Source organism: Heptranchias perlo, chromosome 20 (genome assembly GCF_035084215.1).
Source record: "Heptranchias perlo isolate sHepPer1 chromosome 20, sHepPer1.hap1, whole genome shotgun sequence".
Lineage (NCBI taxonomy): Eukaryota > Metazoa > Chordata > Chondrichthyes > Hexanchiformes > Hexanchidae > Heptranchias > Heptranchias perlo.
The window spans coordinates 43,211,779-43,352,954 of NC_090344.1; the positions used below are offsets into that span (position 1 = coordinate 43,211,779).

The 141,176-nt window shown below is 44.5% G+C and overlaps 8 protein-coding genes and 1 non-coding gene across 15 annotated transcripts in view; 6 read left to right on the forward strand and 3 right to left on the reverse strand.

Moving 5' to 3' along the window:
* The first annotated feature begins 248 nt into the window (after positions 1–248).
* Positions 249–38,990, forward strand: snrnp200 (small nuclear ribonucleoprotein 200 (U5)). Its single transcript, XM_068001097.1, has 45 exons — positions 249–354; positions 1,335–1,498; positions 2,480–2,651; positions 4,516–4,708; positions 6,198–6,253; positions 6,790–6,888; positions 7,232–7,384; positions 7,609–7,708; positions 8,624–8,760; positions 8,881–8,964; positions 10,290–10,463; positions 11,675–11,812; positions 11,957–12,112; positions 13,948–14,118; positions 15,835–16,028; positions 16,364–16,487; positions 17,527–17,676; positions 18,154–18,264; positions 19,711–19,842; positions 20,525–20,713; positions 20,905–21,102; positions 22,372–22,524; positions 23,071–23,151; positions 23,632–23,715; positions 23,981–24,087; positions 25,188–25,306; positions 25,657–25,811; positions 26,102–26,291; positions 26,651–26,824; positions 28,652–28,812; positions 29,853–30,080; positions 30,408–30,599; positions 31,247–31,425; positions 31,748–31,899; positions 32,309–32,417; positions 33,513–33,621; positions 33,779–33,968; positions 35,028–35,192; positions 35,477–35,598; positions 35,731–35,874; positions 36,005–36,181; positions 36,729–36,889; positions 37,546–37,627; positions 37,722–37,814; positions 38,297–38,990. The coding sequence occupies exons 1-45, from the start codon at positions 310–312 to the stop codon at positions 38,444–38,446; spliced, it is 6,417 nt and encodes a 2,138-aa protein (XP_067857198.1). The 5' UTR covers positions 249–309; the 3' UTR covers positions 38,447–38,990.
* Positions 38,991–41,038: 2,048 nt separating this feature from the next.
* Positions 41,039–45,867, reverse strand: ciao1 (cytosolic iron-sulfur assembly component 1). The gene is made up of 7 exons (XM_068001098.1): positions 45,675–45,867; positions 45,432–45,580; positions 44,727–44,838; positions 43,621–43,709; positions 43,199–43,400; positions 42,329–42,416; positions 41,039–41,811 (listed from the first exon to the last, which is right to left on the reverse strand). The coding sequence occupies exons 1-7, from the start codon at positions 45,850–45,852 to the stop codon at positions 41,577–41,579; spliced, it is 1,053 nt and encodes a 350-aa protein (XP_067857199.1). The 5' UTR covers positions 45,853–45,867; the 3' UTR covers positions 41,039–41,576.
* A 95-nt stretch (positions 45,868–45,962) lies between these two features.
* tmem127 (transmembrane protein 127) lies at positions 45,963–50,562 on the forward strand. The gene is made up of 3 exons (XM_068001099.1): positions 45,963–46,347; positions 46,943–47,107; positions 47,622–50,562. Exons 1-3 carry the CDS (start codon positions 46,107–46,109, stop codon positions 47,927–47,929), a joined length of 714 nt encoding a protein of 237 aa, XP_067857200.1. The 5' UTR covers positions 45,963–46,106; the 3' UTR covers positions 47,930–50,562.
* Positions 50,563–51,350: 788 nt separating this feature from the next.
* On the reverse strand, positions 51,351–68,247 carry ncaph (non-SMC condensin I complex, subunit H). 4 transcript variants are annotated; one of them, XM_068001104.1, is made up of 18 exons: positions 68,083–68,247; positions 63,427–63,650; positions 62,998–63,085; positions 61,697–61,789; positions 59,949–60,069; positions 59,540–59,670; positions 58,778–58,967; positions 57,458–57,546; positions 56,735–56,934; positions 56,343–56,491; positions 55,885–55,985; positions 55,089–55,211; positions 54,084–54,191; positions 53,780–53,941; positions 53,153–53,266; positions 52,450–52,538; positions 52,078–52,153; positions 51,351–51,817 (listed from the first exon to the last, which is right to left on the reverse strand). In XM_068001104.1, exons 2-18 carry the CDS (start codon positions 63,642–63,644, stop codon positions 51,758–51,760), a joined length of 2,112 nt encoding a protein of 703 aa, XP_067857205.1. In that variant the 5' UTR covers positions 63,645–63,650; positions 68,083–68,247; the 3' UTR covers positions 51,351–51,757. The 4 variants fall into 4 exon arrangements, with proteins under 4 accessions (XP_067857205.1, XP_067857204.1, XP_067857203.1 ...); XM_068001103.1 differs by having other exon boundaries at positions 52,450–52,541; XM_068001102.1 differs by having other exon boundaries at positions 55,885–55,988.
* A 9,725-nt stretch (positions 68,248–77,972) lies between these two features.
* LOC137335758 (inositol 1,4,5-trisphosphate receptor-interacting protein-like) lies at positions 77,973–86,296 on the reverse strand. Of its 2 annotated transcripts, XM_068001106.1 has the most exons (3): positions 85,766–86,296; positions 84,145–84,329; positions 77,973–81,248 (listed from the first exon to the last, which is right to left on the reverse strand). In XM_068001106.1, exons 2-3 carry the CDS (start codon positions 84,255–84,257, stop codon positions 79,634–79,636), a joined length of 1,728 nt encoding a protein of 575 aa, XP_067857207.1. In that variant the 5' UTR covers positions 84,258–84,329; positions 85,766–86,296; the 3' UTR covers positions 77,973–79,633. The 2 variants fall into 2 exon arrangements, with proteins under 2 accessions (XP_067857207.1, XP_067857208.1); XM_068001107.1 differs by lacking the exon at positions 84,145–84,329 and having other exon boundaries at positions 85,766–86,293.
* Positions 83,777–101,027, forward strand: LOC137335759 (gamma-glutamyl hydrolase). Of its 2 annotated transcripts, XM_068001109.1 has the most exons (10): positions 83,777–83,830; positions 84,680–84,710; positions 88,139–88,253; positions 88,744–88,794; positions 90,768–90,852; positions 91,178–91,316; positions 92,493–92,599; positions 93,016–93,109; positions 98,579–98,716; positions 100,530–101,027. In XM_068001109.1, exons 1-10 carry the CDS (start codon positions 83,792–83,794, stop codon positions 100,643–100,645), a joined length of 915 nt encoding a protein of 304 aa, XP_067857210.1. In that variant the 5' UTR covers positions 83,777–83,791; the 3' UTR covers positions 100,646–101,027. The 2 variants fall into 2 exon arrangements, with proteins under 2 accessions (XP_067857210.1, XP_067857209.1); XM_068001108.1 differs by lacking the exons at positions 83,777–83,830; positions 84,680–84,710 and adding an exon at positions 85,894–86,221.
* Positions 101,028–101,180: 153 nt separating this feature from the next.
* On the forward strand, positions 101,181–127,755 carry rnf122 (ring finger protein 122). 2 transcript variants are annotated; one of them, XM_068001110.1, is made up of 6 exons: positions 101,181–101,488; positions 114,725–114,881; positions 119,865–119,910; positions 124,371–124,412; positions 124,630–124,712; positions 126,153–127,755. In XM_068001110.1, the coding sequence occupies exons 1-6, from the start codon at positions 101,440–101,442 to the stop codon at positions 126,265–126,267; spliced, it is 492 nt and encodes a 163-aa protein (XP_067857211.1). In that variant the 5' UTR covers positions 101,181–101,439; the 3' UTR covers positions 126,268–127,755. The 2 variants fall into 2 exon arrangements, with proteins under 2 accessions (XP_067857211.1, XP_067857212.1); XM_068001111.1 differs by lacking the exon at positions 101,181–101,488 and adding an exon at positions 106,072–106,338.
* Positions 127,756–130,492: 2,737 nt separating this feature from the next.
* On the forward strand, positions 130,493–130,590 carry LOC137336159 (small nucleolar RNA U13). Its single transcript, XR_010966588.1, has one exon. It is a non-coding gene; the product is annotated as a small nucleolar RNA U13 (small nucleolar RNA).
* Positions 130,591–135,164: 4,574 nt separating this feature from the next.
* The window catches only part of mak16 (MAK16 homolog (S. cerevisiae)), an 8,771-nt gene continuing 2,759 nt past the window's right edge, over positions 135,165–141,176 (forward strand). The window contains exons 1-8 of the mRNA XM_068001112.1: positions 135,165–135,267; positions 136,378–136,427; positions 137,028–137,137; positions 138,385–138,449; positions 139,108–139,259; positions 139,930–139,984; positions 140,564–140,638; positions 141,061–141,159. Coding sequence (XP_067857213.1) covers positions 135,253–135,267; positions 136,378–136,427; positions 137,028–137,137; positions 138,385–138,449; positions 139,108–139,259; positions 139,930–139,984; positions 140,564–140,638; positions 141,061–141,159 — 621 coding nt within the window. The 5' untranslated portion in view covers positions 135,165–135,252. The remainder of the gene's footprint in view (positions 135,268–136,377; positions 136,428–137,027; positions 137,138–138,384; positions 138,450–139,107; positions 139,260–139,929; positions 139,985–140,563; positions 140,639–141,060; positions 141,160–141,176) is intronic.

Genomic DNA, 141,176 nt, shown 5'->3' on the forward strand with positions numbered 1-141,176 from the left:
AGCCCGAGTTATCCAACTCTGATGGACTACAAGCCACTAGTAACCACACGGCGGGTTTTTATTCCAATTACGACGGCGTCGACAGATTAACAACCTCGGCCACAAAACCCCAACAATTCATCAATAGACAACTTATGAATGTGGCTCTGGGCGTGCGTTGTCCGTTTCTCAGACAAGAGGGGCAAGGTACGGCTCAGATGCCCATAACCATGGAAACCGCTCAGCTCTAACCCGGAAGCAGACGTTTTTTGGAAGAGGTCGTGTGTTTGGGACGTCGTGCGAGCGTGAGGAAAGCAGACAGCGGCAATCATGGCGGATGTAACTGCTCGCAGCCTGCAGTACGAGTACAAAGCGGTGAGTGAGGCTGGCGGTGTGAGGAAGGCTTGCGCTCGGCATTCACCGGGGGATTTGGCATCGGTTCGGCCTGCTTGAAATAAAGTGGGCGGCTCGGGTGCGATCCGGTCTGGCGCGGATAAACTGAGAGCAGGGCTTCGGCCTGTCCTGCTCTGCTGTGGTGATGAGGACAGGTATTCAGTCGGTGGTGGACTGTGCTGGGAAATTGGTGGGGATGCGAGGGGATCAGGGCAGCAGAAAGCGAACATCTGAATAAAGCGATAGCTTCAAATGGCGAAGCCCGGGATCCTGTGTACGAACTTCCACATGTGAACTAGGAAGGAGCCGGATCCGTTTTATAATCTGGGAAAACGGTTCAAAATGATATTCTCACATTGTTTCTCTTTGGGGCAGTCTATAGATATACTGTGCATTGTGGTGGATTGATAGTTTTTATTAGAATATAGTCTAATAAAGAGTATAGTCCTCAGGGGTCCATTTAAACATAAATATAGATACAACGAATTATGATTAATACCTATGTGCTTTGGATCTATATTTTTGTTTAAATTTTATAAGAGAATCCAGGGCAACAAAAGGCTCTTCAGACCATCAAGATCACTCGATCCAGAGTCCGTGTGTGATTATTCTATTTTGCACATCCCTCCCAAAGGCCCTTTGCTTTAAGTCCACAATGTTTATTCCCGATCTCCTCCAAAAAAAACAGTAGTATTAAATACATCTCTAACCTTCAATTCTGTTTCTCAACTAATATAAATGCAACTCCTTTTTGAAAGTGCCAATTGACCCTGAACCACCTTCCTTCTCTGGCAGTTTGTCCCACACGTCCAGTATCCTGTGGGTGGGGGATGAATTTGTGATTGTGAATTTTTTTACAGCTTTATATATAAGTGCAGTTGCTGATATTGGGTACTGTATTGATTTACTGTACATCAGGATAAAATTACATTCTTACATTAATTCCTTTTCTCTTATTGCAGAACTCCAACCTTGTATTGCAAGCAGATCGTTCCTTGATCGATCGAACAAGGCGAGATGAGCCCACAGGAGAGGTATTGTCATTGGTTGGAAAGCTGGAAGGGTCCCGAATGGGAGACAAAGCTCAGAGAACAAAACCACAGATGCAGGAAGAGAGACGTGCTAAGTAAGGACCATGTGTATTACCAGCATTCCAGGATACCAATAATGCAAAAAAAACCATTCTTCTATCCTGATGGTGTTCATTCACATGTATTTATTCAGTTAAATTTAGAACAGGAGAATATGAGGATTGGTCAATCTGAAGGACTTGAAACGTTTTTGTTTGAAGTTCAATATTTTTAATGATGCCTTACAATTTGCAAAGTTCCCTGATGAAACAACAATTCAACTGAGATCTGATGTTATATTAACTTAACAATTACACTTTGTTTCTTCATGGCTGCACCTTACCAGGACAATAAATTACATGGTAGAAAACTTCTGCCCATAGCACATCATATGAACTATCGTAAGCATCGCCATAGACCGTCCACTAGCATTTGTGTGTGTATATGTTGTTTACATCTAAAAGCATACATTCAGCATTTCCTGTCCACCACACTCCAGTGATTACACTTTGCTACAATGCAAATCAATCTTGGAGGCGCAGAACAAAAAACAGATTATCTGGTCATTCATCTCATTTTTGTTTGTGAATTCTTGCTGTCTACAAATTGACTGCTGCATATACCTCCATAACAACGGTGACCATGCTTCAGATGTGAAGAGCACTGTGGACATTCTGATTGGCGTGATAAAACACTACATAAATGCAACTTTTCTCTTTACCTGGCATAACAGCCCTATTTTTATAAAATGTATTTGCCTCGGTGTGTACAACGTCATGAGAGATCCACTAATAAATATATGTGGCATACAGTTGTGGGAGGTTTGCAGATGAGTCTGGCAGATTTCGAACTTTTTTTACCTTTCCGTTTGTTGCAGAGGAGTTTGGAAAAACATTTCTGATCAGGTTGGCCATTTTGCCCAACCCTGTCAGCTGGATGGTTTGACACACAACATACTGTTCTGTTCAGGTTAAATGTGAGTTCCTGTTTCAATTTATTTGTCTATTATTAAAGTGTTTGGGTTCTGTGTCACACAGGAGGAGGAAGCGTGATGAAGACCGACATGACATGAATAAGATGAAAGGATACACGTTGCTGTCAGAGGGCATTGATGAAATGGTTGGAATTGTGTACAAACCAAAAACAAAGGAGACCAGAGAGACCTACGAGGTGCTGCTCAGCTTCATTCAGGCTGCACTTGGAGACCAGGTAATAGATTCTGGGAAATACATAGCCCACACAGCTCCACTGCTGCAAAAAGCTATTAGTTACATTTCTTCCTCTGCCTGGCCCAGTGGAGGCTGTTGGCTTACTGGGTAAAGTTTTGACTGTCGAGCTCCACTGTTTCTACTTATATTCTACACATCTTATATTCAAGGCTGAGATAGATAGATTTTTGGACTCTGGGGGAATCAAGGGATATGGGGATCGGGCAGGAAAGTGGAGTTGAGGTTGAAGATCAGCCATGATCTGATTGAATGGCGGAGCAGGCTCGAGGGCAGTTTGGCCTACTCCTGCTCCTATTTGTTATCTGTTGATTTGAGCATATAATCTACGCTGATACTTCAGTGCAATGCTGAGGGAGTATTACATTGTCAGGGGTGCTGTCTTAAAGATAAGACGTTGACCGTCTGCCAATGCAAGAAATTCCGTCGCACTGGAGAGTTCCCAGTCTCTTTCTTTCTGTCTGGACAGAGATCTGAACACTATGGATATAGTTTTATATTCAATTCCTGTGTATTTAATCTGGCTTGTGTAAAATTGGAGCAAGAAGGATAAATAGCCTCTTGACCTGAGGGAACTGCTAACAGTTCAACATAGAATAGAATTTAGAGATTAAGAAATATATTTATCTTGGTACACCGGAATATTCACTGGAGAATTTAGAATCTTAGAATCATCGAATGGCTACAGCACAGAAGGAGGCCATTCGGCCCGTCGAGCCTGTGCCGGCTCTCATCAAGAGCAATCCAGCTAGTCCCACTCCCCCACCCTTTCCCCGTAGCCCTGCAAATTTTTTCCCTTCAAGTACTTATCCCATTCCCTTTTGAAAGCCACGATTGAATCTGCCTCCACCACCCCCTCAGCCAGTGCATTCCAGATCATAATCACTCGCTACGTTAAAAAGTTTTTCCTCATGTCACCTTTGGTAATTTGTAAGATAAGGAAGTAGGAAATCTTCATCATGTATGGTGGTACTGCTACAGGTTTCACGGAGACATTTAAGTTTCTCTTAAGGTTGTTTTAAGATGAGAATTTTTAGGAACAGGATAATCCAATAAGACTGCATCTTCTTGCCGTACTATTTTGGGAATTTTTTTTGTCCCAAAGGAATTAATTCCAGGACCAATGTAGACTGGTATTTGAATTAATCAGATACAAACCAGCTCTTGTACATTAATAGCATAGCAGTATAAAGAAAATGAATCTTGGTGAGGCACTGATAATTCAAATGTTGACTGGTTTTCACTGGATACACGAAGTCGAGCGTTCTGTGGACATGTCTTTACCATCTTCAGGACTGCATTGGTCTCAGTCTCGATAGCTGGCATGTTAAATATGACCAATAACTGCTTACCTAAAATTAGATGACATCTTGTAGAAATCAATTAGTTTTTCACTATTTAGCATTTTAAAATCTATTACATCACTGAGACAGGACACCAAATCTGCTAAGGCAATCACTCTCTTTTTCTATTGGTTAAATTCTGACCAGTTCATATTTCAATACTTATTTTCGTATGCATTAGCTTTCCTTCATATTATTTTGGCTTTTGCCCGTTCTGTACCACAGGCTTAGCCAGGTTGATTCACTTCCTTTCCCTTCGTTTATGTGGCACTTGTTCTTTTAGCCAGTTCCATATTGCTCGACTTGTCTGTCCCACGTACCCATGTCCACAGTACAGATGCTTGTGGAACAGACAGGATGTGCAATAAGAGATCAGTAACAAGCGTTGAGGTGGAAGAAGCAAACTAGTAAATTTGTCACTGTGAGAGCTGTATTCTAGTAAACACAATGTGTCCAGCTGTTATTAGGTTGCATTTTCTCCGTATTGATTGTTTTCTTTTCCAGCCGCGTGATATTCTCTGTGGAGCGGCAGATGAGGTCCTTGCTGTGCTGAAAAATGATAAACTACGTGACAAAGAGCGGCGAAAGGAGATAGAAATGCTTCTGGGACAGTTGGAAGATACTCGTTACCATGTGCTGGTAAATCTGGGAAAGAAAATCAGTGACTATGGAGGAGACAAAGAGGTGCAGAATATGGGTAAGCAGGATTTCCTAGTAAAAAGGGGAATGGGTGGACTGTATCTTTCAATCATTGTCATATCAGTAGATCACTGAAATGTGGATACGGTACTGTTTGTTTTGGTTATCTGTTTATCTTCTTTACTTTTCCCCTTACCGCTGTGTTAAAATATTTTGTCCCCTTCAGGTGGGTGAAATAGTTTTTTTCATTTCAAATTTCCATCAAAGTCACAATATGGACAGCGATTGGAGAGAGTGTGAGGCTTCTGCTGATCACTTCTGTTTCTTTCTCTCTGCACTTGGGAAGAGTCTCACTTGCAGGATGGCCTCCCCTCACAGCCCAGTTGAGTATATTGGTCTGTTGGCTGTTTTAATGTTTAAAAGTAGCCGTTTCTGTCATGTTCAAGTGTTACAAGGCTGCCTGTCTGGAGTAGTTGGTGTGCTGTTATTTCTGACAGTTCTACCATAGGTTTTCAAACTGGAGTACTCGGGCCTTCTGCCCTGCGGAGTTGGGGTGGGGGGGTACTTCAGGTCATCTCATTTCGGTATTGTACTGTATTTGTTAACTTACTAGCATATTATTTCTGTTGCTGTACAATGATAGTGCTGTTTTCTTTTTGAGTAACTAATGCTATCTTTCTGAAGCTGGTACAGGAGGCCCTCCATGGGTGGGCCAATACTTCTCAGGGCTATGTTCCCCCTCCCCCCGCACAGAAAATTTTAGAAACTATTGGTGTACACAGTCGGAGCGTAATATGGTATTAGTGTTTGCAATTTGTCGTTATTAAGCTACCAAAAGTTTTTCAACCACCTCCTTCCACCGTCTCTTCTTGCATAATCTTTTGTATTTGATTCCATTTAATCTTGTAAAAAAAAGGTTGTTTTTTTGCATAACCTGTGTTGGAGAACAAAACAAGATTAAAAGCAGTGTCCAAGCTGTTGTCGTCTTGGCCCACATACACAGTTTAAATCCTTGGCCCATTAATTTACATATATCTCAAGTTGCTGATGCTAACAGATTTAAAATTTCACCACCAATGAGACAGCAATGCTAAATGCATGCCCACATTAGATCTGGATTGATTTGCTTGGGTTTTGACAGCCAGATTGCTGGGGCTTGGGGTCCACTCAAGATCCTCTGTTGGTTAAATTGGGACAGCTGGTGATGTGAAAGCTTTTTTGTAACATCTGCATTTAAAGAAAACATTATACTTCCAGCTCACCAGTACGACTGCATTTGGCTGATGCTGAGCTGAGAGTGAGACTTCATTATAGTAAAGATGCAGCCCTAATGTGTTAGCAAGTTGCTGTTTTGTAACTGGCAGCAAGTCCTGTTCCACCCATAGTTCTTTTTCCTGTTTCCACCAACCCCCTCCACCCCCCTCCCCCCCCCCCCCCCCCCAACCGTCTTCCTGGTTGCCTTGATAAAACAAAAGATTCTGAGGGGAACTGCTTCCACATCCTGGCCTTGAGATGTTACAACTTAACAGCATACCCTCCTCTTTCAGATGACAACATTGACGAGACATATGGAGTGAACGTGCAGTTCGAGTCCGACGAAGAGGTGAGTGAAGCAACTTCACAAATATTTTCAAAGCTGCTGAAACTGTTTGTAGATTATTCTCCCTCGCTCTCTTTTTCTCTCTCTCTCTCTCTCTCTCTCTTTCTCTGTGCCTGGGGGCAGGGGTGGTGAGTCAGGGGAGAGGTAAACTGTGCCATTGTACATTGGAGGTTTCACGTGCTACATCACTACAGTATGTAAGTGAATGTGTAGTGGGTCACCTGGCATCAGAACACTGGGAGAGTGTTATCTATGTCAGACATTCTGCTACACAAGCCTGTGATAGGGACTGTCACAGTAACTGCTGATTAACCATCCTGATCCACCACCTTTTCATTATTGTTACAGCAAGATGTCACCTGCTGTGTTACGTGCAGGATTTTTAAAATGGAGACACTAGCAGTGCTAGGACGGTCGATTCTGTGAAGGGAAGATTTGTAATTGTGAGGGTTCTCGCACACTCTGTTTGGGGATCCTTTCCAGATTGTGATTACTTTGTTCTGGTCTGTTTATTGCTTCATACCCAATTCCTATTTCAGGAGGGAGATGAGGATGCTTTTGGTGAAGTGCGTGAAGAAGCATCAGATGAGGACACAGAAGGCGAGGAAGCAGACATCAGCTGCACACTTTCTGCTAATGTAAGTTCTGGCATAAATACTGGTGTGGTGTAAACAAATAAGACGAATACACTGACCAGTTGCAGCCTGAAAAGAGCATCTAACCAATATTCAAGAAAATCTGGTGATGATAGAAACAGAGTCAGGGTTATTTCAAATGGACCAATGGAGTGACCCTAGTTCAGCACAATATACCAAACTAAAATACACACCCCAAGTGGAGGGCACCACCAATAAGAGTGGATTGTCTGAACTAAAATTGTAGGTGGGTTAAATTAAAATTTGAGAGTCGGGTTATTAGTGTGTTGTGCTGAATGCTTAGTGAGCTCTTCAGCAAAAGTAGTGCTGTTTTTCTATGTTTTAGCTCGGTACTGCTGGAGATGTGCTAAGTGCTAAGAAGAAAGACCTGCATCCGAGGGACATTGATGCTTTCTGGCTCCAGAGGCAGCTCAGCCGCTTCTATGATGATGCTATCATGTCGCAGAAGAAAGCTGATGAAGTGCTGGATATTCTAAAGGTGAGCTCTAAGCTGATGAACTGGACAACATATTCTAATAGCAACCTACCCAGTGATTTGAATATGTTTTGTCATCCTTCTTTCTTTTTGTACTCGGTGCCCCAATTTTTAGCTAATTTAATTATAAAGTGAGCACTTTGTAAAGTAGATGGGGTTGCAGTGAATCATTTTATTCTAAAGTCAGGTTAGTTGTGTTTAACGTTGTCTTGACCTTTTCTCTTTAGACAGCTGGTGATGACCGTGAGTGTGAGAATCAGCTTGTTTTGCTTCTTGGCTTCAACACTTTTGACTTCATCAAGATCCTACGGCAACATCGTATGATGAGTGAGTATTATTGGGGTGGGGGGGGGTGGCGGTGTGTGTGTGTGAACATTTAGATCTAAAACCTACCCCTGACTGTTTGTATCCAGCCTGGGCAGGGGATAAAGGCATTTTCTCTGACAGCTGGTACAGATTCTAAGTAATGCTCAGAAATGCACAAATCTCTCTGGCCTTTAATCTCCATTTAGACTGATGGGTGAAAGCATCTTTTGCTGGCTGCATATGTCCGATGTGAAATGAGTTTGGCAGTCAAAACCCAGCTCCTAGCTGACATGAGTTTCAAAGGCAATATGACACTCATTCTATATAAATTGTAAATTTCACTGCAGGACTTGGTGTGGTTGGTGTGTGAGAGAAGGAAAAATGTCGCTGGTGCAATAAGGGATGCTTTTCTGAGGTTGTGGCTGAGGCACATTAGGGCAGTGTGGGGAGAACCATTAGAATTTGATTCCAACACTGAGTGCCCAAAGTGGGAAGTGCTCCATTCAGCAGAATAAATATGCCTCCGCATTGAGCATCAAACGCACACAAACCCCCCCCCCAAAAGTCATTATAAAAAAGAAATGCTCATCCACCAGTCTAAACTCATTACAAGGATACAGAGTAGCGAAAGTGGAGGTTTTGAGCAGACGGCCGTGCATCACCGTTGGCTCTGACTGGAGTGCTTGATTCTGCCACGGGGTGGTGTTATCAGAGATGTCTCCTCTTTGGTGAGAGACTGAGTGAAGTAGAGGAGTTCATAGCAGAACAAGTTGCTCTTGGGCTTGACTAGTTGAATGGCTTTTACTTGTAGGTCCAAAGTGGGAATAGTAGTGTGTCCCCTCCCTCAGTCGTACAGATGTTGCCTATATTTTCACAACTGGCTCTGCTTCCTCATAGGACAATACGTACTAACGGTTCTCTGTTTTGTCCTGGTAGTTTTGTATTGCACACTGTTGGCCAGTGCTCAGAGTGAGGCAGAGAAGGAGAGGATTCAGAATAAGATGGAGGCAGACGCAGAGCTTTCCAAGGTTCTCTATAAACTTCAGGAGACTGAAAAAGAGGACATAATACGGGTAAGCTGCAGAACAATCGTAAAATACACCAGTCCTCACCATTGGCAGTTCTACAAACTGGAAATTGGAGAATTTTTAATTATGTTCAGCAAAAGTTGATTCATTATTTTTCCCTTGCAGGAGGAAAGATCTCGTAGAGAAAGAGTTCGTCAGTCCCGTGTGGATACAGACCTCGAAGCGATGGATATCGATCGGGAAGGAGAGGTGAGACTGGTTTAAGAACGAATGCTGGTGTCTTTTAAAGCAACAATCTTTATGTGTAATAGAAAATAAAATGAGGGCAGACGGCACAGAGATCAGTGATTGAGCAGCTTGTGAAGGGGGATCTGTGATTTGTGAAAATGGGATGAATTGGTCTAAAATTTACAGTGAGGCATGCGGTGTGTTGTTACAGTAAATTGAAAACCTATTCAGCTAACCCCAATTCTGGAATAAGGGTGGCACAACTGCTCTGACTGTTCCAAGCCTGGGAGGGGGAATGAACAATTATCCAGGGTTCTTGCTTTTGATTGCTGTACGGTGATTACTCATTCTGCCTTGGTGAAGTACCAAGTACTTGAAGAATGGCCACTGTGTGAGGTACAGGAAATGGGAGACATGAATATTCAGAGTTTTGTGGACAAGAGCCAAGTAACCAAGAAGATTCTTGGTATTAGATATTTAAACAGGAACAATTAAGGAGGTAGATACACTGAGGTGATCTAATTGAAGCGCTCAAGATTATTAAAGGAACTGACCCAGGCAAATTGTTCACTATGGTGAAGGGTTCAAATATCAGGGGAAACAAGTTTTTAAAACATTAAGAAGTTAAGAGTATAAAGGGATATCAGAAGGAACCTTTATTCCAGGCATCTAATATTAGTGTGTAAATAAAATTAGTAGGGATGATACTGAATCTGATAGGCAAATGATCCAAGAGGTAACTCGCTACATTTCTAGGAGAGGAAAAAACAAAGAATTCATATATACCCTCAAAAAAGAAAGGTAGCATGGATGGCAAAAGTGGCAGAGATACACGAGGCCTCAGTAACCCAACCTGCAGTTATACAGAACATCAGGAAGCAGCACTGAGGTGGACACCTCCAATAGGTTTACAGCACTGAGCTCATTGTTTCATTGATGGGCCAGAGACTGATACTCTAAACCAAGTAAGTGTAATGTTAAGAGCTTTTTTGTTGTTTGTGTGTGCTATGGATTCGTGTTTGATGGTGGAATTATTGGCCTTTCAATGCCACACACAGTGCAGAGCTCCGAGGAATAACACTGCAATTTGTAAATCGTTTAGTGATTGGTGAAGTTCTTGCAACCGGTATGTGCTGTAAAGTGGAGTCTTGGGCTGTTTGCAGAGTCCAAGGTTGTCCTGAATATGCAGTAAAAGGATGATTATGGCCAGTAGTATTTTTGATGCCGCATTGTTCCGTGTCTTATTGTGGATGTGAAGGAGCACTAATCTGTGAGGCAGTAAATATTTCCTAGTTCAACGTTAATTCTGTGGTTCCTGTTATTTAGGACTCTGTTTGCTCTTTTAGGTTCTAGCTCCCAGACAGGTTCTGGATTTAGAGGATCTGGCCTTCGCACAGGGGAGTCACCTGATGGCAAACAAGCGGTGCCAGCTACCAGATGGCTCGTTCCGCAAGCAGCGCAAGGGGTACGAGGAGGTGCACGTGCCAGCTCTTAAACCCAAGGCCTTCAGCTCAGATGAGGTGAGCAATCAGCTTAGGAGATTCACTGAGGCCCTTGGTCGATTGTTGTAGCATTTGTGTGTCAATATCGGTTTAAAATCAGCTGCTGAGTTTCATTGCTGACTATTAAACAATCTGTAGTCAGCATATTCTGAAAACAGTGCTGGAAATGTGAATTAAAAACCAAAAATACTAAAGTGCATAGCGGGTCCATCAGCGTCTGAAATGCTAGCCTGTCTTTTCTCTGTCAGATACTGACAGTCTGATTATTCAACTTAACCATTTCTCTGAAGGTTGGTGGAAAGCTGTGGGGGTGAGTGAATTTATTTGTTCCATCAGTAAGGCACATACAATGTCTCCCAAGCAATTTGAAAGCTGCCATCTTGTTGCGGAGGTGTGTCCTCATACTGGGCCTTTGCCAACACTGCGGTGAACCTGCCCAGTGGAAGGACTGAGAGCATTTCATGATAACTTTCCTTCTGGTTGAGGTGCTTCCCCACAGCTGTTTTGGACTTGGTTTATTGAATGAGATAAAATTATACACTTCTCCAGGTGTATGTTTACCTGAAACGAAAAGAAAAAGTGCTGGAAACACTCAGCGGGTCAGGCAGCATCTGTGGAGAGAGCAGAGGAGTTAATGCTTTTAGTGTGGACCTTTTGTCAGCACGGGTCCGCACCAGGAACATTAACTCCTCCGTTCTCTCGACAGATGCTGCCTGACCTGATTATTTTCAGTTTTTGTTTCAGATTTCCAGCATCTGCGGTTTTTAGCTTTTTGTTTACCTGACCTGGGCAGTAGTATTCACTGTTATTCTGAGCTGGGCAGAGTAGTATTCACTACATTATACTGAGCTGGGCAGAGTAGTATTCACTACATTATACTGAGCTGGGCAGAGTAGTATTCACTACATTATACTGAGCTGGGCAGAGTAGTATTCACTACATTATACTGAGCTGGGCAGTAGTATTCACTGTGTTATTCTGAGCTGGGCAGAGTAGTATTCACTACATTATACTGAGCTGGGCAGAGTAGTATTCACTACATTATACTGAGCTGGGCAGAGTAGTATTCATTACATTATATTGCGATGCCGGTTTAGTGCATTCTGGCTACAAGTATATTTGATCTAGATATGACATGGTGTGACGACTGAAGAACTGATGAGACTGTGACATTGGTGTTGCTGAGTTTAAATCACGAATTATTTTAAATGCTGTTTCTTATCATGTAGCTACTGATACCTATTGAGAAGATGCCTAAATACACACAAGCAGCTTTTGAAGGCTTTAAGACACTGAATCGGATTCAAAGTAAGCTGTGTAAAGCAGCCATGGAAACTGATGAAAACCTGCTACTGTGTGCTCCTACTGTGAGTCTATACTAACGTTTATCATAAATCTATTGCAATGTGTGCCCCCATGATACCTTAAATTTGTCACCTGTTTTGTGCACCTCAGCTGGGAGCGCCTGTTTTTAATTCTGGATCTAAATTCTTTTTTCCTCTACCTCTTAGGGTGCTGGCAAAACAAATGTGGCTCTGATGTGCATGTTGCGTGAGATTGGGAAACACATTAACCTAGATGGAACCATCAATGTCGATGACTTCAAGATTATTTACATTGCACCCATGAGGTCTCTGGTTCAGGAGATGGTGGGCAGTTTCAGTAAGGTATGGATGGACACACAAACAATGATATAATTGGCAGTCTTCAGAAAACAAAAGTAGCTTGATAACAGCAACATTAGACGCACCTGTGACAGAAGCAGAGTTTAGTTATGCATGAAGTAGGGACTATTTTCTTGGTCCTAAGCCTGTGGTTATGGAATCACGTGGCTGCAATGAACACAGTAAAATTGGGTGGGACAGAGCACACGGCCATAAGAGAGCTCGTCTGATTTTTCTATCCATTTCACTGAATGGAGTCGGCCCCCTTAACAATTGTGTACTCGTACCTGCCCAATTTTCCTGCAGTTATTGTGCCCGGGCAATATATTAGCCCATACCTAAGACCAGGGAAACTTATCCCAATATCTCCATCACAAAGGTATTAAGGCAGGTATATGGAGTTAGATCACAGATCATCCATGATCTTATCAAATGGTGGAGCAGGCACGAGGGGCTGACTTTAGCTAGACATTGTCACAGGTAGCTTTATATGAAAGGTAAAGAGGAGGGGGTGAAATGGAAAGGAGGCCAGAGCCTGAGGAATGAAAGGCACAAGCTGGGATATAGGACTAGAAAAACTGGAGAGGTAGGGTGGGAGACGCATAGATGCATTTACAAAATAGGAAGAGGATTTTCAGTTCCTTGTGTTGAGGGGACAGGGAGCCAGTGGAGATCGGGGACAGGGAGCCAGTGAAGATCAACATGGTTGAGGTTGAAGATGATAGCTGAGTGGACTTGATGCAGGCAGTGGCACTTTGGTCATGTTGGCTGAAGCTTAAGAGGCCGTGGAGGAGGACACTGGAAGAGTCAAGTCTAGAGGTAATAGGTGTGGATGCGGGTTTCACTGGCAGTCGGGGTGAAGTAAGAGGTATCCTGGAGGTGAAAGTAAATAGTCTTCGTCATGGATAGGATATTGAATTTGAAGTGCAGCTCATGGTTGACCAGGACATTAAGACTGTGCAATGTCTGGTTCAGCCTGAGCAAGCATCTGAGGAGGGATGGAGTTCGCAGCAAGGGCCCTTGTACAAATAGCAATTTTTCATGTGTGATCCAATACAGTGAATTATCAGTGGGTTAGTGGACCTTTGGGGCATATTATAGCCACTTTACCTTGGCCTTGGCACAGTTGCAGCACTCTTGCCTCTTGGTGAGTTTAGGTCCCACTCCTGAGACGTACAAACTTAATCGAGGCTGACACTGCATTGTCAGAGGTGCCGACTTCAGATGAGATCCCGCCTGCTTGCTCGGGTAGATGTAAAAGATGTCATTTCACGATTTGAAGAAGAACATTGGAGTTCTCCTGGTGTCGTGGCCACCATTTATCCCTCAACCAACAACACCACTAATAACTGGTCATTATCCAATTTGTTCATTGTGGGACCTTGCTGTGCACAAAATGGCTGCTGCATTTCTCTACAAAGCAACATAATTACACTTGAAAAGCAGTTCATGGTGTGAAGTACTTTGGGACATCCTGAGGATGCAAGATCCTTCCCCACTTGACATTCACATATGTGCTCTCCAGCAGGCGTTATGGAATGATGACTGGGAATGTGAATCCAGGATGATTTTCCTCTCTCTCTAGCTCAGTTCACTAAGTCCAATTGTAGCATCCCAAATGCACTACTGAGACCAGCTAACTCTGGACACTGGGAATCAAGCCAAGAAAGGATACATTGGCTGGGCCATTGGGGGAGCCGCTACAAAAGAAGGTGTCTACTGTGTACCTTTCTACAACATAGTGACTGAGAGCGGAATTGTGTGCAGCTGACCCATTTGAATGGGTTATGATATCCCGGATTTCGTTACTAACTTTTCTTGTGTATTTTTACTTGCAGCGATTAGCTAGTTACGGGATCAGTGTCGCAGAGCTGACAGGGGACCATCAACTGTGTAAAGAGGAGATCACTGCAACCCAAGTGATAGTGTGCACCCCAGAGAAGTGGGACATCATCACTCGCAAGGGAGGAGAGCGCACCTACACGCAGATAGTGCGACTCATGATAATTGTAAGTACGGGACTGGTGTCTAATCTTTCCCTTCGGTGTTGGTGTATAATCCGGGCAGTAAGTGCTGTGATCTGATTGGCATGGATCACAGCACTTACTGCCCGTAATCAGGCTCAGAGGTCACAGGATAACTTGTCAAAAATGTCACTGTAGGTGCTGCTCCTCTGAAGGTGGAGGCTGAACCACATTGGTGGAGCAGAGTAAAGAGAACCTTTTAAAGAGCCATGTGCAAATTGGCATAGGGATAAACAGATCAGAGAGTTAAATGCGTGGCTCAAAGAGTGGTGTGGGAGACAGGGTTTTCAATTCATGGGGCTTGGCACCAGTACTGGGGAAAGAGGGAACTGTTCCGTTGGGATGGACTCCGCTTAAACCGGGCTGGGACCAACATCCTGGCAAATCGAATAACTAGGGCTGTGGATGGGGCTTTTAACTAAAAAGGAGGGGTCAGGTGAGGGGAAATTTAGAAATCGAATGAGAAAAGTCAAGGCAACAGAGCAGTGTAGTGATTTGGATAGAGATAAGCAGAGTGTGACCGGAAGGGACAGAGAGTTTACCGATAATAGAGCATCAACAAGTAAGGTCAAAGCAGGAAAAAATGGTAAAAGGTCAAAATTGAAGACTTTGTGAATGCACAGAGCATTCGTAACAAGATAGATGAATTAATTGCACAAATAGAGATAAATGGGTTTGATCTAATAGACATTACAGAGACATGGTTGCAAAGCGACTAAGATTAGGAACTAAATATTCCAGAGCACAGGGCGTTCAGAAAAGACAGGCAGAACGGAAAAGGAGTGGATGTAGTCCTAATAATAAAAGATGACATAAGGACAGTGGTGAGAAAGGATCTTGGCTCGGAAAATCAGGAAGTAGAATCGGAATGGGTGGAAATAAGAAATAACAAGGGGCAGAATACACCGGTGGGAGTGGTTTATAGGTCCCCTAATAGTAGCTATACCGTTGGCCAGAGTATTAATCATGAAATAATAGGAACTTGTAACAAAGGTAATGCAGTAATCATTCGTATAGACTGGGCAAATCAAATTGGCAAAGGTGGTTTGTAGGACGAGTTCATTGAATGTATTCAAGACGGTTTCCTAGAGCAATAAGTCATAGAACCAACCAGGGAACAGACTATTTTAGATCTTGTACTGTGTAATGAGACAGGGTTAATTAGTAATCTCACAGCAAAGGATCCTCTGGGGAAGAGCGATCGTATTATGCTAGAATTTGACATTGAGTTTGAGAGGGGGCCGACCATTTAAGACTGAGATGAGGACCAATTTCTTCACTCATCGGGTTGTGAGTCTTGGGAATTCTCTACCCCAGAGGGCTGTGGACGTTGAGTATATTCAAGGTTGAGATAGATAGATTTTTGGACTCTAGGTGAATCAAGGGATATGGGGATTGTGCAGGAAAGTGGAGTTGAGGTTGATGATCAGCTGTGATCTGATTGAATGGCGGAGCAGACTCGAGTGGCTTTATGGCCTCCTCCTGCTCCTATTTCTTATGTTCTTTACTCCGCATATAACTGCCATACCTGACCTGGGAGTACCTGATATTGACACTGGACGCATGAAATGGAAGATGTTTCTCTCCCCAGTGCTGACGTCTCTTGGAGCAGAAAATAAACAGCCTGCCAATGCCAACACTTGGTTTTGCTTTATAGACTTGCTACAAGCTGCTTATTCCCTGACTTTTCCTCCTCCTCAGGACGAGATTCACCTCCTGCATGACGATCGTGGTCCAGTACTTGAGGCATTGGTCGCCAGGACCATTAGGAACATTGAGATGACTCAGGAAGATGTGCGATTGGTTGGATTGAGTGCCACTCTGCCCAACTACGAGGATGTCGCTACTCTTCTGCGAGTTGATGCAGCCAAGGGTCTTTTCTACTTCGACAATAGGTAACTCATATCAGGACCCTGAGTGTGCCTGGTGTTTACACTTGGTGCTATCACTTAACCAATTTAGTAACTACAGTTATTGGACTGGATACTGTAATACCAGTTTAAATTGCAGCAGGGATATCTGAAGCTGTAACTGATGTAGGCTATTTGTTATTTTGCTAAACTCTGTCCAATTAGCATTTCTTCTGAAGGATTTGGGGGGAGTGGGCAGAATGCTGGTGCAAAGTCTCACTCCCATATTGACAATTTCAAGGACAAATGTAGAAAGCATTTAAGCAGGACGTGCATTCCCTATGTGGAGTACTCATCCCATCCTGTGTCTTTCATTTCAGTTTCCGTCCCGTTCCATTGGAGCAGACGTATGTTGGAATCACAGAAAAGAAAGCCATCAAACGTTTCCAGATTATGAACGAGATTGTGTATGAGAAGGTGATGGAACATGCTGGGAAGAATCAGGTCAGTGATATCACGTGGAAACATTAACCTCCACCCTTCCCCCCCCCCCCCCCCCGTCATACTGCTGCCACACTTAGATTGTCACATACAGCCTCTTAGGACTGTGAAATGCTAATTCGGCAGCACACCTTAATATATGTGTACCCCCCAGAATAGATCTGGTTCCTGTGTCTGTCCAAAGCTTATCTGTTTGCTTGATCATGGGCTTGAAACACCAACAATGGGACCAGTTGCCACCATTGCTGTTCACACACAATTCTGTCGTGGCCCAGCAGCAAAGGCATTCCACTGCCACCTACGTTCCAGCTCAGTACCTAAATCCCCAAGGGCACTGTGGCCACTTATCAACCCTCAGCCCTTCAAATGAAGATCTGGGAGACTACAAGGACCGGCTTGAGCCTTGCTATGACCCCAGACGTCGCTTCATGCCGATTTGACCTGCTCCCATAATGGTGAGAAGTTGCATCCTGCCAATGTGATACAGCACGACTCCCCCCACAGTAAACATGGTCAAAACGGTTGTGGTAGAGCGAGTGATGCACATGTTGCGCATGGAAATGGCGGTGGTTGTGGTGGTGAGGTAATGAATTAAAACAGTCAGACCAGAAATGTACTGACTTCAATGTCCTTTTTTCCCCTTTTAATATATTGATCGCAATATGCTAGTTAGCCCCAGTGATACTGCTGTTCGGCTGCATTCATCCTGTGAACTATGGGTACATCGCAGAGCAAATTTTCATTCATGAAGTTCTACACTTCTAAGTGATAAGCTATCCTGTGAACGATGAAGACAGTCTGGTCTTCCCTCCTCCCATTTGGAGAGTGTCAGGGCCAGGTCTGTTCTCCAGGGGTTGTAAAGCCCTGCAGGGATTGTCTCTGCCAGTTTCCTTTGTCCCCCACACCCTCTGCAGGGATTATTTGATCCAAATCTTCTGGCCTTTTCTGGGGGGGGGGTAATCCCTGCCTCAGGTTCCCCCTTTCCTGCCTGCGGCCCTGTCTCTGGTCCCTGTTCACTAACTCTAACATTGGTTTATTTCAGGTGTTGGTGTTTGTTCACTCACGTAAGGAGACCGGAAAGACGGCACGAGCAATTCGAGATATGTGCCTGGAGAAAGACACACTCGGCTTGTTCCTGCGGGAGGGATCAGCCTCCACAGAGGTGCTGCGCACAGAGGCGGAGCAGTGCAAGGTATGAAGTTGCATTATTTACCAACATTTCTGGAATTTCTTTTCTACCTGTGTCTCTCCCTTTACTGTGGCACAGAGAGGGTGTTCCTTCCTATGTGATGTTATGCAGTCCAGCGCTGCTGTACCTGTACATCGTGTCCAATATTGAAGAAATACTTTGGGTGAATTTCCATGGGGGTTCTCCCACTTATCTGGTACAACTTCAGAAGAGTCATGGAATCCCTGGAAAAATAGGGTAGATGGTGCTTGCACCATTTTTCCCGGGCTTTCTGCGGCTCATCTGCCAAAGTTACGGCAAACGAACTGGAGAACTGCGAAAATTTGCCCCCACTGTACCTGAAACAGAAAGGAAGCTTGAAACTTAGGATCTTTTTATTTCAGATACCAACAAACCTGTTGTACATTTCCTGCTTTTGTTTCAGATTTCCTGCACTGGTGGTTTTTCTTTTATATAAATCTGTATCTGCCTCTCTTGCAGAATCTGGAGTTGAAGGACCTGCTGCCCTACAGTTTTGCTATTCACCACGCTGGCATGACCAGAGTGGATCGAACGCTGGTGGAGGATCTGTTTGCTGACAGACACATTCAGGTAATGAGTTCTTGCATAGCTGGTTTCCGGGAGCTTTGTTTCCCCTGTGATGTTCGCATTGTGTGTATATTCTATACTGGTGTATTCAATATAATTGGTTCTATGATCAGAGCCTCAGTACTGTTTTGGTGCTGTGTCCTGTCGCTCCGTGGCAGTGCCTGTCTCAGAACTTGGTGTATTCCAAAAAATGGTTTCTAGTTTCATAAAACATAGTGACACTTGTGTGTGAGGGGCACAGTGAGGTTCTGATCACTGTTTACCATCTGGAACTCCCTTCCTAACAGCACTGTGGGAGAACCTTCACCTCACGGACTGCAGCGGTTCAAGAAGGCGGCTCACCACCACCTTCTCAAGGGCAATTAGGGATGGGCAATAAATGCCGGCCTCGCCAGCGACGTCCACATCCCATGAACGAATTAAAAAAAAACATTCTTAATGGATCTTCACCCCTTTTTCTACATGGCCGAGATACAAACAACCTGCTGTCTGGCCAATGCAGCTCTCTCTGTTCCATGCACCAGGATACCCATGAGAGCAGTGCAGGTACAGCACAAAGGAAGAAGGCAAGAACTTGCATTTATGTAGCACCATTCACATCCTCAGGATGTCCCAAAGCACTTTACAGCCAATTAAGTACTTTTGAAGTGTAGTCACTGTTTTAGTATAGGCAAATGTGGCAGCCAATTTGAGCACAGCAAGGTCCCACAAACAACAGTGAGATAACTGACGAGCACAACACCTCCAGTGGAGATGCACTTGGGTCTTCACTGTTCAAACTCCCTTCCCCCATGACCCTTAAGCTGGATGGCTGACGTCAACCAAGCTCGTGTTACGTATTTAGACTTTGACCTCAGATATTTTCCTTATGCACAGCACCCAAGACCACTCCTGTAAGTGAGCTCTCACTTTCTACGAACTGGAGTGTGCCTTTAACTGCTCAGTATCTAGGTAAATGTACCAGGCCCGGGTATTGAACCCTGCCATTGTATTCGGCTTGCTGGATATGTTACATGCCCTCATGGGATCTGCTTGACATTGGAAAGAAGAATGACTGATTTGGGTCAAGACTACTTCTTTCAGTGAACTTAGCCCTGAGGGTACCATAATGAAAAAACAGACCAAATAAATAATGCCATGGCAAAAACTTTACTTGGGGAGGGAACTAACTTATGTCCCTCCCTCCATGCAACTGTGCACCACTGCTCTACACTCTACTCCCTTCACTGAGGAGCGTGTTACAATTCAAGCTTTCTTCCAGCTTTTTATGTGTTCACAGTGAAGTGCAGTTCCATGTCTCCTATGATCCAAAACTTGCATCTTTCTGCGTGAAGTGAATGAGAATAGTGTGCCACAGGAGTAACAATTAGCCTTTTATTGTGGGATTTTACACCTCAGCGTTAACTTGAAAGTGTAATCTGAGTTTCACTTATTGTGCTTGTTGTTCAGGTGCTGGTCTCCACAGCAACTCTAGCCTGGGGTGTGAATTTGCCTGCGCACACAGTCATTATCAAAGGGACGCAGGTGTACAGCCCAGAAAAGGGACGCTGGACTGAGCTGGGTGCACTGGACGTACTTCAGGTAATGTGACTTTAATCATTTTTGCTAATAACCTCTTGTGCGGAACCTTAATCAAATGTCTTCTGAAAGTCCATATCGACAACATGCATAAACAATTCCCTATTCACCATGCCAGTGACCTCAAAAAATTCAACTACGTTACAATTAGCCTCAATGCCCCTAGGTTGGGTATCAAACAGAGATCCTAATTCTGATTGCCATCTCGTGATTCCTGCTGGAAAGTGCACGTGGACGTTGAGAGAAAACTATCGAAATCAACATACACAGTTGAAACACCCACTGTCTAACCTTAAAAATGAAATGTAGCGGCTGGTAACCGCATTTAAAGGGAGGTGGAGCAAGGGGGAAAATGCTGAAAGTTTCATCTGTACTGTTACAGGCTTCTTAGCAACAAGTCTATGAAGCTAGTAGTGAAAGAGTGGTGTCATAACGTTATATTCAAATAATGACAGGGATAGGCTAGAGAATGATGCAGGCAGTGCCAGGAATAGTTCTGGCTGCCTCCCCTGCAGCCATGGTGTGGCATCGGGAGATGTAAAAAAGAATTGTGCAGTAGTTCGGTACCAAGTGAGAATGTTGAGAGGATGGGACTGCCACAATCTTCTGCTTCTAAATGCTTTGTGTCCACTGAGCTCTTGGTCCTGATTTGTTTGCTGAAATTAATGAAATGACGTGTTTACAGATGTTGGGCCGTGCAGGGCGACCGCAGTACGATACGAAAGGTGAGGGTATCCTGATTACATCGCACGGTGAGCTGCAGTATTACCTGTCCCTTCTCAACCAGCAACTGCCCATTGAAAGCCAGATGATCACCAGACTCCCCGACATGCTCAATGCTGAGATTGTCCTTGGAAACGTCCAGACCGCTAAGGTGAGAAACTGATGTGTACGTCAGCCTCAGGTTACCTTTAATATTATACTTCGATTTCAGGCCATTGAGGTGAAAGGTTCCAACCAACCACATTGGAGACTGTCCTCTATGGGTTGACCTGGGCCCCAGAGGTGAAAGATCATGTTAAGGGTCTGCCAGTAGAATCTGAACTTTAACCTTTTACCTTACAGGATGCCATTAACTGGTTGGGGTACACGTATCTCTACATCCGGATGCTGCGAACCCCGACTCTTTACGGGATATCGCATGATGAGCTAAAGAGTGACTCCCTGCTAGAGCAGCGCAGACTGGACCTCATCCACACTGCTGCCATCATCCTCGACAAAAACAACCTTGTGAAGTACGATAAAAAGAGCGGCAACTTCCAGGTAAGAGCGAGATTCTTAACTTCTAACAACAACAACCAATCTGTCATCAGGTTCTGGAATAGAACCATAACTAAGGTTTAAAGACAGAAATCTGATATTATAGAATCATAGAAAGGTTACAGCCTGGAAGGAGGCCATTCGGCCCAATTAGTCTGTGCCAGCTCTTTACAAAAGCAATCCAGCTCGTCCCACTCCCCCACCCTATCCCCGTAGCCCTGCAAATTTTTTCCTTTCAAGTACTTATCCAGTTCCCTTTTGAAGGTCATGATTGAATCTGCCTCCACCACCCCCTAAGGCAGTGCATTCCAGATCCTAACCATTCGCTGTGTAAAAAAAAAGTTTCCTCATGTCGCCTTTGGTTCTTTTGCCAATCACCTTAAATCTATGCCCTCTGGTTCTTGACCCTTCTGCCAATGGGAACAGTTTCTCTCTCTATTTACTCTGTCTAGACCCTTCATGATTTTGAATACCTCTATCAAATCTCCTCTCAACCTTCCCTGTTCCGAGGAGAACAACCGCAGCTTCTCCAGTCTATCCACGTAACTAAAGTCCCTCATCCCTGGAATCACGCGAGTAAATCTCTTCTGTATCCTCCCTAAGGCCTTCACATCTTTCCTAAAGTGCAGTGCCCAGAACTGGACACAATACTGCAGTTGTGGCTGAACCAGTGTTTTATAAAGGTTCAACATAACTTCCTTGCTTTTGTACTCTATGCCTCTATTTATAAAGCACAGGATCCCGTATGCTTTTCGAACTGCTTGCTCAACCTGCCCTGCCACTTCCAATGATTTGTGTACATATACCCAGATCTCTCTGTTTCTTTACCTCTTTTAGAATTGTGCCCTTTAATTTATATTGCGTCTCCTCATTTTTCCTACTGAAATCACCTTGCATTTTTCTGCGTTAAATTTCATCTGCCACATGTCCACCCATTCCACCAGCCTGTCTATATCCTCTTGAAGTATATCACTATCCTCTTCACTGTTCACTACCCTTCCAAGTTTTGCGTCATCTGCAAATTTTGAAATTGGGCCCTGTACACCCAAGTCCAAGTCATCAATATATGTCAAGAAAATTATTGCACAAACAGGGGTTCTGAACTTTTTTTTATTAGTTTCTGTATTTTAAATGAGCAGTTTCTGTTGTAGCGAAGCTGATCAACACAGATAGCAAATAATAAGTGCTATGCAGTGTTCAGTACTGACGTTCATTCTGAAATGGACACTTCATCCCTTCAATCCCGTAACTTGTAAAATGTCTCGTATGCAGGTGACTGACCTGGGGCGGATTGCAAGTCACTACTACATCACACATGAAAGCATGGCCACCTACAATCAGCTTCTGAAACCCACCCTCAGTGAGATCGAGCTCTTCAGAGTCTTTTCACTGTCCTCTGAGTTCAAGAACATTACCGTGCGAGAGGTAAGTGAGTTTGAAAATTCTCCAAGCACAGCAGGGTTATTGTGTTCAGAATGATCCTATTCTAATGGTAGGGGATGAGCAGTGAACACCCCTCTGTGGACTCTAAAACCCCACCAATGTTTTGTTCGTAAGTTCGACCGGGGTGCTGTAGTAAAAATTGCAATGGTTAACTCCATAGGGGCGGGGGGAGGGGAGAACCGTACCGTAAATTTTATCCTAATGCTTAAGGTACACTTGCTTCCTGCAAATAAATTGCTAACAGTATAAGTTGGTAGGTGTATGCCACTATGTTACTGCAAAGGTTACAGATGCAGGAGCACACAAAGAATGAGTGTTCCATATATATAGGCTCTGAGAACCTGAGGAAAAGAGACCTCAGCCAACTCTGCTAAGGATTGTCCTGAGGAAGCCACAGTGGCTTAACTTATTGCATCTCACCGGGTTCATTAGAAGCCTCTGCTACAATTAGGTGCCCAGCAGTTTGTTTCATGTACATTCGACATCTTTTTCGCAATCACTGATGTTTCACTCTTACCCTGTCCCCAGGAGGAGAAGCTTGAGCTGCAGAAGTTGTTGGAACGAGTTCCTATCCCTGTCAAGGAGAGCATTGAAGAGCCGAGTGCAAAGGTGATGGGAATAATATGGCTAGTTTAACCTGGCTCTTTGTGGGGTTTAGAGGTTGGGGGTGATGCTGTGAAATCACAGCATTTGGAAGTTTAAAATGTACATTTACACCTCCCTTCCATATACACTAACAGCCATGTTCCAGTGGTAATACATAGGTGTCTGTGTACAAGCACTGATAACTGGCCTGAAATGTGTATGGAGGACGACGAGATGGTATGACTGCATATCTCGTTAGTGCTGTGACTCTATATATTGTGGGGTGGGGGGGGTTTGCTGTGACTCAATATATGGGGGTGGGGTGCTGTGACTGTATACATGGCTGGGAGTGCCATGCCTGTATATATGAGGGATTGCTGTGACTATATATGGGGGTGGAGTGACAGTGTATTTTGAGGGGGGAGGGTGCTGTGACCGTACATACAAGGACGCTGGCGTGGTGACTATATGACGCTTGATAACCTTGTGTATCCTGTATTTCAGATCAATGTGCTGCTCCAAGCCTACATCTCCCAGCTGAAGCTGGAGGGATTTGCACTGATGGCAGATATGGTCTATGTCACTCAGGTGAGAAAAACAGAGAATGGCTTCCATTCAGTTTAGTCATGGGCTTTAAAGCTGCTTTTTGTTGTGCAGTGGAAGTAAAAGGCAATGGTTTAATGTCTAATTGCCTTTTATACTACTGTGTATGGGGGGCGGGGGGGTGGGGGGTGGTGATGCATTGCACATTTCTGTAAGAAACTAGCTGAGGGCTGCTTTCTGAGGCCATCTGTATTATGAGGATTTATTAAATTGCCTGTTTTGAACATTCGTTTTTTATGTTGTGTTTCAGTCCGCAGGCCGTCTGATGCGTTGTATATTTGAGATCGTCCTAAACCGAGGCTGGGCCCAGCTAACAGACAAGACTGTCAATCTCTGTAAAATGATTGACAAACGAATGTAAGAAACTTGCACAAAATCATGTCCTGTACTCATAGTAAAAGAATAATTGCAGAAAAGAAAACTTATAGCTGGCCAGTTCTATCCACGCATGATCACTGCCACGCTCTTCAAACAAGGGTGTTCGTGCTGGGGAATACAACACTTTCCATTTCAGCATCAGCAGTCCCCAGCATGGGTCCAACATGGGTAGGATGCGAAGCAAAGCTCCCTCTATAGTGTCAGCCTGGGAGCACTCTCTTTGAGTCAGAATATTGTGAGTTCATGCCCCACTGTGCACTTGAGCCCATATTCGTAGAATCATACAGCACAGAAGGAGGCCATTCAGCCCATCATGGTATTCTCGGTTGTCACTGCAATACTACAGTCCCTTAATGCTGCAATGTCAGAAATGCCATCTTTTGGATGTGACATTAAACCGAGGCCCCACTCCATGCTCGGGTGAATGTTAAGCATCCCGTAGAACTATTTGCAGAAGAGCAGGGAGTTCCCCCGGTAACCTGGCCAACATTCTTCCCTACATCAATACCACTACAAACAGATTACCTGGTCATTAATTTATTTGCTGTTTGTAGTGCAAATTGGCCACCAAGTTTCCCTTCACTACACTTCAAAAAGTAATCCATTGGTTGTAACTTGCTGTGGGATGTCATGAGAATGTGATAAATGCAAATTCTTTGTCCAGCAATGTGCTTCAGCATCAGCAGAACACTCACCAGCATGGCATTTTCTCATCTTCCACACTAACCATCCTGTGGCCTCTCAGTGAGATTCTCAACTAGTGCTGAATGTTATGCTGTGGGTCTGTGTTCACTAGGAACCGTGTCTCAAACAAATATAGAAAGCTTACAGCTGGTACGTAGACACGAATCCCCTCTGGGCCGCATTTGAACCCAGATTCGAAAGCTGGAGGGAGTGTTTGACCCACTGCGCCACACGGGTCCCACGTGAATCTCTCAATATCTGAATAATACTGCCTCGCTTCCTTTTGCCATTGAAATTTAAGCTGCTACTTATCACAGTGCTCTAGAGTAGTAGGATAGATATTTTAGAACAGTACCAGTGAAATCCAACAACTGATGGCCTTGTTTTGCTGACAGGTGGCAGTCAATGTCGCCTCTGCGACAGTTCAGGAAGCTGCCAGAGGAAGTCATCAAGAAGATAGAGAAGAAAAACTTTCCATTTGAGCGACTGTACGACTTGAATCATAACGAAATAGGTAAGAACAGTGTAATGCACTGCATCAACAGGAGTTTCCAATGATATCTGTGTTCGCAGTGTGGAATCCTGTACTGCGAGTAAATTTGCAGGTTCACTGGATGGAAAAGTGGTATGTTCGTATGTGTGTTGGTGATGGGAAATCTTTTGTTGAGGGGAAGGGACATATTGGCTGAGCCTGCACTGGGGGCTAGTTGAAGATTTTGCATTTGTTTTGTAATTTCGCAAGCGGCCAGTGCAGTATTACACAGCCTTTCTTGTTGAGAATTGAAAGTTATTGCAGCCCGTCACTGGTGGCTACTGTCTGAGTTTTGGACACTAATGTACTGCTTGTGCTCTTTTTCCATCCAGGCGAGTTGATCCGAATGCCAAAGATGGGCAAGACAATCCACAAGTACATTCACCAATTCCCGAAACTTGAACTCTCTGTTCACATCCAGCCCATCACGCGCTCAACGTTGAAAGTGGAACTGACCATCACGCCTGACTTCCAGTGGGATGAGAAGGTAGGATAGATCGTGGTTCGTCACTGCAGTTAACCGTTTGAAGAAAATTCAGTTACAAGTTCTGGGAGTCAGATTTGTTTTCAACTGAAAATGGCCAAATGACAGTACGTGCAGCTGAGGGCTCACCCGCAGGATGATCTGTGACTATAGCGTAATGTTTAAAAATTCCAATTTAGCACGCAAGTGTAATGGTGGGGTCTCTGTTCTTTCTGTTACTTGTGTTAAAGGATTGAGTTGGTAACTTCCAGTGTTTGTTTACTGACTTCTCTCCCTTCCCTCTGTTGGCACAGATACATGGATCCTCGGAAGCATTCTGGATCCTGGTTGAGGATGTGGACAGTGAAGTTATCCTCCATCACGAGTACTTCCTGTTGAAGGCAAAATATGCTCAAGATGAACATTTGGTGATGTTCTTTGTACCTGTCTTTGAGCCTCTCCCTCCGCAGTATTTCATCAGGGTGGTGTCGGACCGCTGGCTCTGTGAGTAACCAAATGTTTCAAACTACAGGTGCCACGGAAAGAAAATTAATGCTTCAGCACAGTACCGGCAAACAGCAGCAGCAAGGCCTAATTCCCTTCTATCCTCACACAGTCTGATTGGCATAGATTAAAGTTAACATTCTAATTAGTTTTAGTAAGCCTGAATTTAATATTGAACCCATTTGAGCATTTCTGACTCTTGGGGGTCCCCCTGATCAGCAGTTTCTATAATGCTTTTTCACTTTATTTCATATTGTTTCAGTGCATTTTCTATTCGTGATCTCATTTCATTTTTGTGGTAATGTGTTTGATTTTGCAAGCCCTGTTGACAGAACACCCTGTTACTGTTTCGCTTGCAGCTTGCGAGACTCAACTACCAGTTTCATTCCGACACCTGATTCTTCCAGAAAAGTATCCTCCCCCTACAGAACTGCTGGACTTGCAGCCACTGCCCGTGTCAGCGCTGCGGAATAGTGCCTTTGAACACCTGTATCAGGACAAATTCCCCTTCTTCAATCCTATTCAGACACAAGGTAACAACTCCATTTCTTGTGGGTCTCTGCTCCATCCACCTGCATTCTCACAGTACTCAAAGAAATGATTTTAAGTGATTTATTCTTGATTAAACTAATGGATTTTCATGTGTAGCTGTTTCCTTGGCAATTATCCAGTGATTGTAAACAATTCTGTTTAAAAATAAAAGTGGAACAGGACATAGACAGGTTATTGATTGGGCAGATAAAGGTCAGATGAAATTTAATACAGAGAAATGCAAGGTGATACATTGGGGGATGAATGAGAAGAGAGCGTACACATTAAATGATCAATCTTCAAAGGGAGCAAAGGAGCAGAGAGGCAATGGGATTCAGATACACATCTTAAAAGTTGGAGAACAAGCTGATAAAGATTTTTTTTAAAGCATATTGGAATGGATCCTTGGTTATATAAACGGGTATAAAGAACAAAAGCAGAGAGGTAATGCTAAACCTATGTAAATCACTGCCTGGGCCACAGTTAGAATATTGTGTCCAGTTTTGGATGCTGTCAAGGCCATGGACAGGGTGCAGAAGATGATAGCAAGGATGAGAGGTTTCAGTCGTGAGAAAAGGTGATTTATTAGAACAGAAAGGATTAAGAGTAGCTCTGAGCGAGGTGTTCAAAATTATCAGGAGTTTTGATTAGGTAAATCAGGAAAAACTATTTCCATTGGTCAGTGAGTTGGTGAGTTGGCATAAATTTCAGATAAATCACCAAAAGAGTAAAGGCAAAGTTGGGAGTAATCATTTTAGGCAGAGTGTAAGGGCATGGAAAACTGATGGAAGAATAATCCATAAATGCCTTTAACAGGGAAGCGAATAAATATTTGAAAATTAAACATTTTAAAGGGTATGGGGGAAAGGGAGCTGAGTGGATAGCTCAGAGAGCGTAGGCACAATGGGGCGAATGGCCTCCTTCTGTGCTGGAAAATCCTACTATTTAAGAATTGTAAGGAGTGTGTGTGTCTGTGTGAGAAAGGCTGAGTTGTCACTTTTATTAGGATGAAGTAAGCAGTGACTAAAAACCATCGCCACTATAGTATGAGCAGCTTGAGCCCCATGTGCTCCTGTCCAGTGCCAGTACTCTGGTGATTCAGTAGTAAAGGAAGGTGCCCTGCACAGGTCTGTAGCTCTTTTATTTTAGAAAAAAACTGCTCCACAAGACCCTCTGCTATTTAGGCAGTGCCTTTGCTGCCAGTCCTGCCGCTGCCAGTCCTGCCACTGCCAGTTATATTTGATGAATTTCCCATAATTTTATTGGGAAAGTGGAGCTGAATTGTGGGTTAACTCCATTGCAATAAGTAGATCAGTCAGTCTCTGCTTTTCAACAAAAGGAATATTAAATCTTCTTGCATCCTAGTTTTCATTGTGTTTTCCCCCACCCCAGTGAGCTGTGCTACACATGATTGCTTTATCAGTCGGGCAACCAGGCAACTGTATCCCCAGTCTCTTGTCAGTGCCACTCTGTAATTGGCTTTCAGACGATTGCTCGAGGTCCAAGTTGAACCCTTCTGATTTTTGGGAAAGCTGCTATTCTCTCAATTGCATCCAAGCTAAGTTGGGAGTAGTGAGTATAAATCTGCCTCCACCACTTACTGCACGCCTGTTCTTGATTTGATGGATAAGAGTCTGGGTTTGACTGGATGTGACGAGCCTGTCCAGGGAGAGACCAAGTCAACATGCTGTATTTATACTCATTCCTCATGGGGTGACGTTACGTGAGGCCTTTCTTCAGTGTTTGGTTAATCTTGTCTCATATCCTGTAATCATGCACCAGATGATTGAAGTCACAGTCCTAAAATTTTCATTTTATTCTATTTTCAGTCTTCAATGCTGTTTATAACAGCGATGACAACGTGTTTGTGGGGGCTCCCACAGGCAGCGGGAAGACTATCTGTGCAGAGTTTGCAATCCTGCGAATGCTTTTGCAGAACTCTGAAGGGCGCTGTGTGTACATTACTCCGATGGAGGCCCTGGCTGAGCAGGTGAGAGCATATGCTGCACATTATCAGAATACAGCCAGGTCATGGGAAATAAACAGTAACAAGACAGTCTTGTTACTAAAAAGCTGCTTTGATCTGTTCTTGAATCATTTTGACAATACTTCCACTTTAAAATTCAAAGGATGGGCATCAGCAGTTTATCCATTAAGTACTGAGCCAAGCAGACCAGCAAGGCCCAGAGTTCGTACGCAGTTACCTGATCTTAGCGGGGGCAGGGATTGGTTTGCTACAATTCGACTCAGCAGCCTAGGTTAAGGAGGGGCTAATTATCCAGGTTTCCTGCTCCTGATAGTTATCTAGTGGCTGCTGTTATGTTCCCAATGGTCAAATATCCTCCTCACTGTCTAATCCTATACATGAATATTAGCCACTTGGGTGAGGTACTGGAGGATAATCAGCACCTGTGAACTGTTGCCCTGCAAGGAGTCAATGCCTTCAGGAGAGGAAGGGACAAAATTGGCGAGAATTTATTTCCAAATTAAATTTCGACAGAAACATTTGTGCATTGAACATTTAAGTTGAGTGAAGGAGACACCTGTTAGTCACCCATTGAAATGCCAGCATTGCCATGGTGATGGTAACTGGAGGATGGTAAGCACTGTGCAGTGAGTCAGGTCCATATGTAGTCAATCTTGGAAGACTGTGTTTATGGAGGTGTGATGGCGGAAGTCAGCCCAGATGATGGTGAGGAGCTGACCTGGTAAATGCAGCTCTAGAAATGCTGCTTTCCTCACCACTTAGCTCACCATTTGAACGATACCTGTTTACCATGGAATCAGTTATTTATTGTTCTTGACCAGGCTGCTGTTCAGAGGGATTATTTATTGCAGACCTTGCAGCTGCAGGAGTTTCCTGTGGAAGGTAACATCCAGCTGCCTTCCTGAGCTGTGACTTTCCAGTTACTGGCTTGCTCCTGCCGATAACTGCCGCATTCACCAGGTTTATGCAGTTACTAGTTAAGGTTAATACTGGATGTGCTGCTCTGATACTTGTGGTGCTGACCAGTCCGATTGTTCCCACAGGTTTACGCAGACTGGTATGAGAAGTTTCAGCAGAAGCTGGGCAAGAAAGTTGTGTTGCTGACTGGCGAGACGAGCACGGATCTCAAACTGCTGGGCAAAGGAAACATAATCATCAGCACCCCGGAGAAATGGGACATCTTGTCCCGGCGATGGAAACAGAGGAAAAACGTCCAGAATGTAAACCTGTTTGTCGTGGATGAAGTTCACCTGATTGGAGGAGAGAATGGGGTAAGCGAATGGAGATGGTGGGAATGTGTCATGTGATTGACTAGCTGGCATTCCGAATGCTGATAACCAAAACTGTGCTCTCCATCACTGCCTATTTTACTTAACAAAACAATCAAAATTGTACAGGATTGCTGTTTATTCAGCAGGGTAAGGATTACCCGCTATCAATTGACAGGCTAAAATCACACACCATCGATACGCCAGTTGAGGATTTGATATAGAAAAATACTGTGCTTGGAATTTGTAGGCAAACGCGTCTGATTCAATTCCTCTCACCAATACCTCAATCTGTGATTGTTAACTTTTAATTTCTGTCTCAATTTTCAGCCCGTTCTGGAAGTTATCTGTTCCCGAATGCGATACATCTCCTCGCAGATTGAGCGTCCAATTAGGATCGTGGCTTTAAGTTCATCGCTGTCTAATGCGAAGGACGTGGCACACTGGCTTGGCTGCAGCACCACAGCAACCTTCAACTTCCACCCCAACGTGCGCCCAGTCCCCCTGGAGCTACACATTCAGGTACAGGGAGCACAACTGGCTTTGTTAACCAGGCTCGGAATTTGTCTGAAGTTCTAATCCCAACTAAGACATTAAATAATATCTTCCTAAAGTTTCAGATATGTGGCTGAAACCTATTTGGTTACAACATAGGAAATGAACTTTTGAAGAAAATTGGCCCTGAGCAGGGTGAGCAGAATTTCCCCAGACATCAGTTAGAGAGACCAGTCCTCCCCATCTGGGCACTTTGGAATGTTGTTTCTTCGGGGTATTCCCTTCACTGTAACATTTGCAGAGGAATCATTTTGTGGCTCTCATGGTTAAGACAGTGAGTAACAGACCAAGTTCAATCCCCAGTTTGTGCTGAGTTAGCTCACCTCAGTTGGTGCAGCATCTGGGGTGCTCCAATTGATCTCGGTGTCCCGGTTTAAGGAAGGGTAAATCAACCAGAATTCCAGCGCCTGATCGCTTTCCAGTGACCTCTGCTAGATAGTGCACATGTAAATAAAGAAAGGGGACCTGAAAAAGGTACTGGAAGGAGAGCGTGCCCTATGGATTTGTACCCCAGCAAGGAGTTAGCATGTTCAGGAGAGGAGAAAGGGAGGAAATTGGTGCAGGGGGAAAATAGGAAACATTCAGTGTTTTTAAATATGTTCCTTTGAATGCAGGGCTTCAATGTCAGTCACACTCAGACTCGCCTGCTATCCATGTCCAAACCTGTTTACCACGCCATCATGAAGCACTCACCTAAGAAACCGGTAATTGTCTTCGTGCCGTCTCGCAAGCAAACCAGGCTGACGGCCATTGACATCCTTACGTTCTGTGCTGCTGATATCCAGCCACAAAGGCAAGTTATATTAAATCTGTAAGAATGTTTTTGAAAATACCACAATGCCAGCCTTCAAATGGAGCATCTAGGCTCCCCAGTTGTCTTTTGAATTTTTGGTATTTGTTATGATGCATCTCATTTTGTCCCTGAACTTCTGAACTTCAACCAGCCAAGTTTCAATATTCTCAATGACTTGTTTGTTGAAGTACCAGAATTCTTGGGCGTTGGAGTCTGTGGATTCCCGATCTTGGGCGGAGGAGTCTGTGGATTTCCGATAAATGGACAGGGTGTCACTGATTTGATATCTAACTAACACTATCTGTCTTCACTCTGCTTACAGGTTTCTGCACTGTACAGAGAAGGACTTGGTTCCATACCTTGATAAGCTGAATGATAATACACTAAAGGAGACCCTTGCTAATGGAGTCGGCTATCTGCACGAGGGTCTCAACCTGACCGAACGCAGAATCGTGGAGCAGCTTTTCCGCTCTGGTAAGGATCGTTACAATTCTCATTAACAGGCATAGGCATGGCTTGTGTTAAAATCAGATTTAGAGGGCTTGCTGCAAGATTTCAGCAATGAGATGAGAAAGGACTGTCCTGCTCAGGTGAGCGAGTGTTCATCTGTCCCATTACGCACTGTTCTCCATAGGGGAGTGAGTTTTGGTGGGTTTAACCGTGTCATTCTCTCCGTCAGTGCATGGAACCCCACCCATCTTTGTCTCTTTCCTTCAAGGAATTTGTATCAGGATTGTACACAGCAAGTACAGGATTAAGTTACATGAATCTATAATTAGGACAAATGTTGCATGTGTGACCAGGTGCATAAATCGTGACCAGTGCAGAAAAAGGATAAATGCAAGTGATTGTACTCTGTAATTTTTCTCCTCCTTGTTTGCAGGTGCAGTGCAAGTAGTGGTGGCCTCTCGGAGTCTGTGTTGGGGAATGAACATCTCCTCTCACCTTGTCACCATCATGGATACCCAGTACTATAATGGCAAAATCCATGCGTGAGTATTTTTCAAGGTTTGCTTTTAATTGCACGTTCATATTCTCCTTGTCACAGTAATCTCTAGTTTTAAGGAAATGGACAGTGAGAAGCACCGACAGAGCGTTGCTTTAAGACATTACACTGTGTCACTGGAAGAATGCCCATGTGACTCTCGCCACTCCATGAGTCCCTTGCTTTCCCTGCTGTGTCAGCATTTTTCTATCATTGGGCAGAGAAAACATAGAAAATTTCAAAACCATCAATGGGATTCAAGCAGTGTTTGGAATTTGTGTTTTGATTTCACCTGATTTGACCCCATTGATTTCATTTTGATATTTTAATTCATCTTGTTTTATTAAAACTCAGTCCGGGTGGGCTAACTGCACCCTGAAATCTTAGTTTTGTTGCCCCTTTAAAGGGAGTCACTTGATAATATCCCAGTGGAGTTGGGTTCTCCTAATCCAAGATACTGGCCTGCTTAAAATAGGACCCTTCCAGGTTATACACGATTACAGTTTCCTCTTGTTTGCATTACCCTATATTTACCGACATTAAGGTCTTTGAAGATCGACAATCTTCATTTTACTCATCACTTGCCCATTGAACTTTGTTTCATCAGCAAATTTAATAACCCCACTAGAGACTCCTATTCCCTATTGTTCATAATTATAGTAAATAGCAGAGGGGTCTCGGAATCAATGCCCGTGGAACACCATGGGTTACTTTTTCCCCAGGCAGACCATTTTTCGTTCATCGCCACCCTTTGTATTTTGTTACCCAGCAATTCTCAATCCTCTAGATAACTTGTCAATTATTTCCTATTAGCTTCACATTAGCAACTTTGTCAGATGCCTTTGAAAACCCAAGTGAACTATATTTACTGGATTTTCTTCACTCACTACCTTAGTTACCTCCTCAAAGAATTCCAGTCGGTTTGTGAGGCAGGGGTTCTGTGGGAAGCAGATTTCCTTCTTTCCAGGGTATTACTTAATTCTTACCAAGAACCTATGAGATTGTCACCAACTGTAAATCAACTCCTGCTTAGAAAAGCTTTGTTACAAAGCACTGCACATTTAATTTAGAGGCTGATTGACACATATTTGCACTGTTTCAGGTATGTGGATTACCCCATTTATGATGTTCTGCAGATGGTCGGACGTGCTAATCGTCCCCTACAGGACGACGAGGGACGTTGTGTCATTATGTGCCAAGGGTCAAAAAAGGTGAGGAGGATAGGCTGGTTCACACAGTGCACTTCAAGCTTTGTTCTGGATGTCCGTACTCAATTTACTGCCTGCAGTATGTCAGTGTCTGTCTGCGCATTGCTGGGAACTGCCCCACCTCTTAGTGTTACTGAAGCTCAGACTGATCCTGTTTCAGGATTTCTTCAAGAAGTTCCTGTACGAGCCACTGCCAGTGGAGTCCCACCTTGACCACTGCCTACATGATCATTTCAATGCTGAGATCGTCACCAAAACCATAGAGAACAAGCAGGATGCTGTGGATTACCTGACCTGGACCTTCCTTTACCGCAGGATGACTCAGAATCCAAATTACTACAATTTGCAGGGTTTGTATATGAATCATTCATTGGGAGGGAGAGCTTTGGGCCATTTCGGTGTCAGCCTTGGCTCAGTGGTAGCACTTCTTGATCAGAAGGTCGTGGATTCAAGTTCCACCCCATAATCTAGGCTGACACTTCAGGGCAGTACTGAGGGAGTGCTGCACTGTCGGAGGTGCCGTTGTTTCAGATTAAATAATAAACCAAGGCCCTATCTGCCCTCTCAGGTGGACATAAGAGATCCCTTGACGCTATTCGAAATAGAGCAGGGGAGATCTCCCTGTCAGGATTGTCCTGGCCAATATTTGTCCCTCAACCAACATCACTAAAACAGATTATCTGGTCATTTATCTCACTGCTGTCTGTGGGACCTTGCTGTGAGCAAATTGGCTGATGGGTTTACCAACATTACAACAGTGACCACACTTCAAAAATGCTTCATTGGCTGTGAAACACTTTGGGATGTCTGGGAGCCATGAAAGGCACTGTATAAATGCAAGTTCTTTTTCTTTTTCCTTTTCCTTTACCGGTTCTCCAGTTTACTTTGCCATGATTTACTCCCTTCAGCCTCCTAGTTTAAAAATGTTTGTGCAATACCTATTCGAAATCTAGATGGTAAGAGTGCTGTGTTTATAGCACCCAGACCATCAAGTGTTCACAACTGATAGCAATGCGTATCTTAAATAGGTTGTGTATTTTGAGGATGAGCAGAATTCTGCTTTGTGAAGTGTGCCACCTACTGGCATGGATGAGTGCTGCTGAAGCCATGTCTGCAGCTGTGAAGTGAGAATTCTGGTGCCTGTGACTGAAATTCACAACTCTAACATGTCAAACTGCACTAACAGACTGCCTGAAATAAGATGGGGTGGGTGGGGGGGGTAGTGTAATTACACTGGACCAAGATCTCAGGCACTTTGTTGAATTCACATTTAAAAATTATTTGCTGACACTGGTAGTAAGTTTATCTGAAGCTGCTCCACTTCTCCATTATAGACTGAGTAGGATGCAATAGTCTCAATCAGTTCTTCTCCAGTCCAACAGTAATGTGCACCCTGTTCTGCATTGCAGGTGTGTCCCACAGACATCTTTCAGATCATCTCTCTCAGTTGGTGGAAAATACCCTGAATGACCTGGAACAGTCCAAGTGTATCAGCATTGAGGACGAGATGGATGTGGCACCATTGAATCTAGGAATGATCGCAGCTTATTATTACATCAATTACACCACCATTGGTAAGTTCTGGTATATCACAGCGAGATTCAGTTCAAGATGGCATCTCACAATAAAGTTCCGACAAGTACATGCCACAGTGAGATGGGTTGTGTCTCGCATCTCTGATTTATCTCTTGCAATGGCCCACTGGAGTGGAAGACTGCAGTGTATTGGCCTATTGCAGTTTATCTGGTCTGGGCAGTAGTGACGGTGACTGTGAGTCGAGTGCCCGTTAACAGAGCGCAAATGTGTGCGTGTGTCGAAGTCGTGTTGCAGGAAACTGATTTTTGTGTTTTGGTTCCAGAGCTGTTCAGTATGTCCCTGAACGCCAAAACAAAGATTCGAGGCCTGATTGAGATAATCTCCAACGCTGCAGAGTATGAGAATATTCCCATCAGGCACCATGAAGATAACCTGCTGCGACAGGTCAGTGAGAGGATACAGGGGCTGTTGCAGGCCATTGTTGGGAAGGAGTGGGGGTTACAGCAGGATTGTGGTCACATTTTGGTGTGGCTTGTTGTGTTGCTTAAAAGCTGTTCTCATTTCTTGTTTTTACAGCTGTATCAGAAGGTCCCTCACAAACTGAACAACCCGAAATTCAACGACCCTCATGTGAAGACAAACCTGCTTCTGCAGGCACATCTTTCCCGTATGCAGCTGAGCGCCGAGCTGCAGTCCGACACAGAGGAGATCCTCAGTAAGGTGAGGAGAAGCAGAAATGGAAGCTTGAGTACTCGAGTGATTTGAGATGTATATTAATTTCAGATGTAGTTGGTGAGATCCTGAAACCTCAATAAATGGTGCTGACCTGCTCTATTTTGTTTTCTTCCAGGCAATCCGTTTAATCCAGGCTTGTGTGGACGTGCTCTCCAGTAACGGCTGGCTCAGTCCGGCTCTGGCTGCAATGGAGCTGGCCCAGATGGTAACCCAGGCCATGTGGTCCAAGGACTCGTACTTGAAGCAGCTTCCACATTTCACTTCTGAACACGTCAAACGCTGTACCGACAGGGTAAGGACGGGGCTGGGCATAAATCGACAGGATAAGTGTGGGACCGGGAAGCACGAGAGTTGAATTGACAGGATAAATGAAGCGGCAGTGGTGACCAACAGTGTAAGGGCAAAGATGGGCAGACGGTTGTACTGATACGGTGAGGGTAGAGCTAGGCTCTGAGGGCTGTACCAACAGGGTTAGGGTGGAGCTTGGACTACCTTCCCGTTACTTTGTTTTACAGTGGCTTGCAATTATTTAGTTGAGGTCTTGTATTGATTTTACAGTGGAAGGGGCAGAGAGAGAGAGAGAGAGAAGGTGAGATGAATGATTCAGTAAAGATGAGCAAACCTTGAAGTTTAATGCATATTATATGCACCGCCTAAAATTGTTTTCTAAGTCTTTGTTGCCCGAGTATAAAATCTTGCAGAAGGCACAACTTCCTGTTTGCTCTCAGTGTTGGAAGTAACTGGCGCCTGAACAAGTAGAGTTTCCGGATCTAGTTGAGTGGGGTGGGTCGAGCTGCAGGTTTGTATTCATTGAGTAATGCGGAGTGATTTTCTTTCAGGGGACTGATAGTATCTTTGATATCATGGAGATGGAGGATGATGAGCGCAATGTGCTGCTGCAGCTCTCTGACACACAGATGATGGACGTTGCCCGATTCTGTAACCGGTACCCCAACATTGAGCTCTCGTATGAGGTGATCGAAAAGGAAAACATCAAAAGGTGAGACTGATGAACTAAAACAGAACTCAGAGCAATCCAGAGGCCAGTGGAACAGCAGAGACTGAGGCCTTTCAGGTGGGACCTGGATTCAAATCTAGCGCAGATGCAGAGGATCAAAGTGCCTTTTCGTCCTCTTGTCCAGCTCTGTTCAGAGTTCATTTTCACAGGCTTTTAAATTGATTGGATGTTGCCAATGATAAGTGACCAGCATCGAACTCATAGGTTATTCTGGGAGCTAAAATTGTCGGGTGCTGGGAGAGTTAAGGGTTCGATTTTGTTATTCACCTTTACAGTAAGTCTGATAGTTCAGACATTGAGACACCAAAATACAGCATCCTGTGGGCCATTGAAACCCCCATGTTATACGGAATATAAGGTCACGACTGACTTTCTCATCTCTTGCAGACAGTTCCTCGCACAGAGGTAAATGGAATCAGGTTCAGGCTGGCTCAACCATGGCAGAGACAGAGGGCAAGGAGTGGGTTTCCCCACCTTATTTGTAGGTGCCTTGCTGGGGAGGGGGGGAAGAGGGAATTGGAGAGTAAAGTACCCCACCTGACTGAATAAATTTGTTCAAATGTAAAGGTTTTTTTAAAAAAGAGAAATGCCATAGCTGTCAGATACTCATATCGACATAATGTGTGATTTTTGCGCAGTGGATCCTCGGTCGTGGTGATGGTACAGCTGGAGCGTGAGGAGGAGGTGACTGGACCTGTCATCGCACCCCTTTTCCCTCAGGTGAGTCCATATACCAGTACGGGAACACTTTTCAAACACCAGTATTTTATCCTGCCTTCTTTTCGTTTTTCTAACAATCCTATTTAATCTTCAGAAACGTGAGGAAGGATGGTGGGTAGTGGTTGGAGACCCCAAGACAAACAGCTTGATCTCCATCAAGAGGCTGACCTTGCAACAGAAGGCGAAGGTTAGTGTTATCCCTTTGCTCCAGGGAGGGAGATATTATTTTGTTGGGTATTCACAGTCATGTGTGGGAGTGACGTAAGCTGCTAGATACCTGGCGTCACACAGTGTATATTGTTTTAGATTTGGATTTAAAAAGCAGTGTAGGCTAGCACTGGAACGCTGTTCACAGGGTGCACCGCCTCACATGAGACTCATTACAAAGCCAGTTACCAGGTGACGTTGCGAATGGGCACTGAGCAAAGCCAAAACACCAGGGCAGAGCTAATGAAATCAGTGCTGTTGCGCCCACTGGTAGGTTACAGAGTAACGTTACCAGAGACTTGCAAACTGCTTAATGACTTGCCCCGTTGACCAGAAACTACTTATATGTACATACACAGAAGGAAGAAAATGACTTCAGAATGAGAATATAGGTTAAAGGTTGTTGGTGGTCAGCTCTTGGATGGTTTCCTTCTAATACACTGTGCTCATTGTGTGTTTCAGGTGAAACTAGATTTTCTCGCACCAGCTCCCAGTACCCAACACTACACACTGTACTTCATGAGCGATGCATACATGGGCTGTGATCAGGAGTACAAATTCAACATTGACGTCAAGGAAGCAGATAGCGATGGCGAGAGTGACTCTGACTAAATAGCTGGATCCAATTCTGTGGCTCTGTACAGGTTGCTGTTGTTATGCCTGGATCCTGGGAGATCTGGTACACATTTCCATGTGTCTGTAATTAGATACGTTGAACTACTCCACTGTTTAACCTACTTGTGAGTGGTAAAGAACTTTATGCTCTTGTTGTAGATTGTCTTTTGCAGTAAATACGTAAAATCTTGATTTATGTGGCATTGGACCAACAAAAGTGTTGAGCAACCTGCAGATTCTTGCTTGGCTTCTGCAGTATTTACTGTGGGTTTGGAATTTTAGTTTACTGAGACGCAGTGGCTTCTGCTATAGTGTGTAAAATGTGTTCAAAAAATTTAAGTTAGACCAAATTTAGCCAGCTGCTTTCTCTCCCCACCACCCCCCACTAAAAAAAAAGTCCTTTAGTAATTTGTACAGTTTTTATGGTGAGCTTTTTTAAGTGTTAGAGTGAGCTGTGGCAAGTTTGTATCCACTATTATGTGTAACCTTGCTCATTGCTTCTCTCGATTGGGGATTGAGCCCAAATAAAATATGAAATGCCCTTTGGTGTTTAATTTTAAATCCGCTAGGTTCCCTATTTTCAACAAATGAGTGCCTAGTGCCACAGACACAGTTCTCAAACTCCAGGTTATAGCATCTTCCTGCAGAATTGTTCAGCTATTACTTATCTCCTGTAGTAAGTCCCTTTGCATCTGGTCTCAGGTGAGAGAAGATCAACATTGTCTTTGTGGATCTGTTTTAGCCCAATTAGGCACACTTGTTTAGACATAATGATTTATTACAGAACTTCATGCAAACCAGACATTGAGAAGTTTTCCAACTGAGGTCTAGGCCTAAACTCAGTGTGGCAGCCTGGTCCATGTTAAGTAAGAGGTGAGTCTGTCTGTTTAGCTGATTATGGCCCCTGGTTCTGCACATCTCATTGATTTCCTTACTTTAAAAATGTTCACCATGTTCCTACTTCTCTCCCCACCTCCCAATGGGATTGTTTTCCTTTGCTGAATCAATTCATTTGTACATGTGCTACAGTTGGGTGCATTACTATCACTGTATTTGCTTGTGCCCTAAACCATTCCTGTAACCATAAACTGTCTCATGGCCAGCAAGCATAGGAACAGAAGTAGGCCATTCAGCCCCTCGAGCTTGTTCCACCATTCAGTTAGATCATGGCTAATCTGTACCTCCATATCCCATGATACCCTTACCCAAAAAAAAAATCTATCGATCTCAGTCTTGAAAATTTCCATTAACCCAACATCCACAGCCTATTGGGGGAGTAAGTTCCAGATTTCCATTACCCTTTGTGTGAAAAAGTGCTTCCTAATTTCACTCCTAAATGGCCTAGCTCTAATTTTAAGATTAAGTGCTCTTGTTTTAGATTCCCCCCACCAAAGGAAATACTTGCTCTTTATCCACTCTATTTAACCCCATTATCATTTTAAACACTTCACAGATCATCCCTCAACCGCTTACACTTGAGGGAATACAAACCCAGTTTATACAAATTTTTCATACAATTTATGCCTTTATCATTCTGGTGAATCTGCACTGTACCCCTTCCAAGGCCAATATATTCTTCCTGAGGTGCGGTGTCTAAAACTGAACACAGTAGGGTCTGACCAAGGCTCTATATAACTGAAGCATCATTTCCTTTTTGATTGTTTTTTGAACCTGCGCATTACCTTTGTGATATGTGCGCTTGGTCATCTAAATCCCTTTGCTCTTCCGCAGCTCCTAGTCTCTTACCAGCGAGAAAATATTCCAGTTTGTGATTCCTGGATCCACACTTCCCCACATTGAGCTCCATCTGCCATAATTTTGCCCATTAACAATTTGCCTATCGACACAACTTACTGTGTCTCCTAACTTAGTGTCATTTGCAAACTTGGATATACAACTCTCCAATTCCTCCATCCAAGTCATTGACATACATAGTGAAAAGCTGAGGTCCCAGGAGATCTCTGGGAAACACCACTTGTCACATTCTACCAATCAGAGAACGTTCCCTTTATCCCTATTCGCTGCCTCCTACCGACCCACGTCACAAGGTAACCTCCAAATCCGTGAACAATCTCTTGTGTGGAACTGTATCCAATGGCTTCTGGAAGTCCATAAAGGCAACATCCATGCACACTCCTCTGCCCATCTACTGCCAGAACTAAGCCTGGTTAAGTATGTTTTGGACTCCAGTAATATAGCCATGCAGTCTGATTTAATGCCATTTCTCCAAAAATCAAGTTACACTGATTTGTCTCTAGGCACTTGGAGCATGACAAAATCATTGCTTAACAGTCAATAACTTGCACTCCTCCTCCTCCCCAGACTTTGGTTGTTTTTGTATAAAACTGACTTCAGTTGATCTGGCCAGGGCCCCACAAACAGCTGCCAACTGCTATGGATAGATGTGGAAATATCTGCTTAGCATACAATTAAATGGCAATTATTAACTGCCTTTTAGCCCAATGTTCCTGTCCAATATTCCCTCTAGTGCCTTCATTAATATGCAACCTTATTACAAGGGAGAGGGGGGAACTTTTATGATGCAAACTACCAGCATTCCTTGTTCATATCTCTCAATTACAGACTGAGTAATGTCATAGGTAAAGATTTTATTTAACAGTTCCTTTGGAATGCACACAGTATAATATGGACCTGTAAACAAACTCAAGAAATATAGTAGATGAGGGAGAAGAATTCCTGCCCTATATCTTCGGGGCTTCAAGAATCTGCCACACCTGGAGTACATACTCCCCTCTGTGGTAACACAGGTGAATATCTAAATGATCTATTTTGCAGTATACTGTAATTGCCCAATGCCCATTGACTGAATGCAGGCCGAAAACTAATGGCAGGAGAGCTGTAGGATGAGCACTGATTTGAATATTTTTTCAAAAAGTACAAAGCAAATTGCTGTTTAATAAATTGATAATTAAGTTCTGTACAGCACTTGTAGCCAAATCATCACAATCAAGTGGCAAGAACATTAGTGCAAATATGAAAACAGTTACATGAAGTAATGCCATGCTGATTAATTTCAGGACCGGACAATTACTGGGCATTGGAATGCAGTTGTCCCGAACATCTGCATTAATTGCTCATGTAGAACATCTCTGAATGAAACCATGCTCTAATCTTCAAATTCATATCTCCAGATAGCAATGTCCCCATCGTCGCTGCATGATGCCAAAAGCCCCGCCTGCTTTGGGTTCCATGCCACACAGTTGACGTCCTGAGTGTGTGCTTTTGGGATATGTGCCGTGAGTGAAAATGTCGGCTGGTGGGGGTCTGAACCAGGATCGTCCTCAAATATCCTGATTGCATCATCACCACATGCAGTTGCTATAGCATCAGTTATGTGACACCTGCAAGGAATGATAGTGAATGTTCAGAAGTGCCAAGTGATGGTCCTTTGACTTTAAAAGTAAAATCCAGCACTTGGGTACCTAACTTTGATCCCAGAGCACTTCATGCAATTGAAAGGCTGATTCTAAATCAGTTTAAATCAAAGATGTACAGTGGAGAGCCAGGTGGTGAAGGATGGAATACAAGAGCCTGGTCTTCTTCAGTTCCCTCCAAACCTTTAGTCAGAGATCCACACCCTCGATAAGTTCTCATAAATGGATACGAGTCCCCAATTCATACACACCACCTGAATACAATTAATACTAATTGATATGTCACATGGATACAATTAAGTGGTGTGAGATGTTCACACATTGCTGCAATATGAATCAACAACATATTGTATTATGTGCCCTCTATTTAAGAATACTGGTTAAAGCAGGGTTGTGTTTGTGTCATATTCATGAATTTTACATGGGAATGGGGAACTTTCCTCTTGACCAGTTACTACCACCATAATGATGACTTTGAACTTACCAGGAGATATCATAGATGGCACGAGTGTGGAACCCAGACAAGGTGCAGATGCACTTCCAGGACAGATCTGAGCCACTGCACACCACACCTGCACCAAAAAGAAAACCACTTAGCACATCAACCTGCTTAAAGTGCACATTAGTGCTGACTGTCACTGCGCAAGGCATCAAAATTTCGTGGAATCATATTCTTAAAAGCAGAAAAATATTCTCAGCTGTTCTGACTTAATCTTAATTGCCTGAAATAACACATGCCATTTATCAGACTGTATTTTAGCATCAGTAATCTCACCTGCCAGCTACTCTCTCCACACTAAATATAATATCCAGCAAACAGGATAACACTTGTATCACCAATGATACAAGAACATTGCAGCAGTCCTCGGCTCCCCATGCTACCGCAATATCCTGTCGGGTGCTGTTGTGCTTCGGTCTTCTGAAGATTGACTCAAAAATCGCCTTAACTGCGACCAGGTCACTCGTAGCATAACCAGTTGAAATTTTAATGTCCAGTCTTCTGGTTATCAGCCAAAGACTTTTTTGTTAAATTAAAAAGTGACCACATTTTACTTGCGTAGGAACTGAAAAGCAACAGGAGACGGTGGAAAATTTAAATAATAAAATGATAATGGCCTGTCCAAAATTCCTTTGAGTGTGAGTGCCAAAGATTGAAGCAAATGTAATGATTAATACCATTATTTCCGCTTGAACGATAGCATGTTTGTAAACAGGCTCAGATATATCAGACATTGGGATAAGGTCTGTACTGAAATTACTGTGACAATCTCAATCCAGTGGGTCACACTTTATCCTTTTACGGAGGCAACAGAAAAATAAATGGGCTTCACTGTGGCCAGTTCAAATTCTTTACCTTGTTCATTGCCGGGGCTGTAAGCCTTCCAGATTTTCACAGTTTTGTCGTCGCTGCAAGATACCAAGTGCTCCCCTGTTTTATCAAAAGCAATGCTCCAAACTGTAGACTCATGGCCTTCAAGAGTGTTGATGCAGACCCAGTCATCATCCTCTTCCTTGTACAGCTTGATGCTGTTATCATAACTTCCAGAAGCCAGGAGCTAGTGTACAGAGTTCAGAAAGATACATTAAAAGTCCGAAACATTATCAATTGTTATATCCTCCTCCCCTCATTACGTCACATTAAAGCTCTCTATACTATCTGACCCTGGCTTGCTGCACTATGTTACAATACATATCCAACCACGTGGCAGAGGTACTGTAAATAGGACAGATGGGCAGTGTGGAATGTAGATAATGCTGGTTCTTGGAAACTCTTACCTCTCCATTTGGGTGCCAGATGACATGTTTGACATCCTGGGTATGAGCATTCAGTACACTCACACACTCGTATTCATCTTCCTCGTCCACTGCAATGCAAATTAGAAAAGTCATTAACAGTTTATCTGATAGAGACCGCACTCCACTGGACTGAGCTGTTCTGCCTAATTTAGGAGTGTCAGTATGTGGCAGCCAGACAGCTTATAAAATATACATGGCGTTTTAGTTTATTATTGGACTTTCTGTCTTCCTTAAGATTTTTCCTTTTATGCTTCAAGTTTACAACTTTATTATCATTGATCATGAGAAGTCCTGCATGATCAAATAGGAACAGGAATAGACCATTGAGCCCCACGAGTGTATTCCACAATTAAATCAGATGATGGGTGATCTGTACCTCAACACCACTTCCCAATTGTACACCCATATTTCTTGATACCCTTATCTAATAAAAATCTATTGAACTCAGTCTTGAAAATTGCTATTGAACCAACATGCACAACCTTTTAGGTGAGCGATTTCCACGACCCTTTGTGTGAAACGGTGCTTCCTGTTTTCACTCCTAAATAGCCTGGCTCCAGCATAATTCCCTACTCTTTGTATTCCAGCCCCCTTTAGATAAAGGTTAACATTCCATTAGCCTTTTTGATCACTTTTTGTACCTGTGCACTAGCTTTTAGTGATTGGTGTACATGGACACCCAAATTCCTTTGCTCCTTCACAGTTCCTGGTCTCCCGCTATCTATAAAACATTCCGATTTGTGATTCTTAGACCCAAAGTGGACGGCCTCACACTTCCCCATATTGAATTCCATCAGCCACTATCTTGCCCTCTCACGTAACCTGTCTATGTCCCTTTGCAACTTTCTGCTCCCATCTACACATCTTACTGTGTCTCTTGGTGTTATCTGCAAACTTAGATTATACAACTATCTACTTATTTATCCATATCATTGATATATGTGTGTGTATATATGGTGAATTGCAGGGCTTACCTGCCCTGTCAGAAGTATCTCCCCACCACAACCCCACCTGCACAATTTGACTTCTCAGGTTCTTTACAGACAGATTTTTAAGAGGACTCACTTCACGAAATAATCTCTCACCTTCCCAAACCCACACACTTTTATCCCGGCTGCAGGTTGCTAGGAGACTGCCAGTTGGAGCCCAGGCAACAGACTTCACTTCATTCTCATGTCCTTCCAGAGTTGTCAGACACTGTCAAAAGAAAACACTGAGATTGAGCATCTAACAATCAGACCGCATACAAATAACCATCCTCCTGCTCAGTACTGTGGGGGGCAGTACATTTATCCACAGAGCTGTGGGGGGAGTCTGGGATAAGCACAGTTTAACTGTAATCAAAGGATGGAGTTTGATCTGACTTGTGAACACTGCATTTCCTGAGATGCCATTGCCAGAACTGTACTGCAATCTTATGTAATACAGCTTAAAATGCTCTATCCAGACACGAGTTTTGAAAGGGCAGAATCTACAATTGTAATGCTGGGTGTTTTGCAGGTTTACACTACACAGTGAAAATTTCACCCATGCAGAGTCATATGTTACTGAAATATTAGTGACAAAATGTACCACTTTACCCCTGGACCCTCATGGGTTGGCTACCGACACGAGATCAGCCCCCTCCCACTACCGACCAACCCACCTGCCTCCCCAGTGCATTCAGGGAAACAGGCAGACTGTTTAATGCCTCGTCTGAAGAAGTGCAGCTTTCAAGTGTCAGCCCAGATGATGAGCTCAGGTCCTCAACCCACAGCCGCTGCCTGGGTCCCGATTTAGGGGTGCGCTACCTCAAATCCATCCTCCTTCTTCCTCCAGATGCAGGTCGTTGCGTCGAAGCTGACTGAAGCCAGGTAGTTACCGCAGGGCGACCAGGAGACCTTCCGCACGGTCCGCTGGTGCCCATTTTCCAACAGACACTTGCACTGCCAGGAGGCCCCTGAAAGACAAGAGAGACGGGACAAGTAAGTCAAGCGTCTCCGGGCACCAGGCCCCTGTACCTTAGGCCGCCTTGTACCCAGACCCGCTCGTACCTTCTCTGGCCCAAACGCGCACAGCCCGATCGCCCCCGCACGAAGCCAGCAGGGTCCCGGCCGGGCTCCAGGCGACAAACCAGGCCCGGGAGTCGGGATGCGCTGAGAACCGCGACTCGAGCTCCAACCGCCGCTTCATCACCAGGCGCAGACGAGAAACCCCGCCTCCGCCGCTCATTGGTTGGGAGACTTCACCAGAGATGAAGCCTATTGGTAAGCGCCGCCGTCAATCACACACCAAGTGACCAATCATAAACCAGCAGTCGCTGACACCAAAAAATATAGACGTCATATCCGGTGTCAGTGTCGTCCGTTCCGCTGGAAACAGGAAGCTTTGCGGGGCGGAACGCCGATTGCTGATTTAAATCGATTTAAAAGTCTCGTTTTTCAGCGATTAGTTGCTGTGCGACTGCCCGGCGTGGACGGAAAGAAATGTACGGACCCGCGGGATCCGGTCTGTCAGGATCGCGCAGACGGCCCGGCGCCGGGGGCGCGCTCCCCAAACACACCGAGCGGAGCCTGGCGTCCGCGGTACCGGGCGCGCTCTCGGTGACCGCATTGTGCACGGCGCTGGCGGAACCTGCCTGGCTGCGCGCTCACGGGGGCGTGTGCCCGCGGCAGGAGCTCGGGGTCGCGGATGTGCTGGGGCACTTCGATTCTTCTCTGCTGGAAGGTAATGGATTCGGATGGGGAGGGGGGGGGGGGGGGGGGGAAATGATGCTCGGTTGGGCCTCAGTGCCCCTCGCTAGGGTAGGGTGGAGGACGGGGGGGGGAAATGATGCTCGGTTGGGCCTCAGTGCCCCTCGCTAGGGTAGGGTAGAGGACGGGGGGGGGGGGGGGGGGGGGGGATTCCTGCTTCTGATCACTGACCCAGACTAAAACATGTCTGTGTGTGTGTGGGGGCGGTTGGCTGAATGGAGCATCTATCGAGCTTGGTCATGATGCCCTCTCTCCACGTCCTGCCCACACTCGCAGTCTGGGCTCCAGCTGAGCAATGGTCACTTGGGACCTGGCACCTTTGAATTCTCGCTTGCAGGAGAGGGAGAAAAGATTAAATTTTTACCGTGCGCTTCGATCGAGGGAGCTCAGTGCAGACTTAAAGTCAATTGGAGGAAATGTTTCCCAGGTTCATAATAGCACCAGGTGCTTTATTTTGAAAATAATCGTTATGTAAAAATTTTTTTTTATTGTTGATGTGTTCACAGGTTTTGAATTGTTGTGTTTTTTTTTGACATGTGACTGTTGTTTCCCCCATTCTCACTCTGTAGATTACTGTATGAACCCTCAGACTGTGCTCCTACTGCGAGTCATCGGTGCCTTCTGTTTCTTGGGGATTATTTGCAGTTTGTCTGCCTTTCTGCTTGATGTGTTTGGACCAAAACATCCAGCGTTGAAGATTACCCGCAGATATGCATTTGCACATATTCTCACAGGTAGGTCAGAGTGAAACTAGAAGTGCTCAAATCTATTTGGAAGGTAGGTGTGGCTTCATTATCAATTCTTGCATAACCAGTTCAAAAGTAACTTGTGGCATGGTACATAATCCATCGCTCTGATCTCATCTCATCCTAGACCGTATAGCAGGAAGTTTTTAATTCAATAAAAAGGATGATGCAGCATTAACATGCAGTACAAAGGCATAGTACACAGAGGCTTGATTTCCCACTCACTTATTTCCTACTTGAGCTATGCTGAGAGGAGGAGGAGTTGTAACATTACCACATAGCAGAAGATTTGTCTTTGGGCTGTTCTTGCACGCATATTGGGGGCATTTCCTCTATCCTTTACATTAATTGCAAAGTTGGGTAAGTTTGGGATAGCAATGGTGTTGCCATTGTCAGTGTTTTGTGTAATGTGGTCAGTGCACTTTTTGACCTATTGTGGGAGTTCCCAGCAGTGTGTCCTGGCCCTTCATGCTCCACTCACTGGCTTTCCTTATTGTTACAGTTCTCCAATGTGCCACTGTGATTGGGTTCTGTTACTGGGCATCGGAGCTGATCCTAGCACTTCAGCAGCAGCACAAGAAATACCATGGTTCCCGTGTCTACGTGACCTTTGCAGTCAGCTTTTACTTGGTGGCAGGAGCTGGAGGAGCATCCATCTTGGCAACAGCTGCTAATCTTCTGCGGCACTACCCAACAGAGGAAGAGGAACAAGCACTGGAACTGCTGTCAGAGATGGAAGAGAACGAACCGTACCCAGTGGAATATGAGATAGTCAACCAGTTCCAGCCTCCCCCTGCCTACACACCCTGAGTATGAGGACACATTGCCATTTACTCATCTTAAATCTCACTTAACTTGACTCTTTGAACTTGTCCCTTCTGTTCATCCAGTGGACTTATTCATCTAGAGCAGCTACCTCCAACCCCCTCATCATCCTTGCAGCTCAGCTCACTGCTGATGTAATAGGGGGCCAGAAGCTACGGGGATACCCCATAGCTCGAAGTTTGTTGGTTGTTGTGCTCACTTGCTCCTCCCTGATGGATGACAAGAACCTTTCTGGGGTGGGGGTTGGAGTTCTCTTCTCTATCCTGTAAGCAAAATAATTGCTGTTCACATCACTTTAAAAAGAGGCAGTATCTTTTTAACCTGGAAAGGCTGAATTTGAACAGTTGTAAAAATTAAACTTAACATTTTTATAAATTTTTAAAAAACTTTTCTCTCTTACGGTGCTTTAAATAAACTAGAATCATGCTGTGCTTATCTGTTATTCCATTATTTACTATATTGCACAAGTACTTTGTATCATTTAAGTGGAATTTGTAAAGACTTTTTTTTAAAAGTTCAAATTCTTTTCAAAGGACGACATATGGACATTCTCTTTTCCTGGTTGTATATTGCAAGATACATGCCGCAATCAAAAGGATACTGTCTCTGTTGCTTTCTCACTCTCACCAAGCTTCAGCTTACTGTGACACCTCACTACTCACCGTTCACTCACTCGCTAACGTACAGTAGCCATGTCTACTGCTCACTTGCCTGACTTAATTCCAGGGAATATTTTCCATTGATTCAGTCAGAGAAGTGCCAGCACTGAGCTAGAGGAACCTTTCAGCAATTAGTAGAGGGGTTTACAGCTGTTCACAATATGGATTTGTTGCATTTTTCAGTATGTATGTCAAGCTGTGGAACTGATTAGTTGGGGTTAATTAACAACATTTAAAGTTTGACTATCGGTATTGCTGGACGTCTATGTTACCCTTCCCTACTGTCACTTTGGGATAGGGGAAGAAAGCACTTTATCAGATTGAAGGTAATACCGTGGTTGGCTTTTAGAAGACAATACCTGCCCATTCACACAGAGCACATAGCAACCCTATTTCTCAAGCTCAGGTTTACAAACATCAGTTGGTGTAAAGGAATATTGAAACTGTTCACCGTCAGACAACTGTAGGTTTTGGCAACTATTCAAGGTGATATCAGTTCAATGGTTTACTGACTGCTCTGTGCACAGATACACAATGGGACCTGTTGGATACAATCAGTATTAATGACTCACCATCATTTTAATGGTCAGTGGCATGAGTGGAATATAAATTTTAACGTGTGGCTTCTTGTATTGTTTTTTACCAGTTAAAAGGGTACACACAATGTAAATTTTACATTTTAACTACTACAGACCGATGCCAGCTGGTCGTATCACTATATTTGTTTTCTATTGTAGGTGAGCCCAGTTTTAGTGAAGTTGAGTGTTCCTAGCGCTGTGAAACTCCCAGTCGGGGAGTCAGACTCTGGGTGGATCAAAAAGACATTCTGTATTATTTGGCTCGTGGGAGGCAGTGCATTCACAAAATTGCAATCCCCTCACTCCCAAAACACAAATGAGCCTTAGAAATTGGGAGACGACATGGGGATACCCTGTATTGACAGAATTGCAGTAGCTGCAAGTGAGGGGTCAATCTAATGACCTACCTCGCTAGTTGATATAGCAAATGAGACCTGTTTAACAATAGAAAATGTGTATGCTCATCACATATGTTTTCTTTTTGTACAATTATCCATAACCAGTCATTTGGGAATGATCTATCAGCATCGCAAAGCTTCTGCTTCAAAGATTCTTGCAAAAGTATTTTATCATTGCCTCCTGACCAATTCTTGAGTGTTCTCACTTTGTTAATCCCAAGATTGATACTGTGGGAGCAACTGCCAGATACCGAAATGGGAAAGGGCTAGCTTTATGCAGCCTAGCTCCTGCATGTTATTCCCAAATTATTCTCTTTGTGTCCAGTCCCTGCAGGCACTTTAAACGTTGGAGGGTGGGCAGGGAAAGGAGAAGCTAAGGCACAACAGTTTAAGGTAGTTACATTCACAGAATGTCTAAATTCTGGATGGGACAAAGAACTTCCAATAATCATTTACAAGGCAAGTGCAATTAGACCACTGTCAACTGAGGGTTGTTGAGTTACTTTTCAATACCTATTCACCAGTTCACTATTGTCAACAGTTCAGACGAGTACATATGCCAGACTGCACCACCGTCTATCCTTGACTCAACAAGTAGGTGTAACTAACTGCCCATAACATTCTAAGGGACAAAGTACTCAGAATCTTCTCATGAATGGAAGAATAATTTCTCTGACTGACTGTGTGGGCTACAGCAGTCAGAAAAAATATCTACATAAAGTAAACAAGTATAGAGACAGTGCCAAATCCATTGCACAGTCTGCAAAATCAATGCATCAGGGACTAAAGAAAACTTCATATGAATTCTACAGTGGAAGGGTTGGCTGAAGCCTGTATCTGTACAGCTGATGACTTGTAATAAATATTGAAATGATCCAAGAATGAGTGGCATCCGTCAGTACAAGGAATTCATTTCTGCAAATCCCATGCCTGTACTCTGTTGATTATAAATATCTTTAGAAATAAACCTTTCAAGGTGGTAATTGGAGTGCTCTTTTAATCCTTCCATTTGAAATTTGAACAGTTAGAACTAAACTGCTACTAGATTTCTGATTGAATGAGATTTTATACCATTAGATGGAAGGGTCATTAAATGGAACCCGTCTCTGAAGTGGTACAGCTGGAAAAGATTGCTGGCCACCACCTCCAAAAGGAGCAAGAATGAACGAACAAACTCACATTTATATAGCACCTTTCACAACCTCAGGAAGTTCCAAAGTGCTTCACAGCCAATTAAGTATTTTTTTTGAGATGTAGGGAAATGCGGTAGCTAATCTGCACACAGCAAGGTCAAACAATCACCAATGAGAAAATGACCAGATCATGCTTTTAGTGGCGTTGGTTGAAGGATAAATATGGGCCAGGACACCAGGGAGAAATCCCCTGCTCTTCTTCGAATAGTGCCATGGGATCTTTCGTGTTTATCTGATGGAACATCCAAAAGACAGCACCTCCGACAGTGCAGCACTCCCTCAGTACTGCACTGAAGTGTCGACTCAAGCCTCTGGAGTGGGACGTGAACCCACAACCTTCTGACTCAGAGGAGAGTGTTACCAACCGAGCCAATCAGGAGAGGTTTACATTTATGCACCATCCACTTAATAAAATTAGCTACATTATGTTCCAACCTTAGAATGCGTGCAGCCTGCCTCCTGTACATTTATCCATATTTGTCCTTCACTATGAGTGTATGAAAAGACCATCCAACTTTAGTGACCTTTTGAGCCATTGATTTTAAATCAAATTATTCATTTAAAATCCTGAACGCCATTTGATAAGGTACAGCACTCAATGCAGTCCTTTCTTTAATCAATTTGTATAACAAATACATTAGCCAAAATAAGAGAAGTAAAGAGAATAAAAAAGACAAAAGACTTTGAAATGATCGTGGGATAATAGGTACAAATACTTATTGTGTTTGTCTGAAAGTCCTCTCTCTGCTAATATTAGCAGTGGTGTTAATCATTCAAAATAAATCCCAAGCATCATTTCAAGGTTGACAGGTTTTCCAAAAACATTCTTTACATTTCAGTGAAGGAGACACTCTGCCTCAGAAAGGCATCCATGAGGTGAGGTTACAGCCACGACGCAAGGCTTACTATCACTCGAGGAAAGATTTACAACTATGTACAGTCCCCTTCGACCATTCGTTTACAGCTATATACAGTCAGGATGTCTTTAGATTCCTTGTTTGATCACAACATCAGACAAATCTTTCTTTCCTTCGATTTCAAGATTCTGTAAGATAATAAAACACTCTTAAACATGCGACAGCTACCAAAGTCTCTCAGACCCCCACCTGATCCAGTGCACTTTCAGCCACCCCAGCCCTCACTAAACCTAACTGTGATCCAGTGCTCAGCCTCTCAGGAGCCCTGGTTCTCTGGCCTGTCACTTGCAGGTTGCAAGAAAGGACTAAATCCTTTGATACTCAACTTTTAGATATATGATGTTCAGTCACCCATGAAATATCTGGTGAAATAATGTTGTATGCATACCTTTTCATTGGCTAAATGCAGCAAACAGGCAAATGCCATGGGAACAGACAGGTTCTTTGCCATTGTACTGGGCAATCTGCAGACATAAAAAAAGTACTAATTGGAGACAAGCATCAGAGAGGCTACAGATGCACAATTTAGTGTACAGAGGCACAGGTATGAAGCTGGCTGATCTTCAGACCCTATAGACATTTAGTTCTGCTATGTTGGATATTGCGTTCCAAAAGAAGTTACCAACTGGATCAATCATTTGTTAAATTATAATTCTTCATTTAAGAATAAAATGAGACATATTCCTGGTGGTTAATTGAACAAAGACAGCACACCCTTAATGGAAGGATAATCCAAACAAGGCTAGATAAAGAAACAAACCTTTCAAACAGATTCTTGGTGATAGTTGTGAAGCTTTGCTGTCCTTTCACGGTCATTGCATTGACTTCCAGCTCCTCAGCCACCCTATTCTGCTTAATAAAAAAAGACAGACTTGTATTTATATCGCACCTTTCACGACCTGAGGACGTCCCAAAGCGCTTTACAGCCAATGAAGTACCTTTGAAGTGTAGTCACTGTAGGAAACGCGGCAGCCAATATGCGCACAGCAAGGTCCCACGAACAGCAATGTGATAATGACCAGAGGATCTGTTTTTAGTGATGTTGGTTGAGGGATAAATACTGGTTAGTACACCAGGGAATACTCTCTTGCTCTTCTTCGAAATAGTGGCATGGATCTTTTACGTCTACCTGAGAAGGCAGATGGGGCCTTGGTTGAACATCTCATCCGAAAGAAGGACCTCCGACAGTGCAGCACTCCCTCAGTACTGCACTGGAGTGTAAGCTTGAATTACATGCTCAAGTCTCTGAAGTGGGGCTTAAACCCACAAGCTTTGAGCATAAGACGACAAGAGCGCATTTTAAACAAGTTTCTAACAGGAAGTTTGCCTGGTATGTTGGTTGCAACTTCTCAGGGTAACTACGCCTGCAGCAACACAGCTTCGCACAGGAGTGCCCAGACTGAGTCTTATTACAGCTCTCAACCACTTTCCAACATTTGGTAATCCTATTCAGCACACCTCACCTTTCCACCTGGGACGTGTGTATTTCCAATCAGGAGATCCCACATGTTCTGCTTCAGTCTTTTCACATCCATCTTTTTTGCTGTTTTTGAATAATTCAACAGGATTTTGTTGACCTGTAAAGATTCAAAATATGAGGTTGGAATTGTTAACTTGTGCAGTTCATAGCCATCCTCTGCATTTCTCATCATTTCTTTTAACACATCCTGAAGCCCAGACTGTTACAAGAGCAGGCCTGCAGCTTTACCAGTGATGAAGTGTGTAACATAGTGACCCTCTGGGCAGGAGAATCACTGGGCAATGCTCAAATAAGAGACTTACTTGCACAGTGAAATCCCTCTTCCTCCCCCAAGAAACACTGCCCACACTTCAGAGTGATCAAACTTGTTCTTTTGCTGTACACTTCTCTCTTCTTCCTTATCTGTTACAAGTGGGTCAGGTTGGCAAAGTGTCACACATACCCACAAGAAGATTTGTTAATACCACTTATTTTCCAGTGCAGGGCCTGTTGAAGCCTCAAGTACAAGTGTTCCAACTACATCCATGCACAGAGGAGCTCATCCCCAACACTGCCTGAATATATAGCAAAGTAGCTTTGTAGTCTTGACTATAGCCTGCAACTCACTTACTTTCTGAGGCTCTGCCACTAGGTTTTCTCCTCCGTAGGTGGTGATGTTTAACCCCTTCCCAACTAGCTCCAAGCCATTCTCTTGCTCCATCGCAGCATCAGCTGTAATCTCAAAGGAGTCATTTGCAGCAACAAACCCATCATGCTCATCATCACTATCAATCTACAGAAAAAATAAAAAGGGAACCATGCTAAGAAAGGAATTAATTACCGTAACAAATTCAAAAGTAGTTCTTGATAACGTTGGCCATTTAAGAAACATCTGCAGAAGCTTAACAAGAAGTGTGTGAGCAATAGACACAGACCTGAGCTCTGGGGCAGAAGTTTGAAGTATCGTTGGGGTTGTTATAATCATATTCCCCGATTCTTTCATCTTGGTCCGAGCAGACATTTCGTTTCACGATCCGCTTTACCTGCAAACAGAGTCAATTTTGGTGAAAAGTTTCAGACTAGTCAAGATGAGGAAAGTAAACAGGAGAAAATGGAACCCTTAGTCCAACTTTGACACAGGGTGTCAGCATTACACACTCCTGGGTCAGGTTCACACAATTAGGTGGAGAATACAGAGACCTTTACCAAAATTATTTGATACATAAACGCTTCAGAGTGGTTCACAGTCCATTATTTAACCCCACTCCCAATGAGCTAACCAACATCTAGTCTACAGGCACAGGATAAGTTACTTTAATGTGTGAAATGTTTATCACTACAGTACCCTGAAGAATGCAGCAGTTGGGTCCCTTCCTCATACTCCAAGGGGCATACTACCCCTCCCAGCTATGAGAAAAGACCAACTACCTGTCAAACTGGTGCAGTAAGGGGTACTCTACAGAGATTGGGGTTAGAGTGGAGGGAGCATTACTCTCAGTCAGAACCCTGGGAGTACTTGATGAGACAGTACAGTGGGAGCTTTACTTGGGATTGCTCCCCATCTCTGAGGGAGACATTCTCATTTAAGTCATTTTCCTCCATTGTTTTTATTTGGTCACAATTCTAGCCATAAGGACAGGCAACTTGTTCTCGAGCCTCTTCCTGCCATTTGTGGGCATGGGGCAGTCCTCCCTCTCAATTTCCATCCCTATTGGGAAGCAGGTGGCTTCTCCACAGTGGAACAGCTAATAATGGAAACTCATCTCATGGATAATTATGGAATTGAACCCAGCTCCCATTACTCCAGGGCACTGTGTTTTCGACTCCTCTAAGGTGCCTTGACTTGTGAGCATGCAACAGTGATAGTGAAATGTGACAGAATGTTTTGACATGGCTCATGTTTCATTATTTTAATTTACTGGAAAATGTGCTCCATTTACCATGACAGAAGGTTTAAGGAACAAACGGTTAATGTTGTCTGGATCATAGTAGAAATCTGTAGGTAGCGTAGTCAGCTTTCTACTGTGTCGGTCTAATGCAGCTTTGGAGATTGTTGTGGCAGCCTGGAAGAAACAGAGCACAACAGTAATGGTTCATACATAGAACCTCTTCCCCCTTCCCCCCCCGCCAAAGTAACACCCCAAATGTTGACACTACCCCATGCAGGGATCCTCAACCCCTCCACACGAAATAAACCACAGGCCTATCCACTCCACACGTTTGTAGAAGAAAGCAGGTATACTGGAACAGGAGGAGGCCATTCAGCCCCTCGAGCCTGTTCCGCTATTCAATTACATCATAGCTGATCAGTATCAAAGTAGGAAGCGTCAATGTAGACAGACCTTCTTGGATGTACCACCACTGCATCTCACATACACTGCACAATCCCACTGCCAATGTCAGCATCGTCCTTCACTTCTCATTGTAATTATTCTCGAACTTTCTTGTCCCTTTGCTGCATCCTCCTTTTTGACCTTTTTCCCCCTCTTTTTACTGCTCTTTTTTTATTCTTCCCTGATAACTAAACAGTGGAACAAACTTCTCAGATCCCCCAGTCTTCCCTTCCCCTTAAAACCAAACTTAGCCACTCCACTTCCTGCTTCATCTGGTCATCTCTCCTTTTTAACCTTAGATATCCCCTGTATTATGGGCCTTAGGCCTTTATCAGGGCCTGTCAATTAAAATAAAAAAATACAGTCCCCTGTGCTACACACTCTAATGTTGTTATATACAAACCCTGGTCTCTCTGAAATGAGTCTCAAAATTGGTCTTCTCATTGAAGGCAATTTCAAGTGTTTTCTTTGCTTGCTTTTTCTTGTCTTTATCAGTGATGGCCTCTGCTGGAGAGAAAAAGCAAAGTCATTGAAGGTGCTGAGAATCACTAACACTCATTTTACAAGGAGCAGGTCCTTTTCTTATACCATTTCTGTGCTGATCACAGTACTCAGTTAATTCTCCGGCACTTCTGCTTCAGGTGTGGAATTCAGAGTATTTGCCTGACATTTAGTTAAGATTTTTAAATCAGTACAGATTGTGTGTCCCTTCCAATTAAATTTTCCTAGTGAAAATGCAACTCCTCACCATGAAAAAAATAAATTAAGCCATGGAGAAGCAATTTCCAAGGATCATTTGATCACAGTGAAATAAACACTGGCACAGGACTCACACTCGTGTGTACCTGCTATTACACTTACCTTTGTGGCGAGCTTTGAAATGCCAGTGGTTAGGCCCCGCCCACATTTTCATTATTCTGGGGCTGAAGTAGGAATATTCACCCGGCTGGTTTGAAAGCTGCACACATAGACTGTTGAAGTCCACATCGGTGAGAGGAATCACTTCTTTACTATGAATGAGATAGATTATCTTAATCAAGTGTTTTCCAATTTGGAAATATTCAGATGAACAGATTTTCAATCCCATGTTACTATTCCATCTCAGTGCACTTAACACACTGATTGGCCACTTCAGCGACCCCTTATTTTTATTCAAAATGATGACTTAAATTTAAATGAAACAGGTTTCTACTTGCAACAGTAATTGCCGTGACTGGTCAGTGTTTCTGGAGTTTGCTAAACACTTCCCTTACCCGCCTTGACAAGAGGCTTCTTGCTGGTCATTGAAATCCTGTCCCACCAGATCTCCAGCATCATCATCACAAATATCCCCATCAAAGTCATCCACTGGAGCATCACTGCCTCCCAGCTGATTATCTGCAAATTCCGGCTCTGCGTTCATATCGAATAAGTGGTTACTTTTCTTGAATTTCTCCATCATGGAAGAAATAGCCTGGGGGGCAGATAATGGACAATGTGGTGAAATATTCAGTTGTGGGTTTGTGCTTACAAACGACAGTATTGACAGGACTCAAAATGGTGGGTTACAAATCAATCTGAATGAGTTGGGGATAGAACTGGAGCAGAAGGATTTTATTAAATACACAAAAAGTAAAAGTTAGATTAATATTGAATTTTATAGTCCCTCAAAACCACACGAAATATATGAGCACAGTCCATTTACTGAAACAACTTCCACTGAGCAAGAAGGAATTCTCCCTCCCAGTCATCTGGTCAGTCTTCCACTTAACCGTTCTGAGAACAACAGTAGAAGTCTGAAATAGTAATACCACAATCCATATGCAGCACCAAACATGAATAGCCAGCAAGACAACGGACACATTCAGCTCAGCCAATTTCTTTTGCAGAAAACATTTAAGATGCCAGAACTGTTTATTCTACTAATATACATATAGCGGCATGATGAGACTAGTGCTGGAGAGGATGTCATAAATGCAAGAGACTGCCTGTGTTACCTGATTGTGGGCCTCACTGTCCCACTTTGCAAACTGAAAATCTTCAAATGTAGGACAGATGGTCTTGTCTTCCAGAGACTGCTGAAGGGCTGTTAGAAGTTAAATGAAAAGAGTGTTTTAACTCAGATATAACTCAAAAGGGCAGTTTACAGATAAGCACAAGGGAGTAAAATCCTGTTGCATGCAATATGTCTGGACACAAGGGTGAGGCCAGAAACCAGAGTGAATAGAAGGCTGATATAGCAAAACTGGATTCTGATATGATTATACAAAAGGACATAGTCAGGAATTAGTTGCAGTTGGGATTGTTCAGGTGGCAGCGGCTCGATTGATGACTTTTAATGTCTCCTGTAAAACCACCTACTCTAACTCACCCCCATAAGAAATGGTGCTGGGTGATATGCACCAAGCCACAAAGAACAAGAAAGACTCCAGTTTGAGCACTGGCCTGCATCCAGGCAGTTGCGACACACAACTACATCTATTCTCGTGGAGCTAGGGAGAAGGAAGAGGAAAAAAAAATCAGCCAAGGTTCCCAGTACAAACGATGCCAATTGCAAGCGAATGCATAGATAGTAATGAAGACAAGGGAAGTATCAACTCCGATGCCCTCCTTGGATGAATAACCTATTGACGTTTCCTGTCCAGGCTCACTCATGGAGAATGGCCACTTGGGATGGTTGCCAGAGGGTTGCTTTCAGTTATGGACTGTACGCCAGGTCAGGAGAGGAAGAGGAAAGGGAACAAATAATTTAAAAAATGACTATCTGCTGGAAAAACTCATCAGCAGGGAGATTTATGATCACTGCCAAGTAGGGCAGCCACACCAAGGGTTCACTCGCCAGCTGGACGAATATGCCACCAGATTCCAGGGCCGTCTGTCACTAATGTGGCAACCAGTTACGAAGTGACACATGCCCATAGCGGACTGGTGCCATCCCCATCCCTGATACTGTTCATCATATAAAGAAAGCTGACTGTTAATTACATGTTAGAGAACTAACTGTGGGCCCAATCAGCAATTCAGCAGTCACCCAAACTGTCTTGTTCTGGCATGTCACAGTGACACTTACAGTCCAGTGACTGGAGAACCTTTACTGGAAAGATCCAATAACAGCCCAAACAAACAGAGGAGGCTATACTACTTGTAAACAGATTGTAATCACTGTCCAAGTGACTGAAGCATGCAACCGCATACAGTGGATTACAGGAGGAAGAGGAGAAGATAAGATAGAAAAACTGCTGGGTATACTGGACTTGTAAAAGTACTTCTGCAGACACAGAAATGTTACTATTCAGCAATATTTTTCTTAAACTTGCCTCCAAGGTCAGATATCTCCACGTGGCCAATAGGTGGCAATTCTGGTGCAGGACCAGTTTGAATAAGCTTGACATCTGAATCAAACAGCAACTGAGCAGAATGTCCATACATCTGGAGATTAACCATGAAAACCCCCACCGTGCTGCATTCATCAAACAACGAGGCAGCTTTCTGAAACATTGGGTCAATCTACAAAATACAAGGCATCCATTAAACTTCACCTGCGGTGTGTTCTGAACTAGTATTCTTTTGTTTGGCTTCTTAAAACAAAGAGGTGTCCATCTTCCTTTCCTCATTCATCATTTAAGTTTTAGTAAAATATTGAAAAATGCAAGTTGCTATCCAATATCTTAATTTCATCAGGTCACAAAGAATGGTGTTAAAATTGTTACTTGGAAAAAGATCTGCATTCCATGGACTACAATTACATAATTCAATGGGACAAACACCCAGAGAAGATTCTAAAATTTATAAAAGGAAATGAGAACCTCCTTCAACTTCCTGATGCACAATATCACAGTTCCAAGTTAATGTAAAAAAAAAACAGGGTTCCTGCACCTGATTGGTAATCAGTGATTCCTGCTGGAAGGGTGCACATATGGAGTCAAGGAGGACAGGGTTCAGCAGAGCCACAATTCCATCCATGATTCAACAACCTGCCGACCCTCACCATCAAGGCTTACACATGAAGAACGACAACTTGGGTCAATAGCAGAGACTGAATCATATGACCACCTTCACGAGAGGAAAAATAATCTCACCTCACACTTCATGTCTCTCGCTCCATACGTGATGTTGCTCAAGTTCTGTTCAATGGTTTTGTATGAGTGCTTCTTTTTGTGTTGTTTCTGAGAACCTTTTGCGTTCTCCTCAGAAGAACCAGGATTTACCTCTACACAGAGAAAGCACAGTCATAATACGTTGTAAAATTTATAAAAGGAAACCAGAGCCTTTCCCAGCTCCCTAATTCACAATTAATATCACAATTCTAAGTTTATATGTTTATACAAGGGAACCAAAAAAAAATCTAGCATTTCACACTAAGATAGGGCTTTTCTCATCTTTTAATTGCTGCACTTGTGATTCAATGATGCAACCAAGTGTTGAGGAGTAATAAAACTCAATTTTCCTTTTAAACAAAAAAGAAGATATAAAATTGCAGCTGCTCACCTGCACCTTGCTCTTCAGAGTTCTTCCCCAATCCACCCAGGACCCTGAACACATCTGAATGCACAGCATCCACTCTCACAGCATAGATCTTAGCACTCGCATCCAAAGTGCCAGCTGCCATCTGCAATCCGTTAGAGTACCAGGTTAACAAATCAGTGAGACACTTGCAAGTTACTTCAGTTAACTATTAGCAAAATAGATTAAATTACCTACTGTATATACAGTCATTTACATTCATACATTGAAGTTCAACCTCCATATACAAACACTCCATTATACAATTAAGAAAATCATAGGACATTGTCCCTCTAAGACTTGGATATGACCATAACCAATAAAGATGAAGCATCTGTGCTGGGTATCTTGAGCAGCCACATCGTGCACGTAAGCAGCTTTCAGTTAGAATTCAAAGGACACTTATGTGACTACCAAGAGCTTGAACATATCTCGAATCATAACTAACTAGGTATTCTAGCTTTCCTGGGGCACTCAGAACTGTGCTGTTTTGGAGAAGAGATTAGTTGAGCCAAATGTCTAAGTGTGGGAAGAGATAATGGTGCCATTGTCAGGAAGGCTGCTTCGACTGACAAGCATTTCAGTCTGGGTGGTGACATCATGACAAATGGGTATCGGTCGCTCACTCTCACTATATTCGACTCCAAGAACTTTTGATGGGGCAAACCAAAATACGCATTACTGAGTTTCAGTTACCTGAACCCGTGACCTGAAGGTTACCATCTTTGACAACCTGTGAATAAAGTAGTTCAAGATGCTGAGGACCAATACGGGCAAGAAACCTGTCATTAGCTGAACAGCATTTCCTGCAGACAGGTGTACTTCTGTCTGTAATGTTATTCTGCACCCTTTGCTGATAGACTGAGTACTAAATGTGGCTGGTAATAACTTCCTATGTCACGTATCTTACTCTTTGACCTCTCTTTGGAAGTACAGGGTTTCTACCCTAGTCAGATTTCCCATTTGTTGTACTTGGAATATTGAAGATGAAAAACACAACAGGTGAAGTGCACTAAGAACCATGACACTTGAAGCTGATGCACACCTTGACTCGGTCAATGGTTTACTGTTCGTACTGTGGTCCTGGGAATGGCTGTCATCCATCCTACTTCATCTTTCTTACCTGGGGCTCTTGTACTTTTATATTTCAAAAGTGGTCTCGACCTGCAATGATCGAGATAGAGCTCAAACGATAGCAATACAACTTGCTCATTGTGTCTAGACTGAAACTGCGAAAACAAGGTGCAGTGCTGATAGTGAATCTGTCTGGCAGATAAAAGTCCCTGCTTTGGAGCAGAGGGCCCAAGTAGAGGGATCGTCAGAAGAGAGACGGCAGGGGGAAACTAAGAAAAAATTATAACCCATTCAAGACTTGCATGTTGTTGCATTCGAAGGCTTTCCACTGATGTAACATCTTATTTGCTCAAGAGCTGGGACAATGGACTCCAAAATCTTCTGTCAAAAAGGATTTGCAATAACCAACATCTTCTGAACTAATTACAAAGAATCACAGGGCACATCTCAAGCACTTTCCCTTTACATAGACTAACAGTAGACTACTAATGAGATATAATCCAAACTATAGAGCAAGTTAACAGAGATCGTATCAGTCACATGGCTACTGTGAAGTTGCAGCCACTCCAAAGGGATTGTCTGGCCCTCCAGCAAAGTCACTGGAGGGACATTATGCGAATCAATTGAATAAGATCTTACATATTGTACGCCTTTCTAACCTTGAAGTTGGTGAGTTCAGATTCCTTCTCCTTGAGGAGGTCAGCCATGTAATCAATCAGGTGAAGACCAAAGGCATTCTTCGTGGTGATTTTCTAGAGAGTCACAGAATATTATAGTACTGCCACAAATTCAGGTCTGCTGCAAATATCTTCTTAGATTCAGTGGCGTCAGTCACTCCCTTAAGTGGCCTGAGTACCTACTTTTTGTAAAAAAAATGGAAACTTAACTCCCACTGCCTTATACCTACTTGTGCAATAGCAGGACCCAGGAACGTAACAAGGAACTCCTTCATGATCTGGACTGGATCTCCGTGTCTTGTGCATGTGTCCTCCTTCAATCCCGCCGAAGGTGGGTTGAGTTAACACTAGGTGCAGCCTGCTGCTGCTTGATTGACCGTATGATTTTAAATAGCCTCTTTCCCAACCCAGAGAGATCAAAAGAGTCCTTCAACACCAAGGTACTAGGTGTCTCTCTGAATAACCAGATGTGTCAATGTACTGGCCGTTGTCTAGTTTCTCAAATAAATATCTCCCCATCTCACAAATTAATTGCAATTTATCTGCCTACAGATCTGCACCCATCCAGGGGTTGTCTTGAGAAACTTGTAGGCAAGCTTTTGCTCAAAACTCATTTTAACAAAGCTCAAGTCCAAGTCATTTAGATGAAAAAATGGATAAAAAATCCCAAACTGTAACAAGCATTTTGTCATGTCAATATTTCCCAGGATGAATGCCACTGACTGTTGCTGCATAGGAAAAGCATCCACCATACTACACCAGCATTATCCCACAAAATTAATAAATGCTGGAAATAAACAGCAGGGCAAAGGGAAACCTTAATCTGCCTTTTTTCTGTTTCAGATGCTGACAGACCTGCTGTACATTTCCAGCATTTTCTGTTTGTTTCAGACTTCCACTACTTGTACTTGTTAAGATAAATGACCAGTTGAACTTTAATGGTGTTGTTGAAGGAATAATGTTGGCCAAGATGCCCGGACAGCTCCCTGTTATTTGCATAGTTTTTAAATCACCTGAACAGGTAGACATGATCTCAAGCCTCATCTGAAGGATGGCAGTTCTCACAATGCAGCACTCCTTCAGAACTGCAATGGAGTGTCCGCCTAGATTGTGGACAAAGGATGATCCTTTCAAAGTGATTCAAGAAGTACTGGGTTATTCGAGCTACAAGACTCAGGAGTATAAGATGGCCTATTTTCCTTTCTAAACATGAAACATTTTGAGATTGCAAAGGACAAACTGGTTCAATACTAAAGTAAGCACAAAGATCGCCATTGACTTACATTTTCAGAACACAGTTTGATGCAGGTAGAGTAATGTTCAGATATCTGATTATTTGACAGCTTGGCTTCAAATGATTGTGGGGTCCCCCTGCAACAATGAATGAAAGTCAGAATGAGTTAGTTCAGTGCACAGGAGCTGCTCATGCACTGCTCAGCATCCAGCCAAACTGAGAGAGAAGAAACATCACACCAGCGAAGCCAGTAACCAATACTGTCACAACATGTAATTATAATTGGAGGAGCCCAGAGGATGCCAGGGCTTCAGGAGGAAGAAAAAGAAAACATAGGCACTGTCAGTTATAGAGCAGTAAGGCTTACATTGAGGGAAGACAAAGACTTCTGCTCCTGACTATCCAGAGATCCTTGTTGGAAAGTGAACTTGTGTACATGTTAAGTGAAGACAAAAAGAAACAAAACACTGAGCCCTACCTTTGCACTGGGGATTCCAGCGGGCTCTCTATGCCACTCAGCTGTAGGTCGGTCACCTTGGAACGTCTCCTCTCCCTCTTTTCACGTTCATCATCATTTGCTGCAACATCCATTTTTATGGAGGTCCTTATGCTCTGAATAGCTTGTCGCTTTGTAGCCGGAGAAATAAAAATATGGTCAGCAGAGTCCACTCGGGACTCTGGTGTGGAAGTATTCATTTTGTCCTGTAAGAAACAAACACTAGATAAGAATACTAACAATTGTCAAATCTCTTTACCAAGGCAAAACAAGCCCCGTTCAATCCCTCAAACCAGTAGTATTAAAATACTGAAGTAAAATTACAACATGAAAGAAATACACAGTGGGTCCATCAGCATTTGAAAAGAAAGAAGACAGTTTATCATTTTGGTTGTGCACACTTCATCAAAACAAAAATGTCTCAACTGATATCAAAAGGGACCTACAAAAGCAATCCAGTTACAGGATGGCAGAGCCAGTGCTCAGTTTTGCTATCACCACAATTTAGTTACACTACAATAAAGTGAAGTGTGCTCTGGACCCGAGTAAGATGGTATCTCTCCCATTGTCTAAAATGTATGTCTCTCAACTTACTCTTATCCTATGCCATCTTACTTAGCCACCTTTCGTAACTCCTTGGAATCACTCTCGTATGCACTCTGCTCCTAAGAAAAGTGATCCAGTGGCCTTTATCTGTCACCCTATTTTCCCTCACTTTCTAAGCTGCCATTAGATTATCCATGATCACCAGTACGTTTTTCAGCATAGTGGTTCCACTAGCCATCATCTTGTCTGTTACACATCTTCTGAACCCTCTGGTAAATCATCTGTCACAGCCTTGACTGGAAGTGAGACCACACACTTTTAAACCAGCTGTCAGGTGGACTCCCACCAAAGCTATGTTGATGGCTATTTTGTTTCTTCCCAAATCACTTTATCTGGGGCAGTAGATGACTCATCTCTATTTTCAACTAACTTGGAGGCTGTCTCTCTCTCGAGCACTGCCCTCTTTGCTATCCTACCTCCTTCATATCAATGATCTTCTCTCATCAAACCTGTTTCACTCTCGGTGATTCCACTCCAGATTCATCCAACTTGTTTCAATTTGTACACCCTCAGTGCATACAATCTCCAGTCATAACAGTGCTATGGCTGAATTGACTTTATCTCATCCACGCCTTTCAAAGAGGCAACAAAAATCTTGGTTATCTTCAAAAACAATTTACCCAGAGAGTGGTAAGAATGTGGAACCCGCTACCACAAGGAGTAGTTGAGGCGACTAGCATAGATGCATTTATGGAGAAGCTGGATAAGCACACGAGGGAGAAAGGAATAGAAGGATATGCTGATAGGGTTAGATGAAGTAGGGAGGGAGGAGGCTCGTGTGGAGTATAAACACCAGCATAGACCAGTTGGGCTGAATGGCCTTTTTCTGTCCTGTAGCCTCGACGTAACTATGTAATTACTTCAAGTCTCATAAGTCTAACCAACATAGAGAACCTCGTGCCTTTGGCTCTGCCCGTAATCCTTTATCTGTTGACTTCTTGGCCTCACCACTGCTGCTGACTTCAATTGCTAAGACCTTTAGAATAAATTGCTTGCGTATCCAGTTTGGATTTGCTACAGGCATTCAAAAGGGAGCTGGATGAGTTCCTGAGAGAAGCTAACATATCTACAGATAGAAGATTGGTGAGTCACTGAGGGTTATGTTACCCAGTCAATGGAGTTTGCCTGATCGCCTTCAGGGGTCGGAGAGGAACTTCCCAGAGTTTTTTCCTCAATTGGGCTATAGTTTTTCTTTGTTTTTTTAATTTATCAGAAAATTGCTTAGTTGTGCGGCGCACTACGCATGCGTTTGGGAAATAGGGGGGTAAGGGGGGGGGAAGATGGTGAATAGAAGTTACACCATGCCAGAATGGACCAGCTGGTCTTTACTTGTCCTTTTCCATATGCCTGCCTTGATGAAGCCCTATTTTCCTCTTTTGTACCTAACGCTTTTTCGCCTCAACAACTCTTACCCCTCTATAAAACCCAAGTTTGTCCCAAGACTTGACCATCACCTCAAATGCAGGTAGCTCATCCAATGCTTTGCTTGTACTTCTGAACAGAATACAAGAAAAAGCTTGTCTATGATGTTGTGAATCCTCTTGCCTGTAACATGTCTTTCTGTCACAAACTTTCTAGATTCTCTTATTGTATCAATACTATGATCCATGCTCGTATGAACTCACCTGTTTTGTCCCTTCTAAGCTCCAAATACACTCTCCTAGGTATTCTTCTTCCTCTTTGTACTTACGGTGTTAAAAATCAAGTGTTATCACAAAGTCTCCCACACTAATATGTTCTTTCCAGAATCTCAAAACGATGGAGCTCCTTACCTCCCACCATTCTTTTCTCATACACTTCTTCAAAACCCCAAGACTGGTGTGTTCGAAACACAATGAATCAGGACACTGCCTTAATTTATTCCTCTCATCTTGGAGGTTTCCTGTATTATATGTTTTGGTCCCTCAATCTTAAAAAATGCACTGGATTTAAATTGCAATCATCCTGGATTCTGGCAGCAAACTATACAAATACTCTAGGAACAACAATAGCTGTCAGGTAGTCTGTAAGAATCTGTGGCCTGGATAGTATCAGGATCATTTAATATTGCTAAACAGGTGTGTGATGAAATCAACAGAATGTCTTGTAAAATAAAGAAAGAACTTGCATTTTTATGCCTTTCATGACCTCAACACATCATGCTATTACAATGTCAGGAAAGATGGCAAGGTCCCACAAACAGCAATTATAAAAATGACCAGATAATCTGTTTTAGTGATGTTGGTTCAGGGATAAATATTGGCTAAGACACTGGGAGAACATGGAATTTTTTTTGAAGTCCACCGGAGAAAGCAGATGGGGCCTCAGTTTAATGTCTCATCCGAAAGACAGTAACAATGCCTCAGTACTGCACTGGTGTCAGCCTACATTATGTGGGAGGAGTGGGATTTGAACCCACAACCTTCTGACTCAGAGGTGAGAATGCTACCACTAAGCCAAGGCCGACACCTTCTGCTAAAGCTGCCATATTTTGCCAAATGCAGAACTGGACAGGGGCTTCAATCATGGTTTGAATTTTAATGTTTGTTTTACTGTTGATAAAAATCCATTGAAAACTTTACCCTCAATAATGAATATCTCCACAACACAAGACATATACTCCAGCAGATCAAATGTGAGCACACTTAGTATCCCAATTAAATCTTACTGTTCCAGAGAGTAGACTCAAAAACTGAACGATCAGGTTAAAATTTAGGCAGGTAGCAACCCCATGTAACAGCAGCAGCTTGCATTAAGTGCCTTTAATGTAAAAAAATCATCCCCACCGTGCTTTACAAATGCAAAAAGACATTACAAACAATTTATAGTAATAAACCAAGGAAACAATTTCTTCTGATTGTACCTGAAGCCAGTTGGATTTTGATTTTTTTTTCAAAATTCTCTCCCCAGCCTGCTTCCCTCGCTGAGGCTGTCCCAGCCTACATTTACATTCAGCCCAATATAGCAAAGTAACATGTTGAAAGATCTGGCCATGAGAAATTTTTACTCCAAAATCCCAGAGTATTTTCATACAGGTACAAGCTATGCCTTCCTTACACTCCTTCTCCAGAGTTGGCTGACAAAAGCAAATGTCCCTTTCTATCTCCCTCTAATGTACATTTTTAATAAGATTTTCTCAAACTGACCATTCTTCTTTGTGGTCTGACTGCTACCACCTTCAGTTTCCCTCCTTCGGGTTTTTGCTTTCCTTCAAATTTCTAATCTTCTTTCGACTCATATTTTGGGTTTTCTGATATACTTGTGTATTGTTTTTAATTTATCTATTCAAATTGTTTCTACCCCTAGTGAGAGCTCTGTAACTAGCAGTATTCCTCCCTAGTGTCATACGCTATCCAGGTAGCAGCAGTTCGAACAATTGTGAGCCATAGAAAAGATACAGCACAGAAGGGGGCCATTCGGCCCATCGTGTCCGCGCCGGCTCGAAGAACAACCAGGTGCCCATTCTAATCCCACCTTCCAGCACCAGGTCCGTAGCCCTGCAGTTTACAGCACTTTAGGTGCAGGTCCAGGTACCTGGCAACTCCATTTCATTTTGCATGTTTATTTCCCATTCATGTTTGTCCTGTTTCTATTTTAGGGGCCTGGAAGTTTGGAAAGTATTGTTCTTAGCGCTGTTGCATTATTGATGCTGAAATCCTAAATTGAAACAGGAAGACCTATTTAGGATCTGCAGCTCACTAAACGCGTCCTTTAACTTTATATGTGGTCCGAGAGACTCCAAGTGGTTCAAGAAGATAAATAAAAGGTTTGGCCATTCCCGCAGGCTGCCTGTCCCGCTCTGGGTGCGCGGTGCATTCCAGCGCGGAATGACTGCGCGCGGCCCGCGGGTCACCGCGCGCTCACACCAACTTATCGGCTTACTGTCAACACACAATTTCCGGCCGTTACTCAGTATCAGTGCCCGCAATTTTCCGCCGGTGCACACCCGCTAGTTTCAAATAAGAAACGACGGGAGAGAGAGAGAGGCCTAGTTCTCTTCACCCGCCCAAATCTGAAACTACACGCCCAGATCGAACGGGTCCTATCACTAACCTGGGGCCTGGAATGGCGGTTAGCCGATGCCACTAGTTCATTAATTCCACAGGCCCTTCCTCCCCGGACTCGCAGATCGCTCCGGTCCCGATTTCTTCGGTTTTTATCGCTTTGCGACGTCCGTTATTTTCATCGAAATTCAAAATTTCCCGCGGCTCGACTGTACGCATGCGTGGCTAACCGAGGGCGCGCGCACGCGCAATGCTTAAAGGGCCACATTTGGAGCGGACAGCCGTCGGTTGGATTGTGGAAATGTGTGAAATAATGAAGAACTGTTTTTCACACCCAAGTGTGTTTTCACAAAAGTCAGCAGGAGTCTGTCACGCATAGAAACTCATCACTGAGTCTGCAAGGTAACTATGAACGAGGAAGGTCATTCAGCCCATCTTAATTAATCCATCTAGAAAGATCGCACAGCCCACACATAGAATCATAGAAAGGTTACAGCACGGAAGGAGGCTATTTGGCCCATCGAGTCTGCGCCAGCTCTATGCACGAGCAATCCAGTTCGTCCCACTCCCCTACCCTATCCCCGCAGCCCTACACATTTTTTGGTTTAAGTACTTATCCAGTTTCCTTTTGAAGGCCATGATTGAATCTGCCTCCACCACCCCACCCCACCCCTGGCAGTGCATTCCAGATCCCAACCACTCGTTGTGTTTAAAAAAAAGTTTTTCCTCATGTCACATTTGGTTCTTTTGCCAGTCACCTTAAGTCTATGCCCTCTGGTTCTTGACCCTTCTGCCAATGATAATAGTTTCTCTCTATCTACTCTGTCAGACCCTTCATGATTCTAAATACCTCTATCAAATCTCCTCGCAACCTTCTCTGTCCAAAGGAGAACAACCCCAGCTTCTCCAGTCTATCCATGCAACTGAAGTCCCTCATCCCAGGAATCATTCCAGCAAATCTCCTCTGCATTCTCTCTGAGGCCTTCACATCCTTCCTAAAGTGCAGTGCCCAGAACTGTTGTGGTCGAACCAGTGTTTTATAAGGGTTCATCGTGACTTCCTTGCTTTTGTACTCTGTGCCTCTATTTCTAAAGCCCAGGACCCCGTATGCTTTTTTAATGGCTTTCTCAACCTGCCCTGCCACCTTCAATGATCTGTTCACATATACCCCAGATCCCTCTGTTCCTCTACCCCTTTTAGAATTGTGCCCTCTAGTTTATATTGCCTCTTCTCATTTTTCCTACCAAAATGCATCACCTCGCATTTTTCTGCGTTAAACTTCATCTGCCACGTGCCTGCCCATGCCACCAGCATGTCTATATCCTCTTGAAGTCAATCACTATCCTTCTCACTGTTCACTACCCTTCCAAGTTTTGTGTCGTCTGTAAATTTTGAAATTGTGCCCTGTATTCCCAAGTCCAAGTCATTAATGTATATTAAGAAAAGCAGTGGTCCCAGCACCAACCCCTGGGGAACGCCACTGCACACCTCCCTCCAGTCTGAAAAACAACCGCTCACCACTATTCTCTGTTTCCTGTCATTTAGCCATTTAGTCCATGTTACTATTGCCCCCTTTATTCCATGGGGCCCACAATCTTAATAGCAAGCCTACCATATGGCACTTTATCAAATGCTTTTTGAAAATCTATATACACCACATCAACTGCATTGCTATCATCTACCCTATCTGTTACCTCATCAAAAAAACTCTAGTTGGTTAAACACGATTTGCCTTTAACATTACAGCATCCAATTGTTTATTAAATGATTCCAGGGTTTTCACCTCCACTGGTCAGTCTGTGAATCCACTCCATGTGATGATAACTGTGTGTGTGAAGAAGAATGTCCTGACATCAGTCCTAAATTTCCTTACACTAATTTGAAAGTGTCCCATAGTTCTACCCCCACAATTGAATCTATGGTAATATACCAGATTTAGCTTTTTTCATTCCATTTATTTTTTTTACCTCTCAGATGCCTTCTTTTAAAGCTGAAAAGCCCACTTATAAGATAGACAAGGGTGTGTCTATGGATGCTGTCTATATGGACTTCCAGAAGGTTCACACGATATTATTAGCAAAATTGAGAGTGCACATAATTGGAGGTAGCCTTTTAATGTGGGTTGGACATTGGATGATAGGTAGGAGACAAAGAGTGGGGAAAAAGGGCCTGATTGGTGGGATGTGACAAGTGGTGTTCCCCCAAGGATCTGTTCTGGGGCCTCAAATTTTCAACCTTATTTATGAATGACTTGGATGAAGGAATAGAGTTGTATATCAAGTTTTGCAGATGACACTAAGTTAGGAGGGACAGGAAGTCGTGCAGCAGGGAGCAGAGACTTGCAAAGGGACATAGATTGAGTGGGCAAAACTATGGCAAATTGAGTTCAATGTGACCAAGTGTGAGGTCATCCATTTTGGATCACAGAAAGTCAAATCGGAATATTTTCTAAATAGAGGCTGTAGAGGAGCAAAGATTTGGGAGTCCATGTACACAAATCATTAAAAGCCAATAGACAGGTACAAAAAAGGGTAATGGAATGTTGGTCTTTATCTCTGGAGGGCTAGAATACAAAAGGGAGGAAGTTATGCTTCAGCTGTACAGAGCCTTGGTCAGTTCCCATCTGGAGTACTGCAGGACGGATATATTGGCCTTGGAGGAGGTGCAGTAAAGATTCACCAGAATTATACGAGTGGTTAGAAGGTTAAATTATGAGGATAGGTTGGATAAACTTAGCTTGTATTCTCTTGAGTATAGCAGATTGAGGGATGATCTGATTGAGGTGTTTAAAATGTTAATAGAATTTGATCGGGTAGATACGGAAAAACTATTTCCTCTGATGGGGGAAATCAAGAACAAGGGGACATAATCTTAAAATTAGAGCTAGACCATTCAGGAGCAAAATCAGGAAACACTTTTTCACAAAAAGGATAGTAGAAATTTGGAACTCTTCCCCAAAAGGCTGTGGATGCTGGGACAATTGGAACTATCAAGACTGAGAACGAGATATTTTTGTATCAAGGGATATGGAGCAATGGTGGGAAAGTGGAGTTTAGGTACAGATCAGCTATAATCTAATTGAATGGTGGAGCAGGCCCAGGGGACTGAATGGCTTACTAATGTTCCTAAGTTTTTCCGGTCTTTCCTTATAAATCGGACCCTTGACACTATTAATCAGTCAGCGGCTCTTCTCCGCACTGACTCCAGTGCCTGAGTGTTTCCCTTGTTTCTCAGTGACCAGAATTGGACATAGTACTGAAAGTGCAGTCTGACAACAGCACTTTATCGTTTGATCATAACTTCTTCAAGTAATGTCATGGCATCTTTAACATCCATCTTAATTACCAGAACAGGCAAACAGGACCTTAGTTAACGTTGCATCCTAATGGTGCCTCAGTATTTTAATGCAATATCAGTCTAGATTCACTCGCATCCACAAACTGCACTACATCAATGCCACTCTGAAATTTCTACAAGAATTCATATAAATCCTTTATCTTTTTTCTTTCTTGTGCAGTAAGTTTGAATTGAAGACATGATCTCTCTTGGTATCATTTCAACTGTAGCTAGTTTGGCAAGTGAAATGAAAACTAGAAATGAAAATGTACGTAACTCCACAATAGCAAGTCCCGTTGCTTATTCCTTTTAGTGAACTTCTGTAGTTATTACCCAGGGATGTTAGTGCTGGAAATGGATCGATTTCTACTTTGGTTACCTTTTATCAGCAATAGGCTTAGGCTTAGGTACAGCATAAGTTGGATGCAAGCTGAAACTTCATCTAGACTGGTCCTGTAAGACCAAGCCCAAACTCAGAGAAGTACCCTACTCCAGTGGTGTAACTTTGTCCATTTTCCACAATTGATAGCCCAAAGGAGTGAGATTGCTGGATTTAGTGCAGACTGGTACTGTTTTATGCTGTGAACTTACAATCACTGGGAATAGTGCTGAGACTGCAGAGAGACTTTCATTCCATCAGTCTGAGCTCAAACTGAGTTCCCAGAGGACAGGGCATTATGCTAACCCACTGAGCCATCAACACTCCCATTTCATTTAATTAAAAAAATAAAATTAAAAACGATGTAAAATTCCATGGAGAGTGCACACCCTTGGATTTACTGTGGAATCTCATCTGTCCTGTAAAATAAATGCATGGAGCTACAAGTTAGCAACATGCCTTTGATACTGAAGTGTGCTGAGTGCTGCAGTGCACAAGATGCTAATGTGACCACCATCCAGAGGTGATGGGTGCACAGTTTACTTACCCACACTGCAGTATTTGAATTATACCTGCACCCATTGGTGGTGAATTGTGCCATTTGGTACACAGGCTCTCCATGTGATACAGAACTTGGCATTGTTCACTGGGACCTCTGCATACAGGGAGTAGCACCATAGGAACTGGAGTCTGTGGACACCGGTAACAATATTATCATTTAAGTTTATAAGTTTTCTTTGTATTTATGGTTAAGTTCTTTATTAGTTGCACCCCTTTAAAAGGGGGACACTTTTTTTTGGATTTTGGTTGATGACACTGGGGCGACCCAGTGTCTCCTTCATGGTTATTTTAAAAAAGGCATACAGGGAGTGTCACATAAAAAGTATGTGTGTATCAGAGCAGAAACTGTCAGAGGGTGAACGGACACAGAATGAGTGGTTGCTGTGTGAGGAGCGGAAAGGTGTTGACAGGGTGGCTGTTTGGCCTGTTGTTTTCTGTTGGCATTAGAGAGAAAATCAAGTGCTGCCTGCAGTAGCAAAGGAAGAGACAAAATGCAGCTGCATACGGAGCTGTGAATGTGACATCATAATCCCATGTAGCGAGGGGGTGGGGGGGGGGGAGCAAGGAAGGATGTGAAGGTTCCATTTGTGGCAAACATCTTGGGGACAGGTTGCGTCTAAAGAATTCTGCTCCTGAAACTTGTTCATTTATGCAAACACTGAAGGAGATATGATAACTGGTTTGTAAAATATTTACTTTTTTTAATATATATGTATATATGTGTGTGTGTGTAGGTTGAAACAATTGTAGCTAAATATAACATATCTTAGATTTTTTTTTGTTAGGTAACATTGCATGAGCTGGTCAGCTGCAAGAAATTTGCCTTTAATTTGTGTGACACTGCCAAAGTGTGCCATGATGGACCGGAATTGCATATGTACCATTTATATATACATACTAGTAGATCTCTCAAAGCATTAAAAAGGAAATTAGGAAAGCAAAGAGAGGGCATGAAAAAATACTGGCAAGCAAAATTAAGGAAAGTCCCAAAATGTTTTATAAATACATAAAAAGCAAGATGATAACTAAGGAAAGAGTAGGTCCTATTAGAGACCAAAAAGGTAACCTCTGTGCAAAGGTGGAAGATGTGGGTATAGTTCTTAATGAATACTTTGTGTGTCTGTCTTCGCAAAAGAGGGGAACGATGCAGAGTCTGTAGTTAAGGAGGAGGAATGTGAAATATTGGATGGGATAAACATAGTAAGAGAGGTATTAAGGGGTTTAGCATCTTTGAAAGTAGATAAATCACCAGGCCTGGATGAAATGTATCCCAGGCTATCAAGAGAAGCAAGGGAGGACACGGTGGAGGCTCTGACCATCATTTTTTGATCCTCCCTGGCTGCAGGTATGGTGCCGGAGGATTAGAAGACTGCTAACGTTGTACCATTGTTTAAAAAGAGAGAAAGAGATAGACCGAGTAATTACAGGCCGATTGGTCTAACCTCGGTGGTGGGCAAATTATTGGAATCAATTCTGAGACCGAGCATAAATCGTCATTTAGAAAGGCACGGGTTAATCAAGGACAATCAGTATGGATTTGTCAAGGGAAGGTCGTGTCTGACCACCTTGATTGAATTTTTTGAGGAGGTAACAAGGAGGGCCGATGAGGGTAATGCGTTTGATGTAGTGTACATGGATCTTAGCAAGACTTTTGACAAAAAAGTCTGACTGTCATGGGATCCAAGGGAAAATGGCAAGTTGGATCCAAAATTGTCTCAGTGGCAGGAAGCAAGGGTAATGGTTGACAGGTGTTCTTGTGACTGGAAGGCTGTTTCGAGTGGGGTTCCGTAAGGCTCAGCACTAAGTCCCTTGCTTTTTGTGGTATATATTAATGATTTGGACTTGAATGTGGGGGGCTTGATCGAGAAGTTTGCAGATGATACAAAAATTGGCCGTGTGGTTGACAGTGAGGAGGAAAGCTGTAGACTGCAGGAAGATATCAATGGACTGGTCAGGTGGGCAGAAAAGTGGCAAATGGAATTCAATCCAGAGAAGTGTGAGGTGATGCATTTGGGGAAGGCAAACAAGGTAAGGGAATACACAATAAATGGGAGGATACTGAGAGGTGTAGAGGAACAAAGGGACCTTCGCATGCATGTCCACAGACACCTGAAGGTAGCAGGACAGGTAGATAAGGTGATTAAAAAGGCATACAGGATACTTTCCTTTATTTGCTGAGGCATAGAATATAAGAGCAGGGAGGTTATGCCAAAGCTGTATAAAACATTGGTTATGCCACAGCTTGAGTACTGCATACAGTGATTGCACTAGAGAGGGTAGAGGAGATTTACGAGGATGTTGCCGGGGCTGGAGAATTTTAGCTATGAGAAAAGATTGGATAGGCTGGGGTTGTTTTCTTCAGAACAAAGGAGGCAGAGGGGAGATTTAATTGAGGTATATAAAATTATGACGGGATGAGATAGAATGGATAGGGAGGACCTATTTCCCTTAGCAGAGGGGGCAGTGACCAGATTTAAAGTAATTGGTAGAAGGATTAGAGGGGAGCTGAGGAGAAATTTTTTCACCCAGAGGGTGGGGGTCTGGAACTCTCTGCCTGAAAGGATGGTAGAGGCAGAAACCCTCAACTCATTTTAAAAAGTGCTTGGATGCCCCTATTCAAGAAGTGGAGATGCCGGTGATGGACTGGGGTTGACAATTGTAAACAATTTTACAACACCAAGTTATAGTCCAGCAATTTTATTTTAAATTCACAAGCTTTCGGAGGCTTCCCCCTTCGTCAGGTGAACGATGTGAAATGATCATTTCACATCGTTCACCTGACGAAGGGGGAAGCCTCCGAAAGCTTGTGAATTTAAAATAAAATTGCTGGACTATAACTTGGTTTTGTAAAATTGTTACCTATTCAAGAAGGGAGTGAGACAGAAAGCAGGTAACTGTAGACCAGTTAGCCTAACACCTGTCATTGGGAAAATGCTAGAATCCATTGTTAAGGAAGTAGTAGCAGGACATTTGGAGACTCATAATACAATCAAGGAGAGTCAACATGGTTTTATGAAGGGGAAATCGTGTCTGTCAAATTCATTAGAGTTCTTTGAGGAAGTAACGGGCAGGGTGGATAAAGGGGAACCAATGGATGCAGTATATTTGGATTTCCAAAAGGCATTCGATAAGGTGCCACATAAAAGATTACTGCACAAGAGCTCATGGTGTTGGGGGTAATATACTGGCATGGATAGAGGATTGGCTAACTAACAGAAAACAAAGAGTCGGGATAAAAGGGTCATTTTCAAAATGGCAATCTGTAACTAGTGGGGTGCCGCAGGGATCAGTGCTGGGGCCTCAACTATTTACAATATATATCAGTGACTTGGATGAAGGAACAGAGTGTCTTGTGGCCAAATTTGCTGTTGATACAAAGATCGGTGGAAAAGCAAGTTGCGATGAGGACACAAAGTGTCTGCAAAGGGATATTGACAGGTTATGCGAATGGGCAAAAATTTGGCAGATGGAATATAATGTGGGAAAATGTGAAGTCATCCACTTTGGGAGGAAAAATAAAAAAGCAAAATATTATTTGAATGGAGAAATACTATAAAATGCTGCGGTACAGAGGGATCTGGGTGTCCTCGTACATGAAACACAAAAAGTCAACATACAGGTGCAGCAGGTAATCCGAAAGGCAAACGGAATATTGGCCTTTATTTCTAGGGGAATGGAGTATAAAAGCAGGGAAGTCATGCTACAACTGTACAGGGTGCTGGTGAGACCACACCTGGAGTACTGCGTACAGTTCTGGTGCCCTTATTTAAGGAAGGACATACTTGCATTGGAGGCAGTTCAGAGAAGGTTCACTAGGTTGATTCCGGGTATGGAAGGGTTGTCTTATGAGGAAAGATTGAACAGGTTGGGTCTATACTCATTGGAGTTTGGAGGAATGAGAGGAGATCTTATTGAAACATACAAGATTCTGAGGGGACTCGATAGGGTCGATGCTGAGAGGATGTTACCCCTCATGGGGGAATCTAAAACTAGGGGGCATAGTCTCAGAATAAGGGGTCGCCCGTTTAAGACGGAAATGAGGAGGAATTTCTTCTCCCAGAGGGTCGTGAATCTTTGGAATTCTTTACTCCAAAAAGCTGTGGAGGCTGAGTCATTGAATACATTCAAGGCTGAGTTAAACAAATTTTTGATCAGCAAGGGAATCAAAGGATATGGGGAAAAGGTGGGAAAGTGGAGTTGAGGTAAAAATCAGATCAGCCATGATCTCATTGAATGGCGGAGCAGGCTCGAGGGGCCGAATGGCCTACTCCTGCTCCTAGCTCTTAGGGCTTACGTGCACTTGAAGTGCCATAACCTACAGGGCTACGGACCAAGTGCTGGAAAGTAGGATTAAGCGGGATAGCTCTTTTTCGGCCAGCACGGACACGATGGGCCGAATGGCCTCCTTCTGTGTTGTAACTTTCTATGATTAGTCACAGTACGTGGGATGATATGGTGTTTTATAAGGACGGAAACTTTATAAATAACACATTTATTTAGTGCTTTATTACATCCTCAGCACATCGCATCCAATTAATTACTTTTGAAATTGCTGTTATCTGGGTACATGTGACAGCTAATGTGTGCACAGCAAGATCCCACAAATGGCAAAAAAGTTGAATGAACAGTTAATTTGCTTTTGGTTCGTATTGGTTATGCCAAGCAATTCACAACGTATTCTCTTCTGCTCAGGTGAGACTGTATCCCTTTAAGGTCACAATGTCTAATTGCTGTTCTGTAAACACTGAATGAGTTCATTTAGTTTAATTGCGACTCAAGTTGCAGGTCAGAACACTGGTTGTGTTTTGTCTTTTTGACAGAAATTAGAGTGTGACACTTGAAATATGTGCACGGTGCACCTTTTTTAATACATTACTAGTGAATGTCCTGTGGTGCTGCTCACAGTAAAGCGGAGAATGTGTCATTTTATAAGGACAGGGACGTTATACCATGTAAAACACAATGTATTAATCATCCGCTAACGTAACATTTGTCCCTTTTAGACGACACAGTTGGTAACTAAAGATTCTGGGAGTTCCCATTGGATACATGTTATGATCTTAACAAACAGTCAAGACATTTAAAACCACTGCCAAGAACATTTGTCTGCAGTCTGGGTAAGTGCACAATCATCTGGGGACCAGAACTATGTAATACAATAAAGGTATGTCAACACTATGCATGTGAACAGGAATGTATATGTTACCCACCCAGCAGTACAGAGCGAGGCTGCTCCCTTCTATTTTGAGGTGGCTCAAGGAGCAGGTTAGGGAAACAAATTCACACAAAAAGGGTTTTAGAATATGGAAGTCAATTACATTCAAGAAGGAATTGGATGTACAGGAAAAGATTGGAGCAGATAGCTCTGATGTGATGCTAGCCCTGGCAGGGACACAGTGGAATAAATGGCCCCCTCTGCTGAAACCTGTATGATTCTACAAATTATTAATGTTGCATATCAAACACAACTGACCACACACTTTCCACATGCCAAGCATAACTGCAGTTGGGCCTCCTTAAAGAGCACCGAGGAATGATTATTATTTGAAGTCTACATCATTGTCCCAAAAATGCACTGCTTCTGCCCTACTGTTAATGTACAGTGGAGGATGTGAGAACTGACATATTCCAAACCATGTGCTAAGAAGAATTAGTTTGTGAACTCTTAGAAAATATAAAAATGTTTATTCATTGAAAAAACAAAGTGTATAATAGAATAGACATCACCCTATTATATACATTACACAGGAACTTTTAAAAAATGACCATGGATGAACATCCAAGGTCTATAGTACAAAATACCACTACGGTTGAAAAGAGTATCAAAGATGATGAATTAATCAGGAAGTCATTATTTTAAAAGTTGCTAAATTGTAAGAGATTGAGAAAGGTCATGAGTACCACAAATCTGAGGCCCTTGGAAAGAGTAGCAGATTGGGGTAATTTTTCATTTCAGTGCAGTGAGGAAGCAAGGAGTAGGGTGTTGTAGTTAGAACTTAGAAGGAACAAAGGAAAGTTCACAAGCAGCAATGACTGTAATCATATAATCAAAACGAAGACAAGAAAGGGGGCAATGGGCTGAAGGAGAGAGGGATCACCTATCAAAATGAAACTTTCTTGCACCTTGTCCAGGAGTATGAGAGGTTTAGAAGAGCCTGCCCAAATATGGAGAAGGGTTCAAGCCTTGGATGGACATAGGCTTCATGTTTAAAGCAGCCCACCTCCATTCCTGCAAGTGTGTAGTAGAGCAGCTCCAAGGCCTTTGGCTCATCACCATCCCACGGGGCACACATCCACTAAACCGTCAAGCTTGTCCTCACTGATTTAAGGAGGGGAAAACATTTGGTTGTAAACCAACCCCTCTCTCATCTTAAAATCCTCATGAAGCTCTTGCACAAATGTCATTTTCCTTATAGAATACATCCCCCTATTCGCCCATGAACAAATAAAAAGCAGGATGAAGAAATGTGTAAATTTAATCAGAAAAACTACTATTGAGTTCTGCAGATACCAGCAGCTTCCTCTACATTCCCTATGGTGGAATCTGAAGTGTAAATTCTAGTTTAAATCTTTGCAGTGAAGTTTCACATTTCATAAGTTGTGTTGAGGGTTATGAGGATGACAGCCCAGCACCAAATGAAGGACTTGACCTACAGTAATAGTCTGAGCATCAGCCTTTTGAGAACAGGACATTCCCTGATAAACTCCTTGTTACTGGATCAGGATTTATACATGGCAATGAGCAAGAATTAGAATTTTGGATTTTTTTTTTGCTCAGTGATAAAATTCTTGTGACTCACTCAGCTGTTGGTTTGGTTTAAATTCACAGATATCTACCCTCGCACCAAAACATGGCAACAAAACACACTGGGACTGACTCATCGCTCTATTTACCGCTTTGCAAATCCATTTGGAATGACTAGGCCGCTCACTGCCAGCTCATCCCATTTGGAATGATGAGGCCAGCTCACGTGTCCACTCCATCACGTTTTGAATGGGGCAGCCAACTCACAAGCGGTTACTTTCAACACCTTTACAACTTCAAGATGTCCAAATGTGTGTTGTGAATGTTCTGTGAGGGCAGGAAGTGAAAGCGGAAAGGCTCGATGCACCTGCCACCAAAAAAAACAAACACCCATGTCGTCTTGGGGAGAATCTGTGACAATAAAATGGCATCAGAACTGTTTGGCCATATATTACCCAACAGAAATAAGTGGGATGTAAATATGACATCTATTAGATTGTACTGTTAGTGGGACTATAAATATTACATATCTGTTAAATGATTCTGCTCCCAACCCAGGAGCAAAGGTTGTGTTTTCAGTCAGCTGATTGTATCTTTAATGCATTCCATCATTAACGGACCCATGTCCCTCAATATTTTCTGATATTCCATAAGTGCCTGACTGTAAGAGTCACGCTGTGTTACAAAGGACCGGAAGAGGTTTATAGGCTCTGCATACAGAAGCATTTCTGGAATTCCAATTTGCTTAGGAAAGGTCTGATTTCCGATCATAAATCGGTGGAGCCGTTTCTCATCCAAGCATTTTCCAAGATACTTCAAAATGTCTTTTAGCCTATGTTCCAGGTGACACTCGTGCCAGTTTGAATATGGCTGACTTAACAACAGATGCATAAGGACAGTCTTAAAAAGGTAGGACCCAAGAACGTTCCGCTGGTCTGGAGAGCTACGCAGCTTTTCAGTTAGAAAGATCAATATTTGAAGGCACTTGAGGTGACAGCTGTTTTTGGGTACACTTTTTGCCATGATTTTCAGAAACCTATACTCGCAGACAGCACAGGATATATGCCAGTAGGTCGTGGACAGCACAGTATTCTTCGTGTAATCAGAAAAGCTGGATACGAGATAGACGTCTGAATCCTTCAGCCTCACAGCAGGGAAGACTTTAATGTAGATGTTTCGTCCCGACTGATACTGGACTTTTAAGCCACAGCAACCAGTAATATTGTGGAAGGAAAGTTCAAAATCATACTTATGACACACTTTGTTCCAGGATTTTGCCAGTGTAATCCTGAACCATTTCAGTACTTTCTTGTAGTCCAAATACCACTCAGAGCACACGATGGAAGCTAGGGAATTGGTACTAACATCAGCTTCAAACCTTTTGCTGTGAATAAGGCAAAGAACATCTCCTTCAAGTTCAGTGTTTTTACATAGGCAGCCCAAGTCAGCACTGCCTGGCGTTACCATAACAATCCGGCCATAACTTTGTTTATCAGTTGGGATGTCACAGCAACAGATCTCTGGTTTAAAGCAATATCCATCCTGAAGAAAAATTGGAACCAAAATATCATACACCGAAGGCATCTTACAGCCCCATTTCTCAAACTGACTCCCAATGCCCACACAGTCTTCAAGGATCAGCTCAGAATCCCATTGGCAAAGATTCCTACAGGCTTCCAAGAGGTCATCGACAAAGCTTTCTACAAATTCACACGTCTGCATCGGCTCTTGACTCACATTCTGAATACACGTATTGTAAAACTGATCCAGCACACATTTTTCAGGAATATTCAAAATGTTGCTGTAAATTCTCTGAGGAAATTCATTTTCCTTTTCTCCATCCTCCTCTTCCTCGCTGTTATAGTCATGTGGTGTCTGTGGCCGCGTGTCCTGTCTCCACAATTCCAAGAACAGAATTGTGACCATTAGGAGAATATTCCAGGTGTTCCAATCCATCTGCGTTGAGTTTTCTGCTTTTGCAAATGTATTGTCTTTCATTTCATACTCAGGATTATTTTTCTCATCCACTTCTTTCTGGAGCCGCTCCATTTCCACCTTGTACTGGTCCTCCTGCTCCTTCATCCTTGACTGGACCTCTTCGCTCTCAACTTCATCACTCAGCAGGCGGGGATGGTACAAACTCCCCGTGATCACCAGGAGGCACACGCTGAAAAGCCCTAATAGTGCTGGCATCCTATGAACAACAAGCAGAGAACAGATGTTCAGAAGGTGTGTCTATAATTCAGTGGGAACTGCATTAGTACATCTATCAGAGGCTGTGCCCCCAATGAGAGACCTTGCAAGTCTTTGAATAATTCATCCTCCTTCACTGTTGTGTAATATATACAGCTTTCTTTCCTGTCCTAAAATTGCCCCATGCTGTCTCATAGGTGTTGATGGCAGCAATAAATGAACACTGGGCACTGAGGGGGACATTTTGACTTTGCACAACCAATGCAGAGCATCACCCATCGACCATACCTAGTCAGAAATCGTGGGCACTCTGCCACCCATTAAAATTAATGGCCAGAAAATCATGGATGGTACGCCCACTTTCCTGATCTGCACTAGTAGCACAAACGCAGGAAAATCGGCCCTAAAATATCAGGGGCTGTAAAAATATAAATATGCCACAACACCCAGTGTGCAAATACTCTCTCTTCTAGGAAGCATGAGAAGATTCAGAATCCGGTTTGTACAATGAGCATATGCCACAGAATCTGGAGCAATGTGGTTCATATTTGGTTTACATTACAACAATGTATCCCAGCCAGTTGTACTCTACACCATAGGTTTTCAATTTATTATTGAAGAATCTAATTGAAACACCAAAACTCACAGCGCAGGGCATCAAGGTTGAAAAGAGTCGGAAAGAAGGTGAGTCGTGATTAGGTGATGCCAAGCTTGAGCTTTAAAAGCCTACGTGAGGAAGGAAAGACTGGGGAGTGGTAAGGAGTTCCACAATTGTGAATTCTTGGGAAAGAATGAGGTAGGGTAGGAATACTACATGAATCTTGATTTCAAAACCATGAGGATTTAGGGAGGAGCAAGATAGTACGAGGCAGGATATCTCAGAATAAGAGAGGAAATGGAAGAGACCAGACCAGAGAAGGATCAATAAAAGAGTCAAGAAAGGTTGCAAGAGAGAAAGGGAAGGGGGGTGGGGAGGCAGGAGAAGGATCACCAGTCAGACGACAGACGTACGAACAATGACAGACCAGAAAAGATCCTCTGGTCCATCCAGCCTGTCCTAAACAATTGCGATGCTTAGTGCATCACAATATATACACTCCCCATCCCACCCGAAAGCCCTGGAGGGGGGTGAAAAATCAGATTAAAAGTCAGGCCAATTTGGTGGGGGGGGAAATCTGGAAAATTCCTCTGCCCCCTTCGGCGATCAAAACTCAGGAGTCCACTCTGGCCCAGATTAATGTTACACGGTACCTACCTTTTGTACGAGCTGATCTCCACCCCAGCCAGAACCAGGTCGAGCTGTCCCTTGAAGGACCACTATTTGCTGGGAAAAGAACATCTAACCTAGATCTGGCCTTACGTAACTTGAAATTGTGACCCCGTGGTCCTTCCTAACCTACTTAGTTGAAACAAGCTGTCTACATGAACACAATCTATTCCCTTCATCATCTTATAAACCTCGATCAAATCAGCCCGAAGTCTACGCTTCTCGAAAGTGCACAGTCCCAGTTCTTTTAGCCTCTTGATAACTAAGAGACTTCAAACTGGGAATTAGTCCAGCTGCCCTCCTCTGCACCCTTTCCAAAGCCTCAATACAACCCACCATGTGAGACGACCAAAATTGGACACAGTATTCAAACTGAGGCTTCACCAAGGTCTTGTGCACTGACAAAATAGTATGCTGTGTTTTATAATCATATGTCCTATAAATACTTACTCGCACCCTATTCTCTCTAGCTATTGCTTCACGAATCTTTGGAGATCTATGCATTAGAACATCTAGATCTTTCTTTCTGCACCAACTTTAGTACTTTGCCCTGAAGGGTATATGCATGTTCAGCATTCGCCCTACCCACATGCATAACACTACTTTTCTAAGTTAAACATGATTTGCCAGTCACGAGCCCAATCCATCTACACCCACTTTCTGCTTACGGGCTTTCAGCCTGTTTTCAATCCAGTGCAGTAGATTGTCACTAATACCCGAGGCTTTTATCTTGTAGAGAAGCCCCTGACGTGGTACCTTGTCAACAGCTTTTTGGAAGTCTAAGCAGACAATATCTACCAGATTTCCCTCATCCATTACCTTGGTGATTTGTTCAAAAAATACAATCAAATTAGTAAGGTCGGACCTCCTTTTGAAGCCATGTTGGATGTCCCTAATATGTCCAAATCTGTCTAAGTAATCATTGCATCCCTAATGATTCCCTCAAGCATCTTCCCTATTACTGACTAATGGGCCTATACTTACCCAGATCTGCCTTATCTCCTTTGGAACTACATTAGCCTCCTTCCAGTCCAAGGGAACAGTCCCAGAATCCAGCAAGCTATTAAAGATGTGGGCAAGGGGTCCCATCTCCCTGAGAACCCTTTGATGGATATCATCCCGACTGGCTGCCCTATCTATTTTCAGGTTCCTAATTCTATCCAAAACAATATGTTTATCTATGTTAATATTAAGTTTCATTATTAATAACATCATTGAATTCTGACAGTTGAGCATCATCTTAAAGAGTGAAGACCGATGCAAAGTACTCATTTAGTATGTCTGCCATACCCAGTGAGTCTTTAGTAACCTGTCAAGTATCCTTCAATGTAGTCTTTGACAGTTCTCTAATTCCACATAACTGAAAAAGTTTTTCCCATTACTTCTGCAGTAGTCTACCATCCTCTTTTCTGTTATCCTTTTAGCTGATCTAATAGTGGCCGTAGTTTTCTTTAGCTGTTCCCGGTACCTTTCTTTGTTTTGTTGAGTATTAATTATATGACTTTAATTTGTAGAAACATTTTAGTTTACATCATTTGTCTTTGTACATGACCACCTTGGCTTTTTCTTACCGCACTCTCTTCCTTTGACTTTGTCTTCCACATCTTTTACTTTGTTCTTAAAAACTTACCATTTATATTCTACATCAGTTTCATCACCACACAGACTTCTTCTTATGTCTTGTCCAGGAGAGCAAGAGAGGTGGTACAGGAGTTTAGGTATTCCCAAATATGGGAGCAGCATTCAAAGGCACTTTATACTTTCATGACAACATCTCTGATCAGCAGTATCCCTGCATTCACTTGGACGTGAATCCTATTACAAGAGTTGGAATCATTCTATTGTCACAAAAAGACACTGTAAAAGGTAGAATAAGCTCTGATAAAAGTTAGTATTGTATCCTAAAAAGAATGGACACTGACGAAATAATTTCTTTTTAAAAAAATGTTGGAGGATTAGCCATTGAACAAGGGAGACCTACTTTACCTATTCTTGAAAATAAGTATAAAAAGTTGGAAAGTAGCATGGCACGAGGAGCAAGAAACTCAATGCTTGAAACTGGTGAAAAACAAATTAGTGAAGAGACTGGGCTTTAAAGGATGCGAGAGTATGGGAAATTCTGCCAATATCATAACTTTTATGTTCCTTGATCATATTCTCACCAGAACGGAAGAAAAAAGAGCATAGTCCTCCAAGGTAAGGAGCCGACACTAGTGTTATCTGATAGAAATTGCTGACTAGCCACAAGTGTGGCTACAGCAACACCATTTTAGCCACATGCACTAATTTTAGTAGAAAACCCCTTAAAAGCAATCACGGTACAGGTAAATGCATTTCACGTGTATATTTACTTCAACATCTATCACCATTCAGTCATCAAGGAAGAAAAGCACTCAATCAAAAAACACTCGCACCCTGCTTTTTTTTTCTTCCTTTTTTTCAAAAAAATCCCAAAAAACCAAAACAAGTTCAAATCAAAATTTTATTATTGTGGTCCAGGATGCACTCCAGCCCCTGCGGTGCCCACGAAAAGCCTCAAGCGTTCCGGCAGACACCGCATGCTCTATCTCCAGGGCCACCCGGGCACGGAGAATTCCGCGGAAGAGAGGCAGACAGTCCGAGTGACCGCCCCCAAGGGCCCACACCCTGCTTTTTGTCGTACCATTTTACCAACAAACACACACAAAGGATAAAGTACACGTGCATATGCTGTGCGAATGAGAATTGAGATTACATGTCCAAGGACAGTGTCTATCACTCATTTCTTAAAAATGTATTAATCAGAAATGCAATTATCCACATGTGGATTCCCAATTTCCACATGTGGCGAATGGACAACACTGGAATGCACAATGCAGATTAAAATTGCTGCTTCAACTCTAGGTCATTAAATCCCAGCCTATTAACTATGGTGGGAGAGGGATTGACAGGTGAACCTCAGCGCAAATTACCTTTGGTACAATGTTTGCTTTGGGGGAGGAAAGAGCAGGAGTTGCTCAATGGTTCCTGGGTCGGAGGGTGGTGAGTGATGTAAATGCACTAGAGGTGGTTCTAATTAAGAAAGTAACAGGAACAAAGTTTCTGGCTTCTCCAGAGGGATAAACGCTAACTGGGGTTGGTTTGGGGGGGAATCGCCAGCCTGGCCTGGCCTGGGCCTTTAAGGTAGCCGCCTGATGCAGCGGGTCAGGCCGGTGGTCTTATCCCGCCGCGCTCCTGGTGGAAGCCACCCGGGCTCTTCCCCCGCCTCTTACCTGGTCACTTGTGGCCCCTACCCCGCTTCACACGGTGCTGGGGCCTCGCTGCACGGGCGGCGCTGCTTGGTTTACGCTGCCATGTCTGGGAAAGCGCCGCCTCTCCCTATGCTCGCGCCGCTGAGGCGGGACAATACCTCCCCCTGTGACGCCACTACCCGGCCCAGGCCGGCAAGCAGCTGGGGTCCCATCCGCTGTACAGCCCGGCGATCCGGCTCAACCCCAGCACTTGCACCCTTGGTGGGTACTGGAGCAGCCCCGGCCGGTTGCTCGGTTCATGATCGCGGGGAGTCGGCAGGTTAATGTGTGAGCGGCGCTTCAGAGTTGCAAATCCCTCAGAGCCCAGTTGGCATATTATGGCTCCCGCTGCGCCGTTGCTTCTCTTGCTCCACTTCCTCGGCTGCAGCTCTTTGCCCGGGCTCCAAGCGGTGAAAATCAACCAGAGACCTGTTATTGGTAAGAAGCGGCTTACATGCCCTGTGCTTTTTATTTGGTTCCAGGGGGATGCCCTGCCTGGGTCTCATCCTTCGACTCTTAGTTCCTTTGGGCGCTCACTTCCTCATTCTCTAATAGTTGCTGTGCAGATCTCCTCCACATCTAATTGTAAATAAAGGTGCCTTGGAAGAGGCATTATCGCACTTCTCCTTGAAACACTTCGACATCCTGAGCAGAGTGGGATGGATTATTTCAACTGAACCAAAAAGGGTGACACAGGGTAGTCCAGTGTCACTAAGACAAGAATCAGCTCGATAAGTGCCCCCTCCAGGGCACCACAAATGGTCCAATGAAACTAAAAGATTTTTGAAACAAAATGCCCCTAAATTACTATTCTGTTTGTAATATCTATGATACAGTTAACATCATGCTGTGCCCATCTGTCAAGTGTACCGGTGACTCATTGGGCTCGAAGAATGTAGAGGGATAGGACTCACTCAACAGATAGCCTTCCCAAATGGTTAAAGACACTGCCCACCATGCAACTAACCATACAGCTTTCACGTCCCTGATTACTGGGATATGCTGATCTTAGACAGGGCAGCAATTGAGGTGCTACAGTTGCCTTTAGCACCCCTGTGTTCTTCCTCCTCCTCCTCCTCCAATGCCTTTTCTCCATTGGGACTGCCCTTGCTTGGTTCCATTCTTACATAAGTAATTCTCACCAGAGTATCTCAAACAATGGCTTCTCTTCCCACCCTAAACTCTCAGCTCTGGAATTCTCTAAGGATGCATCCTTGGCCCCCTCCTCTTCCTCATTGACATGCTGCCCCTTGGTGACATCATGCGCAGACAGAGGGTCAGCTTTCACACATACGCAAATGACACCCAGCTGTACCTCTCTGCCACTTCTCTCATCCCCTCCATTGTTGCTGTAGTGTCAGACTGCTTGTCCAACTTCTAGTTTTGGGTGTGTTTGAACTTCCTCCACCGAAACACTTGGAAGATTGAAGCCATCGTCTTCAACCTCCATTTGTTGTTGGATTTGTTAAAGACAAGTTATGTTCGACACATTTAATAGATTTTTTTGAAGGATATGACCAATTATAGATATAGGGAGTGCAGTAGATGTAGTGTACGTGGATTTCCAGACAGTGTTCAGTTAGGTGGTTCACAAGGGGGCTTGTTACAAAAATTCAGACTGGGGCCACATTTTTATATATATGTGAATTTAACATAAACATGAATTTAACATAAATATTGAAATTTGCTGATGACACAAAAGTTTGGCAGACAGTGAGGTGGACATTGGATAGTGCAATGGGCATATACATGGTTGATGTGTATCTTAAATTGAGGAATATGAGGTAATGCATTTTGGTAGGAAAAATAATTACTGGAACTATAAACTCAACAGAAAGACTCAGAAGGGTGTGGAGAACAAGAGAAACCTGCAGGTCAAATACATAATTCTTTGAAGGTGCTGTACACACCGAGGTCCCTCTACTCCATTTAAAATCTTATCATTTAAGATGTATTTCCTTTCCCTATTCTTAGTTCAAAAACGTTAGTTAACAGTTCTGAACGTTGAACTGCATCTGCCACCTATCTGCCCCTCCTGCAGTCTTTCACAATTTGCCTAATCCCCAAATTTGGTGCCATTAGCAAATTTCAAATTGTTCCCTCGGATCAGTTTTATACATCGTAAATAGGAATACCTCCAAGACCAACCACTGTTGACATTCATCTTTGCAGTCTGAGGCATTCCTTTTACTTTTGAGTAAGGTGTTGCCTCCACATGAAGCACTGAAACCTTCTGGTAAGGAGGGAAAATTTGAAGAGTAAAAGTAACAACCCTGCACTCCTATGCTTAAGTTCCCTTGTGCTGAGTTTATTCTCCCTTAAATGTGATCTATATTTTTGCACCCTCCCCCACAGGGATATTGGCACAGGAAACACATGATGCTGATCTTCTTCCATATGGGAAGACTTATGTTGCTGCGTCCTATGTGAAGTATCTGGAGTCGGCTGGCTGCAGAGTGGTACCAATCAGGTACTCCTCCATACTCTTTCCAGGCTCCAGCACCGGTTGCACTGAGCAAACAGGATAGAATTGGGGAAAAATCAGTCAGAGTTCCTTACATTACAACAGTGACTACACTTCAAGATGTACTTCTTTGGTTGTGAAGTATTTTGGGAAATCCTGAGATGGTAAAAGGCACTGTGTAAGTTCAATTTCTTTCTTTCACGTGGGAAACAGCCACTTGGGCAAGGTACTGGAGACCACCCAGCACATGTGGAACCATACTTTAGCAAGAGCCAGTGCCTTCAGGAGAAGAGGGAGAAAGTTGGTGGGGAAAAAAGCAAAATAACCCAGTTTAATAATGAGTAAAATATTTAGAGATTTACACTGCAGGAAGCCAAACTCATGGACTGCTGTTACTGTATTGAATGGAAAATATGTGAGTAACATCAGATACCTTTGCTATTCCAGCTCTTAAAATATTGGAACTGAAACACATATTGTTTTATTTTGGACACAGGCTGAACCTGACATATGAAGAATATGAAAGGATTTTCCATTCAATCAATGGGTAAGTGAATAATAATTTAACCTTTTTCTAACTTGGTGAGGCTGTCAAACTCTGGCACTTGAACCCACACTCTCCTGACTCCGAGGCGAGAGTGCTACCAACTGAGCCATGGCTGACACTTGAATAAATTAATAAATCTGTGAACATCTACAATTTAATTGCAGACAGAGCCTATGGCTGTGTGAGTTGGGTCATGACTGAGTCTTCACTTGCACCTTTCTGTAATCTCAGCCCACGACCTGATATTAACTATTCCTGCTGCATTTTGGTGCAATAAACCTGCTAATGCCTTGTAGTCCATTAAATTCCTGAATCTATTTCCTGTGTTTCCCTGTTGAAAACTCGTACACCAACAGTCCCACTTCCACGATCCTCCCCTCTTTTCCCCTCCCCTCTTTTCCCCCCCCCCCCAAAAAAAAACGACGTGGGAAAATCACTGCCTGAACAAACAGTGCAGAAATTTTGATTCCCGGTTTCTGCTGAGTTAGGTGCCCTCAGCATTAAGGTGCTTCATACAGCATCAGTGGTTAGAGGAAGAAAACTCAGACAGCGTTCCTATTCTTGATTGCTATCTGGACCTATGAGGGCAGGATCCAGCTCCGACTGACAGATATCGTCATGATAGTCAAGAAAGGCATGAATAATGATCATTTGGGTTAGGTATCAGAGTTTGTTGACCATCTGTAAGAAACTGTTAATCTTTAATATTAACTTTTGGCTTGTGCCTGTTGTGAGTCTCTGTTAGCAATGGTCAGTTTGGACAGTAAACCTAATTAAAAGACATTCCTGTAATTAGTTGATAACATGTTCTACAGGAGGATACATCTGCGAATACATTATCCTTTTCAAAAGCTGGAGATTGGTATGGGAAAAGAACTCATTAAAACTAAAGTTATTGCACAGACACGGAACAGGCAGAAAAGTTCCCTTTGTTAGGAAGGCCTTAAGAATCACCTGCCTGAGAAAGACCATACATCTGGAAAGTCAGAGAGTATGATCTATGGCTGCAAGGACAGGACAGGCAAATCTGTTCTGAATGATAACTGTGTGTTAGGTTATGCTGTGGAAGATGTGAACTGTCACGTACCAGTTGTGAAAAAGGGTAGAAAAAGTGGGTGTTGGGACAAGTACTTTGGAATTCGAAGATCTGGCCCACCAAGTACACTGAGCTCGGAACTGTAACGTGTTTTGAATTTCCTGGCTAAAACTCACAAGCTTTTGTCATAAGTGTTGCTGTTAAGTTTATGTTGAATTATTTTCAAAAATAGTTATTGCTGTATGCTTAAAGAAAGATAAAGAAAGACTTGCATTTATACAGCGCCTTTCAAAACCTCAGGATGTTCCAACACATTCAAAGTCAGTGAAGTACTATTGAAGTGTAGTCACCGTTGTTGTAGGAAAAGTGGCAGCGAATTTGCACACGAGGTCCCACAAACAGCAATGAGATCATTACCAGATAATCTGTTTTCGTGCTTTTGGTTGAGCGATTGAATATTGGCTAGTACACCAGGGAGAACTCCTCTGCTTCTCTTTGAAATAGTGTCATAGGATCTTTTACGTCCACCTGAGAGGGCAGACAGTGCCTCGGTTTAACATCTCATCCAAAAGACTATACCTCTGACAGTGCAGCACTCCCTCAGTACTGCACTGGAGTGTCAGCCTATATTTTGTGCTCAAGTCTCTGGAGTGGAGCTTGAACCCACGACCTTCTGACTCCGAGGCGAGAGTGCTACCAACTGAGCCACAGCTGACACCTGAATAAATGAATAAACCTGTGAACGTCTGCAGTCAATGCTATGAGCCCTATTACTTTGAGGAGCAACTTATAAGTGAGAACATCCATCCTCTTAACATACCTATGGAATTGTACCTCCGCAAGCAAGTAAAAATCTTATGGGGAGGAGGGGAGAAAAGAAAATTTACACTGTGCTGCACAATACATTTCATCAGTCATCTCCCTTTCCTCTTCCCAGCATTCTCTTCCCTGGTGGAGCAGTTGATTTGAAGACATCTGCTTTTGCCAAAGCTGCAAAACATTTTTACGAGTTTGCATCAAAGGTAGGTCAGAACATCATGTCCATGTACTGAGTTTAAGCCTCCCCCGAATGGGGCAGGATTTGTCTGCTATTCCAACCCTTCTGCATGTTAATTTGTACCATGTCTCTCCCCTCTTGCCCCAAACTCTTCCTCTGGATGTTGGTGATATCGTCGATCATGGGGAGCTTGTGTGCTTTGTCACAAGCATTGTTATATTTGATGTGGCAAGATGCTGCAATTTATCTGGTAATTCTCTCTACTGGAATAGGGATTATTGCTTGTAGCCCCGCGCTCTCATTATGTTTTATTCTCCCTTGTTTCATGCTGTTTCGTGTTATTACTGCAGGCGTTTGATGCTGACGATTATTTTCCAATATGGGGAACCTGCCTGGGACTGCAGTTGCTGACCACGCTGACTGCCGGGAAGGTGTTACTAACACACACTGACACAGAGAACATTGCTCTCCCACTTAATCTGACCAATGGTAAGAGCATGTAGTGACAGAGTATTATGACTTAGGGATTGCTGTGTAAAGAGGATTTGGTGGCACTGTGTTGTATTACAGATTTAAACAGGTTTATATTAGGTGCACAACACTGGTGCAGCACGGTTTTATGTCTTGTGTGCATGTGCGTGGTGGAAATGAGTTTATATGAGCTTGGCTGAGTTGGTAACAGTCTCGGTATAGGTCAGAAGATTATGATTCGAGCCTACTTCAGGATTTGAGCATATAATCTAGGCTGACGTGCTCATGCAATGCAGAGAAAGTGCTACATTGTTAGAGGTGCTATCCTTCAGATGAGAGCTGATGTGAGTGAGTCCTGTCCTCCTGTTTAGGAAGTTAAAGATACTATTTGAAGAAAAGCAACATTCCTTCCATAACTCACATCACCTAACAAAGCATGTGAACTGGCAATTTCTGTCATTGCTGATTGTGGGATATTGCTGATGCAGAGTGGCGGCATTTGGCTTTATAACAGCCAGTGCACTCCAAAATAATTCACTGTGTGAAGTGCTTTGAGGCATTTCTACATAATAAGACACCATAAAAATGCAAGTATTATTACAGTGATACTGAGTACAGAAAAGTGGGAGAAATATAAGTTCACTCTGAACTAAGTTGCTCATGTGAGTCCAGCCAAGGAGTTCCCTCTGCAGGGGTGATGGATGGTACCTAGTACCTTCTGATGTGAGCTGCAGGGAGCATTAATGCCAGACTTGGGAGTAAGCCACATGTGCATCTTCTCAGCAACAAGGCATGAATCCCAAAGAAAACTTCCATAGAAAAATGATGGGAAAAAAGCAAAAAAAAAGAAATAAAATGACCTTTACATTCCTGGACTTCCCCTTCTGCTTTCCTGAGAAGCCATCAGTATAAGTCTTTGCATGAACATCATGGGATCCTTCCCACAGACAACTCTTGCCTGAGATCAGCAAATTTGTCTCTTTGGACAATCTGGGCACCTGGTCAAAGGACCGAGGATTAGTACGAGAACTCAGTGTTGAAAATGTGATTGTTAAAGGACTATTACTCTAACCACGCAAATAATTTCTTTTTATAAAAGCATTCTCTCTGATTAGCAGTGGATTACTGACCATTTGTACTCAGCCATGCAGGAAACTTTCTTTTAAAATTTTAACTCCATTTCTCTCTCCCCAGCTGCTGCATCTAGTAAACTGTTCCAGAAATTTCCTCTGGATGTGTACAAGGCTTTATCTGATGAGCCGCTGACTGGGAACTTCCATCACTTTTCTGTTAATGTGCAGGTAAGATATTGCATGTTGTTCATTGTATGCAGCACAGTCAGCAAAGAAGTGCACTGGAAGTGAGGCAGGACCTGCAAATATACCAGCTCCAGTTCCAGGATGTGCCACTGGATCTGTTTGTTAGTGCAACTCATTCCACTACATCCAGTGCAGTTAAACTCGGTAGAACAACAGCATTGTTCCTGAACCTTGGCATAATTCAGTGTTTTCAGGAGAGGAGGGGAAAATTGTGTGGGTGGAAGAGCAGAAGAAGCAATAACATCTTGCACCAGTCAGGTTTTTTTCCTACAAGATAGTTACGGATGAGGATGAGCATTCAGCCCATCTAAATTTATCCATCCAGAAAGATCCTAAAGCCTCCCCATCACGGCAAATGTTTATTCCCCTTATCTGTATTGTAATTTTTTTTTCTACAGGCTTTTCTGGGAGATGAGAAACTAAGTAAATTCTATTCAATCCTGTCCACTAATAATGACAGAAAGGGTGTGGAGTTTGTGTCTACTATGGAGGGTAAGTTGGACAGTGTAACTGCTATTGTAGAATTAATGTCACTCTAGCAGAAGCATTAATGGCATTGCTGTAGCATGTACAAAAGAGCATTGTACGTCTTCCTCCTTTATTTAACCTCCATTTTCAGATAAATAGGCCATCATCCAAACATGGGATCCACGAGGACACTGTCCAGCTAGTTGTGACAGTCGTGTGCTTTCCATTAAGCATGCCTCAGTTCTTTTACACCTGCTGTCAGCATTGTACATAAAGTTTCTAGTCACTTTCTTTAATCAATCTTTTCACATTAATTCACATCATCTTTGTAGTCTTTCACAAAGCTTCACCAAAGTGTAAACATCAAAGATTTGTTTTTATCCAGTTCTTTCAATTTTAGGAAAATCATTGTTCTCAGCCTCTGATTGTGGAACATTTAGAACCATAGAAAAGATACAGCACAGAAGGGGGCCATTCGGCCCATCGTGTTCGCACCCCGGCTCGAAGAACAACCAGGTTCCCATTCTAATCCCACCTTCCAGCACCCGGTCCGTAGCCCTGCAGCTTACAGCACTTTAGGTGCAGGTCCAGGTACTTTTTAGAAGAGTTGAGGTCCCTGCCTCTACCACCAATTCGGGCAGCAAATTCCATATACCCACCACCCTCTGGGTAAAAAAGTTTTTCCTTGTGTCCCCTCTAATCCTTCTGCCAATCAGCTTAAATCTATATCCTCTAGTTCTTGAACTCTCTGCTCAGGGAAACAGGTACTTCCTGTCTACTCTATCTGGGCCCCTCCATAATTTTGTACACCTCAATCAAATCACCCCTCAGCCTCCTCCGCTCCAAGGAAAACAACCTCAACCTATCCAATCTCTCCTTGTAGCTGCAATTTTCAAGCCCTGGCAACATTCTTAATCTTCTCTGCATTCTCTCCAGAGCAATTACGTCCTTACTGCAATGTGGTGACCAGAACTGCACACAATACTCCAGCAGTGGCCTTACCAGCGTTTTATACAGTTCCATCATTACATCCCTGCTTTTGCATTCTATACCTCGGCTAATAACGGAGAGCATTCCATACACCTTCTTCACAACCTTATCTACCTGTACTGCCACCTTCAGGGACCTGTGCGCATGCACTCCAAGGTCTCTCACTTTCTCTACCCCTCTCAATATATTCCTGTTTACTGCGTATTCCCTTTTACTGTTTGCCCTCCCCAAGTGCATTACCTCACACTTCTCTGGGTGAACTCCATTTGCCACTTTTCCGCCCACTCCACCAACCCATTGATATCTTCTTGGAGTCTACAGCTATCCTCTTCACTATCAACTACACGGTCAATTTTTGTGTCGTCTGCAAATTTGCCAATCATGCCCCCTACATTCAAGTCCAAATCATTGATATATACCACAAACAGCAAGGGACCCAACACTGAGCCCTGTGGCACACCACTGGAAACAGATTTCCATTCGCAAAGACATCCATCGACTTTTATCCTTTGTTTCCTGTTACTGAGCCAATTTTAGATCCAATTCGCCACATTTCCCTGTATCCCATGGGCTTTTACCTTTCTGACCAGTCTGCCATATGGGACCTTGTCAAATGCCTTACAAATTCCATGTAGACAACATCCACTGCACTACCCTCATCAATCCTCCTTGTCACTTCCTCAAAGAATTCAATCAGATTTGTAAGGCATGACCTACCCTGAACAAATCCATGCTGACTACCCCTGATTAAACCATTCCTTTCCAAATTACAGTTTATCCTATCTCTCAGTATTGATTCTAATAGTTTGCCCACCGACCTATAATTGTTCGGCCTTTCCCTCATACCCCTTTTAAACAATGGTATTACGTTTGCAGTCTTTCAGTCCTCTGGTACCTCCCCTATATCTAGTGAGAATTGGAAAATGATCCTCAGAGCATCTGTTATTTCCTCCCTGGCTTCCTTCAATAGCCTAGGAAACAATCCATCCGGCCCTGGTGACTTATCAACTTTCAAGGATTCCAGTCCCTCTAGTATTTCCTCTCTTGTTATGTTTATCTTATCCAATATTTCATACCTCTCCTCTTTAACTACTACGTCCGGATCATCCCTATCTTTTGTGAATACGGAGACAAAATATTCATTTAAAACCCTACCCACATCCTCTGCTTCTACACACAAGTTACCCTTATCATCCCTAATAGGTCCCACCTTTTCCTTAGCTATCCTCTTGTTCTTAATGTACTGATAAAACATCTTTGGGTTTTCTTTAATCTTCCTCGCTAATATTTTTTCATGCCCTCTCTTTGCTCTCCTTATTTCCTTTTTTATGTCATCCCTATACTTTCTATACTCCTCTAGGCTTTCTGCAGTATTTAGTTTTCTGTGGCAGTCATAAGCTTTCTTTTTCAGCTTTATCTTGCCCCGTATACTTCTAGACAACCAGGGGCTCTTGATTTGGCAGTGCCACCCTTTTTCTTTGAGGGGACATGTATGCATTGTACCTGTGGAATTTCACTTTTTAGTGCCTCCCACTGGCTTACCACTGATTTCTCCTCAAGTAGTTGTGTCCAGTCCACTTCTGCCAAATCACCTCTTAGTTCTGTAAAATTTGCCTTCCCCCAATTTAAAACGTTTACTCCTGATTTAGCTCTGTCCTTTTCCATAATAATGCAAAAACTAACTGAATTGTGGTCACTATCCCCAATATGGTCACCCACTGTCACTTCACCCACTTGCCCATCTTCATTTCCCAGGACTAAATTTAGAATTGCATCCCCTCTTGTTGGGCTTGTCACGTACTGGCTAAAAAAGTTCTCCTGGACACTGATCAAGAATTTTGTGCCCTCTGTGCCCCTCGCACTGTTTGAATCCCAGTTGATGTTAGGGTAGTTGAAATCCCCAACTATAATTGCCCTCTTATTTTTGCACTCAGAAATTTGCCGACATATTTGTTCTTCTATCTCCCTTTCGCTATTCGGGGGTCTATAGTACAGTCCTAGTAGTGTGACTGCCCTTTTTTTATTTCGTAAAATTTGTGTCTTGTTTTTGTGTTCTTTGTTCAATGTTTAAAAATTCTGTCACTTTGTTCAGTGACATCCTTGATTTGGGTCAACGATAACATCAGGTTTCAAGTTCCACATTTTGTCACAGATCCTCCCCAGTGACCAACAACTGTGATACTTGCTTATGTTGCTAACTGCATTCTCCCCCCCCCCCCCCCCTCGCCTCCTCCGCTTTCCAGAAATGCATGCCTTTACGAAGTTCAGCAGTCGGGCTGATCATGGGTATTGAATTCACCACAAACAAATCCTCCAAATCTATGTGAGCTCATTGATACTTGGCACAAAGAAGCAAGTTGCAGCTCATTTTAAAAAATACAACTCCATCTCGGCTATGCATTAGAGAATTTGGGGGGGTTCCCAGATGTGGTGAAGCCCTGTTCTGCATTGACTATAAAGGTTGGCATGAATGTTGGTCTTCACTGGTTTGCATAATCTCCCCAAGCTCGACCCATAAGACTCATGGTTCCATAGTTCTGATGCCAATCAACAGCAGAGCAAATTAAGGTGACTTATGCATGGTTGATTCCACCTCCCTCAGCAGGAGACTTGACTAACATCCAACCTTTTTTTTGGTGACTATATTGGAGTCCTCTTCATCCTAGCAATTGCGGATTGCTCTGTGGTGTTCTGCATAGAAACAAGACACCGAAAATCATGAGTACAGAACAGAGCACCATTACTGCCAGAATAAAAATGCTGAAGTGGGGTATTCTAGGGAAAGCGCACAGAACTGTATCCAACCATACCCATTGGATCAAGTTTAACCATGAGTTACTCCAGCTGCAGAGACATCGTGAACAGTTTTGTTGGTGTAAAACTATTAAAACAATCATTAACCCTAAGGTGCAGTACATTTGGATCCCAAGGAATTTGGCTTCACAGGTCTGCCTGGCTGAGAATTTCAAGCTTCTCCTTGGGTCCACAGGTCAAAAAACCAAAGGTTTCCTTGTCAGGGTGGAACAAGTTGAAACCACAGTGAAATAAGGAAACAGTAACAACTGGAAATTCCTCCAAGGAGGAAGATTTCTTATTTCTATATAAAGAGGTTTACAGTTTTATTATACACGGCACACAGAGATAATATTTCCACATGTTGTTACATGTAACCCATGGCAAAGTCATGTAGCCACAAGGATGAATTCAACACTTGGAGGAATTTCTAGCCACAGGAATCAATGGCAGCCCCTCGATTGAATTCGAGCAAGAGGTCAGCCCATTCTATCAGTGTGGTCCCAGAGATAGAAGCCCCTTTGCTCTCACTGTCTCAATGATGAGCTCAGCCTCTAGCTCAGTATGTATTGGCCTTGCTACTAAACGATTCCACTAGTGGTGTTACCAAGTGAAGGGGAAGGAAACTCTTGAGGGAGAGGACTGTACCATATCTACATGGGAACACGAGTAGGCCATTCAGCCTGTTCCGCCATTCAGTTAGATCATGGCTGATGTGTATCTTAACTCCATCTACCCGCCTTGATTCCGTAATCCTTAATACCCTTGCCTAACAAAAATCTATCTCTACTGCTAAATAAAAAGCTGATATATTTAATTTATTTTCAACCAATGGAGACTGATATTTCACATCTCCACTTGCATCCTCAGCCCCTCTGGTAACAATGTGAGGATTGCCCATGTACACCGCAGAATAGTTTAATTCACTAATAGGAGGTAGCACTTCAGAGTAGGCTAGGGAGACATTATTGTTGAAGTTAATAGGACAATATGGGTCATGTGTGATATCTCTGTACAGGACATCCTTGCAATATATATATAACTGAATCAGCTGAGGAGGGATACAGCAGGGCTTTGTGAGGCAACAATATTTCAGACTGGGTAATGTGCATTTTTCTTAGCTACTACTGGCACATCTCTCATGGTTTTGCTCACATTAAGTCTTAGGAAATGCTCTTTTATGAGGGTCAGGAACATTATATCATATAACTATTGGTACGGTACAGCTGTGTGTTATCAAGCTGAACCTTTAAAGCCACAAGGTCTAATTGTACATCCTCCACATAAGAGGCCAACTCCTCTTAAGCCCTTCCTGAAGTCAATCCGAGAGTGATTCTTCCCTGAAGATTGGCAACTAGTTGTGAATTCCTGGCTCCTCCCTCGGATCAGCAAATCCAGCAGGAAATGACTGTCTTTTTCCTTACTTTATTTAAAGATTATTTTGTGTCTGTAACATCTGAAGTACAGCAGAGTCCAAACTAAAGTACATTTAATAGAAAGTAGACCACTACTAGGCTTTCTTTGTTCTTTTATTACTGTATTATCAGAATAATCTTGATGGCTGCAAACAGGACAGGCCTATCACCAATACTTAACAACCTATAATAAAGACAAATGGAAAGGGAGAAATGAATGATAGCTTGTACCGGTTATATATGTATATTTGGTATACATTCCTAATGAGGATCTTTCACTTATTCCTCACTGCAGGCATCCGGTATCCTTTCTATGGGGTCCAGTGGCATCCAGAAGTTAATCAGTTTCAGTGGCAGCAATATATGGCTTTCCCACACGCTCCAAATGCCATTCGAGTTTCCTATCTCCTGGCCGATTTCTTTGTAAATGAAGGTACTTGTTTATGGTTGTGATGTTGTGGAAAGGAGGGAGAGAGGGGTGGGAGAGAGAAAGAGAGAGATGTAGAGTCACAATGTTAGAAAAATAGAATTTGCCCTTTTGTGTACTGACTAATAATTTTGAGATAGATGTCAAATGAATTAATACTTTGATACTGCCCCTCAGTCTGGGCAGAGAACCCTCCCTCCTACTTCGAGTGTACCAGATGGGGAGTCCGCCTTGCATCACATTCTGTAATCTTTTCGTTGAGAATTCGTGTAATTAAACCCACTGAGTGGCAGCTAAAATGTTGGATTTTGTCAATGTCTCCGATAGCTCAGTTGGCTTCGGGAGTGAGTAGGTGTACCATACAGACCAGGAAAGTCCCAGGTTTAATGCTTCATTCACGCTGAGTAAGCTGATCTTAATCAGGTTAGTTGCAGATGTTGGATAATTCCTTCCTTATCCTTTTTAATAACAGATTCAAAAAGCTAGAGGCAGTATTATGTCTGACAATTCATTTTATTTATTATTGTTTCAAAACATTCATCTTAAGACTTCATATAGAGCAGTACACGCCAGCCCTACATCTAAAACCTACATGTAAAGAATTTAGTGGGAATTGTGACCGTTGCTTATCCAAGCCTGTTCACACGACCTCGCCTTGAAGGTAGTTAAAGTTCTCAAGGAGCTTTGCTTCCTATCTGTCTTACAGTTCTTGCTGGGTTCAACTTTATTAGGTGTTTTATGACCTTTTAGATCATTGAACAGATTGCGGGACAATGATGGGGGGGCTTTATGTCCTGATACATTGTACCTTTGCTTCCTATCTTTGCTCTTCCTGAATTATATCCTTTGTTGTGCAAGCCTTTGACACCTTCTCTCTTGAAATCTCTATAGTAAAAAGAACCTATTCCCTTATTTATCCTGCAGTAATTTCCTTCTTTTACACTTCCCCCTGCTTAAAAAGCCTGTCTTTTAAAAGCCAATGTGTTTTAACCTAACAACCCTTTTAGCTCCATATTATATCATTAATGCCAACAACCTTATTTATTTAACAATCTATATATGCCCATCCTTACAGAGTACAATGTTTTCGGCTCTGAAATTCACCATCTCCAATGTTATCAGCGTCATTGTAATCAAAAGATAGAATTGGCGAGCACACAGTTAAAACCGATTCTGTCTACATTAGCTATTCTGTCTTTGTTCTGTATCAGAATAATGTAAAAACACATCTATGTTCTTACAGTAAGGATGATGCAGTTTGGGGGCAACAATCCTTTGTTAAGGAGGGTAAATCAGCCAGGGTTTTGCTCCTGATCACTATTTAGTGACCTTGCTGGGAAGTGTGTGGGTGTAGACATTGGATGAAGATAGAATCAGACTCGACTGATGGCCATATGGTCAAATAGCCTTCTGGCACTCCCTTTCTAGTCTCAGACACGAAGATCAGCCATTTGGTTGAGGTGCTGGAGTGCAATTGTGAAACTATACATCACCCTAGTCACCTCCTCCGATTTCCACAGAATTTCCCGAGTAACTTCCTTTCCTCAGCCACTGCCTTCGCTGGTTTAAAAGTAAACCAGAGTTCGTAGAGGGAGACGGTGCCTACTGCATATTTCATGTTGATGGATCGCAGGGTGACATGATGACCAGCTGCCAGTCCCTGCATCGGGAGTGGTAATCCTGCTGCCAGCCATTTGCACAAAGTGCCGCGGCTCCCGTTTTTCGATGTGAACCAGGACCCAGGATGGAAGGCCATTGTTTTGACACACTGCACCCTCGGCCTCCTTGCCACTGATTATTTTTATATGTCTGTTCGCAGCCCGGAAGAACTTCCATCATTTCCCAAGCTCAGAGGAAGAGGAAGCAGCTCTTATCTATAACTACAGCCCACGCTATGTGCCCACTTCCAGCTACATCCAGGTGTATTTTTTCTAAAGAACTGCAGAGGGGGAATTATTTGTTGCAGTAATTTTGTAAGAGATCACAAAGTAAATTCTAGCAGCAAATACAGCATTTTCATCTCCCAGCCTCACTGATCTGCTTGGAGTGAAGGAAGGAATGTGACCATCAGCCAGGACTGGAGTCCAAGTTTGAACTTAAGACTTCTGGGTTACACTTTCCTAGTTCTGGGAAAGAAAGGGAGTTTCAGAATCAAATAAGCAACCAATTTGTCAACTAATTAATATTACTTGCATAATTTGAAGATTTACCATACTCTGGGTTAGGGACTCTGCTATTTCCCCAATTTATTGTTACATTATAACTATCATTTCTACAACATCTGACAAAATTGCTTCAATAAATATTCCTTCCACAAGTTGGGATCCTCTGACTTTTAATGCACTGGTTTTGAAACCCCAGAAATCTTGCATGCAATCACAGGAAATAGTTCAATGTGATATTGGTTAGTATTTGGTAACATGCTGACATGATGAAGGACTGTAAGCAAACTGAAGCAGAAAAGTTTTCCTTTGCATGTAGATTCCAAAATTCCAATTCTACCAAACCAACACAGACACAGAGAGCAAAAACAACCAGAGTCAGGTGGAGAGAGGGGAGAACACAATGAAAAGAAATACCAGAGACCGACAATCAAACCTGAGGGAAAACACATAACAGAGTAAAGAGAGGCAGGAAGGAAGGCCTGGTCAAATTTTGTCTCCCATAGGTAGTGCTGCTTTGAGTCTGCCCATGACTGTGAAGTGCTGGCTTCTGATAGTCCCAACTGAATGAGGAAGTGTCGTAGCTGGGAAGAGAATGGGAAACTTTCAACACTCAGTAAGTATAAATATTAAGATATTTTCATCCAAGGTTATAGTTTTGCAGGCCCATAGTTTTTTCCCCAAGTATTGGTATGTTCTAACTTGTGAGGACATGGAAATCTGTACTGCTTAACAACTGCGTGACTTTCAGGCGCCCGTATAAAGTGTCATCAGCGGGCAAGCTCTCAACGGAGAGCTGAGTTGGATAGCAGTGTGAGGGTCCTCTTGAGTGAGCAACTTCTGCAACTCGTTAAAGATGAGAGATCTGATCGTGGACACTAATGAATGGGTACCTCAGTGCAGATTCTGGTAGAAAATGCAGTGTTTTCACCTCCCAGTCACATTGATCTGTTTGGAACAAAGGCGGCAGTGTGACCATCAGCCAGGACCAGAGCCAGGGATTGAACTTGAGACCTCTCGGTTGGACTTTCCTGGCACTGGGAAAGCAAGGGAGTTTTAGCATCTGACAAGCAACTCATTCGTCAACTAATTCATGTTCTGTTTTTGTTGGTGCAGATAAGATTAAATGCAAGCGATTTAGGACAGAAAGCAGGAGAAACATTTTACACCAAGGGTTGTTGGGCTGAGAAATGCACTACCAGAGTTAGTGATTGAAGCAGAAACCGTGTCAACATTTAAGAATATTGAAACATACAAGATTCTGAGGGGGCTTGACAGGGTAGATGCTGGGAGGTTGTTTCCCCGGCTGGAGAGTCTAGAACTAAGGGGCGTAGACTCGAGAAGGGGTTGGCCATTTAAGACAATGGGGAGGAATTTCTTCACTCAGAGGGTTGTGAATCTTTGGAATTCTCTACGCCAGAGGGCTGTGGATGCTCAGTCGTTGAATATGTTCAAGGCTGAGATAGATAGATTTTTGGACTCTGGGGGAATCAAGGGTTATGGGGATCGGGCGGGAAAATGGAGTTGAGGTCGAAGATCAGCCATGATCTTAATGAATGGCGGAGCAGTTCGAGGGGTCGTGTGGCCTACTCCTCCTCCTCCTATTTCTTATGTTCTTTTGTAGAATAGGTTAAATAGGTGGGTGAAGGAAAGGGGAATAAAGGGATAAGGAAAGAAAGTCGGCACATTGATTTGGACTACTGCTGGTGTATAGGATAAACATCAACACGGACTGGTTGGGCTGATCAGCCTGTTTCTGTTTTGTAATTTCCATGTAATTCCATAATTTGTTGCCATTGTCCAGCATTGGACCTTGAAAGGTTTGATTTGAAATCTGGATTGGGATGGGGATGGAAGCTTGTGTTCGCAATGTGTTTAACGCATAGTACTTAAGTGCATCTTTCTGGATGTGGTGTTGGCCAACATCTGTGTCTTGTCTCAGAGATCATTCCATCATGGCATTTCATCAATAAAGATTAATATCCCCAGGATTGATTAGTTGGTGTGCAGCGAGGTAACTGGTTAAACCTCTAATTGGCAGACCCACCATTTTATGTGGTATGGCATGTACCCTTGATGGGATCAGAAGCATGATGACAATGTACTCAGATCTCCCTGCTGCTCAGGAACCCCTGGTACATGCTGTGTACCGGACAAGGACTCACACCCACTTATGACTGCCTTCTTGGAGGCAGGGTTGGAGTAAGCGGGATCTCTTTGGACTCGGGTTGGCTCCGAGATGACACACTCGATGATGGGAGATTGGAAATGAGCGTACTGTTTTCCTCTGACCAACTCGGTACTGCAATATCTGAGTCAGGTAGGTCCACAGGACTTGGGCACATTGTTGTTAGTTGACCAGCTGGCAGGGCATATTGGTTGGACCCGGGGAAGGGTAGACCTGTTACTGGGGGCGAGGATTCTTCCCATTTGATTCCAGATAACTCTACTAGCCAATGGTCTTGGCTGGACATTCAGCTGGGAGCTTACCAGTGCTTGGTGTGGTATGTTGCATGGTTTTAGTTGGTTAGATTCCGGCAATTCCAACGGGCACACTTTAGGATCCCTAACCGTTGGCTCGAGCCCCATCCAAGAATAAATTGTCTGGGATTAAGCATGTGAGGTGTCTCCCGACAGGAAGAGAGTGAGCACTCTATTATCAGGCAAATGGAAACTCCAATTACATGGATTTCTCAGCAGTTGGATATGGAGACTGAAACATGGTCATAGGTTTCCATCCTTATCACCTGGCAGACCTAAAGAAAAACTCTCAGTATTACCTTCGCTGGTAGCACAGGACTACAAAAGGACAGCAGCACGGTTGCACTCAGGAATCCTGTAATTGCTTATCTCTAATCAAAGTACTCAAGGCAAAAGTTAACTGATATTCTTCAAAGTAAATTGCTAATTTTTTTCTTCCTCTCTCAAAGGCACTGGTTGTTGTTTTGGGTGCATCTTTGGTACCTCACCCAAGTTCGTGATCTTGGCCAATGATGCTATTTGACCATGGAAGGCATCCCAGCAGATCCTGATCCTATCTGATCCTATTCTCAGCCAATTGTCTGTAGCAGGGGCCATTAGTTAACGATCAGAAGCAGGAACCCTGGAAGGTTTTCCCCTCCTTAACCCAAGGTCCCCGAGACCAATTGTAGTGCCACCCTGGCTGGAATCAGTTAACTGGGCACAGACCGGGGATGGAAGCTGGGACCGTCTAGTCTGTATGGGCCAGTAACATAATCTTCAACTATCTGGGGAGCTCCATAACCATGTTTTAATCGGGACTGTTAGGAGAAATATGAATAGATGTTTCATCACATCGTGACAAGTTGCAGCATTGCCTCTGATGAAAGTAGAATTATGGAGCTATTACAGCTGTTGTACACATATACTGTCCATGCTACACAAATGTGTGGCACTCGTGAATACATACAGAACACAACGCGTACCTATAGAAATATAAATATACAGAGTAAATGTCCTACACAGACCTCGCATGTCCTTACTGCCTTGAGCTGTCATGATGCCATAAACATTTGGCAAGCATTTGGCTGCCTCTGGACACACAGATGTTACAAGATAGATATGGATGAGAAAGGCTGTTCTGTTCACTCCAGCTCATCTATCTAGAAAGTACCTGCAGCCCTTTGTCACAGCATACAACCCACTTCTTTGCTTGCAGTCCTTGACCTGCATGTCTGTTCCACATGTGGAACATTCCATCACTCTTTGTGTGAAGAAAACTGATATGAAGGGTGGCCCTCACAACACAGGGTGTTTTACCATATAACTGCTGACTATAGTACTGTGTATACGAACAGGAAATGATTGCAGTATAGAGCACTGTGTATACTGAGGTTATAACAGTGTATACTTATTGGATATAGCACTGTGTATAGTGACAGGATACAACACTGTATACTGACAGAATATAAAGCAAGTCTATTCAAGAGAGCTAAAAGAGTAACCATTCCCTGAAATTCTATTCCAGGCCTGCACTGCCTGAGGAGTTCAACTGGTTTATGAAGCCATTCAAAACCCAGGATTTTCTTTATTCTTGGAGCAGACTCTCGGATGCTGTTTTATTTAATCGGGCCGGTTGCCTGATTGCACGCCCCTGACATTGAGCCTCACCTGCCAAGGGTGCCTATCGGGAAATCACAGACTTTCCCAATTTTCTGGCCAGAATGGATAGAAAACCATAGGAAGCAATTTCCAGCTATATGCACCCAGTGGGTGCTGCTCCCTGTTTGGAATGTGCATTCAGAAAACCGGGCCTGATATGTCAAAAAAAGAACATGGAGATACACAACCATTATCTCACTCTCTCCTCTGCCTATTCCTGCAGCTCTCTGTCTTTTACCAATCTTCCCATTCACAGCCTCGCCATCTCGGCTTTAGCTTTTCACGTCTTTCCCAGCTGGGACTCTTTCCAACACTGTGGATGAGTATCAATCTTCATCTGCATGGCCCTCGGGGCCCTGACCTTCACAGCCTCCTTGTAACACACTCCATGACTGCACACACACAACCCCTCATTAGTTTCGTCTTAGTTCCTGTCCTGTGGAATTACAGTCCATTTGATTGAGATAGTCCCAAGGTTGAAACAGAATGTTTTGGTGGACTGTCTGTTCTGGAAACATCTAGGTGCCTTTTTCCCTTTACTGACTGTGTTCAGGGATACACATCTGGACAAATAAATCCTGAAATGATGTCACAAGGACTGGGAAGTGGTAGTGTGCTCCAGGATTACAACTTTCTGTCTGTGTGTGTGTGTGTATGTATATATGTAGAGATGCATACCTATGGATGAGTTACAGGCAGCACTGCAACCAACAGAGTGGGGCTAAGTTTCTACTTGTCCTGTGTATCGTTGCAATAAACTGGCCAAAAGGAGCACACCCACACAGGGGCTTTCTCTCACACTGTGGCGGTGTAAATCTGTATTCATCTGGCCATTCTGCTCGTGTGCTGCTCCCTCTTGACCTGTTTCCAAGTGCGTTGACTATTCGAAACCCCCTCTCCAGGCGTTGTTTTCTGTCTCTGACTGTCAGCCGGGGGCGTGAGGCGAGCACAAGCAGCTTCACTGGGTCATTCTCTGCGGCGCGCACACACACGCACACTCAGCCTCGACTGAAAAGGAAGAGGCAGAATATTGACTCCTTGAACATTTATTTAAAGCAGCATTCGGGGGGTCTGGCACAGACAACGGTGTGTGGGTGGGTGGGTGGAATTGTTCAGGAGCTGCCTCCAATCAACGGGCCTTCGACTGTGTTCAGCAGCGGAACTCCCTGGGGTTTAACCCCCTGTCAGTTTCCACGGTACAACGCAGAGAATTGACGCTGTTCCAAGGGAGGGGGCACAGAGACAGACAGCAACCGCCGCCAGCGCTTCAGTATTTCCCATCTCCAATTCTGTCTTGAGACCAGTGCCCGGGATTATTGATGCACCCTTTCCAGTGGTGTAACGGTAAGGAGCCTCTTTTTTTTAATTTTTCTCTCTCCAGTTGTCTCTGCTCTTAGGGTTTTTTTTTGCTGGCTTAAATTAGGGGTGTTGTAGGTTTTGTTTTGTGATCCGATGGTGAGCCTGAGCTCCTGAGAACAATGAGAAGGACGATTCCCCCCCGCCACCCCCCCGCCGCACGGCAGCGGTCTGCCATCGCCAGGCTTTTGTCTCCGGTCGCACCGCAGGCAAGAGCCCCCTGCCCTGTGAAGGAGTCAGAGCCACTGAGCAACCGCGTAATGGGGTTCGGAGTAAGAGGAATGCATAGTACCCGAGTTCGGGACAGGAAGGTTATTGGGGGTTCGGAGTATGGAATAGACAAATCTGGGCTTCATGATAAGAGGAAGGAAAAGTGCTGGGCTTCAGAGTAAAAATAATGCAGAGTAGCAGGGTTCAACGTATGAGGAATAGAGTAGTGGGTTCAGTGTATGAGGAATGCAGAGTCGTGGGGTTCAGGGTGAGTGGAATGCAGAGTAGTGGGGTTCAGGGTGAGTGGAATGCAGAGTAGTGGGGTTCAGGGTGAGAGGAATGCAGAGTCATGGGGTTCAAGGTATGAGGAATGCAGAGCCGTGGGGTTCAGTGTATGAGGAATGCAGAGTCGTGGGGTTCAGGGTGAGAGGAATGCAGAGTAGTGGGGTTCAGGGTGAGAGGAATGCAGAGTTATGGGGTTCAAGGTATGAGGAATGCAGAGCAGAGTCGTTGGGTTCAAGGTATGAGGAATGCAGAGCCGTGGGGTTCAGTGTATGAGGAATGCAGAGTCGTGGGGTTCAGGGTGAGAGGAATGCAGAGTCGTGGGGTTCAGGGTGAGAGGAATGCAGAGTAGTGGGGTTCAGGGTGAGAGGAATGCAGAGTCATGGGGTTCAAGGTATGAGGAATGCAGAGCAGAGTCGTTGGGTTCAAGGTATGAGGAATGCAGAGTCGTGGGGTTCAGTGTATGAGGAATGCAGAGTCGTGGGGTTCAGGGTGAGAGGAATGCAGAGTCGTGGGGTTCAGGGTGAGAGGAATGCAGAGTCGTGGGGTTCAGGGTGAGAGGAATACAGAGCCGTGGGGTTCAGGGTGAGAGGAATGCAGAGTCGTGGGGTTCAGGGTGAGAGGAATGCAGAGCCGTGGGGTTCAGGGTGAGTGGAATGCAGAGCCGTGGGGTTCAGGGTGAGTGGAATGCAGAGCCGTGGGGTTCAGGGTGAGTGGAATGCAGAGCCGTGGGGTTCAGGGTGAGAGGAATGCAGAGCCGTGGGGTTCAGGGTGCGAGGAATGCAGAGTCATGGGGTTCAGGGTGAGAGGAATGCAGAGTCGTGGGGTTCAGGGTGAGAGGAATGCAGAGCTGTGGGGTTCAGGGTGAGAGGAATGCAGAGCTGTGGGGTTCAGGGTGAGAGGAATGCAGTGTCGTGGGGTTCAGGGTGAGGAATGCAGAGCAGTGGGGTTCAGGGTGAGAGGAATGCAGAGCCGTGGGGTTCAGGGTGAGAGGAATGCAGAGTCATGGGGTTCAAGGTATGAGGAATGCAGAGCAGAGTCGTTGGGTTCAAGGTATGAGGAATGCAGAGTCGTTGGGTTCAAGGTATGAGGAATGCAGAGTCGTGGGGTTCAGGGTGAGAGGAATGCAGAGCAGTGGGGTTCAGGGTGAGAGGAATGCAGAGTCATGGGGTTCAGGGTGAGAGGAATGCAGAGCCGTGGGGTTCAAGGTGAGAGGAATGCAGAGCTGTGGGGTTCAGGGTGAGAGGAATTCAGAGTCATGGGGTTCAGGGTGAGAGGAATGCAGAGCTGTGGGGTTCAAGGTGAGAGGAATGCAGAGCCGTGGGGTTCAAGGTGAGAGGAATGCAGAGCTGTGGGGTTCAAGGTGAGAGGAATGCAGAGCCGTGGGGTTCAAGGTGAGAGGAATGCAGAGCCGTGGGGTTCAGGGTGAGAGGAATGCAGAGCCGTGGGGTTCAGGGTGAGAGGAATGCAGAGCCGTGGGGTTCAGGGTGAGAGGAATGCAGAGTCCTGGGGTTCAGGGTGGGAGGAATGCAGAGCCGTGGGGTTCAGGGTGAGAGGAATGCAGAGCCGTGGGGTTCAGGGTGAGAGGAATGCAGAGTCGTGGGGTTCAAGGTGAGAGGAATGCAGAGCCGTGGGGTTCAAGGTGAGAGGAATGCAGAGCCGTGGGGTTCAAGGTGAGAGGAATGCAGAGCCGTGGGGTTCAGGGTGAGAGGAATGCAGAGCCGTGGGGTTCAGGGTGAGAGGAATGCAGAGCCGTGGGGTTCAGGGTGAGAGGAATGCAGAGCCGTGGGGTTCAGGGTGAGAGGAATGCAGAGCCGTGGGGTTCAGGGTGAGAGGAATGCAGAGCCGTGGGGTTCAGGGTGAGAGGAATGCAGAGCCGTGGGGTTCAGGGTGAGAGGAATGCAGAGTCGTGGGGTTCAGGGTGAGAGGAATGCAGAGTCGTGGGGTTCAGGGTGAGAGGAATGCAGAGCCGTGGGGTTCAGGGTGAGAGGATTGAGGAGTCGTGGGGTTCAAGGTATGGGGAATGCAGAGTCGTGGGGTTCACGGTGAGAGGAATGCAGAGCCGTGGGGTTCAGGGTGAGAGGAATGCAGAGCCGTGGGGTTCAGGGTGAGAGGAATGCAGAGCCGTGGGGTTCAGGGTGAGAGGAATGCAGAGTCGTGGGGTTCAAGGTGAGAGGAATGCAGAGTCGTGGGGTTCAGGGTGAGAGGAATGCAGAGTCGTGGGGTTCAAGGTATGAGGAATGCAGAGTCGTGGGGTTCAAGGTGAGAGGAATGCAGAGCCGTGGGGTTCAAGGTGAGAGGAATGCAGAGTCGTGGGGTTCAGGGTGAGAGGAATGCAGAGTCGTGGGGTTCAAGGTATGAGGAATGCAGAGTCGTGGGGTTCAGGGTGAGAGGAATGCAGAGCCGTGGGGTTCAGGGTGAGAGGAATGCAGAGCCGTGGGGTTCAGGGTGAGAGGAATGCAGAGCCGTGGGGTTCAAGGTGAGAGGAATGCAGAGTCGTGGGGTTCAGGGTGAGAGGAATGCAGAGTCGTGGGGTTCAAGGTATGAGGAATGCAGAGTCGTGGGGTTCAGGGTGAGAGGAATGCAGAGCCGTGGGGTTCAGGGTGAGAGGAATGCAGAGCCGTGGGGTTCAAGATGAGAGGAATGCAGAGTCGTGGGGTTCAGGGTGAGAGGAATGCAGAGCCGTGGGGTTCAGGGTGAGAGGAATGCAGAGTCGTGGGGTTCAAGGTATGAGGAATGCAGAGTCGTGGGGTTCAGGGTGAGAGGAATGCAGAGCCGTGGGGTTCAGGGTGAGAGGAATGCAGAGCCGTGGGGTTCAGGGTGAGAGGAATGCAGAGCCGTGGGGTTCAGGGTGAGAGGAATGCAGAGCCGTGGGGTTCAGGGTGAGAGGAATGCAGAGCCGTGGGGTTCAGGGTGAGAGGAATGCAGAGCCGTGGGGTTCAGGGTGAGTGGAATGCAGAGCCGTGGGGTTCAGGGTGAGAGGAATGCAGAGCCGTGGGGTTCAAGGTGAGAGGAATGCAGAGCCGTGGGGTTCAAGGTGAGAGGAATGCAGAGCCGTGGGGTTCAAGGTGAGAGGAATGCAGAGCCGTGGGGTTCAGGGTGAGAGGAATGCAGAGCCGTGGGGTTCAGGGTGAGAGGAATGCAGAGCCGTGGGGTTCAGGGTGAGAGGAATGCAGAGTCATGGGGTTCAGGGTGAGAGGAATGCAGAGCCGTGGGGTTCAGGGTGAGAGGAATGCAGAGCCGTGGGGTTCAGGGTGAGAGGAATGCAGAGTCGTGGGTTTCAAGGTGAGTGGAATGCAGAGCTGTGGGGTTCAGGGTGAGAGGAATGCAGAGTCGTGGGGTTCAGGGTGAGAGGAATGCAGAGTCGTGGGGTTCAGGGTGAGAGGAATGCAGAGTCGTGGGTTTCAAGGTGTGAGGAATTCAGAGTCATGGGGTTCAGGGTGAGAGGAATGCAGAGCCGTGGGGTTCAGGGTGAGAGGAATGCAGAGTCGTGGGGTTGAGGGTGAGAGGAATGCAGAGTCGTGGGGTTCAAGGTGTGAGGAATTCAGAGTCATGGGGTTCAGGGTGAGAGGAATGCAGAGCCGTGGGGTTCAGGGTGAGAGGAATGCAGAGCCGTGGGGTTCAAGGTGAGAGGAATGCAGAGCCGTGGGGTTCAGGGTGAGAGGAATGCAGAGCCGTGGGGTTCAGGGTGAGAGGAATGCAGAGCCGTGGGGTTCAAGGTGAGAGGAATGCAGAGCCGTGGGGTTCAAGGTGAGAGGAATGCAGAGCTGTGGGGTTCAAGGTGAGAGGAATGCAGAGCCGTGGGGTTCAGGGTGAGAGGAATGCAGAGCCGTGGGGTTCAAGGTGAGAGGAATGCAGAGTCGTGGGGTTCAGGGTGAGAGGATTGCAGAGTCGTGGGGTTCAAGGTATGAGGAATGCAGTGTCGTGGGGTTCAGGGTGAGAGGAATGCAGAGCCGTGGGGTTCAGGGTGAGAGGAATGCAGAGCCGTGGGGTTCAGGGTGAGAGGAATGCAGAGCCGTGGGGTTCAGGGTGAGTGGAATGCAGAGCCGTGGGGTTCAGGGTGAGTGGAATGCAGAGCCGTGGGGTTCAGGGTGAGAGGAATGCAGAGGCGTGGGGTTCAGGGTGAGAGGAATGCAGAGCCGTGGGGTTCAGGGTGAGAGGAATGCAGAGCCGTGGGGTTCAGGGTGAGTGGAATGCAGAGCCGTGGGGTTCAGGGTGAGTGGAATGCAGAGCCGTGGGGTTCAGGGTGAGAGGAATGCAGAGTCGTGGGGTTCAGGGTGAGAGGAATGCAGAGTCGTGGGGTTCAAGGTATGAGGAATGCAGAGCCGTGGGGTTCAGGGTGAGAGGAATGCAGAGTCGTGGGGTTCAGGGTGAGACGGATGGAGAGTTGTGGGGTTCAGTGGATGAAGAATGGAGAATATAGGAGTTCAGTAAGGCTGATGTGTTTGCAAAAAAGCCTGACAAGAAAATGGGATTTATGGGCCCTATGCATAGAAAGATTGTCTGTGTGTGAGTATAGGTATTTCTGCTCTGTGTGTGTGAGTGTAGATGTGTGTGCCCCGCATGCATGGGTGTAGATGAGTGGGCCCCGCGGGCGAGGGTGTAGATGAGTGGGCCCCGCGGGCGAGGGTGTCGATGTGTGGGTTCCCCCCCCGTGCGTGAGGGTGTCGATGTGTGTATTGGAGAGAGATGTTCTGTGCAGCCCTATCAGCAGCAAAGCTACATGTTGAATATTGTCACCTGGACCACTTGCCTGCTATGCAGCCCAGGAGTGATATGAGAGAGAGAAACATTGACTCGGTGTCAGCTCCTGTACATGTACAGCACGCAGCGAGTAAAAGGGTACGATTCACTGCCGTCTGGTACTGTACGGTCCGTGTGTATCTTAGTGTCAGCTCACACAGAATGTACAGACAGAAAAAGAGAATGAGAGAAAGTGGCAGAGAGGAAGAATGAATGAAAGAAAGATAGAGAGAGAGTCCAAGTGAGACTGAAAAAGAAAGAGCAAATGAGACAGAGAAACAGACAGAGTGAAGTATGGGACAGAGAGGGACAGATAATGGCAGAGGGTGAGAGAGAGGGAAAGGGAGAAAAAGCAGACAAGGAGTCAGAGTTGGGGAAAAGAGAAAGAAAGTCAGAGGGAGAGAGAAACAAAGAGAAGGAAACAATGAGAAACAGAGCAGGACTGAATGAGACAGAGGGTGTGAGAGAGAGACTGAAACAGAAACAGAGAAATGGACTTGCACAAACTCAGATCGGCAGATTGGTCGGGTCTGGCATGCAGATTGGAGGATGTGGAATGCAGTTTTGAGAAACCTTTATTCAATATTATGAAATAAAACACCAGTTTTTAAACATAACGACGAGATCTGCACCTGTATTTTACTTGGACAGTTTCTGATCTGGCAGATGCAATTTGATGCGGATAAATGTGAAGTGATGCACTTTGGGAGGAGCAACATGGAGAGGCAGTATAATCTAAATGGTGGTATTTTGAGGGGGGGTGGAAGAGCAGAGGGACCTGGGGGTGTATATTCACAAATCTTTGAAGGTAGCAGAGCAAGTTGATTCGGCGGTAAAGAAAGCATATGGGATACTTGGCTTTGTAAATCAAAGGCATTGAATACAAAAACAATGAAGTCATGCTAAACCTTTACAAATCACTGGTTAGGCCTCAGCTGGAGTATTGTGTACAGTTCTGAGCACTACACTTTAGGGAGGATGTCAAGGCCTTGGAGAAAGTACAGTGAAGGTTTACCAGGATGAATCCAGGAATGAGTGACTTCAGTTATGTGGAGAGATTGGAAAAGCTGGGATTGTTCTCCTTCGAGCAGAGAAGTTTAAGGGGAGACCTAGTAGAGGTATTCAAAATTATGAGGGAGAAACTATTTCCTCTGGCAAGTGGGTCGGTAACCAGAGGTCATAGATTTAAGATAATTAACAAAAGAACTAGTATGGAAATGAGGAGAAATGTTTTCGCACAGAGGGGTGTTAAGATCTGGAACGCACTACCTGAAAGGGTGGTGGAAGCAGATGCCATAGGAACATTCAAAAGACAACTGGACATGTACTTGAAGAGGACTAATTTGCAGGGTTATGGGGAAAAAGCTGGGGTGTGGGACTAAATGGGACAGCTCTTTCAAAGAGTTGGCACAGGCACGATGGGCTGAATAGCCTCCTTCTGTGCTGTAAGAGTCTATGAGAGCCAGCACCAGTGTAACCCTGCTACAGTGAGAGTATCACTCAGGGAAATGTATAAAGTTATGGACCTTCAACCCACATAGAATCTAAAGCACAGAAACAGGCCATTTGGCCCAAATGGTCGATGCCAGTGATTATACTCCACATGGGCCTCCTCCCATTCCTTCCCACCTGGCACCCATATCCCTCAATTCCCTTCTCCCTCATTTTTGCATCAAGCCTCCCCTTAAATACATCAATGCTCTCTGCTTGAACCATTCCGCATGGCAGTGAGTTCCACATTCTAACCACTCTCTGTGTAAAGAAATTCCTCCTAAAATTTTTATTTGATCTGTTAGTTTTATTTCTGCCCCCTTGTTCTGCACTGATCCACAAGTGGAAACAGTTTCTCTACATTCACCATATCAAACCCCATCATAATTCTCAAGAGCTGTATCAGGTATTCTCTTTTCCAGAGAAAAGAGCCCAAGCCTGGTCAACCTTTCCTGACAGTTGCATTCTCTCAATTCTTGTAACATCCTTGGAAATCTTTTCTGCACTTTCTCCTGTGCTTCAATATTCTTTTTGTAGAATGGAGACCAGAACTTCGCACAGCGCTCTAAGTGTGGTCTAACCAAGGTCCAATGTAAAGTTAACATTACCTCCCTGCTTTTGTATTCTTTTCCTCCAGAAATGAATCACTGTGCTTTCTTTGCTCCTCTACCCCATTTTGTTTCTTACCATCCAAGGAATAAATGGCTTCCTTCTTCTACCAAAAGGAGCCACTTCACACTTTATGTTGAATTTCATTTTCCATTTATCCACCCACTCCACAAGCCTGTTTATGTCTGCCTGTATTTTACTGCACTGCTCCACATTATTAGCTGTACCCATCAATTTGGTATCATCTGTGCAATAAGCATTGAGAACTGGTAATAATAAGGAAGGCTGGACTTCTGTGCAGATTTGGATTATCACATAATGATGAGTTGTATCGCACATCAGGATTATTGTGGGATATTAACGTGCAGTAGTCACAGGTGGCGGATTATCTTTGATTGCCTGAGGTGGAACCAGAGCCGCTTCTCATAGACACAGGATGTCTCAGAGGCCTGAGGTGGTTATCAGCTTCCTCCCTCCTACGGTCTACAGGCTATTTAAAACCCAAGCTTTACGTCACCACTTCTTGATTTACCTCATCTTCTCTTCTACTCTTTTCAACCTTGTTGTTGGTGTCCTGCGCCATGGGCCTTGGCCCTTCACTTCTGTATCTCAGTAAAAATGAAGTCACACACTGTGTTGGGTTGACTGGTCTCTGCCCGAGTGGGAGTCGAGTGGTCACAATTATCCCTCAGTGCCCTTTGCTTAAGGAAGGGAAAATCAGCCAGAATTCCTGCTTCTGATCACAGTGCAGTGACTCCTGATGGAAACCGAATATGTGTTGACGTGATTCCTCCTGTGGTGGAATAGCCTATCAACACTCACGCTTGAATAATGGTAACAGGATAGGTGCGAGTGGCAGCGAGTGGCAGCGCCTTCAGGAGAATTTTGAGAAAATTTGCATGGGGGAGAAAAAAAAATTACATTAGGTATACGGTCTGCCAACATCAGTAAGAAGATGGCGAAAGGAATCGCAAGCCTTCCTCCAAAGGTGTTGTGTTGTGCATTAATGTCTCACCTTTATTTTCTCTCACTTTTGCAGGATGTTTCTGTGGTTTGGGGTTGATTTACTCGAATAAATCGTGCACGATGCCTCCAATAACCTTCCAGGATCTTCCGTTAAACATCTACATGGTGATATTTGGCACCGGAATCTTTGTCTTTGTCCTGAGTCTGATATTCTGCTGTTATTTTATCAGGTAACTGCCACCAGCTGTCTGTGGTGTATGGCCAGTCTTTTTTTTTAACATTAATTTCTGTGCTTATCAAGGTGAGGTGTGTTAGTGCTGGGGCACAGTAGTGCTAGCATCAAGCTTCACTACATTCACCAATATGCCTTAACCCAACCTCAGAAGAACATCCCTTACTGCACTAATGCCATTTTTCCAATTCCCACACCAGCCATCCCATGGCCTTTAGGAGTGAGATTCCCAATTTTAGTGCCAGATTAGGAATAGTGTCATGCTGGGAGCGCTTATATGCCCATTGCCCAAAGTGATTTCATGTAGGTGCCTTATAGCTGGCAGAGAGGAGGTTTTCATCTCTTCAGTCTTGGCTGGTTTTGAACTCAGAGGTGAGAGGCCAGTGTCCTGCCTCCTGAACTGCTGCCAAACTATGATCCATATTACTTCCCCTGCAGTTCTTTCCTGTGCTCACTCCCTGTGAGTTGGTGTTGATCATTATCTGTGAACACTCTTGCTGGCTGAGGTACTCAGTGACTGACAGCTTCTGAAAGTTGTACTCTAACCCCATGAGGTTAGATCACAATGTAACTCCCCCGAGGCAAACAGTATTTATATTCTGAAGGCAGGCTAAGCACGAAATACTCAGCAATTAGATGGGCAGGAAACAACCATTGTGTTTATAAGAAAAGGCTGTGCGGGCAGCTGCTGTTAACTCTCTGAGTACTGTACCGAACCTGCAGGAGGCGGTGTGCATCTGGGAGGGGCAGGGGCAGGGGCAGGAGGGAGGTCACTCCTCCACCACGAAATATTGCTCTTCTAAATTTGCTTAGTGACCTGTAAACCCACGTGTACAGTACCCACACTGGGATAGAACTAGCACTGGGACTCCCATAGGTAGATGTCAACAGACTGACTAGTGTCTTTCCATCCCTTGCTCAGTGGGGAGGGCAAGTTGATAAAGCTGTAAAATAACAAATTGTGTGGCATTCTAGCTTTTATAAATAGGGGCATAGACTCCAAAAGCGAAGAGGTAATGCTAACCCTATATAAATTATAAGGTGTCAGCGGGACTCAATTGGTAGCACTCTCGCCTGAGTCAGAAAGTTGTGGATTCAATTCCCGCTCCAGAGACTTGAGCACATAATCTAGGCCGACACTCCAATGCAGTACTGAGGGAGTGCCGCACTGTCAGAGGTGCCGTCCTTTGGATGAGATAGTAAACTAAGGCCCTGTCTGCCCTCGAAGGTGGACGTAAAAGATCCCATGGCATTATTTTGAAGAAGAGCAGGGGAGTTCTCCCCAGTGTTCTGGCCAATATTTATCCTTCAACCAACATCACTAAAACTGATTATCTAGTCATTTATCTCATTGCTGTTTGTGGGAGCTTGCTGTGTACAAATTGTCGGCCGTGTTTCTGACATTGCAACAGTGACGACACTTCAAAAAGTACTTAATTGATTGGAAAGCACTTGGGACGTCCTGAAAGGTGCTATATAAATACAATCTTTAAGCCACAATTACAATTTTATGGGGTGAATTTTCCTTGGAAAATGGATGGACAGAAAATCGTACGCTGGGGCACATGATGTCTTGATATGCCAAGAAAGAAAATCCCCCCTTTGTGTTCCGTTTTGGACTCTTTACTTTCGGTAAGATGTCAAAGACGTTGAGTGGGTACCAAAGGAATAAGGTGATACCAGGGATAGGAGGCTTTAATTATGAGGAGAGACTAGAAAAACTGGGATTAAGAGAGGGTACAGTAGCATAGTGGTTATGTTATTGGGCTAGTAATCCAGAGGCCTGGACTAATAATCTGGAGTCATGAGTTCAAATCTCACCATGGTTGCTGGGGAATTAAAATTCAATTAATTAAATAAAATCTGGAATTAAAATACCAGTATCAGTAATGGTGGCCATGAAACTACCGGATTGTCGTAAAAACCGATCTGGTTCACTAATGTCCTTTAGGGAAGGAAACCTGCCATTCTTATCCAGTCTGGCCTATATGTGACTCCAGACCCACAGCAATGTGGTTGATTTTTAATTGCTCTCTGAAATGGCCTAGCAAGCCACTCAGTTGTACAATCTCACTTAAAAAAAAAAGTCATAAGAAGAATAAAACCGGATGGACCAACCGGCGCCGGACACGACAAAGGCAAACCAAGCCCATTCGACCCTGCAAAGTCCTCCTCACGAACATCTGGGGACTTGTGCCAAAATTGGGAGAGCTGTCCTACAGACTAGTCAAGCAACAGCCTGACATAGCCATACTCACAGAATCATATCTTTCAGTCAACGTCCCAGACTCTTCCATCACCATCCCTGGGTATGTTCTATCCCACCGGCAGGACAGACCCACCAGAGGTGGCGGTACAGTGATATACAGTCAAGAGGGAGTGGCCCTGGGAGTCATCAACATTGAGTCTGGACCCCATGAAATCTCATGGCATCAGGTCAAACATGGGCAAGGAAACCTCCTGCTGATTACCACCTACCGTCCTCCCTCAGCTGATGAATCAGTCCTCCTCCATGTTGAACACCACTTAGCGGAAGCACTGAGGGTGGCAAGGGCACAGAATGTACTCTGGGTGGGGGACTTCAATGTCCATCACCAAGAGTGGCTCGGCAGCATCACTGCTGGCCGAGTCCTGAGGACATTAGCTGCCAGACTGGGCCTGCGGCAGGTGGTGAGCGAACCAACACGAGGGAAAAACTTACTTGACCTCGTCCTCACCAATCTACCTGTCGCAAATGCATCTGTCCATGACAGTATTGGTGGGAGTGACCACCGCACAGTCCTCGTGGAGACGAAGTCCCGTCTTCGCACTGAGCGCACCATCCAACGTGTTGTGTGGCACTACCACCGTGCTAAATGGGATAGATTCAGAACAGCTCAAAACTGGGCATCCATGAGGCACTGTAGGCCATCAGCAGCATCAGAATTGTATTCGAGCACAATCTGTAACCTCATGGCCCGGCATATTCCTCACTCTACCATTACCAATAAGCCAGGGCACAAGAGCAGCAGGCACATGGGAGCAACACCACCTGCACGTTCCCCTCTAAGTCACACACCATCCCGACTTGGAAATATATTGCTGTTCCTTCATCGTCGTTGGGTCAAAATCCTGGAACTCCCTAACAGCACTGTGGGAGAACCTTCACTACACGGACTGCAGCGGTTCAAGAAGGCGGCTCACCACCACCTTCTCAAGGGCAATTAGGGATGGGCAATAAATGCTGGCTTCGCCAGCGACGCCCACATCCCATGAACGAATAAAAAAAGAGGAGATCTGATCGAGGTGTTCAAAATTATGAGGGGTTTTCATCAGTAAACTATTTCCACTGGTCATTGAGTTGGTATCCAGAGGCCATAAATTCAATCATCGCTAAAAGAAGGAAGGGAAAGGTTGTGATAAAAGGGCAGGGAAATGGGACTAAGTGGAGAGCTGTTTCAGAGAGTCGGCACAGGCACAATGAGCCGAATGGCCTCCTCCTGTGCTGTAAAATTCCAAAATTCACTCTGTGCACTCATGTCTCTCAATCCTAGTATCTACACCAAGCCAGTTAGGCCTTGGTGCATACAAGATAGGCATGGAACAGGCTCAAGCGAGGCACTGGGATTAGCACCTGGCACTTGCAAGTTAACAGTTGCCTCTGAATCCGATTTTTTTTTCTCTTCTTGGATTATTATGCTTCCTGTGTCTAGCCTGGGAACGTGATGTACAGGCCTGTCAAGGTGCCGGAAACTTGAACACATCCTGCAAATTAAAGTCAACTTCCTGAGACACAACAATCGGGCTAAAGGCAGTGAGCTGCTACCAAAGTTTCTGGGCTATTTTAGGCTCTCTTGGCAGTAGGTACGGCTGTTAGGAAAGGATTTACCTCACACTTAACCCCCATCACACAGCCTCAGCATTTGAAGCTGGGTCGTCACCTCAGACAACATAAGCTTCATGTCGGAAAACATAAAACAGCATAAGATCTCTCCCCATGTGTTGTGTGTATAACTATATCTGTGAGTGTGTGTATATATGTATAAAAGTGTGTGAGTTAATAACTGTGTCCGTGTGGGAGGAGGGGGTGCCTAGATTTCCACTTAATTGAAGTTCCCCAAGTGGAATAATGGCAGCGTGCTGTTCGTGCCCTCAGAATTAAGGTGGGCCGATTGTGCAACAGTTTCCAGGGTTGGCCTCATTTTAATCGTACCGGTGATTTCCCTAGGGTAGTACCATCGCTGATTGAGGCGGAAACTTGCTTGCTGCTGCAGGATTTAAAGGCCTGCAGCAGCTTCAGGGATCAACAAAGCAAAAATGCATGACTCAAACTGTTCACATCAAAGAATAACAGTGAATGCTGCAGGAGAACAGATACCACCCACACCTGGTTCAGCAAGGAAGGAGTGGAAGTGTCCCAATCAGAGGTGTTTCCAGTGGCTGGAGCACACCTGGATATGGAAATGATGCTGACTCCAGAAACCACAATCAGGCCCATGGGTTATGCTGCTGCAGAGGTGGCAGGATTCTGGGTGTCGGATTTTTTCACACAGCCCCAGTGCTAGTGCTGTCTCTCTCTAACTCCGTGTGGCTAATACACGCATGTTATTACTTTGCTTAAATCTTGTGCACACAAAAATGCCTCAACACAAATTGTATTAAACTGGAGTACTGAATAACAAAATTTGTCGTGATATAGACATAGAATTTAGCTACGTATGTGTCACTCTGTACAGGTGTGTGTCAGTCCATGGCTGTAACTCTGTCACATGTTCTGTATAAAAATGTGGTGAGTGTTGGAACTCCTCCAATATTTGGTACAGACTCTCCAACAGGCAGCAGTTTAGTTTGCAGCCAGTGTTGTGCTTTGATCTCTCTGCCATCGTTCCCTTCCGGAGAGATGAAGGATTGCTGAGGTGCAAGTTAGGCACGCTGTTGGAGAAATAATGATTTTAGCTTCCCACGATCTGAATGACTAACCATCTGTCTATTTCCTTTTCAGTAAACTCCGACACCAAGCACAGAACGAGAGATACGGATACAAAGAGGTAAAAAGAATGGGAATTTGCAGAGAACTAGCCTTAGGGTGCAGGCTCCAAACTGTAACTAGATTCACTGATCATACTGCAGCGCCACTGATCCAGCTCGGACTGTCCATCCGTGAGGAGAGTTTTCCTCCATATTACTGCCTGAAAGCAGGTAATCCCTGGGTGGAGAATCAAGGAAAATATAGGGGGAGAGGCCTATCGCTAAATCCATGCCCCTAAAATTGCCCCCTCTATTTCCAATAAAGACTTGCATTTATATAGCTCCTTTCACGACTTTGGGACGTGCCAAAGGGCTTTACAGCCAACAAAGTACTTTTGAAGTGTAACCGCTGTTGGAAATGTGGCAGCCAATTTGCGCCCAGCAAGGTCCCACAAACAACGATGAGATAATGACCAGATGATCTGTTTTTGTGATTTTGGTTGAGGGATAAATATTGGCCAGGACACCAGGGAAAAGGTCCCTTGCTCCTCTTCGAAATAGTGCCATGGGATCTTTTACGTCCACCTGAGAGGGCAGATGGGGCCTTGGTTTAACGTCTCATCCAAAAGACAGCACCTCCGACAGTGCAGCACTCCCTCAGTACAGAACTGAGATTGTCAGTCTGGTTTATGAGCTGAAGCCTCTGGAGTGGGACTTGAACCCACAATCTTCTGATTCAGAGGCAAGAGTGCTACCACTGAGCCACAACGCACATAAATGATGACTCAGGACTCCCTTGTTTTTCTGCACTGCTGATGGAAGGGAAGGCCAGAAAGTAAGAGTTGGTAGGGAGACTGTGCTGTTGGGATCCTGGCAGCATTAATGGTGAGGCCAGTATTTCCTCTATTTATATCACTTTGGCTCTCCTCGTAAAGATTCTTTAAGCCGGGCCTCAAATTACTTCAGTTCCCCTGGACTTGGAGCCCTTTTGTTGACCATTCAGTTGGCCAGTCCCTTTAAATTGCTGCAGCAGCAGAGCATTTCCCTCCCCCACACTGCACACTTAATTGACCACAACCCAAGACAATGGGATAGGGTCACGCCCAGGCTGATCTAACAGGGGGAAGTCCCTCTCTGACCCACTTGTGGCAGCAATGAGGAAACCCTTCCCACCCCATCACCTCATCCATGTCGGCTCCAGCGTGGATAAGCCTGGCGTCTTTATTTTCAAGTTTTATTTTTTTAAACCAGCCATTTCTCAGGTTTTAATATTGAAAAGGGAAGTCAAAATCAGGGAACTGGCTGAAGGAGGAACTCTGTATTAGAAAAGTAATCCAAATTGTTTATTCACCTTCCCCCCCTTTTATTGCTCATACTTTTCGATTTCATTTTTCTATTCAGACAGTTGAATGGGTTCCCAATTAAATTTCAGATGAGAATCATATACAAAAATCTGGATAATAAAACGGAAAAGTAACGACCAGCCCTACAACCCTCTGCGTTCCTCCAATTCCGGCCTCTTGTGGATCCTCGATTTCCTTTGCCCCTCCATTGGCAGCCATGCCTTCAGCTCTCTAGGTCCTAAGCTCTGGAATGCCATCCCTAAACCTTTCTACCTCGCTCTGCTCCTTTAAGACACTCCTGAAAACCTACCTCTTCGACTAACCTTTTGGTCACTTGTCCTAATATCTCCTTATACGACTCGATGTCAGATTTCTGTCCGATAACCCTCCTTTGAAGCGCCTTGGGATGTTTTACTATGATAAAGGCACTATATAAATGCAAGTTGTTGTTAATATCCACATGTTGGATGTATTTAAACAGACATCTAATATCTGGGATAGTCAGATGATTCATGTCTAATACAGAACTCACATTTATATAGTGCCTTTCGTGACCTCCGGACATCCCAAATGCTTCACAGCCAATGATGTACCTTTTGAAGAGAACACTCCTACTCTTCTTCAATAATGCCATGGGATCTTCTAACATTTCATCTGAAAGACGGCACCTCCAGCAGTGCAGCACTCCCTCAGTACTGCACTGAGGAGTCAGCCTAGAGGTTGTGTGCAAGTCTCTGGAATGGGGCTTGAACCCGCAACCTTCTGACTCAGAGGCAAAAGTGCTACCCCTGAGCCAAGGCTGATGCCCATAGCTCATATCTGTGGATATCTGATACCTGGGATATCCGGATATCTGGGCCTGGATTTTCTGCTGCAGCTACACCGACTCCCTGGCATAACTCCAGTCGATCGGAGAGGAAATTCTCCAGGACCTGCTCCACTGGCTCCCTGCTCACCCTACCACTTCCGGGATTTTCCACCAGTAGTGACATTGGGTGTATGACTCCTCAGCCCGTAAGTCAGATTGTGATGGCCTGTAAATAGGGTCGCCAACTCTGGTTGGACGTGTTCTGGGAGGTTCCATCACATGAGCTCCTGCTTCCAACCACTCTGCCCTCACGCTCCCACCATTGGTTACCCGACATGCTCACTGCTGTTAGTAAAGTGAGGCCAATTGGAAAGTGAACAGACTCCTCGTTTCCCGATTGGATAATTCTTGCCCGTCAGTCAAACAACATTTTATTCCCCCCCACCCCCTCATCTCTAATATTTTTATAACTAATAAACAAAATTGTTCAAAGAAAATGAAAAAAGCCCTCAATTTAAAAAAAAATTACCCTCCAGTTTTTCTCCCAGTTTGTTCACAGCAGTTCCTGGGAGATTAATCTTTCATTCCTGGAGACTCTAGGATAAATCGGGAGGGTTGACAATCCTACATGTAAACTATGGGAATATGAGCAATGCTGGGCGCTAGGAACGCCTTAGCATTCCCGGCGTTCAAGGTTGCTATTGCGGAGGAGGGATTTAAAAATTCACGTCCCCTTTAGCCTGCACAATCAATTTCAAGGCTGTCAAATGCACAAGTTAAGTTGTGTTTTTTGAAAGATTATTAAACCATTTGGACCAGCACAGAGTCCAGCACACTGGGCGCCTGCCGAAAGAAGTGCAAGGTTTAAACAGAAATGAAAAAGCACCAGCGTTGATAAAGCACAAATGACAATAAAAATGTTATATTTCCATCATCTGTGTGTCGTTACTTGGGCAGTCGTATTCCAGGCCCAAATTCACTTCCCACCGAAAATTCTGGAAGTAGCAGATGTTGGATAATTCCTTCCTTATCCTTATTAATAACAGATTCAAAAAGCTAGAGGCAGTATTATGTCTGACTATTAACTTCATTTACTATTGTTTCAAAACATTCATCTTAAGACTTCACACAGAGCAATACACGCCCTACGCCTAAAACTTACACGTAAAGAACTTCGCGGGAATCGTGACCGTTGCTTATCCAAGCCTGTTCACACTACCTCGCCTTGAAGGTAGTTAAAGTTCTCAAGGAGCTTTGCTTCGTATCTGTCCGTTCTTGCTGGGTTCAATTTTATTGGGTGTTTTATGACCTTGAGATCATTGAACAGATTGCTGGACAATGATGGGGGGGGCTTTATGTCCTGATATATTGTACCTTTGCTTCCTATCTTTGCTCTTCCCGAATTATATCCTTTGTTGTACAAGCCTTTGACGTCTTGTCTCTTGAAATCTCTATAGTAAAAAGAACCAATTCCCTTATTTATCCTGCAGTAATTTCCTTCTTTTACATTTCCCCCTGCTGTGATAAAAAGCCTGTCTTTTAAAAGCCAATGTGTTTTAACCTAACAACCCTTTTAGCTCCATATTATATCATTAATGCCAACAACTTATTTATTTAACAATCTATTTATGCCCATCCTTACAGAAGCTCTGAAATTCACCATCTCCAATGTTATCAGCGTCATTGTAATCAAAAGATGGGATTTGCACACAGTTTAAACCAATTCTGCCTACATTAGCTATTCTGTCTTTGTTCTGTATCAGAATAATGTAAAAACATATCTATATTCTTATAGCAGGGGCAAGTGGGGAGCCAGTAGAGTGGGTCCAAAGAGGTTTCTGCAGATATCTGTATCCTGATACCTGGGATGTGTGGATATCTGTATCCTGATATCTGGGGTGTGTGAATATCTGTATCCTGATATCTGGGCTGTGCGGATATCTGTACCCTGATACATGGGCTGTGCAGATATCTGCATCATGATATCTGGGATGTGCGCATTTCTGTACCCTGATGCCTGGGATGTGCGCATATCTGTACCCTGATGCCTGGGATGTGCGCATATCTGTACCCTGATGCCTGGGATGTGTGCATATCTGTACCTTGATGCCTGGGATGTGTGCATATCTGTACCCTGATGCCTGGGGTGTGTGGATATCTGTACCCTGATGCCTGGGGTGTGTGGATATCTATACCCTGATGCCTGGGATGTGCGCATATATGTATCCTGATGCCTGGGGTGTGTGGATATCTGTACCCTGATGCCTGGGATGTGTGCATATCTGTAGCCTGATATCTGAGATGCGTGGATATCTGTACCCTGATATCTGAGGCGTGTGCTGATGCTTCTCACTGACCTGTGAATATGTTTCTTTCGCTGTCTCTTCAGGTTATAACAAGGGGCGATGCTAAAAAGCTGAATTTACATGGGGTAAGTTATGACTTTACTGATTTTATTGTCAGGCAGTGAAACCTGTAGCAGTTTGCTGCACCAAAATAAAAATGTTGCGCGACTGGAATTTTTATCTAAGAGTCCCCTGAATTCGGTCATGCTTGGTTGATGACTGGATGACACCTCATTGAAGGCGACTATTTTAATCCATTTTGCACAAGATAAACTGAAAGCCTCCGTTTCTTTCTTTCTGCAGCAGACATGTGCCGTTTGCTTAGAAGATTTCAAGATTAAAGAGGAGCTGGGAGTGTTACCATGTCAACATGCCTTCCACAGGAAGTGAGTAGCCTTTGAGTCAAGCAGTTGTTGCATTTTGCCCCAGTGCAATGTTGTGGTTAGCTCTGTGCAGTACATAGGTCACAGTGACTGCACAGAGCGGGAACCAATGGAAATAACAATTCACTGCAGACGAGCGAGCAATGATGTGGAAATGTCGCAGCATGTTCTTCCGACACTGAACCAGACCGTTCGCAACCGTGGCGTCCTATTTGACCCTGAGATGAGGTTGCTCCCCCATATCTGCTCCATCACCAAGACCGCCTACTTCCACCTCCATAACATCGCCCGTCTCCATCCCTGCCTCAGCTCATCTGCTGCTGAAACCCTCATCCATGCCTTAGTTATCTCTAGGCTTGACCATTCCAATGCTCTCCTGGCCGGCCTCCCACCTTGCACCCTCTGTAAACTTGAGCTCATCCAAAACTCTGCTGCCTGTATCCTAACTCCCACCAAGTCCTGTTCTTCCATCACCCCTGTGCTCACTGACCTATATTGGCTTCCGGTCCGGCAATGGCTCGATTTTAAAATCGTCTTCCTTGTTTTCAAATCCCTCCATGGCCTCGCCTCTCCCTATCTCTGGAACCACCTCCAGCCCTACAACTCTCCGAGATCTCTGCGCTCCTCCAATTCTGGCCTCTTGCGCATCCCCGATTTTAATCGCTCCACCATTGGTGGCTGTGCCTTCAGCTGCCTAGGCGCTAAGCACTGGAATTCCCTCCCTAAACCTCTCCACCTTTCTACCTCTCTCTCCTCCTTTAAAACGCTCCTTAAAACCTACCTCTTTGATAAAGCTTTTGGTCATCTGTCCTAATATCTCCTTATGTGGCTCGGTGTCAAATTATGTTTGTTTACGCTCCTGAGAAGCATCTTGGGACATTTTACTACATTAAAGGCCCTATATAAATGCAAGTTGTTGTTGATCAGTGCAGTAAATTTTAGTCAAGAGCAGATGTTTGTACTGACAACTGAATTGCTGCTTATGGAAACCCACTAAAGTGCCTCGCTCTGTACAGTGTTGCAGTGCCTGCACTCTGTTTCCCTCTGTACATTGTTGCACTGCCTGTACCCAGTGTTTCACTGTATAGTGTCTTGCTCTGTACATTGTCACAATGCTTGTAATGTGTCTTGCCCTGTAGTGTTGCACTGCCTGCACTGTTTCACTTTGTACCGTGTCACACTGTCTGTACTCAGTGCTTCCTCCTGTAGTGTCTCACTTCCTGTATTCAATGTTTCACCTTGTAGTGCCGCATTTCCTGTACAGTGTCTTGCTGTGTATAATGTTACACTGCCTGTACCCAGTATTTCACTCTGCACAGTGTTGCAGTGCCTGTACTTTGTATTTCCCTCTGTACTGTATAGCACTGTCAGTACAGCATGTTTCACGCTGTTCAATGTCACACTGCTGTACTTGGTTTCTGATTCTTCTCTGTTCTTTTGCAGGTGTTTGGTGAAGTGGCTGGAAATCCGCTGTGTCTGTCCGATGTGCAACAAACCTATCGCTGGAGCCCCAGAGCAGCAGCAAGCGATTGGCACGCTCCTGGATGAGCTTGTTTGATACATGTTAGAATTGGGACGGACACCAGAAGCTCGGAATAGCCAAGAATCAAGAGTTTTCTATTTTTTTTCCCCATTGTGATTTGACTTTTGATTGGAACCACAGAGTGTGTGAGAGGATCTGAGTTGCACCAGACGCTGAAATCCCGTGACTGGAGTAAGGCCTGGCAATGAGAAGTCATTGGGAAATTTCCTCTCTGAAAGACCTTGCAACACACCTGCTGAAGAATAGAACACTTCCAGCCTTACAGTTTCTGACTGAGCTCCTTAATTCTGAACAGCAGCACTCCTGATGGGGGTCAGCACATTGCTGAACCACACAAACCAGAAGTTCCCAGGTCTGACTCCCGGTCTGTGCTGAGTTGGTTGATCACAACTGGTGCAATAGTTGGGGCGCTGCGATTAGACAGTGCCCTGGGTTAGGGAGGGTTCCCATTCTGATCACGACTCAGTCACCCCTAGAGAAATGTGTGTGTGGACAGTGGGTGAGGACAGGATTAGGCTCAGCTGTGATGCTCTCCATGGCGAAATATCCTGCCAAGACTGACTAGGCTTACGCATGAAGATTGGCCGTCTGGGTGATGCAGCAGTGGACACGCAGCAGCCACGGAATTAAACCCCATTGAGAACTGGGGCCTTTGGGAGGGGAGGTGGAGGTGGGGGTGGGGGAGAAAAATGGTGAGAAACAGAAGTGCTGAACGGTACTTAAAACAACAGAAATCAACGTGGTGCTTCACACACACAGCACAAGGATAACATGGCACTTTGTACACCCTGCCATATACACAGTGCAGGGACCAGACAGTGCTTCCTGCACCCTGCCGTATACATGGCAGGGCGACTTTTGGTGATTCCTACACCCCACCATACACAGGGCGCAGGGATCACACCATACTTCCTACACCTGGCATACACCCAGTGTAGAGTGCAGACTCTAACAAGACCCAGCAGTAGCCTGTGCTGCTCCGATGATAATATCCAGTATTACCGTCAGAGCATCCCAGGTCCCCCATATCTGTGTCTGCTACCACTCACTCGACGTGATTAGCTGGCGGGGTTGGGGGGAGGTGGGGAGATTATTGCAGAATCGTGTGTATAATCATTACTGAAAAATAAACCATCACTAACTACACCATTCAGATAAATATATATCTCCCTGCTGTTACTGCCAGCTTTAAATAAAGTGAAATAGCTCCCTCAGGCACAAAGTGACACTGAATTCATTAAAGGTCTCAGTCAGAGAGACTGTGAGGATAGCTGTGTGGGGGAATGGAAATGTCACACTGGTGTGGCTGAAAGTGCTCCTCTGAGCTCAGGATTAGAGCATGTTGTTAGAATAGAAGAGAGAGAGCTTCACCCTGCAGTTAGCTGCAATGCTGAGCTCCACATGGGCTCTCTGATCGTGCTGTATATCGCACGTCTTTTGTTATTTACTGGGCACGACTGTTTTTGTATATATTTTAAATAAACGCTTTGAATCTGTTCCTTTTATGAAGGATTTTCTTTCACTGTAAAATACTTTTAATAAATATATGGCTCCAGTGTATTTTTATGCTCTTACCTTGTGTGTTGTATGGGAGCTGGGATATGGATGAGCAGTGAGTCAGTGCATTCTGACCCCATCCAAAATGGATTTCAGGATTACTCACTGGCCGGTGTAGTGCCAGTCGAGACTAAGAAAGTCTGTGCTCAGTAGCAATATGCTGGGCAGGGTTCCCACTCCTGCTGACGAACCTGCTGGAAAGTTCCTGTGTGCATCTCAGGTGAGGACAGAATTGTGCTCAGCTGTGATTCCCTCCACGGTTGAATATACCGACTACAGTTACTGTCACTCGCTAAAGTATGACTACTTGGATGAGATATCAGAGGGTAGGTGGCACTGATCCCAGTAAGATATCAGCAGCTTAAGAAGGTGAGAATAGTGGGAAAGAACACATTAGAAGAATCCTATTGAGCTCCACGATGGCCCAGCTGACAAAGCCAGTGTATGACTGAAGATGCCGAGGTTACGAACGGTCTGATTCAACCTGAGAAAATGGCCACGGGAGGGGGTTGGAATCGGTAGCAAGGGAACAAAATTTGTGGCGGGCCAAAGACCCAAAGCTTCCCAATGTTTAATTGTAGGAAATTGCGGCTCATCTAGGACTGGATGTGGGACAAGCAGAAGGAACCGGGACACAGGGCTCCCTGTGTGTTGTCTGGGCTCATACATGAAGGATGGCTATTTGGGTGATATACCAGAGGGTGCTTGTGCTACTGTATCCCACCAAGGGGGCAACATCAGTAGAGGAGGGGAGAAAATTGTCAGGAAACAAGGATTCAAATTGTGCAATTGTTGCAGTTCCTGTCACTTCCCTTGAGCAAAAAGTTTCCTTTTTTACTGTAACGATTACTCAGTAACTGTGCAGCTGACTTTATAAAACAATACAGCACATCCCACCTGCTGTATTTTCAGTTATTTTTATCTGGAGCCCACCATGGTCACAGAAACATGGTGCTGTGTAACCACATGTGCCCCAGTTCTTTCTGTCCCGGTCTGCTTTTCCGCCATCCAGTTCTGGATCAGCTGCAATTTCCTCCGATTAAACAATGACCAAAGTCATTGGGCCATAATTTTCTGTGGCAGGGCATCTAATGGTGTCTGCGTTAGTTGGACTTGCCCTTGCCTGTTTAGGTTATTAAATTTTTTGCATGGCAAGTTGCTGAAAGTGTGATCTGATAATGTCATAGCGAGGGGAAACAGGGCGCCTGGGACGTGAGTGAAGAGGGCAAGCAAATATGTATCTCCTTAACCAGTCAGATTGAAGGATTGTGAAATTAACAGTGCAAGGACCTGGAAGGAAGTGCAAATTAGAGTGGGTGAATTCAATGTCAAATCAGGTACAGAAAGAAAAATAAAGGGAGGGAAAGATTGGATTAAGAGAGAAAAAAGAGACAGAAAGAATAAATATAAATACAGGAGCTTCACGCCATTCAATGCATTTCAATGGTGAGGCAGGCAGTGAGATGCTGTTTTCACGAAGTTAACGGCGGAGCAGCACATCTCGGATCGCAACTTTCCGATTTCCCCGTTTAACTGCGCACCTGTCCCTCGCCTGAAGTTGTAGCATTTGCGCATAAGTAATGGTGAACGTGATTAGCCTCACCATTATTTTGACAGCTCTGTTCCCTCACCCTGGCCATTGTCTCAGGCTGAACCAGACCATTTGCAACCTCAGCGTCCTATTTGACCACGAGCTGAGCTTCTGACCTCATCTACATCAACAAGAATGCCAACTTCCACCTCCATAACATTGCCCGTCTCTGCCCCTGCATAACTCCATCTGCTGCTGAAACCCTCATCCGTACTTTTGTTACCTCTAGACTTGACTATTCCAACGCGAGCCGGCCTTCCACCTTCCACCATCCATAAAGTTGAGCTCATCCAAAACTCTGCTGCCCATATCCTAACTCGCACCAAGTCCCGTTCACCCATCACCCCTGTGTTTGTTGACCTACATTGGCTCCCGGTCCAGCATCGCCTCAATTTTAAAATTCTCTTCCTTGTTTTCAAATCCCTCCATGGCCTCACCCCTCCCTATCTCTATAACCTTCTCCAGCCCTACAACCCTCCGAGATCTCTGCGCTCCTCCAATTCTGGCCTTTTGCACATCCCCAATTTTAATCGCTGCACCATTGGCGGCCGTGCCTTCAGCTGCCTGGGCCCTAAGCTCTGGAATTCCCTCCCGAAACCTCTCCCCTTCTCATCCTCTCCTTCTTTAAGATGCTCCTTAAAACCTCCCTCTTTGACCAAGCTTTTGATCACCTGTTCTAATATCTCCTTATGTGTCTCGGTGTCAAATTGTGTTTGATAATCGCTCCTGTGAAGCACTTTGGGACGTTTTACTATGTTAAAGGCGCCATATAAATGCAAGTTGTTGTTTTGTTCCTGCACCAGGTATTATTAGCCCTTTAAATCCAATATGAGAGGTTTGCAGTGTGTGGGACGTTCGACTCAATATTAGGGTGACGTCATCACGTAACTGCATATATTTACATATTTAATATCCACCGGTTTGGCAGCAATTTTTCGAATTAAAAGAAAACAACCAAGAAACTGTTACTGAAAACCTACTCAGTGTCCGTGTCCCGACCACAAGAGCCCGCGGGAATGCGACTGTTCGGTTCACCGTGACCTAAAACGGGTTTCTTGGAGAACACACTCCAGCCGACGGATGTTATCATTGATCCTTCTGGTTCAGCAATGTGATGAGTGGGTTTATCTCGCCTGTGCGTGATATGTGCCGTCCCTACTGTTACGACAGGGCACACGACCCGTCTGACGCTGAGCTGGTCGGTGACCGATTGTTTGTTCGCTTTGTGTGAGGGCGTTTGCTCACTGTTTCCATCTGTTGGTTTTAGGGTGGATTTGCATGTTTGTTGTAATTACTGGGACGTTTTTCTGATACTTGAAAGTAACCAAATGTCAGCTGGTCTTCTACGCTACCGAGCAACTCAAATTGTGATTTTATTGCACAAGATTTTAACGCATCAGGAAGACTGAAGCTCATTTCTCCTTTTCTGGCCTCTGGTGCAGGCTCAACCAGGTCGTTTAAAACTGTTGCAACCCATTTGACCCACAGTTGAGTTTCAAATCCCACATTTAAAGGTGCTATATAAATGCAAATCTTTATCTTATTTCTGTCTTTACAACATTTCCGGCCCTTGTCGTAATGTTTAAACACATTCGCACTTTTTCCATTTCTGAACTCGATTTTTTCAATGCCCTGCTTGCTGGCCTCCCATTCAGCAACTAACTTGTTCAAATCTCAGCTGTTCTTAACCGCACCTGTTATCCCCAACAGATTGAATTTAAATTCCTTGTCCTCGTCTTCCTCCCTGGTCTGTTCCCACACTACTTAGGAACATAGGAAATATAGGAACAGGAGTAGGCCATTCAGCCCCTCGAGCCTGCTCCGCCATTTGATAAGATCATGGCTGATCTGTTATCGAACTCCATATACCTGCCTTTGGCCCATATCTCTTAATACCTTTGGTTGCCAAAAAGCTATCTATCTCAGATTTAAATTTAGCAATTGAGCTAGCATCAATTTCCGTTTGCGGAAGAGAGTTCCAAACTTCTACCATCCTTTGTGTGTAGAAATGTTTTCTAATCTCACTCCTGAAAGGTCTGGCTCTAATTTTTACACTGTGCCCCCTACTCCAAGAATCCCCAACCAGCGGAAATAGTTTCTCTCTATCCACCCTATCTGTTCCCCTTAATATCTTATAAACTTCGATCAGATCACCCCTTAACCTTCTGAACTCTAGAGAATACAATTTGTGTAATCTCTCCTCGTAACTTAACCCTTGAAGTCCGGGTATCATTCTAGTAAACCTACACTGCACTCCCTCCAAGACCAATTTGTCCTTCCGAAGGTGCGGTGCCCAGAACTGCTCACAGTACTCCAGGTGCAGTCTAACCAGGGTTTTGTATAGCTGCAGCATAACTGTACTCCAGTCCTCTAGATATAAAGGCCAGCATTTCATTAGCCTTATTGATTATTTTCTGCACCTGTTCATGACACTTCAATGATCGATGTACCTGAACCCCTAAGTCCCTTTGGACATCCACTGTTTTTAACTTTTTACCATTGAGAAAGTACCCTGTTCGATCCTTTTTTGATCCAAAGTGGATGACCTCACATTTGCCTACATTGAATTCCATTTGCCATAGTTTTGCCCATTCATCTAATCTATCAATATCCCTTTGTAATTTTATGTTTTCATCTATACTGCTTACATTGCCACCAATCTTTGTGTCATCGGCAAACTTAGATATGAGACTTTCTATGCCTTCATCTAAGTCGTTAATTAATATTGTGAATAATTGAGACCCCAAGACAGATCCCTGCAGGACTCCACTAGTCACATCCTGCCAATGTGAGTACCTACCCATTATCCCTACTCTCTGTCGCCTTTCGCTCAGCCAACTTCCTAACCAAGTCCATACTTTTCCCTCGATTCCATGGGCTTCTATCTTAGTTAACAGTCTCTCATGTGGGACTTTATCAAATGCCTTCTGGAAGTCCATATAAATAACATCCATTCACATTCCCCTTTCCACTACTTTAGTCACCTCTTCAAAAAATTCAATCAGGTTTGTCAGGCATGACCTACCTTTCACAAATCCATGCTGGCTCTCTCTGATTAACTGAAAATTCACAAGGTGTTCAGTCATCCTATCCTTAATTATGGACTTCAGCATTTTTCCCACAACAGATTTTAAGGCTAATTGGTCAAAAATTCCCTGGTTTCCCTCTCTCTCCTTTCTTAAAAAGCAGAGTGACATGTGCAATTTTCCAATCGAGAGGGACAGTTCCTGAATCTGGAGAACTTTGAAAGATTAGCCTTCAGTCCTGCTCTGCACCCGGTGGAACTCTAATTCTGGTGATCTGTGAGAGATACTACATAAATGCAAATTGTTGTCTCGGCATCACATTCTGTGATTGCAGTCCATAAATAAATCTGTATCCTTGACCATCAGTATTGGATTGTAATCACAACTTTCATTTATTCCATGGGCCTATTTAAACAATCACTTTTAACTTGCAGAACCCAGTTTGTGACAACAGTTGAATTCTGCGCCATCCGGTGGCCACAGAGGTGTACTACACGATTTGGCGCCACCGCGCCACCAAGTGGCCGACACCAGGTACTACACCACCGATTGATACCGCGCCATCAAGTGGCTAAAGTAGGGTACTACACCGAATCCAAAGCAAAATACTGCGCATGCTGGAATTCTGAAATAAAACCAGAAAATACTTAAAACACTCAGCAAGTCAGGCAGCAACTGGAGAGAAAGAAACAGAGTTAACGTTTCAGGTTAATGACCTTTCGTCAGAACTGGAAGAAGTTAAAGAGTTAACAGTTTTTAAGCAAGTACAGAGCGGGGGATTGGGGGGAGTGAGGAAGGGAAGGGGAGGAAAGAACAAAAGGGAAGGTCTGTGATAGTGTGGAGGGCACGAGTGATTTAATGACAAAAGGGACGATGGTGCAAGGCAAGGAGGGTGGTAATGGGACAGGTTAAGAAACAAAAGGTGAGTCAAGAGGAGCTGTAAATGGCAACAGCAGGACCATTACCAGCACCTACTGTCCGGCAAATTGGGAACAGTAGTTATGATTTGAAGTTATTGAAATCAATGTTGAGTCTGGAAGGCTGTAAAGTGCCTAATAGAAAGATAAGATACTGTTCCTCGAGCTTCATTGGAACAGTGTAGGAGGCCGAGGACAGAGAGGTCAGAGTGGGAGTGGGCAGGAAATTGGACATGATTTTAGATTTGAGGTTAGGACCAGATCAGCCATGATCTTATTGAATGGCGGAGCAGGCTCAAGGGGCCGATTGGCCTACTCCTGCTCCTATTTCTTATGTTCTTATGTTCTTATGTTCTTATTAAAATGGCAAATGACTGAAAGGTCAGGATCATGCTTGCGGACTGAGCAGAGGTGTTCAGCAAAGCGATCACCCACTCTGAGTTTGGTCTCCCCAATGTAGAGGAGACCGCATCACCAGCTGTGAATATTAAATTGAAAGAAGTACAAGTAAATCGCTGTTTCATCTGGAAGGCGTGTTTGGGGCCCTGGTGGGAAGGAAGGAGGTGAAAGGGCAGGTGTTGCTCGTATGGGAAAGTGCCGTTGGCAGAAGAGCAGGTGTGGGGGTTGATGGAAAAGTGGACCAGTGTGTTGCGGAGGGAATGGACCCTTCTGAATGCTGAAAGAGGAGGGGAGGGGAAGATGTTTTTGGTGGTGGGATCACGCGGGAGGTGGTGGAAATGGCGGAGGATGATCCGTTGAATGTGGAGGCTGTTGGGGTGGAAGTTGAGAACAAGAGGGACTCTAGCGTGGTTCTCGGTGGGAGGGGAGGGGTGAGGGTGGAAGTGCAGACAATGGGACAGACATGGTTGAGGGCCCTGTCAACTACAGTGGAGGGGAATCCTTGGTTGAGGAAAAAGGAAGACATATTGGAAGCACTGTTGTGGAAGGTGGCATCATCAGAACAGATGCAACGGAGAGGGAGAAACTGAGAGAATGGAATCGAGTCCTTACAGGAAGCGGGGTGGGAGAAAATGTAATCAAGGTAGCTGTGGGAGTCATTGGGCTTAAAATAGATATTGGTTGACAGCCGATCCTCAGAAATGGAGATAGAGAAGTCGAGGAGGGGAAGGGAAGAGTTGGAGATGGACCAATTGTACACGGTCACTCCGTGTGGCCAGTGTACATGGTCACTGCGTACGGCCACTGTGTACACGGTCACAGTGAGTTGGCTGCTGCGCGGACAGTCCACATGGACAGGTCACCATCTGGAGTGTCAACCTGTCCTTTGTCTCAGGTGCTGTTTATTTCCAGCATTTTCTGTTTGGAGCTCAGGTTGTTTGAGCCGCAGTCCCGGCTCCGGGGACCTGCACATCCCGGGACCGTGTGAAGGCAGGGGAAGGGTGGAAATTGGAAGCAAAGTTGATGAAATTTTCCAGCTCAGGGTGAGAGCAGGAAACTGCACCAAAACAGTCATCGATGTACCGGAAAAAGAGATGAGGAAGGGTTCCTGAGTAAGACTGGAACAAGGAATGTTCCACTTACCCCACAAAAAGGCAGGCATAGCTGGGACCCATACAGGTTCCCATAGCGACACCTTTTATTTGGAGGGAGTGAGTGGAATCAAAGGAGAAGTTGTTCAACGTGAGAACAAGTTCAGCCAGGTGGTGGATGGGGACAGGTTGGGCCTCTGTTCAGGATACTGCACCATTGAGCGACACAGCGCCACCAAGTGGCAGAGTCGGGCACTACACCAATGTGCGACACAGCGCCACCAAGTGGCAGAGTCGGGTACTAGGAGAACGGGGCGGGAGCAGCGAGATCTCGCGAGAAGCTGCGCGAGTTGCCTTGAGGAAGATGGCGGCTGTCTGATGTTACATGTGCGGCTGGATGTGAGCGGCGAGCGGGAGCGATGCAGCACGATGATGTGAGCGGGAGTCGGGCAGGGAGCGCGTTATTCTTTCAATGTTAAGGGTGTTAATCCGTGGGGGTTGGGGTATTCCGGGGAGCCGGGATTGCGGCTCAAACACCGCGAGCTCCAAACAGAAAATGCTGGAAATAAACAGAGACCGCGTACACGGCGACCGTACACCGTGACCGTACACCGCGGCCGTACACCGTGACCGTACACCGCGGCCGTACACGGTGACCGTACACCGCGGCCGTACACGGCGACCGTACACGGCGACCGTACACCGTGACCGTACACCGCGGCCGTACACGGCGACCGTACACCGCGGCCGTTCACCGTGACCGTATACAGCGACCGTTCACCGTGGCCGTACACCGCGGCCGTACACGGCGACCGTACACCGTGGCCGTACGCAGTGCCCATATACATGGTGACTGTGTGCACCTTGACCATGTGTACTGTGACCGTGTACACAGTGGCCGTATGCAGTGACCGTGTACACTTTGACCATTTGTCCCGTGGCCAAAAGCAGTGACCATGTCCACAATAGCCGTACACAGTGACAATGCACGCAGTGGCCGTATACAGTAACCTCGCACCATGCTGCATCAGGTCTGCCAGATGCCCTCAATGACCAGCTGATACGATCTCCCTCTGGCAGAAGCACTTGTACCCCCAGTGCCTGGTGTTAGTGAAATGGCCCAGTCCCTGGAATGATTTGACTACGTGCCGAGATTTGGGGAGGTGGAGTACATCAATAGCAAATGTTAGAAACTAACTAAGTTTTAACAATTATGTTAAATGTTTGTCCAGGTGGAATTTCAGGCACAGTCGAAAAGTAAAGGCAACCCAGAGCTCTTCTCAATCCTACGCACAAGGGGTCACAATTGCTCAGGATCCTGTTTGCAGTAACATTACAAATACATTCAAAAGAAAGCGATTTCACAACACACAATAACTATAATAATATTATCCACCAAGTTTTTCTGTTTCCAATGACAGTCACCAGTTTGCCTGCAGTTTCCCCTCAATGTGTTTGTTTTTCTATTTGAAGTCATTTTGCTCGTTAGAGAACAGCAATGGGGGTAGAATTTAATTGGATGACAATCTGTTTCTCTTTTCCAGGTGATTTGGGATGTTATCGGAAATAAACAGTTTTGTTCCTACAAAGTGAAGTAAGTAAAGATTCTCAAAAATAAAAAAGAGCACGGCTGAAGTGTGACCTCTGCTGAAAGGTCGTTTGGATTCCCAGTGACTGGAGCAGGAATTGGCATCTGGTCCGTAGTGTGTGCTTTTAACGTTGAGTAGGCTTCAATTCCCCATCTTCATTGTGCTACACTGAGACCAAGTGTTTTCCCTGAGGGATTAGGGAGAAGTCGCTGGGCTATCCCTACTGAAGGTTCCTGTGCATCTTCCTGTGGGCCACTGGCCTGCATTCAAGCCCCTCACTTGCTATCTCAGCTATGGGAGGTGTGTTGACCAGAAGGGACGTGGAAGGGAGGAAACCCTAAGAAGAATAGCATATCCTCAGTAAAACAAAGCAGACAGAGTTGGACCACATTGAAATCAGTCCTAACTAATACCTCATACATATAAACTTTGTAGATATCTTGCTTTACATATATATATGTATATTTATCTGTTTTGTGGAATGGGATCCTCCTCAAATTGGGCAGGAGCTGGCCTGTCGTATAGCCATCACTAGCCGACTCGCTGCCAATCAACAAATGTCAAACATTTCATTAATCTTTTCATGTTGGTCCTTTTACCCGCAGAACTAAAACGCAGAGTTTCTGTCGCAACGAGTACAATATCACAGGTCTGTGCAACCGTGCGTCCTGTCCTCTGGCCAACAGTCAGTATGCAACCATCAAGGAGGAGAAAGGTAAGTAGTCAGTCCCCATCTCAAACAACCTTTCCACTCTCACATTGCAAACCTTCAGCCACATTCCTGTTACATCACAGATCAAATGTGAACTCGCACAAATACTGGGTGATTGAAGCAGAGAACATGTCAACTTTGAAGAATAGGGTAGATAGGTGTTTAAGGTAAAGGGATATGGGATTAGGGAGGGTGCAAGGGATTAGGACTGCTGCGGATGTGGAGGATGTACACCAATATGGACTGGTTAGGCTGAACGACCTGTTTCTGTTTTGTAAGTTCTATGTAATTATGTGTAATGGTTGTCAGCCCAGTTAAACACCCACTAATTGACACTGTTCTGCTCAACACATGTTAATGTATAGAAATTGCTGTACCATCTGTATCTGCCAGGATAAACAAAGCACAGTTATTATTGCCCCATTCCTTGAGATGATTCAGGGGTGAGTTTGCCCATCTCTATTCCTTGCCTTATGGAGGGGATGAATTTGTTCCTCAGGCTGACTCGTGGCGGTGAGCTTGCATCCCCTTTCGTTGGGATGACTGGGGGTGGGTTTGTGTCCCCTCTCGTTGGGATGACTGGGGGTGGGTTTGTGTCTCCTCTCGTTGGGATGACTGGGGGTGGGTTTGTGTCCCCTCTCATTGGGATGACTGGGGGTGGGTTTGCGTCCCCTCTCGTTGGGATGACTGGGGGTGGGTTTGTGTCCCCTCTCGTTGGGGTGACCATGGCAGTGGGTTTGCGTCCCCTCTCGTTGGGGTGTCTGTGGGGGAGGGTTTGCGTCTCCTCTTATTGGGGTGACTGGGGATAGATTTGCGTTCCCTCTCGTTGGGGTGGCTGGGGGTAGATTTGTGTTCCCTCTTGTTGGGGTGGCTGGGGGTAGATTTGTGTTCCCTCTCGTTGGGATGACTGGGGGTGGGTTTGTGTCCCCTCTCGTTGGGGTGACCATGGCAGTGGGTTTGCGTCCCCTCTCGTTGGGGTGTCTGTGGGGGAGGGTTTGCGTCTCCTCTTATTGGGGTGACTGGGGATATATTTGCATTCCCTCTCGTTGGGGTGGCTGGGGATAGATTTGCGTTCCCTCTCGTTGGGGTGGCTGGGGGTAGATTTGTGTTCCCTCTTGTTGGGGTGACTGCGGGGCTGGGTTTGCATCCCCTCTCGTTGGGGAGACTAGGTATGAGTTTGCCTGTCACCGTATGTTACTGGTTCTCCAGAAAGCAGCCACGAATTATACTTGCTGTTTTGCACCCTATAGGTCAGTGTTTCCTATACATGAAGACAATAGAAAGAGCCGCCTTTCCAGCTCGATTGTGGGAGAGGGTAAGCATCGACTGAATGACTGTACGAGCCTGAAAAGTTATAATTGGTGCAATAGTCTTGTTCTGTCACGTGTATTAAAGGCTGGTTGTTAAGAACCCACCGGGGTATCTGTTAGTGAAATGCCTCCTGGTGTAATATTTTCCTTGCTTGTATTTGATCCTGGAGACATTAAATAATTCAGAACATTTTGTGTTGCTCATTATCGTGACTACACTGAGAAATCACTTAACACCCTGAACCCTGTGTTACAGGAGTGAGAGTAGAATAATGCATATGTGTGAGGTATATGAGGAATAGCATGCATGTGCATGGGGAATAGTACACGAGTGAGGTACATGAGGAATAACAATCATGGGGAATTGTACACGTGTGAAGAGCACGAGGTATAACATTGGTGAGCCATGATAGATGGTACGTGTGGGCGCAGTTCCTGGTACGGGCTGTGCAACTCTTGTAAAATAAATTCCCAGGCGACACCTGGTGAGAGCTGTTCCTATATCGTCCACTTGCGCCATTAGTTGGCATCTTGCACGTAGAATTTTTACTGAACCTGCAGCTGGTTTGTTTGTTTGTTTGAAGAGAATGCTCTGAGCTCTTGCCCTTAATTCCGAGTTCGTTCAACTCAACGCCTTCCCCCCTCCCACTCAATATTTTGCAGGTGAAGTTAAGTAAGAATTATGAGAAGGCTCTGGAACAGATCGACGAACACCTCATCTACTGGCCCCGCTTCATCCGACACAAGTGTAAGCAGCGTTTCACCAAGATCACCCAGTACCTGATCCGTATCCGCAAGCTAACGCTCAAGAGGCAGTAAGTTTGTTTTGGAGCCTGGGTCTTCATTTAGTCGGAGCGATGACAAACTGCTGGCAGCTGTTTGGGGTTTCGTTTTTTTTGGTTGGGGGGTTTGGCGGGAGGGAACTTGAAGGAGTCGATTGTCCGAGGACTGTATTGATCAGTGAGAGACGAGAAGCGATGATTGGAAGAGGGGAACATAACGGGGTGCGGGGGGGCTTGGATCTATCGACCACCTGAGCTCAGCACCGCTCGGTGTTACCATGATCTCCAGAAATTATTCCTAATATTTTCCAGCACTTGAGGCTCAAAAAAACCAAAAAGGGTTAACGCACGTGAATGGAGGGTGACATTTAAATGCTGACGTGGCATCAGATTCCTCCCACAGAGGCAAGAGCTGCCTTTCTACCGGGCACAGCCGCATTGCTTGTGCAGCAACAGCGAGCTGGGCCGTTTTTAAAGGAGACTCTGAGATCAGACCTTCCAGTGGTCTGACAGCTGGACTGTTCCAGAAATAAACCTCCGAAGTATATGAAAAGACACAGCTCGCGACTGATGCCCCAGTCACAGGGGTGATAACGTTAACCGCAGTGGGTGGTTGGTGCTCTGCTCTGCTTTGTAACACATGGAGGTGGGCATTGACCCTTACCCTTACGCAAGGGCTAACTCTGCTTGTGTTTCTTTTTAGGAGGAAGCTGGTACCTTTAAGCAAGAAGGTTGAACGTCGAGAGAGCCGAAGAGAGGTAAAGATATTTATGCGTTTCTGATGGGCCTGACTCAGAATCAAGACGTCTTGGGATATTCTCGTCTGTGGCACGGACTGATGCTGGGAGAAATCCTGATGCCGGGAGAAATCCTGATGCCATGTTGGAGAGTCTTGGCGCAGTCGGGGTCTCCAAGACCCTTCTCGTTATTAGTATAAAAAGGTGCTGCTGGCGTGACCCGTCACTGGGAGCTACCGCTGTCACCCGAAACACGTTGGATACAATCTTATTTAGGTGGACACAGCATGACATAGAATCAGAATCTTATAGCACAGGAGGCTGTGCCAGCTCTAAGGAGAACAATCCCAGATTCTCCCGTCTCTCCACATAACAAGTCCCTCACACCTGATACCATTCTAGTAAGTCTCCTCTGCACTCTCTCCAAGGCCTTGACATCCTCCCATAGTCTGAATTCAGTGACTGGAGTCAGCGACTCCCATTTAACTGCGCTCAGTCGTGATTCTAATGGGATAAATTCAGTGGGGGCTGGGGGTGGTACCTTTGCTGGAGGGGTAGGAGGCTGCTATGTAGCACAGTTTGACTGTTGTTTCCTTACAGGAGAAGGCTCTGATTGCGGCTCAGCTGGACAACGCCATCGAGAAGGAACTGCTGGAGCGACTGAAGCAGGGCACGGTGAGTCGCTGCTGTTCGTGGGCAGGGATCGAAGGACACAACAAGATTCCGATTCTTGTGTAGCTGGTGGAGGGGTGGCAGTGGGGGGGCATACTGGGGGTTCTTACGGGGCGGTTACACATTACTGTTACAGCTAGCTGTGGAGGAGTATTAGGGAATTGTGATGATTGCCGAACTTGTTAAATGCTGGTTGTCTTCTCATTTCCGTGCAGTACTGCGCGGTGTTCTGCTTGAGCAGGTCCAGATTGTATTATGGTAAAGAAATTTTAGCCCCACTGAGGGGCCGGATTAATCCACGTTCGGGCGGAGAATGGAACTGAGCCGAGGAAGCTGTGGGATGGGGAGGTCGCTGCTGCCAAGGGTGTGCCCCCGCGGAACTCGCACTGATGGGTCAGTAATGCTTTTTTCTCCTCTCCCATCAGTATGAAGATATCTACAACTTCCCGATTCACGCTTTCGACAAGGCGTTGGAGAGGCAGGATGAAGAGAGCGAAACCGATTCCTCGGAGGAAGAGGATGAAGTAAGTACTGACAGAAA

Bases quoted from the DNA above. Each gene is read 5' to 3' on its own strand.
- rnf122 (XM_068001110.1), top strand. From the start codon at position 101,440: ATGAGGAAGTGTCGTAGCTGGGAAGAGAATGGGAAACTTTCAACACTC. The intron at 114,882-119,864 runs GTAACTGCCACC...TTTCCTTTTCAG, and splicing joins TTCTGCTGTTATTTTATCAG to TAAACTCCGACACCAAGCAC. The intron at 124,413-124,629 runs GTAAGTTATGAC...TTCTTTCTGCAG, and splicing joins AAAAGCTGAATTTACATGGG to CAGACATGTGCCGTTTGCTT.
- ciao1 (XM_068001098.1), bottom strand. From the start codon at position 45,852: ATGAGCGGCGGAGGCGGGGTTTCTCGTCTGCGCCTGGTGATGAAGCGG. The intron at 44,839-45,431 runs GTAGCGCACCCC...TTCTTTTGACAG, and splicing joins AGAAGGAGGATGGATTTGAG to TGTCTGACAACTCTGGAAGG. The intron at 42,417-43,198 runs GTAAAGAATTTG...TTTTTGGTGCAG, and splicing joins CAGCCCCGGCAATGAACAAG to GTGTGGTGTGCAGTGGCTCA.
- LOC137335759 (XM_068001108.1), top strand. From the start codon at position 86,068: ATGTGTGAGCGGCGCTTCAGAGTTGCAAATCCCTCAGAGCCCAGTTGG. The intron at 88,254-88,743 runs GTACTCCTCCAT...TTTTGGACACAG, and splicing joins TGCAGAGTGGTACCAATCAG to GCTGAACCTGACATATGAAG. The intron at 93,110-98,578 runs GTAAGTTGGACA...TCCTCACTGCAG, and splicing joins GTTTGTGTCTACTATGGAGG to GCATCCGGTATCCTTTCTAT.
- tmem127 (XM_068001099.1), top strand. From the start codon at position 46,107: ATGTACGGACCCGCGGGATCCGGTCTGTCAGGATCGCGCAGACGGCCC. The intron at 46,348-46,942 runs GTAATGGATTCG...CTCACTCTGTAG, and splicing joins CGATTCTTCTCTGCTGGAAG to ATTACTGTATGAACCCTCAG. The intron at 47,108-47,621 runs GTAGGTCAGAGT...TTATTGTTACAG, and splicing joins ATTTGCACATATTCTCACAG to TTCTCCAATGTGCCACTGTG.
- snrnp200 (XM_068001097.1), top strand. From the start codon at position 310: ATGGCGGATGTAACTGCTCGCAGCCTGCAGTACGAGTACAAAGCG. The intron at 2,652-4,515 runs GTAATAGATTCT...TTTCTTTTCCAG, and splicing joins AGGCTGCACTTGGAGACCAG to CCGCGTGATATTCTCTGTGG. The intron at 7,709-8,623 runs GTGAGTATTATT...TTGTCCTGGTAG, and splicing joins ACGGCAACATCGTATGATGA to TTTTGTATTGCACACTGTTG.
- LOC137335758 (XM_068001106.1), bottom strand. From the start codon at position 84,257: ATGCTGCTCCCATATTTGGGAATACCTAAACTCCTGTACCACCTCTCT. The intron at 81,249-84,144 runs GTAAGTTTTTAA...TGTTGTTCATAG, and splicing joins ACTGATGTAGAATATAAATG to GATGCCAGCACTATTAGGGC.
- ncaph (XM_068001101.1), bottom strand. From the start codon at position 63,644: ATGAATACTTCCACACCAGAGTCCCGAGTGGACTCTGCTGACCATATT. The intron at 56,935-57,457 runs GTAACACAGGCA...TCTGCCCCCCAG, and splicing joins ACAGTGAGGCCCACAATCAG to GCTATTTCTTCCATGATGGA. The intron at 54,192-55,088 runs GTAAATGGAGCA...CTCTGTTTGCAG, and splicing joins TCCTTAAACCTTCTGTCATG to GTAAAGCGGATCGTGAAACG.